Raw genomic sequence first — 144179 nt, 5'->3', positions numbered from 1 at the left:
TTAAAATCCAATAAAAACGATCCCACTGTCACACTGGAGTCCGTGAACAGCGTCCGGACAGCCCTTTCCGATCTCTACCTGGAGCAGCTCCTTCAAAACAAACCAAAGTCTGACAAGGTAAGATGATCTTTTTTGTATATATATACCTTATTAATTTATTTAGACCCCTCTGATTTCGCTGTTCTTATTTGCTTCCGGGAAGCAGATACGGGGACATGTGATCGTTGTTTATTTCCGAACAAGATCTCTAAGAATAGACCCGTTTATGTTTTCATACTGCAGCAGCTGAATGTGTTGATCTCTTAAACAAAGAACATTTAGATCTTTACTGTGTTAGCAGCTTCTTCATTGCTCAGCACTATCGGTCAGCCTCAGCTTGAAATCAGCAGACATTGCTGTGGCAGTTTCAGTTCTCCATTTCTCACAAATTCACGCAAGTATTTTGACAACTTGGGGAAAACATTAGGGAAGGTTTTTTTTGTTGGTTTTCTTTTAGCCATCATAAGACTATGTTCCTGTATTTCACAGAGTAGTATGAACTGTCTCACTAACCAGCTGGGCTATAGTGATATGAACGCATTTAAGAGCGGCAATAAGATCATAAAGAAGTAACATGCCAGCTGTGAAGTCGTTTCTGGGACTGTGCCTTCGTACAGTTTTGAAACATATTGTGTAATTTTGCTTACAGCTTACCCTTAGCCTCTGCTCAGGAATCAGTCAAGTAAAAGTTGTTTACACCACACTGCCAAGCACACTGTTAAACTTGTTTGCATTTTCCTCCCCTTAAAGATCCTGGAGTATGTCATGAAAATACTGTCTTTGCCTCTAACAAAGACTAAGCTAACAAGTATGACTGAAAAGATGTCCCAGAAAACATGTAGGATATGTCGGAGGGGAGAAAGCCAGAGTTAAATCTCTGGCACACTTTAGACCTGGATTTGATTTCCAGCAGGAGACCGGTGCCTTCTCAGAATTTGAAAAGTCAGCACTGAGCCACTGAGGGAAATGTGAAAGAGAGGAAACTTTATTCCTGACATCAGCAGTTTGCAGTTCAATAGCCTTGAGTTGCAATCTTGCCTACATATCTTTCTGATCTGTGTTAATCAGCATGTCTCTAACTGAGGTCACGAGGGCATTATCTTAAATGGTGTGTTTAAGGCTGATTAATCATATTTTGTGTCTTTCTTTCTTACTTTTTTTTCCTTTTTTTTTTTTGCTCCTTTGCACTGAGTTATGCTTCTAATATCTCATGCTTAATAACTGTGTACTGCCCTACTTAGATAGACAATAAGGCATTTAAGGTCTTAAGGCAAGTTGAGGCAAGTTGATAAGTGGGACACGCAGAACTTTTGGCAGTTCTTTCCTCCTTTTTTTTCTCCTTTTTTGTGGAAAGCTCATTAACCACACAGTGTTCAAATGTCAACTATTAATCTCCTACTGTGTTTCTCCAAGAGATCAATAGAAGGAAAACAAAAACCTGTAAACCCTTCATTGGGGAGGGCTGATGATTTATATTCCTTTAGTTAAAAACAGCAGATCATGTAAGAAAGATAAAGTATAATCAACTATTCTGTGTTATATTAGACCAGTAACCCAACTGTGTGCAGAAAAGCAAATGGAACTACTGCTATAGATTTTTATGGTGAATTAATTTATCTCGGCACGGATGGTCTTCCTCTACATGCCTGTCACCTTCTGCTTTTCACCCTGAAGAGACAAGCCGCCGCTTTGAACGCTCTTTCTTTACCCTGATGCTCCTTCAAACTTGAAACCAGCATTAAAACTGTGGCCACGACCTGACCATACTTGTTGAAGGATCGCTTGTTTCCAGTTACTGAAGCATTGCTCAAACCTTTAATTAAATCTTGATCTTGTTACACTCCAAGTGGTGGAGCTGACAGAGCTCACTGTCAACATCTTGATGAGGTGGGTTTTATTAAAATGACCCTTTAGTGCTAGTCTAAATCTAATTCCTCAAGAGATCAGAGACATTTCTGCTCCTTTCTTCAGACACGTTCAGCTGATTTGTGAGTAAGCGGATTACTCAATACATTATTGCAGATTCTTCTTTGTGTGTGAAAAGAAATGAGAAGGAAGATACATATCGTGTATCGGAATATCAAGATTTGTATTTATTTCTTATACAGCTTTTCACTCTTTCCTGGTGTTCAACACTCCTGATGGCTAAGAGCACACACTGCTGATGAATTACTATTCAGTGACCTGACTGGCTGTCATGGCTCCTGCATCTGGCTCATCAGTGCAGGAGTAGTTTCTAAACCCAGAGGTGGCTTTAGAGCAGCTAAAGCTATTGGTGAGGTGGACAGTGATAACGATTGGATTATTGTAATGCTGATGATGGAAGGTAGATAATTTTTTTTTTTTTGCTGAAGCAGTGCTGATGTGTCATATTCACGCAAGAAAGTTTGCTGATGCAGGCAGTCATCTCTCTGATGTCAGTTAAGTGAACAAATTATAAAAGCTTTGATATGGTGCACTCATTGCCCGATCCTGGAGGGCACTTTACTCTCACAGAGTCATTACGTGGTATCTTATCTTGTACTCAGTAGATTTAATGTAATTCCGTAGTGTCTTGATTTGTCAGGGGAGCTACGTGGATTTCTTCTCTTACGGCGATGCTTACACTCTGGAAATAACTCAGACGAGGTTGTCCTGCTACGCTTTTGGTGTAAAAGAATAGCACAAATCTACACATTTGATTTCTGTAGCAAACATTCAAGCAGCATGCTTCGTAGTGTATACGTTTTGCTACATCAGTGCTTTGTTCATCACACTGCTGGTATCCATGACCACACGAACCTGGTGGACCAGATGAGTGGATGTGGTTAATGAAGTGTGTTTTAATGTCTGGTTAATTTTCAACTTTGAACATATGTTGAAAGTGCAAAGGAAACGTAGCTGTTGTGCTCACGAGAGCAGAAAGTGTCCACCGCCGTTATTAGAAAGAGCAGTAAGCTAATGATCTGATCTGACAGAATAGTGAATTCGGTTCCCTGTATAATGGGAGGCTTCTTGTTTTTTAGTTAATTTCATTTCCTGTGATGTCATGTGATTCATTTGTTTTCTTTCATTTTAACAGGCAGCTATGCAAAACTATGAGAACCAGGGGGCTGACTTTTACACCAACGGCAGTGCTGGACACAGAAATTGCACAGAGGTTCCCAGGATGAAAGAAGTGGCGTTTGAAAAGAGTGCTTCAGAGCCAATGGTATGTAATCAGCCTCGACTGTTCACTCAGTGCTCCTGCTTTAAATTTTAAAGAAATGATTCCTCCTCATTGACTGTGGTCTGTGTCTGTAGGGGGTCACTCTGAAACTGAACGAGAAACAGCGATGCACGGTGGCCAGGATATTGCATGGAGGGATGATTCACAGACAAGGTGATTCAGCACATTTTGTTTGTTTTGTTTTGTTTTTTTACAGTTTGCAGGAATTGTGCAAGAAAAGATATTAATATAGTGTGTCACGAGGGAGTTTTATCTGATGTCCTGATTAGTTGTTATAGTACTGGAGAATCAGTAAGACATCTAGTTTGCATTCTTTGTCTTTCCAGGGTCTATACACGAAGGAGATGAAATAGCAGAAATCAATGGAAAGACTGTGACAAACCAAACTGTAGATCAGCTACAAAAGATCCTGGTAAGCCACCAGCTCTTAAGTCCTTCCATTTATGTTTGGAGCTATACTGAATCACAGTTTTTGCACTTCATGTTAACTCGGCATTGCTATAAAAACATAAATCCGTTTCTATTTTACATACAGAGAGAAACCAATGGAGTCGTCACGATGAAAATCATACCCAACATGAAGAGTCGATCCCGAATCTGCGAGGTAACGATACGACCGACAGACTATGCACAGCTTTAGTGTTGTGATGCTTATGTTGAATAATGTGATTCATATTTATTCTCTCCAAGAGACTTTCGAGATTTGCATGAGTGAATCCAGGAAAGCAAGCTTTTCTGGTCATATTAGAGCACAGTCAAGTATTAGTTTGGTCACTTTTCTCGCAGTCTTTTTCTTCTGCATCTTACTTGCTTACAATGATTTTGTTTAGGTGAATCTGCTGTTAGTCAGTGAACAAACCAGGTGACTATAAACCTAGCTTTAATGTTAAGAACATCACTCATTGTTGCTTTTTGACATGAAACACATTGGTAGTGTGTTTCATTCTGCCATCTAGTGACCACAGCATGTCTCTCCATTTACATCTTTCTTGTGGCATAAAAATGGCTGCCCTGTAACATACTTTTAAGTACAGACGACATCAACTTAAAAGAGCTTTAAAAGAATTAACATATATTTCTTTTTCAGCATTAAAGTTAGTCCCTGTTGTGGTCAGTGATGGCAGTTTACTTTAAAGATTGCACTGCATTAATATGTAGGCATTGTTAATATGCTTTCCATACAAAGAACAGCATTTTTGGTGACCCAGATCACTCCAGTGCATCAATGTTTGTGCACATTTTGGGGTGTAAGCTTGTGTAAACTTCCATTGGAGTCTCTTGGGGAAACCACAAATACATGTTCATGGACTCTACTAACATTAGTAATCATTTACGCTGAGGGGACCCTACATGTGTTCCTGCTATGATCTTTGACAGTTTCCTCAAAGTTTGCACCCTTTAGATTTTAACCTGAGATATAAAAAGTAACAAACAGTTACTTAGTTACAGTTATTTATTCGCACAAGTAGACCTTGTCCCTTGGTTAGAAATGTAGCCATGTCCACAGTTTGAAAGGAGCTGTCCAAGATCATATCATGAAATTGTTTACTAGTATTCTACTTCAGGGTGAATTCACAGTTATCAGTAGAATCACAGAATCGTAGACTTCAGATAAACTATTAAGTTCTACAGATTAGAACTTTACTCCCGGCTGACCTTAAATAAGTGTTGGGTGATAACTGAACACTCTGGTAAGGTCAGCAGGTTATCAGTAGTACCTTACATAATACCAACTGTAAATGTTTAGTTCTTTTACTGCCAGGGGAACTAATAAGATTTGTTCACAATCTCCAGATGTACATGAGGGCTCAGTTCAATTATGACCCTGCCACAGATGACCTCATCCCATGCAAAGAGGCAGGTCTGAAGTTTCAGACTGGGGACATCATTCAGATCATCAACAAGCAGGATCCAAACTGGTGGCAGGGCAGAGTGGAGAGCAGTGCTACTGACTTTGCTGGACTCATACCTTCTCCAGAGCTCCAAGAATGGTAAAGTCTTTAATATACCAATCACATCACAAATCAATCCGATTTTATTTTATTTATATAGCTCCAAAATCACAACAATAGTTGCTTTAAAGAACTTTATATTTTAACGTAACTGTAAGGTAAGGTACAATAATAGAGAGAAATCGCCATCAATTAGACGACATCCTATGAGCAAGCACTTGGCAACAGTGGGAAGGGAAAACTCCCTTTTAACAGGAAGAAACCTCCAGCCTCAGGGAGGGGCATACCTGCCATTACTGCAATGTTCTGTTTGGAAAGTGTCCTGCCTGGCATCCCCATTCTCCAAACAGTACAGTGCACCCCACCACCAGGATAAAACTGGTCCAGATTGACTGGGTTTCAAACTGCCCAAAGCTCAACCAAAACAATTATTCACGGGTTCTGCCAGGCTAAGCTCAATCCATCAAAACCCAAATCCTCAAGTCATTGGACCTCAAGGATCTATTGATAGAAAACCACAAGATGCTCTTAAGAATGGCAGTTTCCATGCCCCACGTGGTCAGAGCGCTTTTGACATCATGTTAGGGATGTACACGATCTAGGTTTGCTGGTTTAATGTCGTGGCTGATTTATAATACAGAGTGAACTGTACCAGATATTCTCAGGCTAACTTAAATACCTGTTTTCCCTGCAGGAGGGTGGCCAGTAAAAGCAAGGCCAAAGAGGGCACTCAGTCCTGCAGTCCATTTGGAAAGAAAAAGAAGTGCAAGGACAAGTACCTAGCTAAACACAGCTCTAGTAAGTAGAACACTGCAACTCTCAGTCCCACAGTTTCATTCATTTCTTCTCTAGTGCGATCTAAAATAATCTTCTTCTGCAGTTTTTGACCAGCTGGATGTGATTTCTTATGAGGAGGTTGTTCGGCTCCCGGCTTTTCAAAGAAAAACACTGGTCCTTATTGGTAAGCTTCCTAGCTCAGTTATATTATAAGTTTGTAACCTTTGCCTTTTGCTTTCCACATCACCGCAATAGGAAATAAAACAAGCAAGATGCAGAAAATGTGCACAGTCCTCAGATCAGTCACTTTTTTCCTGGGTTTCAGAAATAATAAGATGTTCATTGTTAAAACATTGTCCAGAATCCTCTGTGGGCAATGAAGGCCTGAAGTCTGGAACCCATGATCATAACTAAAGAATAAATTTTCTTTGTTTGCGATTCTTTGTCAGGCTTTTACTGCAGCTGTGCGCAGCTGTGCAGCTTTTTTGTCTTTAGCATCAAAAGAATCCTGTGATTATCCACCACTGTTTTCTTTAATGGGTTGCCAGGTCTGTTAATGATGCATTTTGCCAGCATGGTCTGGGTTTTTTTGGGGTTTTTTTTTTTTGTGAGAGCTGTTAGGCCACACTTAATGCTACTGCTATTGATGTGTAAGGATGTCTTGCTTTACTTGCATCGAGAGCCCTTTTGAATATATGCTGTGGATTCACAACAGTAAATTCCAAAAACAGATGCCATACTTGGAATCGGCTGTAGACTATTTGCCTGCTTAAATTAATGAGATATAACACAGGAATAGCTCTGATGTGTCTATCAAACCGTTTTGAGTCACTTGAGTCCAATTAGCTCTGATTCCCTGTAAAATAGTGGACTACAATAGCTGAGAGCCTACACTTTTAGCCCACATGTTTTAAGTAACAGTAACTTTAATATGCTTTAGCAAGAAGTTAAAATAACATAGATTGTGTCTTCATTGAAATTGCATATAAGTATATCTTTAATCAACGGTAATGAAAGCATAGTTATCACAGTTTGGGTCTGATTAAAATTTCCTTAAAAATTTAGCATTGTTTTGTTAATTCTGCCTTTTTTTCTCAGGGGCACCTGGTGTTGGAAGGAGTCATATTAAGAATGCACTGTTGACACGATACCCCGAGAAGTTTTCATACCCTTCACCACGTAAGTAGACTGATGGCCTTTTTATTCCTCTAACGTGGTGCAGGTTGTTACCATCCGTGGACTAATTCTCACTAATTCTTAACTCTCATCCTTGCGCAGACACCACCAGACCCCAACGTAAGGATGAAGAGAATGGAAAGGAATATTACTTCATCTCCCATGAAGCCATGACCAAGAGCATCTCTGGAAATGAGCTGCTGGAGTATGGCAGCTTCCAGGGTTTCATGTTTGGCACCAAAATTGAGACCATCCAGAAGATCCACACGCAGGGCAAAATCGCTCTGCTGGATATAGAACCACAGGTTAGCGCCAAACTTCTTTTCATGTAGCATCAACGCAGTTGATCTAAATAAAGAATACTGTGTCTGCCCTGGAGTGCTATTTTACCATTTCTCAGAGTTGCATAAACTCACTAAATGTTTTTATGCTTAATTTGAGAGCTTTTTTGTTTTCTTAAAGTTCTTTAGAATTGAGATATTCACCTACATGAATTAGCTTCACTCAAATGGAAAGAAAATGCATATACAATCTAACTTTTTGCCCTTTAACCTAACCACATTGTTAAAGTAATATGGTGCAGATTCAGCAGTCATATTATTAGCTATTGTTTCAGTAGCTATAGCTGTGTTTGCTATACCTACTATCCACCTTTGACAAACCAAAGATGATAATTTTATATTCTCCTGCAGTGAGTTGCTTTTGTACTCATATTCATGCAGCACAGTGTATAGAAGTGATAATGTGGTATATTTTAGGATAGTCTAGACTGAAGTAGTTATTAAAAATCCCCTTTTGTTAAATAATGACTCAAAAGGCATCTTTTTGAATGAAATTCACACTCCTTACAGGTAAACGTATGATTTTTATAACGATTTCATTTTTCAAATTATTTTTCAAATAAAACTGGGCTAACAAGTGAAGGAAAAGCTGCTCCTTCTGTGCTTTGAGTCAGTCTCTTCCACTGCAAAAACAATTCATATTTGCCTTTATCTTGTCTTGTTTAAAGGATGTTTAAAGTATCAAATGTGTGAAATGCGCTGTACTTCATCAGTTCTTCTTCTTCCGGCTGCTCCCTTTAGCGGTCAGCCGATCATCAGATCATCTGAATCCATTTCACCCCATCCCAAGCATCCTCCACTGTCACACCAACCCTCTGCATGTCCTCCTGCAATGCATCCACAAATCTCCTCTGTAGTTTTCCTCTTTTCCTTCTGCCTGGCAGCTTCATATTACATGATCTGATATCCCATCTTGGACGAAGCTGTCATTGTTCCTACATCATCAAAACATTAGTTCAGGATCAACATCGCAACTGACAAATGACGTTGTCTGAGCATTCAGTTAGCATTAGACAAGAAGCTAGCTTATGCTTTTAAAAACTATCACTGGTGAAGCAACATGAGTAACCTAAATTTGTCTAACAGCAAACCAAACTTGAAAGTCCACCTTGCAGTGTAATGACATCACAACAACGTAACTGCTCAGTTGCGACGCTGATTCAAAACTAACGTTGTTGTGATGATACAGGAACAACACCAACACATAGATAGTAGACACACTGCTCCATATTCAACATTTTTTGTACAGAATATCCATATTCCCTCATCTGCACATGTCTAAACCATCTCCGCCTTGCCTCTCCAAATTCTTCTTCAAACTGCTCAACATAAGCTGTCCCACTGATGTACGTGCTTCTAAACTACCACTAAATCCTTCTTGCAGACCTTGAAACTCTTGCGGACAGCTGATTTTGCACCTCTGGTAGTTTTCATTGCACCGACCAACACCGCTCCCCAGGTACTACATCTTATCCAAGTGTTTTAAAATCCCCAAATTTTCCAACCACAAACTGCTAATCATCTACATCTCCTCTCCTAGACGGAAAATCTGCAGATGATCCAGAAAGAGTCAGACGCCATCCTGAGCACATATGGACACTTCTTTGATGTGGTTCTCATCAACAACGACGTGGATGAAAGTGTTAAGGGTGTGGAGGAGGCCATGGAGCGGGCCACGTCCACCCCTCAGTGGGTGCCTGTGTCATGGGTGTACTGAAAGATGTTTGGCACCACTATGATACCTTCTTTGTCGATTAGCAGTGCAATATCACTCCTTTACGCAATGCCCCACGTGTCTGTGGGCTTACTTTTAGGTAAATGTTAATTGTCACAGAGATTTTTTTGCACTATTGCGTTTTTAAAAAGAAGCAATATGTAGACAGGGTTATCTCAGAGAGTCGAGAGCCTCACCAGGGATGGGTTTTTTTGGCTGTTTAGACACTTTGTGCTTCAGGGACTAACTGGTGAAGTTTTGGTGCCGCACATCTTTGGGATTATTTGGAAAGTAAAAAAAGCAAAACGGGGCGATAACTGTGAATGAAATGCTCACTCTGACGTAACTGAGTTTTAACAGGCACATCCTGAAATTGTTCATGCTGTGAGTGCAGTGCCATATATCATTGTTTGTCACAGAAAACCCTTCGCTGAATCATTAGAGCCTCGCAAAAATGTATACCTCATATGTTACTAGAAAAGGCACTTTGAAACAAAAAAATAAATCTCCCATCTCTGTTGCAATTGAGTCTTTGAATGTGTTTTACGTTAAAAGCTTTTTCTCAGACCTTTCGTGGAATTATTTTGACAGTTTGCTTGTCGTTAGGTCATCTCCTTTCATTGGATCACAAACATGAAAGAGTGTCTTTGAACCGAAATATAAAAGTAGAGGTTTAGTCTTTATTGTTTCGGTGTCATCAAGACTTTTTCTGCCTAAATTGGTTCAGCATAACGGGGCAGACGTAACACATACTTCAAATCTCTCTTAACATTTTGGTCTTAGATGTAGTGCAGGGGTGGCGGGGTGGGGGTGCAAAAGGGTCATGTCTGCCTGAATATTTCAGAGCGCATCATAGCTCAGGGCTGCCATCAATAATAGATCAAGGCGTGCATGTCTGAATGGTAGGATACGAGCAATGCACCTGTATCAACCACATTGCAATTCGTCCCTCATCCACACTGTGGGATAAACACTTACAGGCTGTACATGACAATGAATTTCATTCCAATTCAGTTTTACACAGAGTTCCTGGCAGCAAACGTGTACAGACTGAAATTAAAACATGTCACTCCATGGATGGATATATTTATGAGTGTGCAAATAAATGACACAGTTTAGTTCTTAAGTCATTAAAGCCAATGTGCATTTGAAAGATATCAAAATTAAGTCTAAAGGTAAGGCTTGACAGTGAAATCTGCTGTATGGTGTACTGGAAGGAAACACGTAGAAAATCTATGCCGATTTAAATTGTGTCTTTTCAAGAATTAACAAAAGGAACAAACATATTATTAAGTCTACAAATACAACTTAAGCTGCACAGTTTTAAAAAAAGGTGTTATTTCGTCATCAGCTGATTAGCTGTGTTCAGGTCTCAAAGCTTTCTATACATATGAAATGAAAAAACAAAACATCATAATAACAAGCTGGGTTTTCTCAATTTTTTATTGAGTGCCAGCTGTACAACATGTTCCACATCATGACTGAGGTCATCATTGTGAAGGGGATAGTTACCAGTGCATAGTTAGCCTGTGAGGGGGTGGGCAGTGAAGTAACGCTGCCTTTTGATGCCACCAAGTGGTTGAGTGCGAGCACCTACAGCTCCTCTGAGAATATGCTGCAGGCTAACAAGAGGATTCTTCAGCTCTGTAACAATAACCCCAAACACCATAATAAGTTGTATTTGCCAAATTTTAGACCAGCAATCTAGTGCACATTTACATGGTCTTGTTAAATTTTCTTCTAGTGTGACATTTTTATCATGATTGAACCTTATCAACGGACCCAACGCAGAGAATTAAAGAAAACAGGGGCTGTTTTTCACCATTTCAACCTTACATTTGTTTAGTCTTGCAAGGTATTTCAGTTTGTGTGGTTTATTAATGCAGCAGAACAAGCCCATTGGTGTGTCACATAGGATTATATTAAATTTAACTGTGCTTTGTGTTATTTATTTTACCAAGGATGCCCCCAGTCTTGCACAGCAACACAGTTGTTCATTACACAGATTGTAATGGAAACACTATAGATATATATTTTTTAGCCAAAGGTAAAACATAATTAAGGCACATTGATTTCCATACACTGTGTTGATCCTGCAGCAGCGGGAGCAGCTTCCACTCTCTTAGGGTTTATAGTACATTAATTGAACTCTGCCTCGTTATCATCTTCAACTTGGAACATCTTTGAAGGTAATACATTTGGGGCAGCTGTCAAGAGCTCTCAAGACCTACAAACAATAACTATTTTTAAAGGCTGACCTTTAAACTTCCTCAAGGTGTAATTCTAAGTCATCAAGATCTAATTGGACCAACCATCACCATGATGGTGATGGTTGGTCCAATTAGGACCAATTAGGACCTTCATTAGAACCTTCATTATTATGAAGTCATTACAAAACACGATAAAATAAAAAGAAAGGCTGCAGAAAAATAATGTTTCAAAACCATTTTTTGTTGCTTGACCTTTCGTTTTACTTAACTTGTACTAATCATCCTTGGGATGTAGGAACTGTCCACAAAGGTCAAGCTTGTACCAGCCTGTCACACATGAACTGTACATATACAAGTTACAGTATCAAAGCTATTACAATGCAGATTTATGCCAGTTTGAAATATATACATATATATATATATATATATATATATATATATATATATATATATATATATATATATATATATATATATATATATATATATATATATATATATATATATATTAACAGCCACATTCATATTTACTATAAATGATAACCTAGGCTACTGCTTATCTCGCCACACCCCCTTTCGAGGAACGCCATTTTGTTGACAGACAGACTCGCCATGAGAAAAAGCTCCTTTCTGAGGAGCTAGAACCCCAAATGTGACCGCAACATGCAATGTATTTAAATGAAACACGAGCAGATCCCCAATAATAGCCCCCACGGTTGAAAACGATGCTTTGTGGGCGCTAAAATGGCGTGTTTGAAGTCTCCGGCCACCCATTTCAACATGAAAGTCGCCGCGATTGACGTCACCGAGCCATCTTTGTCCACCTAATCCAGGCGGAGGGTTATTACACCTTCATTACAGCACGGTCTCCGACAGCACCGGGCTCTAGTAAATAGCCTGTCAGGTGCCGCAAATCTGTAGACGTAGAGATAATTTTTTAAAAAGAAAAAAAAGAAGAAGAAATATATAGCGAGGTGACACCTCTCAGTGGCAGATTCAAACTCAGTGCTCCTCCTAGGATATATAGGCAGGCAAACGCCACAATAACCAACCAAAGGCTGCCAGAGGGTAGAGAGGAGCGCAGAAGGCACATCCACATCCATCTGCCAGCCACTTAGCACGCGCTAACATTTCCAGTCCGGATTAGAGCACAGCTGTCTCCCTGCTACCAGGAAAATGTAAGTACAGCTCGCTGATTTTTTTTCATTTATTTTTTTTGTCAAATCCGAATTTATTTAATTGCAATTTGGTCCTCACGACTGGTGTTTGGGAGGCTTTGTGGGGATTTGTGGCGTGTGAACAGTGTTCCTCAGCCGTCATAAACTGAGATGGTTATTAATCTCTGCTGTTGTGTTGATCATGGAGAAATATCGCAGTTTGATCTCATTTCACAGCTGTCTCTTTCTGATAATATGACCCAAAAGTGAAGAGGCTAACGCGTCGGCCTAACCTTAGAGCAGACGGTGGGGTCGGGTTTAACTGTTATTAAACGCGTTATTAGCCTTATTTCCAGTGTGTGTACAGTGAACGTTTTTGTCGACTGTCTTTTTCCTTGTTGTAATTATTATTAGTTGTTGTTGTTTTTTTTTTCTTTTGCCGTGAGCTACATTTGACTTGAGCCAGCACGTACGCATTTTTTTCCAGTTTGGACTGGTTTGATTTGAAAAGGACACCGTCTGTGTGATTATACCCACGGGCTAATTAAAATACATTTATTTATTTCTTATTATTAATAATAATATTAAGAAGGGAAAAGACGTCGTGTTCTCTAAAGCTGTGTCCCCTTGTTCAACATTTCCAGTGCATTATTCTTCCCTTGCCCAGTCACAGGTGACGATTTGGCTGATTCTAGAAACAGCAAGGACATAACGCTGAACGAGCCATACTAGCTGTTTGACCAGCGCCAGACTATTTGGATAGCCTGTTGAACACACCCTCGACGATTTTCGACGAATACACCATAATACTTGTCAAAGACTGTTATTATTAGCTCTGAATTAGGCTTAGGCCTAGTTTACGTGATGTTTGCAACCTACAGCGGGGGGTGGGGATAGCCTAGCCTCCTACTGTATGTCGTCGATTGTAGTGCGAGGGCGGACAGCTGTATATCTCACCACATTTCATTGTTGTTGGGTCTTCGTGGGTAATTGAAGCATGTAAATGTCTTTCTTCACGCACCTTTATTGTCCATTTTTTTTGTTGTTTTTGACCGCACGGTGAAAAAGGGTGGGCTGAGGAAAAGTAGCCGCCACAGCCTTCACTGTCAGCATTCGCATAGCAGGCAGTTTTAAGGGTGAAGCAGCCTGGTTCCGACACACTACCTGTCATTTACCAGGGTCGTCGTGCCTGTTAGCGTTTTCTCTTTGGGCTTTGAGTTACATTTGTCGCCATATTTGGTTGTTATTGTGCATTTAAGAGCTTAAAATGCACCCTCCCTAATAAGGAACCTCCCCGCCCTCGACGTTGGCAGGCTGTAGGTGTTTTACAGGCCCGTCCTGCTCGCGGTGAACAGGGATGTTTCGTGTTTCCTGGTCTGTGTGGGTACACGGTCACACATGAACGTCGTGTAGGTTAGGATCCAGTGCCCAGCATCAAACAGACTGGGACAGACATGCTGGGATCAGACAGTTTAGTGTGGACTGCTGTTGCGCTGTCCAGTGCTGAAATGTCGCTCTCCAGTGCTGAAAATCAGGCGGCATGCTTTTCCGTGACAGCGACAAACAGAAATCAATTGCAGAGTTAAATGTCTGTCTATCTGCCAACCTTACTCTGGCTTAAGGAAACCAAGCATAAATGTTGAAAAGCTTCCTCATTTCATCAGGGCCCCCTGAAAACCTTAATAAGTCCCATCAGTGTTGCAGCAGCTCTCCACAGGGCAAGACTATTTTTAAAAGCACTATCTTGAAAGAAGGTTGAATATATTTAGCTTTCATAGGAAAACTGACATTAGCAGTGGACTGTAGACCAAACTGCATCTTACGTTAGGGGCTTTTATTAAATGTTTTTTTGTTTTTGTTGTTTTCACTGATTACAATCTCTAAGTGCGATTGAACTGAAATACTGGCACACAGATTGCTGATAGAGTCATTTATAAAATAACTATGTCTCCTTTTTTTAATGTATTAAAATGAAAACAATATATCCTTTGTTAAAAAATACAGAGAGCATGAAATCACTTTATTTAGTTTATTTTCAGTTTGTTTTCTTAACTTTAAAGCTTTAAAGGTTTTAGATTATGTTCTGAAGTTGCACACAGATGAGAAATGGTTGATCAAATCAGCAGCACACAGTTTTCGCAGGATGTGAAAGCTGGTGAGAAACCTCGTCACAGCACTAGCAGCTCCTCTTGGTGCTAGTTTAGAGGTGATGACAGCGTGAACCTCTGTACACATTACACCTTTATGGTGGGACTCATTGGAAAGTTGGAGGGAGCTCATAGTAATTATATATATATCTGTGCAACTTTATTGTACATTCATGCCTGTAAATATACAGTTATAGAATAGTAGTCATACTAGTCTGATAAAATAAAATAATAACAGTATTTTGCACGTGTTTGTATTTTAGGGCAAATAATATTATTAATATGACATTTAGCTGTTATAGGGACCACCAGCAGCACCACGTAAACTATTTGAAAGGATTTGTTGTTGTTAAAGGATTAGTCATTTGTGAGTGTGCAGAGGTGACCTTTATACAGAGTTTCCCCTCGCACTAGTGAAGTAGCTCAGTTACAGCTAAGGTATATTTCTCGTAAGATGCTACAAGCTTAGCTTTATCATAGAGTGTTTGTTCACGATCTTACTTTGTGGTCATTGATTTAGTTTGGATTTATAGAAGCAAATGGTAAGCATTAGATCACACTCCATCTAAGTATTTTCAACACTTTCTCACTTGCATTTCAGGAGTTGTAGCGACCGCGTTATACATTCTACATCAAGCTGTATAATGTTTAAAGGTTATGTTTAAAATAGCCACAAACTATTCCTGAAAAAAATATTAAAAAGTATAATTGCGGTTGTAATTTGCGCCTGATGCCCATTCATTCTCCATCTCAGTCATGAGATGCGTGTCATAGAGGATTCAAAGTGGATATTTTTTTTTATTTCTATTGATATACTACAAAAACTATGGATATACCTCAATCACAAGTAGTGTAGCAGCACAGAAAAGGCTAAAGTTTCAAATAGATATAAATGACATTTGCATCAGCGGTGACACATTTAAGTATTTTTCACTAAGACAAAAAGAAGCAGAGAAACTATTCTGAAACTGCCATGTGGTGGAACTCTGCACAGGAGGTTTAGAAATGGCAATGATGAAGAGACATCTGGGATGGGATGTAGGGTCATTTTACCCAAACTGTTTCACTATTTGGGTCCTTTTGACTTAATGTTGTGGACCATAACTATAACTATAACTCTCTCTCTCTCTATATATATATATATATATACATATATGCCTCCCTTGATTCAAAAAGCACAGGGCTCCAGTACATGTTGACTTTTTAGCGGTAAATGACACTCCCACTCTGTGAAATGACACTCTCTCACTGTGGTCACCATTTGTACATAACGTCAAAGAACAGGCTCATCTAGCCCAAGAGGACAAGTTCAGTAGATTGATATATACTAGCATATAGAACTGACACATTGTGAAACCTCCACATCTGTTACATCACACTCGATGGCCTCTTTAGGTTTTTGTGAAGATTTTGGGGAGCATGACTCATTCTTTTGTAGACTAATTTTCACCGCATCACAAAAAAACACTTGTGGCTTTTTTCCCATCTGTTGTAGAGTAATGTTGGAATTTAACATGATGAACATGCTTTACATACTATTGAATATTTGCATTTGTTTATCATCAGGTCTGCCCCAGCCGCCGGAGCCCCTGCACCAGAGGGAGGGAATCAGCCCCCTCCCAACCTCACCAGCAACCGCCGTCTGCAGCAGACACAGGCACAGGTGGATGAGGTGAGTACAGTGCAAACACACAGCCAGGCATTCATGCTTTTCATTTCATTCATTCATTCCTCACATACTAAAAAAAGAACTGAAAAAAAATGAACATTTAATAATAAGTAGTGGGTTTGACTCCTCTATCATTTCTCCAAGTCTTCAAACAGTTTTTGCTATAAAAATATATAAACAATATCCTATATCTAGTAACCCTTACATGCAGTCATGTTGTGTTGATGGCCGATTACACCACACTGCTCTGTGTGTTTCCCCCCCAGGTGGTGGATATCATGCGTGTAAATGTGGACAAGGTTCTGGAGCGTGATCAGAAGCTGTCAGAACTGGACGACAGGGCCGATGCCCTGCAGGCTGGAGCCTCTCAGTTTGAGACCAGCGCTGCAAAACTGAAGAATAAATACTGGTGGAAGAATGCCAAGGTGAGGTCATGCAGACATCCTTACTTGAATAGCAAATGTCTGTCTGTTTACAGACAAAATGAAAAAAAAGAAAAGAATAAAAATCAAAGTGAAACAGAAAGCCTCTGCAAACATGGAGCCAACTACAACCATCAGTTTCTGCTATAAACTTTGCTCTTGAGCCTAATTTTGTGTGTCACTGGTAGAAATTATACGTGTGCTGTATGTGATATTTATGTGATATTGATATTTTTAGTGCTTTAAAGAGTTTTTATTAAAAATCTCTGTTTTTTTCTGGAAATCTGCTGATTACAGATGATGATTATCCTGGGTGTGATATGTGTGATTGTCCTCATCGTCATTATTGGTAAGAAGCACACTGATATTTTCTATAACAGATATAACAGTTATTTCAATGGTGTTATTCCTTTGTAATACACATGCATTTCTTTGTAATTGCCTTTTTAATCTCCTAACCCATGCAGCGATTTACCCTCCTTCACCTCTCCTCTCTTCTATGTCTCTACAGTGTACTTCAGCACCTAAGAAGAATTGCTCCTACCCCAGTCTGATCCTAACTTCCTTGCTACAGAAAAAAAAAACCTCGAATTGATGACAAAATTAACTGCAGATGATTAATTTACTCTCTCTATATATAATTACATCTCCCCAATTAGCCTTGATATAACACCCCTAAACCCGTCAGGGCCCCCACGGCTCCCCCACTTCCACCACCTCGCCTCTGGACCCCTGTCAATATTTGTCCTGTGAGTGTGTGGCCCTGTCTCCTTTCTGGGTACTCTTGGCTTTTCTAACCTGCCATACTGAGAACCAAACACTTGTGACGATGCATCAACAGAAAAGGAAACAACGATTGGCGATAATTGTTACATAACTGATATATATATAGTTCTTTGTAGAGTTTTATTCTGATATATACCGTTTTGTAGGTGTGTGTGTGTGCGTGCGGTGCGTGTGCATTTTGTACTTTTTATTTTTTGTATTAATTTTACGTATGCTTCAGCGGTAACTACTGCCTATTAATCGAAGTGTGTACTTTTTGCATGTTTTTCATCATCTTTCCGTCCCCTTGCTTCTTCTCTCTTTTTGGTGTATTTTTGCACAGTGGAGTTCGCCTCCATTCAACTGGGATACAAATTTTCATCTTGTCTGGGTTACTCGCATCCAGCAAAACAAGCCAGAGAACTAAAACTTGCATTTTTTTTAAAAAAAAGTGACATCAAGTTACAGAAATTGGAGCTAATCCGCAGAAAGAACTGCCCTTAGAAAATCTCCAGGTTACTCCTTGTTCGGCTCAGGATTTCGATAACTTGATGCCGTGAAAAACAAAAATCAAGTCTTAGCTTCTTTTATGGCTTTTTGAGCGATTCAACGCTCACTGATAATCCATCAAGCGTACAAATAATGCATGAATTGTGAAACTGCTCTAATAATCATCACCCCTCCGGACCCCTTTCCATGTAATCCTCCCATTAACCTCCATTTCTCTTTTGAAATTTCCCTCTTGAATAACTTTCATCTGTTGCGTCTTTTATGCCCCCACCCCACCTTCTGTCTCTCGGCATGCTTGGACACCTCAATTTCTTGTGATAATTTCGAAACTGCCATAGTACATTTGGACCAATGTCTGTAGATGTTTCTTTTTTTATTTAAATATTACGTAGTGTCTTATTTCGAAAACATTCCTTCATTGCAGTCTAGTGCAAACGCTCTTACTGTAGCACATGTAAGTGTAAGTATCTTGAAAAAAAAAAAGTAACAAAAAATGCGATGAACCTATTGTCGAAAACGTCAGTCGTGCAAACCACTGGAGAAAAAAGTTAAATAGCTGTAAGGGTACATTTTCAATAGGCAGGATTAGACTTTGAAACTGTCCAGATTATTTTTTTAGAGGTATTATCCTACACACTTACACACTCACACTTATATTCTGGAGATGTATTCTGTGAAGGTACCGTTGTATAAATTGTTGAATTCGCACACAGCAACGTTTCCCCAGTGTGGACACTAAAAGGCCTTAGTCTTAGTCTTCAGTCACTTTTTTTCAGTAAGTGTCAATTATTTCCAGTCACACAATCTCCCCCCATCCCCCTCACACTTTTAGTAGGTGTGGAGGGACTGCAGAAGAGGAGTCTGCTTTAAATGCACAAGCTACCTTGTTTTTGATGGCGCTGTCTGGCTCTTCCATAGCCTGGCCAAAGCAGGTCCTGGTGCAGTAAAAATCAAACAAACAAACAAAAAAAAAAAACTCTCCACATGAAGAGCACATTATAAAACAAGACAATTCAGCCTTGTAGATTTAGCAACAGGGACAGGGGCTAATTAGTCAAATTCACAGTTTTAGATTTACTTGAGCAGTTTGCCAACCTTCAAAGGTTAGCTAGCGACAAGACAAGTAAGTCACAATTTAAAAAAACAAACAACAAACAGTAGCATTCCTAAGACGAGCATTTTGCTAGAGCAGTGGTTTGTCTCGGTGTGTCTCCCTATAGTCAAGGCCTTTTTCTTTTTTAAATATATAGATTCTATTTTTTAATTATAGTATATTTTTGTGTGAAACAGACAGGTAAAGAGGAAGTGTGCAATCAGTACCATTTGCTGCTAACTGGCAGCGAGCTCCTCTTTACCTCTGTCTGCTGTGTTTTTTGTAATTCAGCTCTGTGCGTTACACACTGCCAAGCATCAAAGGGAGAGGCTTCTGTTATCGCAGTTCTTTCTTTCATTGGTGCCCTCACTGGTTTGGTCTTGAACTCTTACGTAACTTGATTTCGGCATCTAACTCCTGAGCGTGCGACCATTTCGGCTATTCTAGGAGCAGGAGAGCAGGGCAATATAGATGCACTTGATTTCTTTTTTTTAATTTTCAGACACTGTGGGACACTAAGGCCTTTTACACATTTCATTTCTCAAAACCACCGAAAAGGTTTCGCTCTCAGCTGCGGGATGATTTAGAATTTTCCCTTGTGGTTGTGGTGAATTAAAGTTTATATTGTGTTTAGAGAAATGATGTACCGGCCTAGCATTGATAAATGCTCAACAGGAAACTGCTCAGTTTATGCTTTACTGCCACTGATGCCACAGCCCTGAAATTTAGTTTTGAAGGAAATACAGCATTTCAGAGCAAATGTGTATAAAGCCTTAGCAGCCTTGTGTCTTTTTATCTTCCCCACCACCTGAGTAAACCAACCTGCCCCTCTTTGCTCAACTCACTTTTTGAAATTCCTTGTCTGCGCATGTGAGTGTATGTGTGCACAAGTGCTTTAATGTGTATGTGTGTGTGTGTGTGTGTGTGCATGTGTGTGTGTGTGTGTTAGAATAGCTCAGTCTTGGGAATATCCCCAGTTTATCCTGACAGATTAGGCCGCTTAACTCTCAGAGTGAAGGCACGTTGTTTCCTTGATCACTGAAGTATGATGAACAGAGAGGTTACCAGAACTGTTGGCCCGTTCCAACCTTAACACACCCCCCACATATACATATATTTATCCCCAAACAAAGCAAAAGCAAACCACAGAAGATTACCAAAGACCAGAATTCCATGCTTATGCTGCCAATTGCCATCAAAAACAAGCGGATAGGAAGATGTTACCCAAGCTATCCCAGTCTGTCTCAGATAGCTTACACCCTTACTCTACCTATAGGAACTTTGAACTCGTACACACTGTTTATGTGGTGTGTCAGTTACGGCTTGTGAGTGTGCCATCCTACTAAACGTATGCAAGTTAAACCAAAACTTGAGGACCGCATGCTTCAAATCTCAAAACTACATTAGCCTTCCCCTAATTATGTGTATCCAGGTTTGAGGAGCTTCTTTAATCTGTAACTAGTTTGTAGACACATGATCCTATAACTAATTATAGCACAAGTCTTCTTTTTTGTGTGTCTCCTCAGTGCTGCCAATTTTTCAGAGGACAAAAAAATTAAGATACAAACTACAGCTATTAGACAAACCCGAGAAAAACAGTGAAATCTGCATCTGTTTGGTGTTGTAATATGGGGGTGTTTTGGGGATAAGGGGTCCATATCCTCAGGTTTAAGCCACTAGTAAATTTACCATAATATGTACAAGGACAAAAACTGCATGAGAAAAAGTAAAATTGGATTTTTTTGGCAATATCAAATCATCATTGGGTTACAGATGTGGTCCTTTTAGCCATCTTACAGGAGTTAACCATACAGTGGACTGAAGTGGTATAACACTACTGATTGGGGTAGGATTTGTGTGTTCTCCATAAATCCAGCTGTTGTCCCGTGAGAGCTCAACCCTATTGGTCACAATAGTGAAAACGAAGTGATTGCTCTCTTTTTCTGTTGCTTTACTGTCTGTATGAAAAGAAGTGTGCATAAATTTGAACACCGTGGCACTTTCTTCTTCTTCTTCTTTTTAAAATGTTGTGACTCATTCATTTTCAAGCGGGATGGGAATATGATTCACTGGTGAATATTGTCTTACGTCAGCCTCAAGAACCGTTCAGTGATCTCAGCGCTGTGTTCAGGTCATTTAGGGGGAATAAGTGTTTGGAGCCCTTTTTTTTACAGGGCTCTTGAATTTGTAATTCAAATTTTGAAAGCAAACGAGCAAGAAAGAAGGAGACCAACGCAAAATCCGCAACCTTATTGAAATGTTCGCCATTAAGCCCTAAAGGGGGTGAACGCAGCAATAGGAGGGAACCTTTTGAGTTTCTGAATGTTCTTTTGATGGCTATCAATTCACAATATTCTACTTAACATATGTTAACATGTTTCTTTTGTTCTTTTTTTGAAACCAAATATTGTGTTTTTATTTTGCATCAGTTTAGTAATAACTCCAGATGTCACTGAGTTTTTGTGTGTCAGCACTGATGGGTAAAGGTAAAGAAAATGGGAAGTTAGAAGGGCGGGGGAAAGTATTTTTACCTTCCAATAGTCCAGAGTGCTTAGAATGACTCTACAGTTTACATCAGATTGCCGTTTGTATCTACGAGATATATTTTTTGTTTAAATCAGTTTATTTTTGAGGAAAGACTTTTCTTTCTTTTTTTGTCTTTTTGGGAGTGGGCTTTCTGAGATGATGGTCCATATTGCCCCTGGTCGTCTGGCCTTACAGGAGGGACAGGACTGGAAGATCACGGGCAATGTGCTGGGCTGTATGTGTTTTTTTCTGTTTGCTTTTATTTATTGATAAATTTATTGTGCTGTCATTTGGTATGGGATTAGAAACTTAACAAGGTTGACTCAACGCAAAGGAGAGGAGACTGAATGAGAAACTAAAGTACATAAAATAATTGTAGTGTAAATCTATCAATGTCTTATTATATTGATGAACATCATGAAATATATGTATATTGGAAAAACTGTGTCTATGACAGCTTGTGCTTTCATTTGTGCTTCCTGCGCTTTGTCCGTGTGCAACAATGGGGAAATGCAAATGTGACTGCAAATCTGGGACCTGTGTGAATAAGCATACAGTTATTACCAATGCAAATGATATCCTTAATTGATCCTTAGTATATGCAAGAGTGCCAAAAAAGACTATGTTAAGACCTGAAGTCAGAAAAATGTGCACCTCTGCATCCATTCAGTCTGGTTTATAGTCTCTTTTTAACTCCTTAAACTCACATTAAGACTCTCGCATCACTGAAAACTAAACAGCATGCACAACCAGTTGCATGAGCATATAAATGAGCTAAACTATAATGTAGCTCATTCACTGTAGTTAGACTAATAAAGTAGGCACAAAACTTACGCCTCCATAGTAATTACGCACACTAAATTCTGTATCAGAAAAGTAAGTCTCTTGAAACCAGAGGGCAAAAATACAAACTGTCAGGTGTGGCTGAGACACTCATGTACATCACAGAATGGGATTGGGGGGGGGTTGCTCTCTAAAAACTTCTAACAACCTGCCAATATCTAATTAGGGTTTTGGAACCAGGGAAACCTATGAAGGAGTATTAGGATCATATTTTTAAAAATACAATAATTAAAGTTGAAATTTTGAGAACATAAATAGAAATTTTAATAGTAAAGCCACAATTTGTGAGAATGTACTACTTTTTGTTTCAGGTAACAGATAGATAATTTCTCTTTTAGCATCTGGTAACCAAGTAAGTATCGAAAATTAACAATTTTATCTTATTGTCGACAATTTTATTCCAAGATCAAGCAGTATTTTACCTTTATTCTCGAATTTTCTACTTAATTCTAATAAATGCTGAATCAAAAAACCAAAACGTTATCATCGTCGTTTCCGGTGGCTTTTATTTTGAAGAGTAGCTAAAGCGGTCATATTTCTTGCTATCGGTTCATTAAATATGAATTTCCTAGCCCACATATGTAATAAAAGAAGAAGAAAAAAGCTCTCCAGCAAGCGCTAGCTCTAAATTAAGCACATAAAAGCAAAGCTTCATTTTGCACATTATTATCATGGCGCTGACTCTTTCCAATTGCTTCGTCAGCGCAAAACAGGCTTTCTGACAGAGTGGCTAAATGAACGACTGCACACGCTTCAAATGGAACAACTTGGACGAAGAAACAGAAAATGAGCTGCTATCACTCCGAAGATGATGAAACAGAAAGAGGGGGGATAGACCATTGTTGTTACACGACTTCACCATCTATTTGTGAGGGCGGCGATAAGAAATAACACTGCACCCAAGATGTAGCTTCACGTTTTCACCGCTGGGTGTCGCCCTGTCCTCTACAACATTACTTCACGTACACTACAGACTGAAATTACTCACACTAAACTACTTGCCAGCATGCAAAAGCATAGATGCTGGCTTGCAACACTTCGTTTATATCACCTCTGCATGCAACCAGCTACATCGAAATCTGTGAGGGTAACCACTGCTCTATTTGCACACTTAGAGTTTTCTTTTCAGATGTTTCCTCATGCAAGCGTCTTGTTTTTGTTTTGATGGTGTTTATTATTTGAACTCATTTCTACAGATGGATATAGTTGGCTATTTTCTAATCTGTCTAACTTGTGCTTTTTATTTCTGAAAACCACATGTCTGCCACTGCAGCATAAGGGAAAAAGCATGCATGTGAAAGGAATTAACTTTTTCTAGCTGAATACTGTCATTACCATGACTCGGACTTACTGGCAAATAATGATGTCTCCTGAGCAGCTACCATAAAATGTGAGGGAAGTCAAGTATTAGGTGTGACATTTGAGTTGCCGTTAGATCTGACTTCAGTGAGACATCCTGTTATTGCTGTGAGCTTTTTGGCTCATTCACTGGAATATCTTATTTTCCCCATAAAACGCACAATGAAGTGCATCCAGGAAAAAGGCTATTATGCCTCAACGACTTCCCTCCTGAAAAGTGACAAACTCAGACAAAGCAGGACACAGTCATTCCAAGTCACCTCTGCATGTGCTTCCATCTAGTTATCACTGAGATCCTATGAGAGTTGGTCCTTACTGCAACGCACCGCATGATTTGAGGAATGTTTTTTTTCTTCTTTTTTTTTTAAAAAAATGTGCGGAGTGAATTTGTGAGGAACCATATTTAAACAGAACAGATGGCTCCACAGTTGCTTTGAAATCATCAGTTTGGATCCATCACCTTTACAGATGGATTCACACAACTGCACGCATTCTGGTTTTGGTTTTTTTCCCTCACCTCTGAAGCACAGTGTCACGTTAAATTGTGTTTCAGAGTTTAAAAAGAGAGGGAGAGAGATTAACAGCTTGCAAAAGGAAATGTGTGGATGTAATAACAGTAATGTGCTGGCTCAGGGAGGAGGCATGGACGTGACCTAACTCCAGGGTGCGTACCAAAAACAACTTTTCACTTTTCTGGGACTGTCTCGCTGTCAAACTGTTTTAAGTTTGTTTTCCATTTTTCTCAGTCAGCGCACCCCTCCTCTTTTGCCTCAGCCGTCCGTTCACTACAAGTCATCTCCTCCCCCGCTGCTGTTCCCTCTTGACTCCCCAGCAGGAATGTGGGGCCAGCTTGGAGGACTCTTTCAGGAGTTACAGCAGAAACCTACACTCTTGCCTCGGATTACGGCTTAAAGGTCACTGTTACTCCCACACATATTGGCAGCGGCTGCATGGTTGTGCAGACGTCGTACACTCCACCCCCACCGACCACCACCACCACCACCACCAGCAGACTCCTGCGCGCCTTTGCATTCCTTCCCCCGCTGACTCTTATCAGAGTCTTTGGGGTTAAACACAAACACAACACAGCACGACTGGGGAATGCTCATTTCTCTAACTGCAAAACAGACAAGCACCAAATCTGTCAAAAGTTTGGAAAGCATGTGGCACAAAACCTCTTTCAAGCAATCTGGAACGCCACAATGAGATCTGAACTATAAAATCTTACTAAACATAAAAAAAGAAAGAAAAGAAAAGAAAAAAAACTTCTTTGTGGAAATATCTTTGTGATTTTACAGACTGTCTGGACCTTTTCCCTCACAGTTTGATCAAGATGTCCACCTTTGTAGTCCATAAAAATTTATCATTTTACATCAGCGTACCCTCCACAGGCCTCAATAACGCAGGCGAAAGAGTTGGCTCATTACTGAATCTCAACAGAGAAAGGATACTCCCTCCTCTCAAGTGTTATTCTTGCCTTGGTGGCAAATAAACAGTCCTTGAGTCAATGGAGCCAAAGGAGCTCCTGGGGCTTAGGGAAATAAGAACATCAGGTTTATTATCATTCCTATTAGAGCTTATTTTGACTCCCACATGTATTTTTCATTCAACTAAGGCTATTTTTTTTAAAGAAAAACATTCTGTTTTGCAAATTAAAGGTCTCACATCATGCTGTGGAATGTAAAGATTTACGGGCCTTCCTGTGCACGTACAGCCCATACAGCCTCAGGCTTTGCCTCTACCTGTGCCCCCTCTGTAATCAGGAGTCAGACGCAAGCTGGAGTTCATTTTTCCTGAACTTTTAGGCATTTAAAGGTCCAGAAACATCCAGAAACAAAACTTTCCAGACTTCTGATACTGGAGCCCTTTGCTCCTCCTTCCTAGATGCTCACTGAGACTGAGACCAGACTTACTCTGGAAGAAACATCTGGCTCAAATTAAAGCCTTCTCCTCCGTCCCTCGCCACTCACGTCATCCCCCCCCCTCATGGTTATTTTTTGCAACTTTAGCCCTTTCATCCTTATTGTCCATCTCTTCGTCCATTCTTGCCCCCCTACTCATTCATTCTCTCCGCCCATTCCGAGCCTCCTCCTCCTCCTTCTCCCCCACTTCCTCCTCCTCTGTCTTTCACCTCTTGCCTCCTGTTACCATCTTCCTTTTCTGCAAATAGTCTGGTTTTCTTTTTGTACGCAGCATCATGAAGCCAATGAGCCATATCTGGGGTCTCTCCTTGGTCTTGTCTCTGAGTTTGGGATGGACAAAGGCCCAACAGACAAATTTCACCAGGTGAGGTTGCATTTTAAACCATTTGTGATCAAGAACCTGGAGAAGAAAGGTTCTTCTTGAAATTCACTCTGATCCTCATATGCAGATATGTGAGGTGAAGATACTTTTGTTTGTTTTAACAAATATCAACCGGGATAAAAAGGCTCCGCCGCCTTGAAATGATCTTTACTATGACATTTTAATTCAGTCCTGCTTCTGTACATTCTTTCCAGCTGACTGTTTAATTGGGCACAGAGCTGTCCTGTTGGTTTTGGGCTCATGATGTGTGGCGCACTGAGTTTGCAAAGGCTGAGGTGCCACAGATGTTAGTGCTTTCAGCTCTGCCTGTGGGGTTGAATCAGAGAAACTTGGCTCTGATTCTGTGCATTTAGGCTGTAATCAGCAGCTGTCTGACTTTGCTGGGGTTCTGCTGTCTGAGTCCTAGTCTGGGAAAACAACAACGTTATGTTTCAATCTAATTTTAGTTTTCTAATTTTGGTTGTCCACGTTGCTGTTTTTGCCTCCTTACAATTTGTTTACTTCCTCTAAAATGAGGCATGATTGAAAGATGTTTTATATTTCTTAAAAACGTGTACTCTCCAAAACTCTCTACACCACTAACTGTAAAATATCCCTTAACAGAAATGACTTCATAATAACTGACATTTTTTCAGTGGCTCCTAGTTTTACAAATGTATCCTTGCCAAAATAGGACATTTTTCTTCCTGGAAAGTACATTTTGACAAAGTGTCCAAAACCTGAGCGTCAGCTGTAAAATCCCCAGTACTTTTCACTGGCCTACAATTATTCAACTCTTTACTTCAAGCTACTGACTAGTCACTACATAGTTATGGACTACCAAAGCACTCAAGTTTAAAAAAATACAAATTAAAAATTAATATATGCAACCACTGTGATGGTATTGTCTCTAACCCCTATTAAATTGAGCTAGTCAGCCTCTGTTAGCTGCACACAATATCAAAGTCAGTCTGAGTCAAACAGTTATTTGATGTAAATACACACATTGCACAAATGCAAGAACATCTCTATTTAACAAGCATTACAAATCTTACCTCGTGGGTAAACTAGTTACAACAACTTAGATAGTTTCCAACACCAAAGATAACAGATAATGTTAACTAGCAAGAAGAAGGAAATACCCACCTCTTTCTTGTTCATGTAAAGTGTTGTTTTGTCCAAGGAACACATTGGGGATCAAAAGACACAAACATGATAACCAGTTTACATTAGTTATGCTAGCCCAAACTCAAACCATGGCTGGTTAGTTCAAACTCTGTTAAGTTTGAAAATCTTTTACTGTATAAATGGACTAAGAAAAAGGCAGTTGTGTGACTGGGTAGATGAGGCTTGTATAAGAAAGCCCTTTGAGTGCTCAAATTGAATAGAAAAGCAGACTATAGGTACAAGTCTATTTAAAACACACAAATAATGACAGGTAATTTGGGAGCAATTTATCTTACTAAAATGCTATTCAACATGTGGCTATAAGATCTGCGAATGAAACCACCAACCTTTAGATTAGTGGACCTTGGCGTCTCCTATTGGTAATGGAAGTCCAGCTGTGAAGCTTCAACATTAGCAAAAGGCTAATGACTTCAATCAATCAAAAGTTCAGATTCCTATGGGGACGATAATTGACAAAAGAAAATCGCTATGTAAACCCACACGTATAACCATTTAATCAGAAGTCTTTTTGCAATCACAAGATTTTCCTCTTGCTGGACTTTAAAAAGAATGCAAAGTACTTCTGCGCTGGCTTCTGTCTTAAGAGCAGAAAGCCACAGCCATGTTTTATATACAGTCTCTGGCTCTATTTCCTGAGGTACAGCCAAGCTAAGACTATAAATCGATTTATAGGCTTTATAAATGACTGATATAGAGTAAACAAGGGTCTGTCAAAAGAAGTCATCTTAACTTAATTATGATCCTGTTACAGAGCTCAAGTGCTGACTCCAACTTGATTGAAGTGTGATTATTGTTGTTTTTTTCATTCTTTCCCTGTTTTAGTGTCAACTAAGCAGCAGACTTTAATTAAGAAAAAACATTGCAAGAATACATGTAGCAACATCTGCACCCTGCGATTAAATCATCATATAATGAAAATTTCCATCTTCTTACACTAATTTCTTCCAGTAAACTCCCACAACAACAACCACAACAGCCAAGTGTTCATTTAGACAGACAACTAGAGGATGTTAGTCCCTTTAGGACTCTGCTTGAGATTCCCATTTCTCACTGACTCCTTTACCACAGGCCTGTGTTCTACTGCGGAGGAGACATGGTTGCTGAATCAGGCTTTGTTGGAAGTGAAGGGTTCCCAAGCTTCTACAAACCAAACAGCAAATGTGCCTGGCGCATCACCGTGAGTCACTCTCCCTTCCCCAAGCCTGAGTTCTCCAGCTTTTCCAAGCTTTCTGTGTCTGACTCATGTGATCTCGATGCTTTCCAGGTCCCAGAGGGAAACGTGATAACGCTCTCCTTTCGCATTTTTGACCTCGAGGCTGACTCACAATGCCGCTACGACTATCTGGATGTTTACAATGGACATTCCAACTTGGTGCAAAAACTGGGTCGCTTTTGTGGAACTTTCCGACCTGGAGCGCTCATTTCAACCACAAACATGATGATGCTGGAGATGGTGACTGATGACGAGACGCAGAGTCGAGGATTTCTGGCCTATTTCAGTGCAGTCAAACCCTACGTATCTGGTATGTGGTCACATGATGAAGCTGTTTTGTTTTTGTGTTTTTCATTATAATGCCATGTATGCATTCCCAAATAATCCCAGTGCCTGAATGTAGCATATATTTTTGGACTTCGTATCCATGACCACAATTTCTAATGAGGTAATTTTGCCTTAAATTAAAGTTAAGCTTAATTAAATAGTTAATCTCCTCTTCTTCTTGGCCTCTTGCCTCCTCAGCTTTAAGTGGTGGCAAACCTAAAACCAAAGTAATAATAATAACAATAATAATAAAACATTTGAAAGCACTGCAGAGGTTCTCAATACACATTAGTTTAACAACATTTATGACTCCTAAAATTTTTATAAATCCCAGATTAAGCCTGTTTTGGATTTAAACTATTAAAAATGACTATATTCTTTAAAACGATTGCCAAGTGCAGCTTTCATAGTTTAGGAATGAAGTGTTTACAGTGTTAAAGAAAACAGGAAGTTTCCCACCTCACCCAGCTTTCACAGTACTGTTGTAAGGGAGCAGAATAATAAGTAGTGAATTTCTTTGCATTAAAACCTTCAATAGCAAATTATTACTGGTAATTAAAGTAACCTCTGGCAAATGATCTGAAACATATCATTAAAAGTAACAGGAGGCAGAACCATCGACAGTCTGGATTCAGCAGATAGATGTTGAGTATCAAGCCTGAGATTAGTCTTCAGACTTTTCTTTTTTGTTTGGAAGAGCTTATAATTAAGCTTCAATAATATGCTTCAAATGTGACCCTGAGTCATGCTGCTCCAGCGACCTCCAGCAGTACCCTGGGGGCTCATCAGAAATTGTGTAATAATAGTAGAAGGGGGGCCGGCATAGAGGCCAAAGTATGATGCTACACCCCTGAGCTTGCACAATGTGTTTTAAAAAGTGTTCCAGCCAACAGGCTAGATTATTAATATCAGCTCAAAATGTTGAAATTTATATCTTTGTTATAAATGTGAAATGTCTTATTTGATATTAATGGTGCAGACAGCTTTAAGAAAAAGTCTTCTTATCAAGTCTCTTCATTTAGCACCCTAATGGAGTGTTTACGGCTTGTTTCAGACGAACAGTTCTGTGGGGGGAGGATGACAAAAGCCCAGGGAGAGATCAAGACACCCAACTGGCCCGACAAAAAATACGAACCAGGAACAAGCTGCTCCTGGCTGATCACTGTGGAGCCCAATATGGTCAGTGGCAAGCTGGCTCGCAGTGTGCAGCCACTGTATAGTCCAAAGTTCCTTACTTTGATTAATTGAATCTTTATACTTGTGTCTCTTTGGATACCAGGTGATCCACGTGAATTTTGATAAGTTTGCCGTGGAGGATGATGCTTATTGTCGCTTTGACTATGTGGCATTCTTTAATGGCGGAGAGAGGGATGACTCACGTCTGATTGGAAAATACTGTGGCGATCAGGTCCCAGAGTGAGTGACAGAAATTTCTGAAGCCTTTAAAGTCGTTTTAAAATAGCCATTTCTAATTTTACACCTCATCCTTTTTCCTGTCTCGTTCCTAGACCTATTGTTACCAGCGGAAATGTGCTACTGGTCCAGTTTGTGTCAGACCTCAGTGTGACGTCTGATGGGTTCCTCGCCCACTTTACCAGCATCGCACGTGGTTCTCAGATACCAACAGTCAACTCAGGACAGACTACAAGATACAGTCCTCCAGTACTTTCTGTCAAACCTGCACATCCTTCTACCCCGATAGAAACAACCACCAAATATGTGCCAGCTCCTGTCCCTAGGTCCACTCCGAGCCCCAAACCAGTCAAGCCCACTAGAGACCGTATTGCAAAGCCAAATGGAAAGAGGCCTGGTAGGTAAATGTACAAAATAAAAATAAAAAAGTTAACAACTAGTATCACTAAAAACATATTATTTCTTTTTCTCTATTTTCTTATTAGTGCCTCAAAATCCACTCTGTGCCAAAGCCTGTAAAAGAAGTGGAACAATCAAGACTAGTTTCTGTGCCAGTGAATTTGGTAAGTTTCCTGCTGTTGACATATATACACACACATGCATTATCAATCAGATGTTGCGTTCTGACTGACCCCACCTTTTTTCCAGTATTAACCGGGAAGGTGACCTCTGTGGCCCCGAGGCCCCGAGGTGCTATTCAGATTACTGTGTCCCTCATCAAGGCCTACAAAGCAGGCCGGCTAACCATAACACAAGTTGGAGAGACCATGTCAGTTAAGCTGATGTCACTGTGCAAGAAGTGCCCGCTGTTCCGCAAAGGTGGGTTGTTGCTTATTTTTTAATTCGTATTATCCAGGTGCTGGAGATCAGCAGTATCGTCTTTAACTCAACAAACATAACCTCATTTAATCTTAATGTTTGTGGGTTTTTTGGGTTTGGTTTTTTTTTTTCATTCTCACAGGTGTCAACTACATCATCATGGGTCAGGTGAATGAACAGGGACAAGGTACCCTGGAACCCGGTGCATTCACAGCTCTCTACAAAGCCCCACACCACAAATTGTTAATGAATATCAGCCGACAACCCTGTTAACCTCAAATACCCGTCCAGACCAGAACATGGAAACACAAATCCAGACATTTTAATGTGAAATGCAGCTCTTTCAAAGCACTATATTACAGGAATACATAACTTCAGTGTTGTACCGCAAAATAATTAAAAGGAAGGCAATTGTAATGTCTTATTCAAAACTCTGCCAAACCTTGTGTTTGTAATTTATAACTGAATAAAGGTTTTATATCTCTTTCATTTTATCTGACTGGCTACTTTGTGTGTGTGTGTATATCAACTGTGACACTTAATATTAGAATGATGTCTCTGACTCCACCTTGTGGATTTAAAAAGTAAGAGCAACCTGCACATTATGAATCGGATAATCATGGCTCTAGATGAAGAAAATGTATTGTCATTCATAAACACAGAGACCAGTTTACCTTCATTTTTTTTTTCAATATTTTTTTATTCGAAGATTCTGAAGCCAGGAATGACAAAGTCAATTTTCGAAAGATATATCAAGAAATTCCTCAAATTTATTAACAAAGGAAATGGAATTGCTCATTTTTTCTCTGCTTTTTTGTAGCTTGCAAAACCATCTGAACCACTGAATACTTCTAGGGCCAGGGTCTGGCAGACTGACCTTATATTTGAGACCCGTGGTTCCTATTAAAAATCTCAAGAGGTGATAAAGTCTAAAGTCTTTGGTCAAAGAGTCTAAATCAAGATGTCAAGTTTTTCAAAAAGGTTTCTATAAATTCCTGTTCTGACCTCATATAACTAGAGTGCAACCAAAAAATGTTCTGTACTTTTAGTACGGAATTATAATTGGAAACCTTGCTTTTTTAATTATTACTGAAGTTTATTAGTATAAATGTGTTTCACACGGCTATACCAGAGCATCACAAGTTGTAGAAATAACAGAAAGAAAAATAACAGAGTGCTCCTACCACCAGTGACACAGCAGGGATGTGGCTTTTTATGTCCAAGTGAGAAGTCCAGTGAAACAGACAATCACCTGTGAAAAAGCTGACATCCCCATATGCCCTCTTTGCTTTCCAGCAGCTTGTTATGTGGGTTGTTGATGGCAGTTTGTCCATTAGATGTACTACCCAGTCTTCTCCTCATTCTTCAATTTTATCTTCAGTTTCATCCCTAGCATCCTCTTCTGCCACACCAACACTCTGCATGTCCTCCTTCACCATGTTCAGCATTTGGCCCACATTTGTAATTTTCTTTGGGCTACCTTTGGCTTTGACTAATGAGGCTGAGATGCAGTCTAGCTGCCTCAACTAAGCCACGGGTCTACCTTATGACCCCAGACACTTGCCGTATCCTAAGTCAGTCTCAGGTCATACCCTTTGAGCCACATCTGGCCCATACTATATTTTATGTAGCTCGTGTCATGAGTTTTTCCTGCATCTGGCCAAAAGTATATGTCACTGAGTTAACTGAGCTATCAGGGCAGGGTTTTTTTCTGTGTAAAAAAAAAAAAAGAAGCTGAGTGACACTTTATTTTTTTAAAAAAAAACTTTACTGTATAAAAGAAAAGAAAAGAAATTAAATACATTGAAACTGTATTCAAAACGCAATTGTGACTCTTAAACAATGAATATGAATGATTAAATGTGATGGATTTTTACAATGGCTACAGAAAAAGGACATATAAAAGTAGATTTCATTATAAAGCAGGAAACTTGATAATATAATCATATACAATCCTCCTCTCCACTCCTCTCATCTACACCCAGATGCTACCCTTCCCCTGTCTCTCCATTGCATCCTGTTGACTGAAGCAGCTCCCCGGACCTTGCTTCTGATTGCGTTGGGTGGGCAGGTTCTTGTACACAGCCCGGCTGTAGGGAATGAAGCACAGGCCCAGCTGGAGGTGTCGGGCCAGACGGCAGTAAGCCGCCAGCGCCAAGACCAGCAGAGGGGTGAGCAGCAGAAAGCCCACCACCAGCAGGGCTATGCAGGCTGTGTCGTCCAGCAGGTCTGAACAGTATAGTGATGTTCCGTGTGGCTGCACCTGAAGGAGAAGGGATGAAGGGTCACAGAGGCCATTCTCACCAAACCATCATCAGCACTAACTCTAAGAAGTGTTTGTGTATTTAAGGTGCTCACACTAGTGATGTACAACACGGTCAGCATGCAGTGTGCTGTTTGTGAGTTCCCTAAGTCTCACAGTGACCTAGAGCAGCTTAGTAAATGAGCTCTGGGAGGCTCCAGAAACAGCTGAGAAAACAGCGTCAAATCTCCGGAAATAAAGGAATTCCTTTCTTTTCTTTGGCATTCCAACATAAGAGTTTGATTAAAAATCGACGTCAAGAGGTGCAACTCCAGTGGTTGGTTTGATAAACTGTGATTACCAGCAGAATCTAGTTTTAACCCCTTTCTTTCAATCTTTTAAAACAGCATTTTCTTTCATTAAATCCAAGATAATTATATAAATATATATATATATTTACTGTGGAGTGGCAGAGAAAGCCGAATACGATCATGGTCAGCGCAGGGGTGAGGATGATGCCGAACAAGATGCTGGCCAGACTGAAATTGATCAGAGCGATGATCATATTCTGTGCAGTGACCAGCACGGAGCACGCCCAGCAGTCCAGAGAGCCCCTCAACTCCACAGGGGGGTCAGCGGCTTCGCTCCCCCTGTGAGAGTAAGGAGGCGGCACCACGACCCCTGACCCCAATCTGGAGGAGAACCGTGCTTCGGAGCGGGCTTGCTCAGACATCGTCTTCTCCAGCGTCCCGGTCCGTGAGAGGCTCATCTTCTTTGTGGTCTGTTCTGCATAAAAAAACCCACACACGAGTCATTCATGCAGCTAGACAATCCACAAAACAACCTGGATCAGCATGACTTTGTTTTAATCCCGGCGTTATCGATCTCATCTTGGGTCTCTACTTGTCTTTGATTGTCTGTTAAAAACCTTCCCTCTCCCTGCATGCTCTGATTCTGATTCAGTCTGACCGCTACAAAGATGGAAAGTTACAGAATATTAAACCATATTATGCAATAGGTCCCTGAAATATTGTGGCGAAAGATATGGAAAGTCACCATGAGATAACCGCACAGTTGTAAGTGCAAGGAAATTAACTTCCCTGACTCCACCTCCGACCCCCTCCCAAAACAATGAGCCAGGAGCATCTGGAAAAGTTTGAAAAAATTCCACTACTCACCGAAGTGTCAGAACAATGTCACAATTTTATTCATGAAATGCTGGGTGTGAGCTTTTAATTCCTACATTTCAATTCATTCAAGTGTTTCCACGCGATAAAGAGGAGCACTAACACTACTTCCCTCTGATCTGTGCTGCACTGACAGCTGCTGGTATTCACCAGTGTGAAATCTTTCACTTTGGCATTTCAACCTCACCCTCCAATCGACTGTCCAGTTAGGTGTTAAGATCATTAAAAACGTCTAAAACTAGATTATTGTGCATTATATGGAAGTCAAAGAGTACAACTTGAGTAACAACTATCACATAGATTAAAAGGGCTCTTTGAGTATTAAAAAAACATATCAACGGCTTACACAGCATTTTAACAGTTCCTTCGATCTGGGATGGCCTTTTGGAGACACTGGAGAAAATAGGCTGTTTGCTTCCAGATCAAAGTGAACCCTACTGAATGGCACTGATTTAGTGTGTACACATTCAAATAAAATGAGCTGTTTTGTTCCAGCATGTTTTTATTTTTGAAAAAAAGAAAAAAGAAAGGAAAGCAAAAGTAAAGGATGGATCCTGTCATACTTACTTGCGTTATAAACCTGATGACCTTCCCCGGTGCAGCTCAGTAGTGGCAGCAGCAGATGAAGAGAATTTCAAGAATTTCCTCCTGATGTGCGTCTTCTCCGACTAAAAATCCAGATTTCGAACGTATATCCAAGTAAAGGTGGAGTTTCTACCTCTCGGCTAAGTCTTCTTCTGTGCTCAGGGCTAATTATACAAGCTAATAATAATAATAATAAGAAGAAGAATCAGGAATCTGTCAGCAGTTTGGACTTTAGAGATGTCACAGAGGCGGGCAGAAAAAAGCTCTACAGGCTGGTGGCAAATTGTGCTTTCCTACTGGCTTCAGCGCTTCCTTCCCTGACATGCTTTTCCTTCCCTTTTTAAGATTTTCACTCTGACTCCAGTTTTGAGATCTGAGCCAGTGAGCCTGTATCCTGTGTTGCCTCGAATGCACAGAAAGAAGGCTGGGCTGTGTTAAAGGCTGATGTTAGGTTTGTTGGGCAGAGGTGCAGTGGAGGGGTTTATATACGATAACCCCTGAGAGGAAGGGGGAGGGAGGAAGAGTGTTTATTTGGATGGATTAGAGGAGTTATATGCAGCCCAGTCTGCAACACTTTACACCTTCACTGAGCTTTTTCTTCACTGTCAAGTCCCGATAAGGTCCTGTTCAAAATCCAAAACAACTCATTTTGTATCGCTTTTCAAGCCAAAAGAGAAAAAATAAATAAATTTGAACCTATTCTGGGAGAAGTCAAACTGAGAGTCTGACAGAAGACTTGCTATATTTACATTTTCACTGAGAGCTCAATTCAACCACTTGGCAATATAGCCTGAAGTAAGATGTTTAAGGCACAGACAGACTTACATAAGGTTTCTTCCCAGTGCGGGAGTGACAGGGGTTTGGCCTTTGACCCTGTGATGAAAAACAGATCTGCTCTTTCAGAAAACATAAGGAAATGAGGAAGCGGGGGAACACTTGCTAATTTAGAGGTGGGGAAAGAGGCTATCATGGGACTGATAAGAAACCAGAGGGGCTCAGATCAAAGGGTGAAATTAGTATTTTGATATGAAGTCTAATTTTATTATCTTTTTTAAAAAAAGCTCACCGTAGACATCTTTGTTTATTTCTTTTTTTAACAAGGGGCAGATCTATAAATTCCCCAAAGAGAATGAGACTGATCAAAGAACTCTTGGCGTTTAATCTGTGGGTTTAAAATAGAAAGAGGGGATGAGGAACAGAGAAGGTGACGGGGGTCAACCAGTGTTTTTGCCATTAGCAGTGCCACAGTGTGTGTTGTTTGCATGTGCATGTGAGTGTATGAGAGGGCTGGTAGAGGAAGACCAGTCTTCCTGTCCTTGGATCCGGGATATCCGCTGCTGTGTCCACGCTCGACACTGTGATGTGCACAGGTCTGGCAATCTCATACCCGTGAGACAGAAAGAATGACACTCTCATTGCGTGTGGCGCCTGTTTTCAAACAGTTTCATGTAAGTCTACATCTGTTATATTATTTTGGTTCATTATCATTGTATAAGCAATATGTAGCGTTACTTCTTTTGGTCACTTTAGGCACTGACTTCATTGTTTTACTGTATGACTTAGTTGACTTATTGCTACATTTGAATTACTTTCCTGCTGAACTCGAGAGCAGCTGCAGCTTGTAGCTTTGACAAGATGGTATCAGGAAAGTGTTGGAGGGAAAAATAAACGAGCTGTGTGCTCGCCTCCCTCAGCATCAACTCTGAGGGAAGCACAGTGTCCAGTGGAGCCACTCAGTGGCCATAAGCAGACTGACAGAAGTGCAGCTGGCACATTTAAATGCTGGATCAGATCCTTCAGGACCACAAGACCTCATTGTTGCACAGATATGCCTTCAAAAGTGAAACAATTTTGTGAACTTGGAAAACTAAAATGAAAATAAAAAATATTATCCTTTGTTTCAGTATTTGTTAGTTTGGCTTGATAGCTAACACTTTTTAATTAATACTGAGTTTGACAGGAATGATAGTGGAATTTACTAATTAATGGATAATGGATGGTGCATAGTGAGATTATTTGAATTTTTAGAAAATGGAAATTTTGATGTACTGGTTCTAGAAAAAAAGGGGGAATTGCATCACCAATAACACGAGGTTTTATTCTCCTGTAAAACTAATTTTTATTCAAATTAATAAAAGATTCAGACAGAAGCAAGTTGCATGCAGTTCAGTCTCACTTTCTTAGAAAACGATACCATATAAAATAAGTCGTGTTTTTAAATGCTTATAAACTTCTGCACCTCCACACTAGAATGGAGTTGGGTTGCAAAGCAGCTTGTCGAGCCATCTACAACTGTGGGCGGGCAAAGCTCTTTTTAAGATTTTCTCATAGAATGCAAATAGACACTGTAGCTTACCCATCAGGTAAAAGACATCCGCTCATATTGAGCTAATCTCAAAGAGAGCAGAGAGGGTTAGCCAGTTAAGACTGAAGAAGGTACTCGATGGGACTCCAAAAAAGAAATGAAACGTCGGAAAAAATCATTGTGGGATAATTTATCAAAACATTTTATTTTCTTGAACAACCATACAATATGTCACAGAAAAATCACAGAGGGATTTAAGACAGGTCTGGCTCAGGTTTTTTCTTCTATGTGAGTTCTTTTTCAAACAGTAAGTGCAGCATAAATCAAACAAGTCAAGAGGGGGGAAAAAGAAGCATTATTACACCCTCCAAATAATCCCAATAATGAAGACAAGACACGAAAAACCTCGACGCCATTAAAAGTCACATCCCTAAAAGTCTCTGCAAAAGTGTCAAGAGTTACAACTACTGCTAATGCTCATCATAAAATCACTAATGCCTCACAAGATTATGAATTTCATACAATGGAAAAAAAATGTTAAAAAAGATCTCGTATTTATCTGTTAGATACAGTACAAAGACATCATTCCATTTCTGTTACCAGTAAACTGTGTTGAAATGGTTCTGAGCACCAAATGGTTGGTTTGAGTTGTATCACTGACTTATGTTCATATATCATTATATGCTGTTTAATGAGGGGGCACTGAGGCAAGGAGGGGTCTAGCACCATGAAAATTAAACCACCCCCCTGATTGCACTTCCCCTATCAACACATTATGACCATACTACATTTTTAAAATACCTTGTAGCCCCTTGTCAAGTGACGTATCCTTTGATATGCAATAAATATATACGAAAACGACAATGTACAGTATAAATAATGTCACAATTTACAATTTTCCATTTTCTCTGTGATCCAAAAAACCGAAACTGACAACAAAAAAAAAGAGGTATAAAAGCGGGAAAGATTTCCCATTGCAGTTATTTAAACTACAGTGAAACAAGATATTTTTAGGGTGTATTTTAATATAGCAACAACAGAAACAAATGACTAAGGTGGACAAGTCCGACCAAAGACGAGTTAAAATTTCTGATTGAGAACAAATCTACAGTCTTCTAGCAAACCTGAAAACAGATACATTATGTACATTGAATGGTGTGCACAGACTAATGAGGGGCAGAGGTATGATGTGGAAGATGTCATTCGTGGGCATTCTATTATAATGGTTATACGACAGTGAGGTTGAACCGCCATCCAAATTCATAAAAACAGACCCGAGCTTGTGGAGCGAGCGCTAAAGACAACGGCAGGAAGAAAAGCTGCTGAATGTACTTTGAAGCAGCGCTAGGCGCATACAGCATGGTAACCAGCCTCCCAGCGTCACACTACATTACAGAGCACGCGTGAGATTTTTAGCTTGTAGCTTAGAACTTTTTAAAAAAGTGTCTGTGACAAAATTAGTTGTGTTTATAAACAAAAAACAACATCATCATAGATTGCATTAATATGTGACTTAAAATCTCAACATGTGAAGCTACATCAACTTTGGCACATTTTGTAGCCAAGTAAAAGTGAACGCAAAATAAAAGAAGGTCATATGAACAATAAATGCGCCATTACTAATATAAGCAATAAAATGAATTAATGACAATGAAAATCATTTGATGTGCTGATAAAACAAAGAAATCTGGGTCTTTCCTGTCATATTTACATTCAGCCGCTCTTGAACATGCAATACTGTTCAAAAGTTTTGGTGCACTTTTTTTTTTAGAATAAAAAAGTAATTTGTTTCTGGAAAAAAATTGAAATTACTTAGTAATCATTAGTTTAAATTAGACACATTGTAAATGATGATCAGTGACCACCGGAATCGTTAACTATACATCATTAGTAACTATTTTAATGGAGGGCTGTTTTCAGGAAGCATCGTGTGTTCCAGCGGTACACTGTTACCTAATACAAGTTTATTAAGTTAAAAGGCTAAGTGATCATGCTCGGAAGCTGCAGAATTGGCCTTTGTTTGACTGATTGCAGCTGCTTCATCAAGAAGGTTTATGTTCTAAATAATGAAGCTCTTCAAAAATATTTAATAAAACAGCGTATATGATAGCTTTCTCTGAACCAGCACAATCTGCTTTTAACCAAGAGAAGTCGGAGGACCTTGTGTGCAGCCAATAAAGTATCCAAGTACATCTGAGTCTCCAGTTTGAACAATAGATGCCACATGGCGTCTTCTCTGGCAGCTTCAACAGCGCCCATAAAATGCCTGTCTGAACATCTGCAGTAAAGAGGCGTCTAAGCAGTGTCACAAAGGAAAAAAGCCACAAGACGGGCAGAAGACCGAACAGCAAAATATGGCTTTTTCCTCACAACTTTGCTTGAAGGCCAGAATCCTGGAGTCACCTCTTCACTGCCGACACTGAGACGGATGTTATGTAGCTGCTGTTCACTGAAGATGCCAGGTGAGGACCTGTGAGGTACCTGTTCCTCAAACCAGTCTTTAGTCAGTGATGGACTTCTCCTCTTCCTCAGCTGTGCACCAGCCTCTCCAAAATCTCTTTCCATTCTGATTAGAACTAGTTTGTCAATTTCTTTTTGGCTACAACTGAACGAGCCAAATTTACTGCTTCCGTTACTTCAAAAAACATTTTCACATGTACTCATTTAATTTACAAAAACACTCTTCTGACGACCACATAGCCTTTTAGCACGATAAAGCTGTAACAGGAAACACCGCAGAACACAGAAGTGATGGTTCTCTTCGAAGCAATGACGACTTTGTCCATTAATCAGAAATTGTTTTGTAGCATGTGGCATGTCTGATCAGCACTATGCCTCATTAGACAAAAACCAAATATGCTTCTATTTCAGAAACAAAAAAATCTTCCGAAACCAACCCAAACTTCTGAGCAGCAGCGCACCGAGCTGGACCCTTCAGGACCGACGATACTGACGCGGCCTGCAGTCTGACCTCACTGGTTTTTGCATTATAACATGATTGTGTGTCCCTCCGGACGTTTCACTTCACGAGCACTTCACTGACATAAACCCGAACGGCGACCCCTGCTCTCTCGCACCCCATCTATGCACACCACTGCGTATCCCATAAATTTATTCACAATTTACAATTATTTATCTTCTCTGTCATCTAGAAACAAGAATATTGAAACAAAAGAGGTATAAAACTGGGACTGTTTGCCCATTCCAATAATAAAAAAAGAGAAAAGAAAAAGACATCACAATGCCTTTTTTCCTCCATGTGTCATAGAACCACACCTAACACCATTTAGACCTGTGAAGAAGCCAAAAACAAATAAAACAAGTTCGTTTTTCTTTCTGCACACTTCATTTTCAAATAAGAACAAAACTGTTTTAGTCCTCTGCTAAACCCGTATTTTAGAGACACTGATAAAAATTTGTGTTTTTTTCTTTTTAATGCTTACATAAAACCTTTGTGTGTGTTTAATCTTCTAATTATCTCTCCTCTAAAGTTCACAAGGCCAATGTGGTGTACTTCTAGGCTGGTAAAACTTTTTTTAAGCATCTAACGAGCATAAATAAGATTGGAATAGCACCTCAGAGAGTTTACAGACAGGAGTTACAAATGTCAGAGCTTTTACCTGAATATGAAAAAAAAAAACAAAAAAAAACCCCAACAACAAATAAACAGAAACAGAAACCAGTACGATGCCAAATGTGACAATCAGCTACTTCTCTTATGAAGCGTTTCCCCTGCTGGTACATTAGAATCACAGCAAATTCATGGACACATAGAATAACTAGATTGGTGTAAAAAAGTTCTACTGAATTTGCATAAAAGTACCTGAATCAATACACAGAACTGGCTACTTGACGCTTTTGAATCACAGCAGTGTCCGTTGAAAATACATCACCTGATTTTCAGTGCTAGCAGTGCTCACATTGTGTTTTTTTTCTCCTGTCCTTATCTAAAATGCTTCTTGTGAAAAGTACCAGTCTAGTCATTCTATTTCAAAACACATGTCCAATCAGCAGCTGGTATGGGGAAGACGGTGAGCTATATAGTTGGACTGGCTGAGTATCCATACCTTACAGTGTGATGTAAACAATACTGAGTAAACGTGATTGGCTGATTGAGACAGTGTTTGCAGGAACAGATTGCCTTGAAGGCAACATTTGTGCTGCCATTAGAGTTTTGGTTATGGCTGAAAGACACTGTGGAGGAGTCCTCACTTTGAGAAGGGAGTTGGAGTCTGAAGGAGGAGGGGAGAAAAAAAAGAGGAAGAGAGACAGTTCAGCTGGGGGTTTGGAAAGAGTTGTTATCAAATACTCATTGCATTACTGCGGACTATTTTTCAAAGCAGACAACTAGTATCTGCAATAAGGATGTTGTTTATTTAAAAGCACCAGGACAGGGAACCTAGCAGACTCCCTTACTGCAGCAAGAAATCATAATGTGAACCCCAATTTTACAAAATGGCCAAAAGTAATATCAATTTTAGCCAAATAACACATGACTTATCTGATATGTATAATGGTAGATGAGAGCAGTTCTAGGGAAGGTTAACCAAAGCCAATAAAAAACAAAAAAAAGAGAAATCGAGAGAAATAAACTCTCATTCACACATTTCTAAAGGGAGAAACTCTAAAGGCTGGATTAACATAATAGCGTCACATCAGCCACCAGTAAACAGCACTTCATCCAACCCAGTGTGCTTTTTGAGAATGATGACTATTCTCTGTTTAAATGACAAATACATGATGACATCACCTTGTGAAGTGATGTAACTGTTTGGAAAAAAATAAAAGTTACAGGGAAATTCTGATTTTCTTTTTTGGTTGTGAACTTCACAAATTTGCTAGCTCAACCTGTTAAAAAGAAAACGTAGGAAGGTAATTTCGCTAAAACAATACCATGAAAAAGTATTTGACCCCTTCCTGATTTCTTAGCTTTTTGCATATTTGTCACACTTACATGATTCAGATCATCAAACAAATTGTAATACTAGACAAAGATAATCTGAGTAAATACAAAATGTTATCTAGACCTACCAAGTGAAAATGTGAAAAAGTAAACCTGGTAACTTGTTGTGTCACCCTTGGCAGCAAGAACTGCAATTAAGCATTTGTGATAACTGGAAGTGAGTCTTTCACATCGCTGTGGAGGAATTGTGGCTCACTCTTCTTTAGAGAATTTGTTTTAAGTGAGCCACGTTGGAGGGTTTTGGGGGATTTAAATCTGGACTTTGGGCACTCCAAAAACCTTAATTCTGTTTTTTTGAACCATTTAGAGGACTTGCTGATGTGTTTTGAATCACTGACCTGCTGCATAAGCAAAGTGTGCTTAAATTTCAGGGCACGAACTAACGGCAGGACATCCTCATTCAGGATTTTCTGGTAGAGAACAGAACTGATTGTTGTACCAATTATGACAAGTCGCTCAGACCCTGAAGCAGCAAAACAGCCCCAGACGATCACAGATCCACCACCATGTTTGACTGCTGGTGTGATGTTCTTTTTATGACATGCTCTGTTCCCGTTACATGATGCAAAAAAAATAAATAAATAATTATAAATCAACTTTTGTCCAGTTAGTCCACAGAATATTTTCTTGAGGATCATCAAGATGTTTTTTGGCAAACATGAGATGAGCCTTCGTCTCTTTCTTACTGTTGAATCATGAGTGGGTTCCTTAGATGTTGTTCTGGGTTCTTTTATAACCTACTGGATGAGTTGTTAAAAGCTTTATGGAGTAATTTTGGTAGGCCGGCCATTAAAGTTTTCTCCATTTGTGGATAATAGCTCACTGTGGTTTGCTGGAGTCCCAACGCCTTAGAAATGGCTTTATAACGCTTTCTTTCAGCGACTTTGTTTCTCAGTTGTTTCATGATAATGATGTGTTGCTTTTTCAGATCTTTTAGCCTGCTCCACTTTGTCAGACAGCTTTTTTAAAGTGGTTTCTTGATTAGACATGTGTTGCAGGCCTGCTCACAGTCCATGAAATTGAACTCATTTAAAAACTACAGTTTGTATTTACTTGGGTTATTTTTGTCAAATACATATTTTTATGATCTGAAACATGTAATTATGACAAATATGTGAAAAAAAAATCAAGAATGGGGGAAATACTTGTTCACAGCACCGTAGCTCCAAATGCATGATAGAGATGCCATCAAAAACAAAAAACAATCCGAATAGCGACATCTAATTCATTCCAGATGCCAGATTAAAAAGTGACAATTAGAGATTATAAAATCATACTAACCAGCACAAAACCGTCATAGATTTTCATCAGCTCCTCTGTCCGATACTGTTCCAGCACCACTACTCCTGTCAGCAACGGGCTCTTAGCTCTGGCACAGTCCTCACAGTGCACCACGTAGGTCGTCTTACTACTGTTCTCACTGGTCACAAACAGCAAGTTAAACACCTCCACCTGCACAAACACAGTGTAGTCAGCACCACTTTAGTCAAGCATTAGTTCATATTTAGTGGTATGACTCTGTTGGGGAACCTTCCAGACCCTTCTATATACAGACATAGGGAGAGCCAAAGCAAAGCCCCAACACAGGACAAAGCAGGTATCAGCGACTGCAGATATAACATTGCTTATGCCAGAAACAGCATGAAAAGGAGCAGCTACAGCAGAGGAGGGTTACAAAGCAGCTTGCAGGTATGCAGCACTGAGGGAAAGCTAAAGAGGCACAAACAGCATCTTCTAGGATGGATTTGCCAATTGGATGTGTAAAAGGGTGTCAGCTGAGCGGCCTCATAGCCTGAATAAACTAACGCCGCGCTCGACTTTTGAAAGTGGGACTCGTATCATGCTTTCACTTCTTTCACACAACAGAAGAGTCACTCACATCACACTCGTTGCAGTAGTAGGCTGGCTCGTCTTTCACGCGGCTCTGGTAACAGATTTTCTTCCCTGCAGCCACCAGCTGGTCTCTCAGAATCTGGATGTGCTTGATGGACTGCAACAGGCAGTGTCTGAGTGTTTGAGAGAGAGAGACAGAGAGGGAGGGGAAGACAGTGAAAGATGTAAACTAACGCCCCCTCACATACACACATGTATTGTGTAGATGCAAACACACATCTTACTTGATCATCTTGAAGGTATCCTGATCTGTGATTTTAATTGTGCGAGCCACATTCCAGGAAACGTGGATCATGGGAACGATTGACTTAACCTTCTTCACATCGTTCCACTCAAAGCGCTCCAGGGCGAGTTGATATTGGTATGCTGGAGGAGTGAAAAAAAAGCAAACACAAAACAGTGGCTGACAAAAGGCAACAGCATATTTAAGTAGTAACTTTAGACAAAGAGGTTTGAAGCTGCTGCTTTTGGCTTATTTTATTTTTGTCCTTGTAACTCACAGTTGAGCGGTCCCACATTCCAGGCAATGTTGTTGCACCAGCCCACAGCTTGGACCCAGTGGACAGTCCCTGCATTAATCCACACCAGGTCACCTGGCCTCTGGATGAAGCGGTACACAGGGATGTTGGAACTGTAGAGATCCTCTAGAACTGGCCACCAGGAGCCTGTAAGGTAGTCTACTCCATGCCTGAAGGAAAGACCAAAGCAATTCAGGCTACAGTAACATCTTTTGTATCATTTTTGTTTCAACTGAATAAGTTCTTAACTCACTTTTCACATAAATTATTAATAAGTTCCCAGTAGTGCTCATGGACTGCAAACCACTCGCAGTCACCGGGCCCGATGTTGATGTTAACTGAGCAGAAGTTGTTGTTCTCTTGATGACCTGATGAGAAACACAAGCAGTCCTTTTAATTTGAAAAGCTTCCCTCATTTGAAACATTAAAAAACACCCTCCTGAGTCAAGACACGCACTTACCTGGTGTACGGCTGCCCGGCACCTTCATGTAAAGCTGGACAGTGTTCATGCCCAGGATGGTGTGACCGACGTGACTCAGCATGTTGTTGCTGGATTCCACTCGCATGAAAGCTGGCAGCTTCAGCAGCTCCTGCAGCTGGGGCTTCCACCTTGAAAAAAAAAAAAAAGTCAAAAAAAAAGAAGGTAATGTGAGAGATTGTGGATCCTCGATTAGGTAAGTTTAACATGATCTTACCTTTTAGGATCAGACAGATCTATGTTGGTCCCGAATTTAATGATCTTTCCAACAGGTTTTTGCTCTGAGCTGGGAAGAGACACAAGCCTAACATGAATATGCTTCGCTGTAATACGGTGACCTTTTACACGAACAGATCACAGTTTTTCACTAACCTCAGAGAGCTGTTGGCATGAGGAGGCTGAGCTTTGCTCAAGATGGACGCAGAACTGGCTTTTGAGGTATGATTGCCTTTACTGTTGGATAATGTCAGAGCGGCTTTTGTGGCCGCCGATTGGTTTGTAGTCTGTTCCTCATCTTCCTCATTCTCACTCTCCTTCTCCTCCTATAACACATCTGCATGAGCTTAGCTTATAACTGATAACAAATGCATGATTACATAAATTCAAGGTAAGTTTTGGACAGAAACATCTGTGAAGTCAATCACGTTTTTGCCTGCATGTGTTGATTTCCTCACTTCAGACACTTAAATTGTTAAACACAAACTACTACACATCTGCTTACTAACCTACAACCTTCATTTAATGTATTTTATTCAAATAACCTTTGAACAAAATACCTTAAAATACTGTTAGTTTCCCCCTAATGCTTTAAACGATGGACAGACCTGCATCAAAAGTAAATACAAGTCTAAGAATATAAAACAATTCTGAATTATCATTCACAGTGGAACACATAACACATGTATACTTATTTACAGAAGCATGGATTCTTTCTTGAAAAATATACATCTCACACATCTGAGATGACAAAAACAAGCTAATCTCCAATTTACAAAACATTAGTTTTCATACAACTTTAAAAATGTTTTTAACACACTGCAAATCACTGTTGTTTATTCAAGTAAACCAACATTTAAGTTCTAGTTCATGGACCCCACTTCAACCTAATTCCAGTCTATAGCATAGCAGTTAACACATTTGTCTAACACAGAAAAGATCACCACATTGTTTCATGATAAATAAGGTTCTCTTAACTACGGGACAGGACTTTTAGCTTTGAGATAGCTTTGCCTTTCTCAGACAGAAACATGAACTTTGCGATCCTTGGATGCTTTGTTTTATATTGTTATCAGATGAACACATTAATAACGTGCCTATAACTGCACCCAACAACCTTCTGTTTCATTCAGACATTTAAAAACAACACTCCCAAAATGTTCCCGCTTGTCTTATATTCAGACCTATGATTACATTCATTCATGACCTCTTTTTTTGTTTGTTTGGTTTTTTTCTATGCTGATACATGAAAGAGCTAGCAGCCTTTATTCTTCAAGAAGCATAGCAGTAGGAAAAGGACGGCTCAGATTTCTGTCCCTGGTAATATATGCAAGACGATCCAAAACACTGCCTTCATATTCAAATCACAGCTGTAATCTGTTTCTTTTTTTCAACACAAAAGATAGTGCTTATTTGTTTTGCATGTGTAGCTTCCTCCATATCGGTCACAAAACAGGTGTGGTAAGAAAGCCTGCATTGATGCGCACTTCTTGTTGGGAGGGATTTATAATGCACTCTGACTAAAAGCCAGTTGGTTTAAAATGGAGCTTAATGCAGTGGACTGTGCAAATGGGCAGACAGACTGTAATGATATAGGAGCTTTTTGGAACTGGGTCACATACTGTTGCCCATGTCCTCTACTGGTCAATCCCCTTTCCTCTTTAACAGACAGAAGAAATGACCTGAAGCCACCTGGCCATACACCCTATTTTGAACTTTTTTTGTTTGCTTTATTAAAATACCCTGGTCTAGCAAATGCTGCTGAACTTCCAACCTGAAGTGTCCGTTAAAAAATGATATTCAGGGGTGAAAAGACACCAGCAGGCAAACAACAAATTTAGCAATGTCAGCAATCACATTAGAACATGTGATACAATATTTCTTTAAAATCTATTTAGCCATGAGCTGAAATAAAAGCTGGTGCAACTCAATTATTCAGTCAGTTATTTAATTACCCAACATTAATTGGCATAAAAGTAACATGAGAGGATGCCTACCTGCAGGCTCTCCTGAAAGGTGGAGGCCTGGTACTGGGCGTATTTGGCAATGGTGGTGTGTGAGCGGCTGCTCTCGCAGGGCCATGTCTGACTCGCGCCACTTGCATCCCAGTTCTCATCAGCAGGCTGCTGAACCTGAGTCCTCACTTCCACTGCATGGTCCGAATTGGCCTCCACCAGAGATTTGGTTGAGAACAGACCAAGATCTGCGATGGAGAAAGAAACAGAGAAAGATAATTACCAGATAATTACAAAAACAAAACTTTTTTTTCCCTGTTCAATTGCTGAGACCGGTGTTGCCATGCAAATGAATTCAAAGCGGCAATCATAGAAGAGTGGTTGCCAAGCCATCAATCGCAGTTGAGAATACATGTTTTGCATTTAAATGTGAAAGATGAAGCAGGAAGTGTTATGTGGCTAACAAAATTTAAATGGGTTATATAGCAAGATACAGCACTATTAAAATATCCACTACTTCTATGACAAACCAGTTTTTTTATCTGAACAATCTGTGCCTAATTTGACCTTTCCTGCTTCTTGTGTGATGATTTGAACAAAACAATAAAGTAAAATTATTTTTTAACAGTAATTAAACTTACTAAGGCGGAGGGAGCCAGCAAGGCCTCTGATGACCGTAACAGCGTTTTTGGGATCAGTGCAGAACTGAAGCAGAACCGGAGAAAAGGCATCCCTCTTGCTCTCCAACTGTGGAAACAGCACGGGGTAAACCATGATGAGATCTGAATGCAGTGTTGGAGAACATTTCTCTGGAAACCAGGGGAAAAGTCCTCACAGTAGGTTTGAAATTTGCAGATTTCTCAAACAAGGTGTGTTAGGATAGCTCTCGCTTGCTAACCAATAAACGGGCCAAGAAATAGAACTGAGCTAAATGTTAACGTGGGGATTTGTTGTATATCCATAAAAACTAATTGAACTGCAATCCATCCAGTTTTTTTAAATTTCCAAGAGATTTCATTCTTAACCTTTCAAAAGTTGAGAATGGCTAAGCTAGGCTAGAAAGGTTAGCAGGTTTCTGAGTTTAGGCTAACTGACCAGCTTAGCCTGAGAACATGATCCGCAGAACCAGCCTGTTAGCGTGGCTAAAAACAAGATTACTTTTGAAGTCTGGTTACTTGAGCTCCATTAATTAGCACATACTCACATAGATGCTTGGTGTAGGAGGATTCAGCTTATCACGAGGAATGGGGGTCTCCGCTGCAATGTTGGGTTTAACCGAGAATGCGGGAGGCAAGTACGACTCCTTGAATTTCCCTTTCAGACTTGCCCCCCTAGGAAAAAAAATGATACCAGAGCATTAACACTCATTAAGAGAGGTGAATAACACTCAGTGAGCTGGTAGCACATTTGTCAGCTTTATACTCACCTGCATGCTCTGATCACATCAGCGGCTGTGTTTGTGATGCTGATCTTGGAAAGTGGGATTGGGATTCTGGGCTCCTGCACCTCTGATATATTGAATGTCTGCCTTCCGCCGCTCTCCACTTTAACCAAAAGGATCTTCAGCTCCTTAGACAAGCCCATGGACAGCGCTTTCAGTTTCAGTGGGTCCACTTTACTTGCTGGTGCAGGACGATCTAATTTGGTTGGACTTGTTGATACAGCTGATGTTGAATTTGAGGTGGTAACGTCTGTATTTCCGACTACACAGGCAGTCTCATTAACGAACCCTTTCTTCTCATCTGTTGCTGCATTTGAATTCCCACTGTCCACTTTTTGTCTTTTGATATCTTTGCCATTTGGGGTTTGATTTTCCTGAGGAGTCTGGCCCTTCATGCTGTCTTTGACCGGTCTGGCTGAGTATGAAATAACTGGCACTGAAGATAAAGCATTGCTGTCTTTTACATCGGGTACTCTACTTGTTTTAATTTTACAGCTGATGACCTTATTTTCTTCTCTCTTTATCTTAATCTTGATCGCTCCCTCTCCTTTCCCATCCTTTACCTTCTGTTTTCTCTTTTTCTCTTTGCCTGCACGTTCTTTCTTTGTGCCGTTTCCACTTTCTTCCTTGGTAGAGGGAGCTTGCTTTACCATCTTCATTACTGTATGTGTTGTGGTCAGAGTCAGCTCCGCACTCAGTGCCCCATCCAAAAGAGTCTCTGTCCTCTCCATCGGGATTGCTGCATCCTTGTTGTCTTGTTTCATCACATCTTGTACATAACTCTCATTTTCCTCCTCTTTTTCCTGCACCATTGAGCTGGTGGCTGGCTTACTCACATCTGTCCGACTGCGGAATTCTTCAAGTGTGTCTGAGGTAATGTGAACTGGTGATTGATTACTGGGTTCGGAGGATTCTGTGGGATTTGATGTAGGGAAGAAGTCCTGACTCTCGGGGCAGTGGATATCTGGGCCCAGTTCAAGAGAGGAAGAGTACTTCACTCCATTGGCATCACTAGCAGGAGGACCGCCGAATGGACCACCTCGGCACGCGACCCTCTGGCTGGCAAGTAAGGTGGCCAGGCTCTCAAAGACATCATCAAGACCTGCGTCATCATTGTGAAACTCATGAAGGGGAGAGCCAGACAGCTTCCTGCTGCTGTCCATCATCGCTTCCTTTTCTTCCTCCAGAACTTGTTCAATTGTACAAGGTAGATCAGAGAATTCAGACATGCTGCTGTGGGAATAATCTTCTGCACTCATATGATCAATGCTTTCACTCTCTACAGGAGGGGGTGAAAGACATTGAGTGGGGCTGAGCTGGAGGACAGGTCTGCTTAGTACACCTTTCTCTAGCTCCTCCTCCTCATCTCCAAGATCTGATACTGGAGATCCCTGCCAGCTAAGCACAGGAGGTGTGTTGGCAAGGTTGTCTCCCGTTTCCCTTAAATTTCCCATCACAGCCACAGGCTGAAGGTCTGGAGCATTGAGAACTCCTCCCTGCCCACCTTGCTGCTCTAAGCCAGCCGAGCACACTGTACTGAGAGGCGCTAAGGCTTTAAATAAGAGGGAAGGGAGTGTGTCATCTGGCTTTGCTTTTGGCTCACCTTCCAGTTGGGTTGAGACGATGGTGGAACGCTTGCTGGCCTGGTGGTGGCTGGTTTTCTTAGGAAGAGGGGTTTCTGGGGCACTGCTGCTCTTTTTGAGCATTTTGTGATTTTCAGACTTTGAGGATGGCTGCTGTGAAGTGGGCCTGGGATGAAGGGTGTTTGTGGATGACCTATGCGTAGTCTTTTCTCCTTTTTCACTCCTGTCCCTGTGCTTGTGTTTGGGTGGTGACTGGGCCTGATTCTCTCCGTTCAAAGTCTGCATTTTACTTATCTTTGCCTCACTTAGACAGGTGGAAACAGAGACGGAAGAAAACATTTCCTGTTCTGTAACTTTCATTTTGAGGGCTAATTTCCGTTCCTTCTTAGATGCTTTATCGCGTTTCTTTTTCTTCTCGGCCAACCTTTTCTCCTCTTTTTTCTTCCGCCTTTTTCTGTCCTCACCCTTTCTGCCCATCTTTGGAACGTCACCCTTCTTCTCCTTTTTCAGCAGCTTATACTTTTGTTTGGATTCAGACTTTTTATCTTCTAACTCCCTCTCAGGCTTGTCCACTCTTGATCTATCGTGGGGAGACTGCAGTGAGCAGAGGAGCTGTGAGGTCTTCCTGTACTTGAGGTCTGAAAGCCTAGATTTTGAACCAGCATGGGGTGTCGGAGATGTACTTGATCCCCGACTGGGTCTCGGGATGACACTGGGACTTTCTTGGAGCTTTAGCTGCCCACTGAGGCTGGGACAACGCGGCTGAATGACTGGTGAATCTTTTCTGCCATTGAGCATTTTGTCTGTAGAAGGACTGGAAGGAGCACCTGTACTGCTGGAAGTAGAACCTCCATTGTTCGGACCACAGAGTACAGATGAGTACTGAGGAGAGTTTACACCAGATTTCGAGAGGGAGGGGTCCCTTGAATTTGTCCGTTGATGAATGCGCTGATTCTCCTGCAGAATTAATTTTACATCAGTAACTTTAAGCTGTATTGTACATTTAAGGCCTTTACACACCAGACATGTAAAATTGGTTAAGTGTTAAAAATATCTTTCAGACTCACTTATTCTTGGTGCACGTGACTGTGCAAGTGACCGTGTAATTTTACTGGACAAACTTGTCATGTATTTTTTGGGACCAAGCTCAATTTTTCTAAGTTTTCAGATGCAAATAAACATTCTGGCCAATCAGATCACTGAATCTGGCAAAAGGTGTGATTGTAGCTCAAAGCCCGCAGCGGTACTGAATATGCAATGATATGTAAATAGTAAAATGATACTGTTTACCTGTTTACACACAGCTAAACACTGTTCAACCTGCTCTCGGAAATTACTTCTCTGCCTCCTCAGATGTGGTCCAAACTCTGTCAACAAGAATTCCAACTACCCCACTGACATCCTGAAATATGTACGAAAGTGTTCGTGATACAGCTTTAACTCCTGGACCAAACCAAGAAATTCTCCCTGCTGCTGCCTTTATGTGAGAATTGGATGAGCTCAGAATCTCCTTTTCTTCCTTTTCTTGTTTAGAAACATCAGGATCAGCTCATCATCGCTTCATGTCAACTTTTTTCACAGTGCGTTTTTTGAGAATTAATTTTCTGCTAAAATTCAGCGCTTCGACGAGCGGTCGACAAGTTTGCATCTGAAAAAATGTGGAATGTGTCACTTTTCCGCAAAGTTCTCAGTGTGTAATGGTCTTTAGGTTCACAATAAAACTGGGGATGTGGAAGAAAACACAATTATACTGACACTAATCATTAATCATTATTAATCGATTTAACTATAGGGTACTGTAGCTAAGATATACAGATCCCAAACACTCTGGAGGATCCTCAGGATGGGTGGAAAAAGACCAGGCTACTTTTTCTCTCTCTACACAACAAATAACATCAAGGTCACCAGAGCATGACCCCTTTAAAAACATACTGTCTCCTGTCAATTCTGAAGGTGATAAAGAGCAACATCTACCCACACTTTATGAGCATATGGCTTTGCAATAAAAACACTCTACCTGTTTAATATGTGTAAAATAGCATACTGAAATAAAAGTGTGATAGTAGTTTATCTCTTACTGTGCTTTGTTTGTGATAATGGTTCCAAGAGTCCTTATCCTCCAGAGGGTGTAGTGGGGCGTTGTGCTGAGGTGCTCTAGGCTGGCCTGTGTGCCGTTGATGGTTATAGTGATGGTGTTGGTGGCTGTAAGGCACACGGGTGTGGTCTGCTGGTGAAGATGAGATTTTCCGCTCGACCTTCCCTCTGCTTCCATAATGCGGTGGCCTCCTGCCGCAGCTCTGGTTAGATGGCACTGGGTCACTGAAGCCGTGTTTCCCAGCTCGCAGTTTAGAGGTTTCCTGCAAAAGTGAAAAACCAGATTTGGGAATCAACGGTTGTGCCAAATCTGAGGAATAATACAAATTGTACATGCTCACCTGTTGCTGTTTTGTTGAGGTCCTGTGTTCAGAGTGGTGGCATGGACCTGCCCTGTCACTTGGAGGCTTCCAGTCGTCCTGGTTGGAGCGCTGTTGGTGAGGTGGTGATGGGGCACGAACAAGTAAAGGTAAGTGCCTGGATCCAGTATGACAAGCCTAAACAGATAAATATCCTTTCGTTTAAAACTGCATTACACCAATAGGTGGGGCTGTTACACAGAAATGAAATGCCATGTAGCATATAGATGTGTACATGTAAACATAGTGACAGCAGTGAAATTGGCACAGTAAGGTCAAATGAAATTATCTGACTAAGTTTAAGAAACTAAGGTTAATAGAAAAAAACAATGTTGTATTCATAAATAAATATTGATTAGTGAGTAATTATGGCGTTAAACAAACTGATCCATTCACATGAACTTAAAACGAATCCATTAAACATACAGTGTTTGAGTGTCCGAGATGGACATCACCGACCTCGCAAATTGAGTTTCCTGTATGTGGCTAGAGACTAGCTACATATGTAATAGTCAAAGTCCTATGTTTTATGGCCTGAGAAGGCTTCCCCTTCAACAAGCTAAAACACAAGGGAAAGGGATAACACAGCATCTGTATAAAATACCATCCTCTTCTTCCTCACCTCAAGCCTCTGCTCCTGAACCGAAGTCAGGGCTCTAACACACGAAGATGTACATAAACTTTACTTCCAGTTTTTGAGCCACTTCAAAGAAAGTTTCACTAGAGCCAGCTAACAGTAGCCAACACGGTAAAAAACGCCGCTAACAGCAGCCAGAAACACAGAAAGCCTTTGGATATCCTCAACAACTTATCTCAGCATAACTGCCATTGAACAGAAGTTTTACACAGTTTTACAGACGTGGATACATATTGCACTCACCATAGATGAATTGAGGCCAGAGGTTTTGAGGTGACTTACGGGGTAAAAAACGTAAAACACTTTCCTGATTTCTTTCCGTGTTATTCAAATATGTTAAAACAAAGCGTGTACAAAAATGCTTTTATACACAGATAGTAGAAAAAAAGTTGACCATAGCAGTTATGGGTTACTGTTTACATTGAATGCTTTTGATCTCTCTTGGCGGACCGACTGCAATCTCCTGACATCTAGCAGTGACATTTTACGCATTTTGCGTTTAAAAAAATGAAATACAGGTTGTGTCTCCAAATCAAACACATTTACCTGATCAGGTCCCAAGTCTCTTCTCCTCTTAGCTGGACACTCATCCCGGGGGGTTAATGGGTGCTCTGGGGGTGGACTGTGATGATGCGCTTGCTCCCGTCGCTGGTGGAGGGCTGGCCGTTTCCATGGTCCTGTTCTGTTGTTCACCATCCTGTCTGGGAAACTCCTGCGGGGGTCCGAGTGGGCCCATCTCTCTGGCGTGGTTCCCTGAAGCTCCCTGTTGTTGCGATGCAGGCGAGGACCCCCGTTCTATTGGGAAAAGAAAAACAATACAGTCAAGATTCATTAACTAATGACTTATCGGCAACACCTCACCACAAAGTTGCTGACATTGTTTTGCCAGTTTGCGTAGCGTTCCTCTGGTCCTGGCAGATAAGCATTGTTGGTGCCATCTCGGATGTGGAACGAATGGATGGAGTTGTGATGCCAGTTCTGGACCTCAAACTGCACCTCTTTACCATCCCAAATTCGCAGCAGCTGGCTATGCCCCTTTGAGATACCTTTGTCCGGGACATGGTTGATTGTTCTGTCACCCCTGTCATGAAAACAACTAAACTCAGGACCACGCTGTGGACAGGCATTAATGGTAATTACACTACAGTACAACGGAAACTTTTCCGGTCAATACTCAGATTCATGAGGGCATCAAGAGTTGTACTGTTCGGTTTCTCAGTACGAGTGAAGCCAGCTTAGAGAAAATGACACTGACAAAAGCAGCTTCAGTAACAAATCACAGCACATAGCTCTGAAAGCTGGTCAATACAAACCCCTTTTAAGTGTGGTATGAACGATAAATACTTACCTGCTATAAATACGACTTGACAGAGAATGATATGGCTGTTTGCGCCCTTCTTGCAGCCTATAGTGGGGGACAAAAAAAATATTGTGTTGTCTTAATTCGTTTCAAAAGATGTGACGCTTTTACTCGTAGCCTGAAGTCAGATTAAAGCTAATTTCTCAAATGTTTTCTGTAAATAAATGTTAAATGTAGCTCACTGTTGCTCAAAGTTGCTCACAACTTTGGACATACTCAGAAATGAGGTTTTCCTTCACAGCGACTCTAATCCAGTTTTTTCCCTCATGCTAAACTTCACAGCTTGTTCATCAAAGGTCTCTGCAAGAATAATTTAATCCCACTGCTTCTAAAATTTCTCCTGGCATGCCTCCTCTTCAGAAAATGAAAATAGTTTACGGCCCACACCCCACAAGAAAATGTTTTCAAGGTGTTTTTTCCTCTGTGAAATAAATGCTATCACCACAGCATTAGCAGAATTTTGTTTACTTATGTTAAATAAAGAACACTATATTTAGCTTTATGTTTTTACCTACAGCCCTGCAGTGGCTCTATGCTCCACCAGAGGGGCCTGATTAAGAAACACTAGTTTAACCGCACACGGTAACCACCATGACTCAACCAAACTATTTAAACTTTAAGTGGTGGATGCGCATAATAAACACATCAAATAAGTAGTGGAATAAGAGCATCAGGGTTCATTTCTACATTACTTATTTAGATTACTGTTATCAGTTAGTTCAAACTGCTCTAAAACACTATATCCAGGCAGTATGTTTTTAAACTCTTGGCTTTGTATGATGTGAATAACAGCTGATCTCCCTTATATGGTCATCTCATGCACAGCGCTTTGTCTGGAAGAACACACTCTCTACCTACCTGCTGCTATGAGAAGCAGCCAATCAGAAGCTAAGTTTGCTTGAAGGTAGTGGAAAGAAAACTAAAATGACTTGTTTCAGACATTAGATGAACTTGGCTGCACCAAGGCTCCGTATAAAATGCATGAAGATTATTTTGATCTGCGAATCATGCAAAGCTACTGTAGCAGCTTTACCCTAGAAATAGGAAGAAAACTATGGAGCTGAAAACGAGCGCCTTCCTTTCACTTTTATTATCTATTTCTCTCCAAAAGCCGCGACTGCACATAGCTGCATGAGCTACAGTCGCATTCATCAGCGCGTACCCTCAACTGTTGCAGCTGAATAGCGAGACTTGAGTCTTGTGCCAACTGCAGCTGAAGATGCTGTAGTTTCATTCACCACAAGCCTGTCTGTTGAAACCGCACACGGGTTTATTCCCACAGCTGCACATGAAGTGAGAGCTTTTCATGAATATGCTCATCAGAGTTTCAGTTGATCAGTCAGCCACATAAAGTGGCTCTTATCTTGAGTCAGCCCAGACTACAAAAGGCTCAGGTCTCACGTGCTCAAGTGACCCTTGTTTGAGGAAGTTCGAGCATTGAGTTGTTCCACTACCAACAGCCGCAGTGAGCTTAAACCCAGAATCTTTTTTTAAAAGTCACACTGGCTTTCTTAACTGATGCAGCCTTAGTGGTTAATTTTTTTCATATCAATATGATCAGAGACATGAAAATAGAAACAAACGAATATAGTATGGTGAGGCACATGCATAGCACATGTTATCTGCTGCAGGTGAATCACATGTGTACCCCTTAAATGAAATACTGTCCTGCAAGTGTTGCGTTTGTGTGTGGGTTTGGGGACGGTGCTGCTGACCTCTGTGTGTGGCTCCAGGGGCGAGCATTTACAGGAGCCCATTGTCCTTTGTTAGGTCCTCCAGCTGAGTAGGAGTCCCATGTGTTACGGCCAGAGTAGAGCTCTGCTGGGTGATACATGCAGCCTGGAACACACACACAAACACACGCACAGAGTTTAATGTGTAAGTGAAAATGCTGAATACACAAATCAACCTGTAAATATTTAAATACCCTGATTTTATGAAATGCAATTTCAAAATGATGCTCCTTTAAACTTTTAACACAAATTTCAGCATGCACATCCCAGGTATATGAAATGCATATACTGCATACATGCTGTATACGGTATTCAGGGTCCACTGCAATGAATTGTGCAGTCATTTTCATTTGAAGTTAATTCCTACATTCATACCACGTATATAAAAAAGGGAGCTTTAGTTCCATGATACTTATACCTCAGGTCGATGCAGCTCTGGGTTGTAGTGCAGTAAGGACTTTGGGTGATAATAAACTCTGTACGGTAGCGCCAAATTGTGAAGTATGTCTGCTTTTAAATAGTCACGCACAAACACACCCACACACAGAGAGCACAGAGACAGACAAAAATATTTATGTGGTTACCAGTCTTGGTCTGTGTTTTGGAGGCCCTCCACTTCACACCTGAGAGCAAAAAAAGCAGTCTGTGGACAAAACACGTGGTTAAGTGAAACGTTCCGTTCAAGGCATTTTTCCACAACACTTGCATTTCTTCTGGCGTTATAAGAAGCTTTTTTTTTTTAATCATGTGGGTTTGTGACTGAACTGATGCCACACTGTCACTCTGTGTGCTCCCGGTAGATTTAATTCTGCTCGCCGAATTTTCTGCTGCTGCACTGTGCACTCAGCTTCTCTCTAATCACAGCCACCACCGCCAGTGGTCACCCAGTGATGGGGAAAAAAAGCCCACTGCAGTGAGACCATGGGCCATGGCAACCTCACTTTGAAGACAAAGAAAGAAAAAAAAAACATGGTGGCCTGCTGCATTTATTTTATCACCATTCCCTTCAAGCCATAAGTCCCTAATTTACTGACAGAGCTGGTGGTAGATGTGGCTCAAATCAGCAGCAGACATCCACAGTAGGAGTTCATTCTAGCCAGCTTTATCAGTCGCTATTCCAGGAGCTCTGCGTTTCCCTATATTCCTCCTAAGCCACAATCTATATCAAGTCAGGAGCTTGCTGCACTGTATCTGTCTTACAGCCTCAATTCTTATTTCCACTTTTGTGATTGCTTTCATTGCTTAAAACAGGAAAGTCACACGTACGTCTTTCATTAGCGTGGACTGAAAAGATCACTTACTGCCTCTAATGATGACACACTTTTCTTGCTGAAGAAAGCTTTGCTGTTACGGTGAGACATTGGCTTCATTTTTCACAATGAATGATGAACTGGCATGCAGCGTTTCACCACTTCCCTCACTGTGCATTAATTCTACTATAAGTAGGGTTTTTTTGTTGTTTTTTTCATGGCTCTGTGCGTGGTGAGACTGTTGCAGCTGTGTTATATTAACCTTTCTGTGAGTGCTGAATGAGTGAAGTAAGCAGCCTCTTCAAGGGACCATTTCCAACCAGTTGCTAGAGCAACTGAGGCCAGACAGTTCCTAATGCTGTAGCTCTAGGCTTTTCAGACTCAACTGCATTTAGATGTATTTTTAGAGCACACTGAGAACACAACAGGTCTTTAAGCGTGCACACAACGTTGCACTGCTAGCATGCATTACAACAACACTGCATGCTTTCACTTTCACATACAGAACCGGGTGACATCAGTCATCGCTGGGTTATGCTGTGCAGCAGATGCAACACATCTGGCGACATCCACCCCAGTCCTGCTAAAAATCTGCTGTTTCAAACGTCCGCAATTCCACTCTGCCTCTTTATCAGTAAAAGTCTCCTTAGCTGAGATATCGCTTGGTTCTGTTAATGTATTTTGAGTGTTTGTGACTGTCCCAAACAATTACTTGCATACAACAGTTTCCACTTTTTTCCTACTTTCACAACATTTGCGGACAAAGTGCTGCGGTTGCTTTGCTTGCAAGTGATGGGGCAACGGTATGCAGACCCATCTGGTATAGACCCTCCCTGCTTACAGTGTTGTAGGGGGAGCCGTCAGTCAGCACCAGCTTGCATTTGACTCCACACAACAACGGCTCTGTGGCTCCAATATTAAACCCATGTGTGCAGGAGTTAATTCAAGACATATGGGCTGTAGCTGCGAGGCCACATGACGTCATGTGCAGAATGGGTTAAGTTGCTGCAGGTTAAACTCCCTTCACAGCAAGGTAGCCCAAAAGAAAGCGCACACAATTCCAAAAGTGTAGTATGTAAGAGCTGACTGTATGAAATGCCAGGTGCATTCAATTACCACTGTACCTTTGGCCACTACAGTCCCCTCTTTGCTTTGGCAGTGTGTAACGTTTGTGCGCAGACAGGTAAAAAGTCTTCATTTGTTGACGCCTACTATTCACTTAAATCCACCATCTCCTTTCTCTTTCCATGCCACCAAAGAAGGACAGCCATGTAAACCCACATCTGGCTATTTGAAACCAAACGTAGAACCCATGTGTGTGTTTGTGCATCTCTTACACAAGTCTTACCTTCAAAATAAATGCTGAGAGAACAGTGTTGTTGGTGGAGTTGGGGGTGAGTGGGAGTGGGGACTTTCTGGTCCAAATTAGATGATGCTGTCAGGCCGGAATAGAAAGACAGCAGACCCGCGGAGTCTCGGATCCCTCTAAATAGACATCCTCATCCTTGGCTAGCTGGTAAACACACACACACAGACAGACACACAGTAAAAAAGGACTGAGGAAATACCATCGCCAGTTGGTGCACAGATGTACAAGATAAGGAAGGTTTTGTTTGTTTGTTTGTTTTTTTTAAGAAAAAGGGCACTTCCATCTCATCTGTCCCCTGGGTACACCTGCCCATTCTCTTTCTTTCTGTTCTTGTTTTTTTTGCAAAGATCTACATTGCTGCAAACCTGACCCCCTCTAAGACAAAGAGCTGTGAGCAAGAGAGGAGAGGAAGCATGGTTTGACAAGCCGGCAGGCATTCTTTCCTCCTGCCTTCCCCTCCTTGCTGGTCTGCCCTTTTGCCTTTGCTCTCTTCCTTACTTGTTTCAACAAGGCTCTTTTTTCTTCTTCTCCCTCCCTCTTGATATCCAATATCCCACCCTTTCTCTTCCAGGCAATCTGTACGGCTCTGCCCATGCCTCACCCTTCCTTTTCTCTGCACGCTGTGTCCTTGTATCCCTGGCAACCAATGATATCATTTAGTCCAGAGCTGGGAGGAAGGCCTCGAGCAAGGAGGGGAGTTTTTACATTTGTGTGTGAATTTTGACATGGAAAGAGAGGGGGGGGGAGCAGTAGGATTTAATGGATCCTGCCACATTTCTCTGTTCGCTCTCTTCAGGCTTGGGTGTTGTTTACACAGCAGCTCTGTCAGCTCCTGAGATCTCCAGAGCTTCAGAAACAATCTGTCAAATTCATGCAAATCTTCCACCACGCCGACTGCAGTGACCCCGCTGCAGATGTGCAGATCTTTTTTTCCACCGAGGCTCCATCATGTGCATGTGTGTGCGTGTGTGTATATGTAGCACAGCTCCTATACCATAAAAGGAACGATGGGCTGCCTCTGGTGGTCTCCTATTGCTAAGCTAACACAGAGCAGAGACGTGAGGAGAACAGATGGAGGAGAGCGGACGAGCAACAATGTACAGACGAGAAACAAGAGACTGGGCAGGCTCTCGTGCACATGCGTGATTTTATCGGACGCCGGCCTTAAATAGTGTCACCATCGCAGAGAAAGAACGTACAGTATGAGGCGAATATCAATCACATTTCTAAAAATAACCCCCAACACACACACGCATACACACACACACACACGCCCCTTCTTGCTCTATCCCCCTTCTCCCTTTCTGTAACAGCAGCTTCTTCCCAGTGTATGCTCCATAAAGCACAGCTCTCCGAGGGGGTGCTGGAATGTACCAAGGCAAGGTCAAGAACAAGAAAGAGGGGTGCCTTTTGCAAACAATGCAAAAAAAAAAGAAGCTTTTTTGTACAGCTTTCCCCCCCTCTCTTTAACAAAAGACTGTGAAGCAGGAGTGAAGAAGACGCTGGATGCATGCATGAATGCGCGTGACAAACAGCTGGGTTTGTGGGAGAATGGTAACCTAGAAATGCACGTGCAGGTGGTTGCTTGCACTGATCCTTTCAGCTGAAAGCATACACCAGGTTCACATTACTGACAGTAACGTCAGACTGCTGCTTTTCCTTTCAAAATCACAAAAAGGGATCGCTTCTGTTATCAAACGTGACCCAGATATTTAGATGGAGTCAACACATGGCCAAAGAACCACTGTGTGAAACATGTTGAGGGAAGTGAACTTTGAGAGGAGCCCAGCAAGTGACACAGTTCAGACCTGAGCTGAAGCCATAATTACAGCACTTGGTTGCACTGAAGAGCCTTACTACTGTACACCTCTTTCCCTCCCTCCACGCTCACACAAGAGGATATTCAACAGTTTAAATGTGCCGGAGAGCACCGATGTAGCCATAACAAGAGTGTAACTGCAACAGTTCCCCTATCTTCAACCTCCCCCTCCCATCACATTTCTGTTCTTGCGCATGCTGTGTGTCTGCACGTGAGCATGTATGTGTGCATGTAGTGTGTGTGTGTGTGTGTGTGTGTGTGTGTGTGTGTGTGAGAGAGAGAGAGAGAGAGAGAGAGAGAGAGAGAGGGAGCTTCATGCATGAACGTGCGGCAGTCTGCAGACACCACACACACTGCAGTATGCTCATCCAAGGCAGATCGTTCAGGCATAGTGACACAAATAACAGTAACAATGCACGGGGACAGAAAACAGTTACACTTCTCCTTCCACAGTGCTGTACACAAAGCGACACATTTCCACTCAGACATAAATGCACATCCAGTCCCCCCCGCCTCCCTCCTGCCCACCCGCCCGCGGTTCTCTCCTTTACCTTCTTTTTTTTGGTTGTTTTTGTTTTGGTTCTCTCTCGTCGCACGCCCCTCTGTTCCCCTTTTTCCTCCCTTTCAACTCCTGGCCACCTCGTCTCTCGCACGATCCTCTCCTTTCTTCCCTCTTCTCCTCCTCTTCCTGTTTCCACTCCACTCCGATGCTGGTTCTCGCTCTCGCAGCAGACCCATCCATGTGCACAGAAACGACGGGGGCGGGCCGGCCGACTGTCAATCACGCGGTGCGAGCGAATGAGGCGCGCGAGCTTCTTATCAAACACACTTTGCAGGGTATGCGAGAGGAGAGGGGAGGGGAGAACGGCAGACAGAGAGAGAAATAAAGAGCCCCTCTTTATTTCTCCTCCCCTGTGTGTATGTGTGTGTATAACCTGGAACACAGCCAGTACAGTAGAGGAGATATTTAAATCTCTCCACAGCTGTAAAATAATCTTCGGAAGCAGAGAAATTGGTTATACATGCGTATTTATGCATAAATAGACTGGCGACTCGTTTACCTTATCATGTCCCCCTTTAATATATATATATATATTTCTCTCCCTATATATAGGGAGAGAGAGAGAAAGAGGGAGAGAGATATTACACCAGTATGACATATCTCATGTGTTCTTGTTACAACATTTTTCCTCCCCCAAAACACTGAAAAAACCCCGCAAAGGCTCACAGAAGCACAGTTTCAGTGTGTACCGTGTAAGGGCTCAATACCCGCGGTGTTGTCTTTCTGGGTGCGCTGGAAAGTGAAGCAGAGTGAAATGGTGACAGAGAGGCTAGCCAGCGTTGGCTGAGCTCGAATGTCAAGTGACAGGATAACTGAGGGGAGGTGGAGCTACAGCTTTTGGTTCATGAAGGGAGGGTCTTGTCTTTGTGGCTTTAACAATGCAAAGCCAACGCTCACTCCTCTCCGCTCGTTTCACCCGTCGGCGACCAATAACGAGCAGGCAGACCTCTCAGCTGCGAGTGAAAGTGAGAGGCAGAGATGAAGAGGACGAGCAGCCAGACAAATGTAAAGAGTGAAAAGGTGGAATCAGACTGCTGGAAGATTTTTTTTCTTCCTTTTTTCCCCTGAAGTGCCTTAGCAACAGTCCCTGATCAGCTCAAAGTCTATTGGTCAGGGCTCAACCCCATGTGGGTGTTTGGACCAATGAGCGGTCTTTGCTGCAGAACTAAGCGGGGAAAGTCTCACAGGCTAGCAATACCTGCTAAATTGTGCCCCCTGGTGGTTCAATGAAGGTCTACAATCTGTTCTCAAGTGGATGGGAGCATAAACTCTCAGTCCTGTAACTTTTTTTCTTCTTTGCAGTCTTGTCTGTCATCTTCAAAGTAGTTCGTGTAAATGTAGATGTAATTTAAACTTTGTGATGCATTAGTTTACCGTGACTATAACGGAGCAATAATACACTGATGCACAAAGTGGAGAAACAAAAGCAAAGACTGGAAATTAAAAACAGTTTGTCATCATATGACCATATATATAAACGTGATTTCATGCAGTTATCATGAGAGAGGGCACGAGGAAACAAAAGAGACGAGTCTGTAGTGCCTCCATGTGGCTAATATGTAGTATTGCATAATGACAAAACTGCTGTACGTTAGAGCAGTTTGATGCTATAAATGCATTATCACTAGTAAATATATGTGTGTCTATGTTTTATGGAATCACTCTTGTTTTTAATATGATTGTGCAAACATTTTTAACTACTTTATTTTTGTATTTTTTATGTTTGTTTAAAACAGGTCTGTCTTGTAAATGAGACATTGAGTCTCAGTGGGATTACCTGTATCATAAAGGTTAAATAAATATGTATTTAAAGTGTGTCATACATTGAATTGCTTTAATGTACTGCATTATATATTTATTCATCAATAATAATCCATCATAAAGCACTTCATTTGTAATTAAATTACTCAACAGCCATACACAATCTTCCTGTATTCTGATTGCATGTTCATTGCCTGTCTGAGCATCATTGAAACAGTGATGCTTCATGTTTGTAAAGAACTTTGTATGAAAAGTACTCTTGCCCTCTTTGATCCACCCCAAGAGACACACAGACATGCAGTCAGGCAGGCGGAAGGATGCCTGCTGGCTGAGATCTAGCACTGTTTCAAAAGCTTTTTTTTTTTAACAGTATCATTTTTGGCTGATAAGATTCTCTGTTAAATGGGTTTCTCTGCTGAGCTAGAGCCTTGTTCAAAATTCACAATCTGACAGCACAGTTTCATCACACTGACCATTTTTCTATGAAGGGAACCAGACCAGTACTTTGGAGTTTCTGTTTCCCACGAAGAGCAGCAGAGGGCAGTGGAGCCGGGACTACACACTTGGTCTGGATTTATAATTTTAATTGGTAAAAATGCTGACAGCTGAAAAATGTCCGTTCACATAACTGCATCATCAGCCCCGGCTACATAAGTTATGATTGTCATAACTCAAGATTAGATCAGAGAGGCAAGCTGGTCCCTCAATGAATAACAACACTCAGTCACTCAAATTGACTTATTAGGGCAGTGAAGGATTGTTGCTCCGGCTAATCTGACAGTTTCCATTTGCATAACACCGACTTTGGCAGAGGGCAGTATGGACAGCTCCACAAACTCCCGCCGCTGACGTGTAGCTCCTTTTATTTGCTTTGCATCGCACATTATTTACATGTGTGGTTCCCATCACTTCATATTGGACATACCCCGAAAGCCTAAGTGTGTTCATTTGAACTGATTTTAATGAGAAAAAAAATCAATACACTTGTCTATATTTAAAATATGAATATGAACGAACATTTTCCATGAATTGCTCTTTTTGTATGCTTTTGTATTGCTATAACAGAATCCGTCACCATCTAGCTCCTTGGACTGGTATTTTGAGATAATTCAAATTGTCATAAAAAAAGGCAGCTTACAGTAAATGTCAAAGCTTTTATACGCCTCAGCTGCACATCCGTAACTTTGAGCTTTTCACACACTTTCCAGTTCTTTCCATCTGCAAAAGGTGGGTACAGGTAACCCTGAATCAAATGTTAATCTTTATCCTAGCATGGTTAATTAAAGCAAACAACCTCTGACGGGACACGTGGGCGGTGGCTTGATATGTTTATGAGGTGGAAAACAGGCTCAAGTGAGCTTGATAAGGAGAGCCTGTCATCAAATACTGGCTGACAACGAGTTGGATGAAGAAAAATATACAGTAAAAAATAAAGAATATGCAATATAGGTTCAAAAGCTGTTATTATAAGTGAGAGGACAAAGAGGGAAAAAAAAAAACTTTGGAAAAAGGACGCCGTCTTCAGATGGATTACTCGCTCTGTACACAGTGAGCTGCCAAAATAAGTGCCGAAGCCGTTTTGGCAGAACACTGAGCCATTTGCTAAGAAATACTTGCACTGTACTGCAAGGGAAGTTTCTTGAGTTGCTATGAAGTACTTTTGCTCCAGTGTCCTCACAAAACTTGCATTTAGAATTTTTTATTCTTGGCTATATGTATTAAAAACAATACCATCTTTGGTACCAAAGCTTATAAACACTCGATTATCCTTGTCCAAGTCATTATGATCTAGTTTAACTATTGTTTTCAGCTATACCGGAGAATGACATAGTTACCAAGTGTCACTATGTAGCTGAATTTCCATCCTTTATCTGTTCATGCCTCTGGCTTATCCATGCTTCACGGTGAGTAGTATTTTACTGCGAAACGTGTACACGTAGTGCCTTTTTCTGGACTGTGAGCCTTTTGTTCATCGCCAACATAGATTAGATGGATTTGCATTTTAGGATTCCTCCAGTAGCATCTTCCTGAATACATTCCAGTGTCCTCTGTTTCATTATCGTTCAGCAGACCTCGGGCTTATGCGAGAGTGAATACCAATTACAGTTTTTCTTGGGAAAAATAAGTCATTGTGACATCCTAGCTATCCTCTTTGAATTTATTTGATTATGCCATCAGTATGATATTGGCCTCTGTCTCAAAAATCAAGCCACGACTTCATTAAGAACATTAAAAAAGTTTTGATAGTTAGCTTAAAAGTCAATATAGCTGATGCACTTAACCTAACCACAACAGGTCCATAAGCTTTAAACACTGTATGTTTGACCTATACTGCAGCAAACCTGCATATCAATGCCACCATCCATTAGAAGGCCTGTCTTTGGCGCACACACTTCCTGCTTTGCCTATCTGCTGCGTGACATTTAAATCCTAACCATACACCCTACGCTGTCATAGTTCTGCAGAGAGCACAGTGCGAGACATTGAAGAGACACGTTGACCATGGAGATCCTGCAGCTGCCTTTAGTTTGTGCTCTTATAATCAGTAGTCTCACATCAGCAACAGTTGTTCAAGATTTTAATCATGTGGAGAGATGCAAGGACTCCCTCTATATGGGGACTCCGCCGCGGGGTTTTGTCGACACCAAACTGAAGAAGATCTGCCAGCGATATGCTGACAAACCCCGTTACGTGACCTTGTACGATCCTTCTAAGAGGATCCCAGTTTACTCGGCTTATACCTTCAAGAAAACTGAGGGAGACAGACGTGTGGACTACCCCTGGATGTACGAGCCACAGGTTAGTCTTTCAAAAATACTTTTTTTTCATTCATTAATCCTTGAATTTTAACCATTGCCTAATGAGATATTCCACACTTGTTAAAAAAAGAGGCTTTCAAGGAAGCCAAAATTGGAAAGAAAAAGGGATATAAAGGCCTTGCATAAAGAACTTTTATTGGGTATCTTGTGCTATTTCTTGGAATGTTAAAGACTGCTTTAAGTTTTATTTCATTTCCCCAGCTGGCAGAGCTCGATGGCAATGGGAACATGTTGCCCTTCCCAACTGGCTACCTGCACATGAAGTTTGAGGACAGCCAGGCAGTGCTGGATGACTACTCTGATGTGGTTCTTTATGAAAGAGGTCACCTGAACCCAGACCAGCATCAGTCCAGTCCACACGACCGCGCTGCCACTTACACACTGACCAACGTGGTCCCAGAGATACGAGAGTTTAACATCGGGCCTTGGCGAGAGTACGAGGAGCGGATCCGGGTGCGCCTTAACAACTTCTGCCGTGGCACTGCCTACATTGTCACCGGAGTGACCACCAGGGGCAACATGATCCGTCGCAACAATCAGAACCGCGTGGCCATCCCCGAAGATGTGTGGTCTGCTTACTGCTGCACCGAGTATGACCGCAACGCACCCCATGACGTTCGCGTTCTCTTCCCATCCCATGCAGCCCTAGCCAAAAACGCCAAAGAGGGCAACAGCATCCACGAGATGACAGTCCTGGAGCTTGAAATGTTTCTGAGAAATAACATCGAAGTCGACACCAACCTTCAGATCTTCTACGACAACTGTGTCTCTCCCTCACCCCTTCCTCTTTATCTGCAGCACACCATCTGAATGCTATCTCAGCTACATCCTCTGTGTGCATATGGGTTTATGTAGCCTAACAGCAGCCATTAACAATAATAAAAACAATGATAGCAGAAGTAAGGTAATTCAAATTTTGTCCTGCAAGATATTATCTAAGAAAGGAGTCCGTATTAGAATAAAATGAAATGTTCTTCATTCAATAAAAATGTTCTGGGTGATGGTTTTCAGGCTTTAGAGGAGGACTACTCTACTTAGAAAAGGATTGCAATACAGTTATGTAATCTTGTGTGGAAGGCTATGGGAATTGGCTCATTTAATAAATTGTCCTAATCTAATATCCCAAACTGAGTTTGTGTTGCTTTTGTGTAAAATACTAATCTTTGAACCCCACTTTCAAAAGTATATGGACACATTTGCGTAAAAAGTTTTCAATAAGGCTATCATTAACTTTGGCATTAATCCGGATGCAGATACATGAACTTTTCAAAAAGGATTCTTTACCTGAATCCTAACACTGAATACTGCATGTCATATCCAACTGCAATGAAAACAACTGGAATACATGATTTTGATGTTCTCAAGAAATATAACACAAATATCTGCTCCTGGACAGCCTTGTAGATCGCGGCACTCATTCATGGTGTAGAGGGAATTTTTCAGCGCTTGCAGAGGCATTCATTATCAGACTGCTCTTGTTTTAAAGGTGACAGCAAAAAGAATCAGAAATGTGCTTTCAGACATAAAGGCTCCTCTTACACTACAACAGCTGTCCACTGGAGTCATTTACTTGAAATTCTTGTAAAATGCCAAAGAAAGGGTGTTGTTAGATCAGAAATAGCCTCCCTGTGGTATATTGTGGAGCAAGTTTCATTGTCTGTCCAGATATAAAAACTGGATTTGACTTTTATGGGTGTCTGTTGGGTTTTAGTGTCTTTAATCGGTTAGTTAACCTACAAATAATAAAAGACTTTTGAATATATATATGTTTTTTAAACCCACATTTGTAGTAAAGTTCTCAAATTGAAAACCAGAACTATAACAATCTAAATTTGATCATTCTGAGGACATTCAAAAAACAAGGCAATGCTCTGTCTTTGTGTTGGTAAAGATATCCTCTTACAAGATGCCCTTTAAAAAAAAGTTTTGATGTGTTCTCTATAATTTCTAGCTCAATGCTGCCATCTAGTGTAGAGAAAAAAAACTTAGGGTTCAGAAAACATCATCCAAGTGAGTATATTCAGAGAGCAAAAGACCTGACATTACATTAATGTGCATCTAAACAGCTGTGATATGTATTTATGAATTATACTAAACCTTGTGGGGTGTATTCATTAAAGCAGTTGTTAAAGTATAAATAAGGATGTGGTGTTTGAGATAAAAGAAATGATGAAGATGATGTTTAGTAAACCTGTTAAATATATTGTATACCAGTTTGAGTTCTCAGGCTTTTCATTATGGAATTCCTATATATTGATCCAAAACTGTTGAACACGGAAGCCTGTACACAGCTGCAGGAAGCATTATGCGCAACAATGATCTGTCCTTTTTGTTTGTCCACTGTAAAGATTTCGAGGTGTTTCACTTACAGTGCCAAAAGTGGAATTGGAAAAAAGATGATCAGTTGATTGGAGAATAAATCTGACTGGGGAGATGTAAAAATAGAAGCAACAAGTTCTTAAACCATTTACTGACCACTGATACCAAAGAAATTTACCTTTGGCAAAGGAGGTTTTATTTTCACATAAGGACCTGAATGAATGGAAAGCGTTCCGCTAGCTTTATCCAACTAAAGTAGTGCATTAGTCTGGTGTATTTGCTGTAATAACAAATTATTGTGTACCAGCAGCTGAATAAACAGATGAGAGGACAGTTCCTAGCATGAAACCCTCACTGCCAAGTTATGCCAGGCTTTGAAATTAGAATTATTTGGATGTGAATGAACTGAACCACAATCAGAGCTCAGTTTGTGTTCATTCCTGTTTATTTAACATAATGATGAGTAGCCTTATACTTTTAAGAAGAAGGTTTCATCAGCTATTGATGGCGTGGTGAGACTGGAAGCATTACTGCAAAAATGAACCAGAGTTTTTTTTTCCTTCAAATGGCAGACTAACAGTAGGACATTTCCACGAGGATCCGAATATTACACAGAGCCATATCTCTGCTTGATGAGCATTCTGCAAAACCAAGCCAGCGAAAGGCAATGGTTTTTACACCATGTGTGCTGGATAAGCATTGGTTTATCTACCAGAATGCACAGAATTAGCTGGAGCTCTAATTTTGGTGCATGTGTGGCACGGCTCGGGAGTGTTGTGGCAGAGCTAAAACATGTCAAAGAATTGTGTTTTATTTTTTGACTCGGGTACTATGCAGCCACACACTGTAATCTATCATAATGAAATTCTTCTTTGCAACTAAGAAGTAATATGATGGTTATGATAGTCTCATCATCATTATGTTTGAATAAAGCAGAACTCAGGGTTGAAGAAGGTAGAGGCTGTGTGATGTAGTTGGGGAATGGGAAATGAGCAGGGAGGGAGACACTGAAGGTTGGTTTTAAGGTATATGACGAATAAAGAGTCCTTAAAGTTGGAGACACTCCATTCTATGTCCCCAAGGGATGGGGAAAAGCACATTACCCTCTGAGGTGAAGTTAAATCAAGGCATATTGAAATGGCTCTAGGCACTTATTTGGGCAGTTATTTTGAAGCACATTTTTAAATGAACTTTGTCACAAACTGGACCACACAGGCACGACAGAAAAGGAGATGCACACAAATGCCAATTAGCAAACTGCTCCTTTGAAATTAAAGATACAATGAAAGAACTTCAACCAACCATGGTGAGTGATGTCAATACTGGCAATGATGTGAGTAGACATTCTACATATATAGAATTACCTGTCAAATCTTTTTCGAAAAATGCTTTTAAAAAATTAGCTGACTTCACCCTCTTCCCCTATTTGGTTTTATCCAAGTCTTACTTATCTTACTATCTAAAATTCTAAAAAGTGCTACTACTTTTCAATTCTTCTGCAGATTTCAATTAAGAATTCTATGAGTGCAACATCTCTCTCCTGCAATACCCCTGGCCAAGATCACTAACACTACAGTGTAGAAAGAGGACATCAGCATCATCAGGTGCAGTGGAAAACAGGACTGTCGTCAGTATGTGTCACAAATGACTCACTGGAGAGGCAGCTGAATGACACCGAGGACAGTTACACCACAGAACTGGCCACCCTGCAAGTACAAAAACACGAGACAGGGAAACAGACTTGTGTCCAAAGTCTTTAAATAAAATACTTATGTAACCTTGAAACACCCTAAAGAAAATCAAGTAGTTTCTTGGTACCAGAAACAGAAAGGAAACAATGAACCAGAGTTTACACTCTGAAAAATATAGCTAAAAGAAGACATAAAATGCTAGGTGACTACAGATGAAAAACTAGCCGTACGCTAAACCTGATACAGGGTCACGAATGGTAATATTTATGTCCAATATAGATATATCATAATACAAATAGAATCAGAAAATAATGCTTTGCATAGTCACTTTGATAAGTTTAAAGAATACAATCAAAATGTTGGACTGGAAGAAGTGAGAAGGCAAAAGACAATGTTTTTAAGCACATTCCTTACATTCAAATTCATCTTAAATGTAGCTTTCTTACCAAACATACATTTGTTTTCTCCTGATTGAGTCCGTTAAAGATAAAATTATATTTATCCACCCTGGTCTTGTAGGCAGTTCTTAAAACCTACAAATGACTGCAGGACCCAGGTGAAGTTATAGGGCATGTTTGACTTGGTCTATTTTATTGTTCTAGTGGGACAATACATGCCTTCAAAAACACTAGCAACTAACTCTGTAATTTTTTTCTTTCTTTATTTTTCTTGCCTTCTTAACCCCTTTTTGAAGAAGTTTTACATTAGTCAGATTCTTTCCATTGTCAAATTCTTTCAGCAGGAGTTCTGCATCTGTTAGCAAACACTAAGTACTGTAAGCTAGAAACTGAGCTAGCTAGCATGAAACTAAGCTAGCTTACTAAATAACTACTAGCTAAATAGCTTTTTTGGGGTTTTTTTTTTTTTTTACCAGACCAGAGGTTCTTGGCAGTGACTAAATCTGAAATCCAGGAATTAATTTTTACTCACTCTAACCATAGATGATCTAAAACATGGACGAAACTTTGAAGTTTTAGTTCAAAATATGAAGGCAAAGAGGAAGTGCTTTAAATTCGCATTTTATTTGAAGGTCAGCAGGTGGCTGTGGTTGCAAAAAAAGCTTCTGGTCCTTTCTATCTTGACTACAATAAACACTTTCCGGGCAAATTTATTGGCTCATTCATTCATTTTGGGTCAAACCGAATTAAAAACAAACAAACAAACAAAACTGCTCATGGTCTACTAATTTGTAAATCATAAACTGGAAGCCAATGAGAATGCAGATTTACAGTTACACCTGCCTGTCCTTGCCACATCCAATTATTTTTACAACAGTGGAAACAATAGCAGACATGCTTCTCTCCAGACTTCAAAATGGACTTCGGAAACTTCACATCAGAGTAACTAACATCTTTTTTACACTAAGGCTAAAATCACGCCATGTTTTGTCTTTCTGTAAATTAGAATTTGCCTGCTAACGCGATACTTAAATACTAGGAAGCCAAGTTGTGTTCACATGCTGCAGAATTCCTCTGCCACCTAGTGGCCAAACCACAAACACCTTTTTAGCAGTACAAACCCAGCCATGTCATAAAAGCGATGGCACAGCATTTGTTTAAGAATGTCTTTTAATGTTTTCCAGTTCAGATACACAACATACAGTGTGTAATAGCCTCTATTTGAAATAGAAATATTAACTTTAATTCTTTCAACCCCTTCTGGTCATTATGCTCTCTCACAGTCTCTTGAGCCTCAAGCAGGTTTTACTGAATCAAATGAAACAGACAAACAGGTGCAAGCCTTCACTTTACCTTTCTGGCATTAAATCTTATATAAGAAGAAGAAGATATTTGGATCGGTGTAATACTTTCTCCCCTTACCTTAAGCCAACATCAAAACTGTAGTGTAAACATGTAAACTTGGTGAGTGTGCTTCCGTTATCTGTTGGCTCGTCCAAATCCCTTGTTTCCAAAAAAGAAGGAAAAAAGAAAGAAGGAAAGAAAAACACACATTTTCTTATGCTGTGGCTAACTTAAACTCACTAACAAACAGCTGGATCAATAATCCCCAAAATTCAATGTGCAGACAAGATTGCAAAAAGGTAGCAAAACAACCACCGTGGTTATTTGAAATTAGACTAAAAGAATACAAAGGATTTCACAACTTCCCAATTACAGGTTATACTGTATGACAATGCCCGAGACAATGTGAGACACTAACAAGTAAATTCAACAGCATCACAAAGAAAAATAAAAAAAAAGAATTTTTTTTTTTCTATTTTTGAGCATATTTAAAGAACTAACATGTTGTTTTTTCCAAGCCTCATTTCACAAATCTTCTCAATTTCCTCTTTTTTCGTGTGTTCTCCGCAACTGTTCTTTGGCTTTTCTTTTTTTTTTTTTTAAACCAATGAAGGGATTCATTTCACTCAAAAGCTGCCTTCATGATTGATGGAATAGTGTCAGGCCTGTACGTCACATTTTAGGCAAGACTATTTTTATCACAATCTATGCGAACCTGAGCCGTAGACATTCCTTTTTCATGTTCATGCTGCCCTCAACCACGCTGTGCCCATACAACCTACTGGAACCTGACCTTGAGTTCAAGGAAACAAAGGAGAATCGAACATATTTGAAAACCATGTAAGTCACCAAAACTTGCACCTGTTGTCACAAAGAAAAGATCCGGCCAGTCAGTCAAACCAAACGACAAACATAATATTTACAAATTCCAGTTTTGTTCGCTTACACTTAAAAAAATGTACAGTTTGTTTTTATGTGTTGTTGGGTTCTTTTTTTCCTTTTTTTGTTTTTTTTTAGGGGGGGTTCTTTTTTTGTTGTTGTTGTTGTTCTTTTGTCCTCGCAGCTTGCTCCAGTCCAGCGTGAGGGATGGCAGTCTGGCTCCAGAGTGTGGTTATCCTAAGCAGACGGGACATCACAAGGAAGGAGGGGGACAAGAGAGGAAGAGGACGGGGGATCCTGCTCACCTTGCGTTCACGGTTTATGTTGTGTGAGTAATGTCTGTTAAACTGGGTTTTCAGAATGTATCCTCTGCGCACTGACGGATCGTACTGTCGCTATTTTTGTCATCGGCACTGTGTTTGTCCAGCGTTTGTCCTAATGTCACCGTTTCTGTTTAGTTTGCTTTGTTTTTTTTGTTTTGTTTTTTTTCCCCCTCCTCCTCATTGTCCAGAGTGTGACCCGTGTCCGTGTTGGATTGTGCGAAAGATGTGAAACGCGCATACAAGGCTCTCTCACCTTTTTTTTTTTTGACCATAAATACATCTCATCCTTTCTCCTGCCTTTTGCAAAAGCCAGAAACATGGGACAACAAAAGAGCAGACGGAAAAAAGATAACTGTTGGGCAGTCCTCAAAGACTTTGAAGCAGGAGGGAGGTTAATGTCCAGTCACAGACAAAGACCTTATTTATACTCTTTGTGTAAAGTAGTCATTTCTTTTTTTCCCTAACTTTAAAAAAAAGTGCTATCTTCAGGTTGATTCAGAGACAGTGACTGTGCAAGCTCGACATTGCAAAAGATAAAGAGAAACAGCAAAAAACAAAAAAAAAGGGAAAAAAAGGGGGGTGGGGTTAAAAAGGCTTTCATCAGTCTTTCCTGTAGTTTTTGCAGCACAGCCTCGGTGTGTTAGGGAATGAAAAAAATAAAGAGGAAATATTTACTCTCTTTGTTATAATCATAGTTTTACACAATATTCATCTTTTAATACTTTAATACTTTCTGAAGTACCACAAAGTGCAGCTGATATTGAAACGGGATATTAAAAAGAAAAAAGAAAAGATTTTCAAAATAAAATAAATGGCAAATCATCAAAATGACAAGCTAACTTCTAGAAAAAAAACCCAGAAAAAAAAATCCAAACATGCAACAAATATCCCACACAGTAAAGTTGTTAATAAAACTCCTTAAAAAAAGAAAAGAAAAAGAGGATATATTGAATCTGATTTCCCTTTAAAGAAGAGACCAGCCACAGTGCAACATTGAGTGGAATTAAAAAAAAAAGTTTTAAAAAAAGTGTGTGGTTCAAAACTAAAGATGAAGGGGTTGGCACTTTTTTTTATGGTAATTCCTTTTGTAAGATACAGTCAGGGTGGACCTCTCCAGGCGGTCCACTGGACGCCAGTAAAAGAGGAACTTTATCACAGTACTTGGCACCAAGAATGCTGGTAAAAACGAGATATCAGAATATCTTTTTTTTTTTTCATTCATATCCTTACAATTTATTAATAATACATCATTTACACTTGTGTTTTTGTATAAAAGACTCCAAAAGGAAAAAGAGAGTCTAGAAGTGATTGCAAGAAAGAGGAAAGGAATGCAGATGGATTATGTCGATGGATTTTAATAAAAAGAGCTACAAGGGCAGATGCAGAGCGAGAACGAGAGAAGCGGTTAAATGAGCTGAAGTGGAAACACAGACAAAAGAGATTGTGGGTATGAAGATAAATAATGTAATGGATGTGATTAGAGTGTGTGTGGCTGAAATGCAGCGACTTCTAATGGGCAGCCTGGATTCCAGGTTGCATCCCACAAAGTGAGTGGGATTCAGTAATTTCCTGTACCGCCCCACAGTTGAGGCCTCAATCTGGAAATGTTTTGAAAGCAGCAGTGGTGAGTATGCACTTTTGTTTTTGGTTGGGTTTTTTTTTTAAGCGTGGGCAACTTAATCTCCATGGGATGCTTTATGTTATTCAGCTAGCACCACAACCAAAGAAAAAAAGAAAAAACTCAAACAAACAAACCAGTAAATATATGTCTAATTAATAAAATCGCATTTTAAAATTAAAAAGTCGTGATTCTCTATCTAGTGGATTCCACCCCTTTTCCTTCTAGGCCCGCCAAATACATTTCACGCTAAACAATAATCCCCAAAAATCACAATGGAGGGACAGCTGTTGGGACAGAGTGCTAAACACAGGGTGCCAAATTTCACTTCCAGATTGGGCCTTTAAAGCTGCAATTTGTAAGTTTCAGGGAATCAACGCTTCATGACAGGCAGCTTGTCGGGACATATGTTGCCTCAAACAAAGCTGCTCGCTACTGTTTTATCTTTTTCGCTAAATGAGTGAAAATGAATATTTGCATTCGGCGTTAAACATAGTTTTTACACTGACACAACAACACATGCGCAAAACAACCGAGCTACCACAATACATGTCTGACCGATTGTTGATGAGCCTGAGAACCCTCTGCGAGAGCTACAAGCTTAAAGCTGCGTGTTTGGTGGCTCTCCAAAGCACCAGATGTTGAAAGCGCGTTGACGGGGAAAAGCGGTATGCATCTAGTATGACGGTGTTTTGGCAAAGGACCTTTCTTAATCAAGTCCCCCCCCCACCTTGAGTTACGGTTACAGTTTAGAGGTATTTCACTGCTTCGTATCTTACAAACTGCAGCTTTAGTTGAGGGCTTAATGAGAAAAGAGAAAAGTAGAGTAAAGAAGAAGAGAAGGTGGAGTTTGGATGGAGCAGTTTGTGTGGTGCATCTCTGTAAGCCCAGAGTGGGGTAGCAGAGCTTGTGCCTGGTCCTATACACGGGTGGTGGAGTGTTGGTGTGGCAGAGCATTGTTGCTGTGGCTGGGGACGGGTGTAGTAGACGGGGCTGGGACAGGGGGATAAGTGTTGAAGGGGTGAAGGGGCTGCATGCTGCTAATGGTGCTGGGGATCATGGTAATGGTGTTAGCTGTCATCAGTGGCACATCTTCGGGCGCTCGCCGCAGGGCCAGCGTGTAGTCAGGTGGGCACACGGGAGGCCGCAGCGGTTCCAGGTCGCCGTGGACACCACGGGACGGTAAGGGGGTCCCGTGCTCTAGCTCCACCCTCTGCTGTTTCATCTGCAGTGACATTAGCTCCTCCTCCTGACTCAGCGCTAGGTCGTTGTGCGGTGGGGCCCCTACGACTCCCATGCCAACACCCATGCCCATTGTCGTGCCGCGTTGCGGGGAGAGTCGGCGGTGGCGTCTCTGCATGAGTTCATGGCGCTTGTCCCGCTTATAGTAAAGTGCAGCAAAGGCCAGCACGTTCAAGAAAAGAAGCGAGGCGCCGACAGCTACCGTTACGCTCAGCTCGGTGGAGTAGTCCCTCGTCTCGCTGGGGAAGGGAGGATAGCGGGGCCTCTCTGAACTGTCAGGGTCAGGATCCGGCGGGTAGGTAGAGACCACAGGGTGCCGTGTTGAGCGAGTGCCAGGATGAGGGGCCTTCCAGCGGCTGGTGCCTCCAGGTGGCAGACGGGTGGTGATGGAGTTAATGATTTCCTCGTGAAGGCTGTGGAGGTGCGGTACCAGCTCCAGCCAAAAAGCCACCTTGTTAGCGCGGTAGTTATCTCTGACACGGGGCTTCAGGCCAATATGCAAGTACTGCTTGTCCTTGGAGCTGAACTTGGTCCAGATGACCTCCTCAAATCGGTTAGGCTTAGTGTGGATGAACGTGGTGTCCTGAGGAACTGGTAAGTTAGGGTCTCTGTAAGACACAAGACACAATTATTAGGCTATAAACCTAACCTTATATTTGCTTTGATAAAGTCAGTCAACCAAAACAAAGGAACTGATATGACATTTGAGGGTAAAAGAGCAAAGAATAGCAAATTACTAGGCGCTCTATAACCTTCAAGTGCTTTACTGCAGGTGGTTTATGCTTGTTGTTGTCATCCTTGTGCTTTTGTGTTGTCATGTACCTCCTAAAGTTTATAACCTGCCATTTTAGCTGGGATGGAGGCACAAGTCAGCAAGGAACTTGGCCTCTACAGGCATCTCTCTGAATCAGTGCAGGAGCTTAGGGATTCCAAAATAGGCACACAGGCAGAAAAAGTTGGATAACATGATGTTCTGTAGAAAACTTGTTTTGACATCTTCCTTTTGGAGAGGTGAAGTTGTGATTGTAGATGGTATTCTTTTGGGGCATTAATGCATAATGTTTTGGGGGGGGTGGTGCCTGTGGTAACAGCAGCAGACTGGCATTTATATGGTGATCTAGTGATCGCTCTGAGCACTTTATGGTGCTGTTTTGTATATACTTCAAGCATTCTATCTACCTCACATTCATGGCCAGTTTAGAATCACCACAAAACCTATCATGCATGTCTTTGGAGAGTGGGAGGAAGCTGTAGCACATACAGGACCAAGAGACTACATACTAGAACCTTTTTTGCTGTGAGCCAACAATGCTAACCACTGGGCTGCCACAGTTTGCAAGAGCAGTGAACAAAGCATTGATTATAATGGCAGCTTTACGAAAACAGTAGTACCAGACCCCAAAAACTACCCTCAGCACCTCACAACCCTGGTATTATGACTTCCATGATTTTTGAAAACATTCCTTTGAGATTTTAGTCCTTGCTCACATTCTGACTGCATAATCAATTTCTTGCAGTGAAGTCCCCTAAACTCACTGCCATGTTTATAATAATGAGTCTGATTTGCCTTAGCTAACATTTGCATGTGAAACAGTCTTACCATAATGCTGGAAATAGCAATTAAAAGATGGTAAACTGTGGCTACATGGGCTCTCTATTGATTTTTTATTGTGACAGTAACTCCTTGTCCTTCTTGTTATGTGACAACGGTACTAACCAGTGCCCTCCCCACATACAGCAAAATATGATGCTTTTAACCAATTAAGAGCATTTGCAGCATTTCAGAGCTCAGCAACGCAATGTGGGGCCAAGTGTTTTCCCCTCCAGTGGGTGTGATTATGACATAGTGTTTCACATGGTCTGCAACAATACTCAGGCAGGATGTGGCATTCAAACCATAATTAATTCATAATTAATTCTTATGGTGTGCCAAAAAACATTCCCTGCACCACTGAACCACCAGCAGGCTGGACTGTTGACACAAGGCAGGGTCTATGGATTAATGCTGTCCTCAAGTGTCCTCAACTTCTGACCCTATCATTTAGAGAAAGCAACGATCAGTTTCCAATTTTCGGGTTTTGATGATCTTGTGCCCTCTGTTGCTTTAGATTTCTGTTCATGGCTCACAGAAATGGAAACCCAGTCTCTTCCACTGTGGGGGATTCCTCTGTGTCACTATAGGTTTTGTGACAACACCAATTCTCCTCCAAACTCTTTTAAGGTGAATTTCTGTGAGTTTCTAGAGATGGCTGTGTGTGAAAATTCCAGGACGGCAGTAGTTTTAGAAATGTCATGTTCTATGTTAGTGTTTACTGAAACTCTTGTATGCTGTGTGTCTTTCAGAATCTCAACACAGAAGACTGATCCATAAAGCTTTACACACAAAAATGTTTCATCTGTAAAATCCCCAGAAATATCACTGGGCTTGTCTTTTAAAAGTCTGACTGTGTTTGTCATTGTGTTATATGTGACAAATATAATCAATACTTTATACACAATTCATAATTCACTTGAAATTAAGTGTTATACTGACCCTGACTTGGCAAAGTTGGTCCAATATGTCATCACAACAGCACTGAGCATTACGTCATTCTTGGAGAAGTTACAAGGAAACAAGTCAGTGGCCCCCACCATGGGAATCCCAAACACATAGGGGATCTCATCTCCATGGGCAGCATCTGCCCAGTCTGGCCTCGCCTCGGTCTGACAGTGGTGGTGGAAGGTATAGAAGTAGACGGGTGACTGGAACTCAGCGTGGAGTTTGGCAGTGGCGACAGCTGGGGCCACCCACTGGTGGTCTGTGAACAGAGCCAGGAGGGTCTTCCTGCGCATGTCGCTGTTGTCTCTGTCAGCCCAGTCTGTGTACATGAACTTTATGGTTTCCCTGAGGATATCTTTACCTTGGAAAAAACAGAAGTTAATGTGAGCATTTATGCCATGATAGAGTCCATGTTTGTCTGCGACATTATGTGGAAGCATGTAAGGCTGAAATCTTTTAGATTTTTTGGTCAAAACATGTTTTTTGCCACAGGAAGATTCCGAAACATAATTTACTGTGAATACTGTTGACCAGCCTGGCTTACGAAGGACTGTAGTCGCTATTCACAAGCAAATCGATGTCATTTTTATAAATGCTTAGTGCTGTTGACAACATTTAGAAAGAAACACGTCGTAATAGTCTAGAAAAATAGGGATAGGATCTGACCATCGGGGTATCCATACAGATTGTCCACAAAGTTGGAGATAGTATAGTCAAATGAGGCAGCTGATATTCCATCTTCTCCTTCACTGTCATCCACAAACTTCAGGCCCTCTCCCTGGTTGACACCCAGCAGTATGTCGTAGTTGAGGAACTCGCCCTGGTGTCACGACAAACACACACAAAGCATGACATACAAAACAGAATGGAGCAGTAATGCTTGTCAGGAATGTATTCATATAGTATAGGTTAAATAATTATTTCATCCTCTGCTGAATTTGTAGGTTTGAATTTCTGATTTTATGTGATTTTCATTATAATGGAGAAAAATGAAATTGAAAAATCAAAGTCAAACTGTGGGAGCCAGAATTCTGTCTGGCGCAGCGGATCAAATACTTTTTGATATTCTGTCTCTCACAGTATCACACAGTGTACGGTAATTGAAGAATTCAAAGCCGACCTGCTGCATGAGGATCTCAGGGTCATCAGGTACCACGTCCCCATCTACCACAGGACCAAAGGCGATGTGGTATCGGGCAGGCTGGATGTCTTGGTCCACCAGCTCCCTGAAACTCTTCCTACGCAGACAGTCCACCAACTCTGCATTGTCCCCTGTGGTGCAGCCAACCTTCTTGGCCAGGATCTTGGTATAAATCTGCGGTCGGTAGTTCACCGACCAACTGGAGATGGCTGAGCCACTCTGAGCAATGGCCCTCTGGAACAGCCCTATACAAAAACACAGTCATATACACCAGATGTATTAAAACATACAAACACTTATTCTCCATCAGCTTAGCTGTTCCCCCCCGACACACTCTTGCTAGCAGCTGATGGTGCCTTCAAGGCCTTACAGTGAGAGCACGTTAAATAATGCATATGTTAGAGGAGGAGCAATTGTAGAGTATTACAGGGGCAAGATGAAGTAGATATCCTGCTGCACTTCTTAGCTGGAGAAAATCTTTATGAAGACCAGAGTAAAAAACATGAAGTGTTTCATTTACATGCAAAGAGAGACAGCAGCAAGAAAAATGGCGGCAAATCTGCGCACGGCTTGTTGGATAAAGCGAAAAGGACAGAAAGAGAAAGAAAACTGCTCGCACTGTTGCACCGCTGCACTGTTATGTAAAGTGGCTTGCTGTCCCTCTGTTTTATCTGCAGATTCTGTCATTAATAATTAAGCCCCCCCATATTCTGCGTGTGCCCCACCCCCGCTCCTCTCCCTGTGAAATCAATTAAGAAGCCTCTCAGCTGCAACTCCAGTGCCTCATCTCATCTCTCCTCGGCATACGCACACACACACATGCAGACACGCACACACTGTACCTTTAAAAACTGTTCAGCCTCCAACTTTTTCTTGACTTTGCGTTGCTTCAGCCTGCTTTCAAAATGGAGTTGGGCTAATCTATGCAAAACAACCAGTTGTGTTTTTCTGATATTGCACCCACTATTAAACCTGCCATAACACTGACCTACAGTCACGTTCTACAGAAGAAATTCTCAGCAATGCACAAAGCACATAAAGGAAAGTGTGATCAGTGTTGATGTAATATATGTGTTTTCAGTGGAAAAAGTATATAAAGTCTGTGAGCCTCAGTGTTCAACCTGGAAACCTGGACTATCAAAGTATCCATGCAATATGAGCTGGTATTATAGGAACCTTTAAAACTTAGCAAATGACCTCCTGACTTTTTTCCTGACTCAATCCCTTGCATCAACCGAGAATCTGCTTCCTACAGTACATGCAGTATTTTTATTTGTTTAATCCGTCCAAGATTAGTCTCTCTGCGTGAAGGTTAACAGTTTAGTAATATCATAATCTGAATTCTTGGTAAGTAATGAAACGCTATTTGACTTCTCAGCTCCACAGACCAAAATCATAGAGAGTATTAATGACAGAACATCTGGCGAGAATTTAGAGATCCGCCATTCAAGAACTAAACGGTCCTTTTCTACTGATGAGGTGCAGATGCTAGTGCCTAATCCAGAACCTGTTATGTGGATGGTTACAGGTCCCACAGAATGATGAATCTAAATTTCAAGTTTCAGGCTCAAATCATTTTCATGGTTTGGGGCTGCATCTAGACACTTGTGTTGGGGGGCTTGTCAAAAGTGATAGAATCAGATTTTGATCCACCATCCTTCAGAAAGTGTGTACTGCATGGTACTGGCTTTAATTTTCAATATGAAAATGATCCCAAACAACTAACCCTGGATAGAAAAACACCACGTGGAACACTATCAGTCATGGATTGGCCTCCCCAGATCCTGGACCTCAACATTATTAAAGCAGTGTTGGGCGATCTTGACAGAGAATGGAGGGGGGGCAGCCAAGAGCCAAAGAAGAGCTTTAAATGTCCTTCAAGAAGCCTGGAGAACTATTCCTGAAGATGACTTAAAGAAATTACAGCAACATATAAAATAAAATGCTGGATGTCTTAAGCCTTATATAACATTAAAAGCACATTAAATAATAAAGTACACATTTATTACACAAAGCTTGCACACAGGTGCATCTTAGGCCATGCTTATGACCATGCTTCCTAGCAACCACCTATCAATGGGCTATGTTTGGGCTAGTTTATGCACCTATAACACATAGTAAAAGTTTAGATTCACAACATTATATGTAACTCTGTAACATTTAAAAGCCCAATTTGACAGAAAAGTGATGAGAAGACGCACTCATTCATCTCAGTGCTTTTTCAGTGACTGTAGTTTCATGTGGAATGATGTTATTTGGAATTATTAAAGGGTTTTTGTCCCAAGGGGAGTAATGGTTTTAGAGCAAAAACCTACTGTCTAAAACCATTTGTCAACTCCAGAACTCACAACCTTGTTTTCTTTCAAATTACTTGATCTTTGGAGTTTTGTCCTGCTTATTGAAATAATACCATAGTGCCCCAAACTGTAAGTGACTCATCTCTGAATCCCTTTCTTCGTGGGAACAATACTGCAGTGCATTTTTATCTGCTTTAGGCTTTTCACTGAAAAGCACCAACATGCTCTGTAAAGAAATACATTACCCACACACTGTCCTGAAATATTAATCCCCTTTGAGTGGAGTATGTGACTACTAATCGGTCAAGGACAGGAAAAGAACCTTACCCTCGGAGTGGTGGGAGAGGATGAGAAGGTTCACACAGGCGGCACCAGCTCCAGAGCCAAAGATTGTGATTCTCTCTGGGTCTCCTCCAAAGTGGCCGATGTTTTCATTGAGCCAACGCAAGGCTTGGATCTGGTCCAACAAGCCATAGTTCCCCTTAGCAGACTGATCCCCGGTGCACAGAAACCCTGCAGGGCAAATTAGAACAAATACAGACAGGAAAAGAATGAAAAAACATAGATTTTCCCAAATGAAGGATCAGGGCCCGATTTAAAGAGACGGGATATGTGTATATCTTTTTCCGTGTCCCACACAAACAGAAGATGGCATCCTGTCATTGTCAGGAACTTCTAAGCCTCCAACTCACTTCAAGTCTGTGGAGATTTCACACAGAAAGCTTGCCAAATTACTCATTTTTAATACCCACGCTGAAAATACAACACAGTTAAGAGAACTTGTCAGCAGAGAGAGGAGGAGAGCAACAGAAGGCATGTTTCACCTACTTCCAGGACACACATTTACACAGTTGGTGCACACCCACAACAAGATAAAATAAACTGAACAAAATGCCACACACAAACACACACACACGCATACACGCATACACACACACACACACACACACAGCTCTGTTCTTATGAGAGTGAATTAAAGTACTTTACATGTATTTCAAGCAGCTTCACTCCGTAACAAATGTAGCATTTCAAATTTTCCACTGTTTGAATGAATGACTTCAATACCCGTGAAACAACTAAAAATGATTTCAGTTAACTGCACACTTCTCAGAGCTGTGGCTGTAGAGGTGGAAGATATACTGAAAAAGAAAATCGTGTTCAAGCATGTTCACCCGACTTTGATTTAGCCAGCTCTGCTTAGCAGTATTTACTCAGGCGCTTCCTGTGAATAAATACAATTTGCTATCCGGTCGTTAAGTCTGACGTCACTAGAGCTGGGCGATATATCGAGTTTTTAAAAAATATCGATATATTTTTATACGAGATATAAGATGTGACAATATCTTTTATATCGATATAGTCAATGTTACGTTATAACTATACTTGTGGAGCTGCAAGTTTGCCTCTCTTTCGTCCACTTTTGTCTTTACGCAACGTTACTCGGCCTCGCCCCTCCTTCACTGAACACAACTCCCCCTCCTCCCCCATCGCTTCACCTGGAGGAAGCGACAAGATGGACACGGCAAATCTCCGTTAACGAGTTACTGCACATCGACCCGTGCGTGGGGCTGGACGCCGTCAACGTGTTAGCTAGCTAACCACGCTAACGAGCTAACCACGCTAACGCCATGAAGCCCAGAGGCGCTGCACAGCCTAAAATCCTTGCATTTTCTCAAAAGTTGACAGTGCGCCTTATGTATGAATTCTGGTTGTGCTTGATGGCTGCGAACCGATTTTATGTGGTACACAGCGCTCAGCAATCTGTCAAAAAATGTTTTAGTACGACTTTGGTAAGCTACGGTGACATCTGGGACACAGCTTTGACTAAGAACTCTCTTTTTGTTCTTACTTTATGGCTTTAAAAAAAATATCGATATATATATCTTATATCGCCGTCTAGGTAAAAAATAACGAGATATGAATTTTGGGTCATATCGCCCAGCCCTAGATGTCACTAGCCGTGTCTGGGCCTAAACTCCGCTGCAGGTCCATATATCAAACGATCACTATGGCATTACTGAGAGTTGAAAAATTGTCTAAAGTCTTTCATCTTTAATAAAATGATCAGCGTTCTGCTCTACCAGGCGTAACAATTGAGTTTAACATCTAAGGCATCCATGAAAACGGAATTTATGACATTTAACGGAATTAGAAGTTAGCAGGAAGTTAGCTCGCTAGCTTCTATCTAAATACAATATAGCATGTCCTGACTGCGGGGTTTTGGAAACAAATTAAAACGTACAGCTCTGTTATCACTTCCAACATAAATGAAGACAGAAAACTAAACAGCAGTGACGTTTGTAGGGTTACTGAAGTTTGGCTAACTGGTATATAATGATGTGCTACGTGACCGCTAGCGACACAGCTATGTTAGCATAATATAAACAAGCTAACTTTTTTTCCACTCGATAAAAGTTAACATGAGTGTTCTCGGTGGTCAGGAACAAATGTAATCGCATGGCAGGATGCTGTAAAAGGACCAAACTTCAGCCAGGAGAACAATTGAGATTATCCATCCACAATACGAGGTTAGTCATTCATATACTGCTGCATGGGCTGGGGTGTAGTTACATCCTAAGGTTTTAAAAACTGAGCTTAAATAAATGATTAGCGGTAATAAAAGCCGAGGGAGGTCAACAGTGATCACTGACTGTTTTAGGAGCTTTTTGAGATTAAATAGAAGAAAATACAAAACATTAAACATGTTAATAACACAAAAGCCATATTAAACACAGACTACTTTAGGCCCGGAAGTAGGATTCGTCACGTCATCACTTAACGACCGGATTGTTGCCTATAACTAATACCGGGGGCAAGATTTATGGAGAGAGAGTTTTATTATGGCTTAGATCTAAGGGTCATATAAGGCACAAGGCTGTTTTGATCTCAATTATGTAAAGTGAGGCTAATTTGGAGTGAATTTTTAGGGAAAAAAAGGACAAAAAAGGGCTGACCGTGCAAGTCGGTAACCTGCGGCAAACAAAGATGCTCAGCTATCTCGTCATGCTAATGTGGTCGCTCTCTGTTCTGACTGTTTTCTCCACAACACTGTTAGCAAACAGTAAATTACCCTGTAGGATAATGTAGTTATTTGGTGCCACTGGTCACTCTGTGTCAGTGACTGTTATCACTGAAACATGGATCTCAGTTCAGGCTGAGTCTGGAAGCCAGCTTGCTAACTTATTAGTGTTAAAAGAAAATCCTGTTAGTGCAATGTTATAACTTTTTTAATAACACTTAAAAGCCACTTTGCTAAGACTTCATGATGCATGCAGACTGCACTGTTATGATACCTACTGTATTATATACTCAGTGTGAATACACTGACCTATCCACACTGAGCCTGGTACAGCATCACCACCTGCCCATATGCACTGTGTTAACTTAGAGTCTGTAAACAAAGCCAATGACAGCTTAATGGGCTGAACATGGTTCCCTGTTGGCAGTGCCTTAGTAGACCGTAGGGAGCTATGGACAGCCCGTCTACCTGCAGTGAGCATCTGCTGCCAAATGGAAACAGTGTCCAAAGTTTGTGGTAAAACCAGCCTGTGGGCTACTCTTACTTGTGCTGTTCAAACATGTCAGGAGAAGAGCAAAGTCATAACATATGAAGAGCTGAAGTGAAACTGAGTGTTAAAAAACAATGAAAAGTGTCCACTGCAGCCATCATCTGTGCTCTGCTGTATTTTTAACTTGTTGTTAAAGATGTTTTGCTTTAAGCTTGTCCGATTACTGGTGAACTCCCTTCCCTGCTCCAGTCCACTTGTCAACCACTCAGCATCTCTACGTACAGCTGATCTATGAGGTGTTGAGCTTTTGGAGGCTTGCACGACACCATGTTTGCAAAGGTTGAAAACCCCTCACTCTGAAGGCAGTCTGAAGGCAAGCGCCTACGCAAGCAGACGTAACAGCAGTACTATAAAACAAGAATAAGATAATTGTTCCACTGCATGCCCTGAGTCCTACCACAGGAGAATGCCACCATCACTACAAAATCACAATATGATGCATAAACATGTGTGAGATGCTTTGCATTGATGGTTTATATCTGAATGTGTGACATTTACTGGGCAAAATATGAAGCGGATCAGAGTGCGTACATTTTGAAGTGGATTGTAATACATCAAATATATCAAGGGAATACTGTTATTTTATTTTAATATACATTATGCCTATTTTGCAGATATCATTTTTAGCGTTCTGAACCCTGTGCTGCCTTTCTAACATAAGACGAGGTAAAACCAGCCAATAAGATGTAATGTTTAACCGGTAACAAGTTTTACAATACTTGCAATGTGGCAAATGTGTTGGCTTTGATATATTAGAATGATAATAACCCATTTTCAAGCCAGGACTGTTCATTCAAGAATTAAAACACCAGTCTTTGAAAACCAGGCCTGTGGCATCAAAGCAAAGCCTTGCCTGGCTAAACTAATCAAAACGAGCAGGTCGATCATCTGGAGGCGGGATCTTTAGTGTCCACCACTTTAACATCAATTGTCAAGGAAAGAACTCAGAGGGACTAGCTGGACTCGGAGCATGAATGGGGCAGTAAAGCTCTCATGGCTCTAGGCTTTTCCGATTTCCAATTGCAAGGCTCAAATTGTCAAAACTTGCAACTTAAAATGTGAACGTGAAGACCGAGGAGGCTTTAAAAAAGACTTTTAGAGTAATCTTTATAATTTGGCAACCCTCTAATATGTCAGATGTTCTCTGTCATTAAGAATGTATGTACCTCTGTTAGGTCATAGCCAGCTCAACACAGCCTTTCCTACAAGAAAGTGTATCCCTTCCAGATTCACTATTCAAATAGTTATAGTAAGAGTTATAACAATAATAATAGAGCTTTAAGGTATTGGCCCAAGGGCATTTGGGGCACAAGCACTTGGGAAGGGACAAAAGTGTCAGAGGTCAGGGAGAGGTCAAGGACAAGCTTTCAAAAGCTCCAGGGTGCTTTGTTCTAGTTAGACCTGGGGTTCGAAACATAAGGCCCAGGGGCCAAAATCCACCCAGCAAAGACTCCAACCCAGCTCCCTGGACTGGATGTCTTTCACTAAACAGAGCAGCATTTCTCTTCATTTCTGTAGAAAAACTGTAAAAATTCACTTATTTTTCTTATATTAGGATATCTAAAGATTAAAGTTCTTTCCACTGACAGAAAGGGCGGCTTTACTGGTCTGGCCTGCTTAAGATAAAAGTGGGCTCCATGTTTCCCACAATGTAAAATGAGTTTGTCATCCCTAAATTTGACTGAGAGAAAAATGAAGGCTAGCATAATACTAAAGGGTAGTCTAAATGAACTAAAACGTGTTCCCAGAGTTTTTGGGTCACTTGGCTTCATCCAAACGAAAGTATGACATTTGATTTACGTTTTAAAATGGTATGACTTTGCTTACACATACAGCTAGTCATTGAATGTGCCTAACTTAAGCATTCAAGTATTCACACATCCACAGGAAATCTTTAAGGAAAATGGAGCTCTCTGCTTCTATCCGACAATAATTTGTGAGTTCACCTGCTGGATTATACGAAAGCAACCATCAGACCTAAATAACCCCATCCGCTGGTTGGCTTTCCAGATTGGCGCTTGCTTTACACTCTGAGACAGTCCATATATAGTTCAATAAAGATGACTAGTTTATGACCACATGCTACTTTACATAATGCAGCCAAGTCTCAAATTGGTTTCTGAGCAACGTCATCAAAATGTACCAGGAGGCTGAACACAAATCAAGATGACTGGGAACTTCTGGGCTACATGTAAAACCCTTTTTAGCGGTTTTAAACTGCACAAAGTGACCAGAGCAAACTACTGGCCACAATCCTGGACTTTGCACTGAAATTAGAGGAATATGTGCACCTTTCAAGTTAAGACAATGAACCTTGTTGCTATGGGTTTTTTTTCCAGGGGAACAGTACAAACATCGTTCTCTGTGATCAGTGTTTCAGTAAGCAGTCTGATGTGCAATGTCACTCCAGTCATCTTTAATAGAAGACAACAGTCTATCTGGCCTATTTTTGAGAAAAAAATCTTTTCACAGATGTTACGAACAACTAATGGTACAAATATGTAACCAGAATCTGGGCATCTGCGCACCGTAACTTGCGCAGAAAATGCTGTGATTACATATTGTTGCTTCCTGGCTTTTGCTCTGATTTAGGACAGAGCTCCAGATTTATTACTAATTCCAGGACAAACATTGTTTGGTCTTTGATGCGGTGCTCCCAGCATCAAGTTTCAAATTATCTTGCCAAAAACCGACAGACGACTGTCAAAGGTGAAATGTAGTAAACCATGAATTGCTTTGGATAAGCCACTGGTGACTGTCACACCCAAAATAACAATTATTTTTCTGGTTTCCAGCAATTGAACACTGAAAATAACCATTTTTGGTTTCATGACATTGCATTGGCATGTTTTCCACCTCCCTGCTGCACATGGATCCGAGATTGTTTGTACAGTATGTCACCTAAACGTGCATAGTGGCTGAATAAATGTTTACCGTCGCAGGGCAATGCACAGCATAACCTTGCGTATGCAACTATATACAAGGTCACAGCCACAGTGTGTTTACATAAACTGTGTTATAATACTTTCTCCTGAAGCAGTATTGTTTTGTGAACTAAATTCCCATTCTAGATGTTTTCTCGTGCGGACAAAAGAAACACACTGTATAAGAAACTGAGTTAAAGGGCAGTTTGTAAAAAAAAAAGTGGTATAGCTCAGTACAAAGGGACAGATGGTAGGAACAGACAAAGCACATTTTCAAGTGTGTTAAATAGCAAATTAAGTTTTATTGTTGATGATTATTAATGAAAGTGATGGCGATGCTGATGAAGGTAACAGCAGCCATGATGACAGTGGTGATGATAACCTGCCAAATTGACCTTTCTACTACAGTCAGTGTGACACAACACAACTCTCATTCCACACTCTTCACTGTACTTACACTACAGTCAACAAGCACTTGAAGCCTGGAGTGTCGTGTTGGGTTAACCCGGCTTAATTGTGATTCACATTACAGAGTGCACAGTTATTTTGCTGACTTTTGGGGGTTTTCTTTCAATATGACTGTTTGCCTTGGACAAAAAGTGCAAATTCCAGCCATGATGACAGCTGATGTGTCACTTTATCATAGCTTTAAAAAAGTAAAAATCTACGTTAACTTAAAGTCAACATTTGACTTGTAATGAGCATTAATTAAAAAGTTTTTTCATTCATTTTTATTTTGGAATTTAATCCTCAAATGCTGTGACAGGATATTTCACATTCAAAGAAAACACTGCAATCAGCAAAGTAAGCAAAGAATATGCAACCTCAAAGAGTGACCTCGTCTTGAGCAGGCAATAATGTTTGTTATGAAATGGCTGTAATGTGATAATGATTTTGAAAAGAAAAAAGTATGATTAAACTGTAATCTAGAGATAATTGGATTACCAAATTTATAAGAAACCACAGCTGCTGCCTGTCTCTATAGTGCAGTGTTTAGTGTTGGATGGATTATTAAAAAACAGAAATCATGTCTCAGTGCTGTAGCAGAAATATTACTTTGAAAGGATTAACCCCACTAATCAAGATATAGTTCACATGTTACTATGTAATTGTATTATCCTTGCATCATCCCAGCAATTGACTGGTTCTTAGCCTTATGTGGCTCTGACCTGGTAACATATTACCATTGACCTGTGCCGCTTATCAAAACCATGGGCATGTGGAAGTGTCTCCTGCCCAGCCAAGTGCTGAGCTGCCTGCCACAGTTGCCTGGCAACTGTCTAGGACTTCAGGCAAAATGAAATGGACAGGCACTCACGAAGGCACTCGGATACCCACATTCAAGCACTTCCATATTCAAGTACGCAAACAGCAGCATGCAAATGCACGTGAACTCCAAATTCAGTGCATGCACATGCAGGCAACTTCACAGTATGTGCTAGCATGCTAGCTCTAGTGCCGCTCTCTTTGAAAGGCCGACATGAAGGGAGGGAATTCGGTTTATCTTCCACCATTGAAGATAAGTCAAACAAGTTCCCTCCTCTCCTTTCTTTCTCTTTCAGTAAGTTTTCTTTCTGATCCACCACCCACACCCCTCCCATCTGCTGAGTTGGGTTTCCTACTGACTTTAGTGCTGAGAACAGCAGTTTATGAGGCTGAACTCATGCATATTCAACACTTGCTTGAGGTAGCAGCCAAGGAACTGTGAGGAGAGTCATCAACCTCTAAAGATACAGGTTGAAGACAGTGAAGTGAATGGATGAAAGAGAAACAGAGGAGGAGTGAGGAAAGAATGGAGGGAAATTTAAAAACAAACTGTATGATAATAACTGGAGCTTCCAATACCTCTGGGATTGTTACCAAAAGTTCTTTCCATAATGCATCTACTCTTTCTCTAATGTATGCCAATGAGGAGAGTCATTATAAAAGCTATTATTCCCAATAGATATCGTATTGCGTCTACAACAGGATGAAATATTTGCATTAGCTGGACTTTTATTCATTTTGGGACAAGATACAAAAAAAAGAAGACCAACACAAAGAGATTGTTATTGGTATGTTGTGTCTTTACTCTAATTCTCTCTTAGTGAACTGCACCATTCAGAACATCCTCTGTTGTCACCCATATTTGTAAAAGTCATTCACACATTTTAGCCCTAAAACTACGCTCAGCCATATTATCGCTTTACAGAGACAGGAACATCTGCAGAGCAATTTATAGGACTGAACGGAATAACTGTAGTAGGTCACTGAACATATTTCTGTGAACAGAGAAGAAAGAACAATAGGAGAGGGAGGGGGGTGGAGTTGAGGGTGAAGGATTAAAAAAGGGAAAAAAAAGAAAGAAAGACATGAAACAGGTATTAAATCAAATATTGCCCAAAGCTACTGTCAGATGTTAACTGACAGACAGTAGAGAGGAATACAGTGAAGGACGAATTATATAATTTCATTGTGACGTCACGCAGGAGATGATCAGAGATGTCTACATTCAGAGGAAAGATGTTGATTTTTTTTTTATACACACAGGAAAGGTGATTGAAAAGAGGAAACAAAGCGTTCTTGTCTCTGTATATGTGAGTCACAAAATTAATGAAGCACAGGTAGAGGCATTATTATACAAAAAAAGGAGCGGGGAAAAAAACCCTTAGCAGATGGTGAATGTCTCTTGCACACTGAAGACTCTGTTTAGATGAGCAGAATAGAGTGGATTGGATCACTCAATACTGTGCACCGGAGTCGGGGATTATCTGCTATGTGTGTATGTAACAGTAGATTAATATGACAGGAGAAAATCACAATAGAAAATTCTTTAACTCAGAGAGATGCTATTGTAGTTCACCTCTTGCACATTCTTGCTGGATTATCTTTTTTTTTTTTCTTTTTTTTTTTGGTTACACAAATCTGTTAAATCTCCTTGTCGGCACCAAGGGTTTGATTTGAAGACTAGCTGGCAGGTCCGTTTCAATTATGCATCATTCTGTATGTCAAGTATACCCAGAAATGAAATTATAACGCAATTGGGCTCCACTTCCACTGAACTAATGTTATTTCAGTACACCGCCCATAGGCCTCTGATGTCATTGTATTTATTACCTTACTTATCTCGTTCAATTTTTCCTCACAACTGTCCACTCAAATGGCACCGTGCCGTGCAAAAACACCAGGCTGCCATGCAAATTTGAAAAGCAGCGGTTCAAACATCATGTTGCCTCTCAAGACTTTTCAAAGCTTTTCAAAGTTCTGTTTCAGAAACGCCTTATTGCTCATGAAAACTGCAGCCTGCCTGAATAAAAAATCAAGTCAAATTAAATGAATTAAGAGTCTTGAAACAGAGCCTCGTCTGCAGAGGGGACGCAATTTTAATCACAGGGCTAATATTTCAGACATGAAGCTATTTTAATTAATGATATGGTGTCATTAATCATACTTGTTACATGTATCCACTCAGCCTCTTAATATGGCAGTTCAGGTGCCCAAGTGATTGGCAAACATTTATGTAATTTTACATTTACTTACGCATAATGGTATTTAAATGTGGATATTTCACTTTAATCACTGCCTCCACTATTAGGTAACAGTCAGATTAAGGCTTTAGCACTGAGCAGATGACACAAATGAATGCTAACACCAATTATGGCACAAAACGGGGACAGATTCATCAAGCTGAATGAAAAATCTTGCCATCAACCGAGATCTATCTGTCATGTAAAGGGGCATTTAAATTATTTAAATAAATGAACCCTTTTTACATTTCGCCAGTATTAAAAATATCCCAGTTAGTTTTACAGTTAATTCTATCCTGAAATCACGAGTTAATACTGATAATAGACACTGGAGCAAAGTTTTATCTGAAAGGTGTAAATCACCCTGAAAAGAAAAAAATGTGTGAATAATGTCTTTCACTGCCAGAAAATGTTCCTCCTTTCTTACTTGTTGAATTCCTCCAAGGGAGGAGAGACGCACAGTCTTGAAATCTCAGATTTGAATTCAGAACAACTGTGAGCAAAGACACAGCTTGAATATCTCTGATGTTATATCATAAACATCTACGGGATACAAACAGAGGAATAGATTTCAGTTGCATACACTGGAAAGCAGCGCACAACAGTGACTGCCCACTTTTTTAAGCGCTCCAGTTCTGTAAGTGAATTTTGTCCTCGTTTAAAAAAACCAAAAAAAACCCCACATATAAATGTCTTGAACCAAGCCAGTCAGCTACGAAGTGAATTATAACCATAAAAAGATTTGATTTAATTGTAAAATAAAATGTAAAAAAAAAAAAAGAAAAAAAAGAAAAGGGCAAAAACACATCATTACTGTGTGATTGTAATACGTGTGAAAGAAATACTCATCCCAAAATACATTGCAGATGCTTTGAAATCCCACATTACACAGAAAACCACATTTGGGCTTCTGGAATTTAATCGCTTCTCATTATTGTAGTCCTGTAAAATAATATACTTGAATATATTTGGTAATATGTGTAGGGTACACCGCTCTTGTGGCTTCTAAAGTTTCACATTCACTATGTTTGCAGCAATCAGAGATGTAGCTGGATTCTGGGTAGATTAGTTCCGTAAAAAAAACAAAACAAGCTTGATGTCATACAGACCTGTGGTTTTTACAGGAGAACATGCCATTGTTTTACAGTGTTGTAGCTCATAGTTAGTCTACTTTGGATGGTTACAACATCACAATCAGTCATAATCGACTGAAATTTAGGTACACTTGAGGCCTGGACAATTTAAGGTCCCTTATGTGTGGCATGTAGGTTGTAGAGCATCAAGTAAGGGGAGCTGCATAAATGATCCTTCTGTTATTTGATTGGTGCAGCTGTGTATTTGGCTACCAGCCTGCGACACAGATTGGTGTCAGTTTCAGTCAATATGCCTATAAGTCCTTAGGGTTCACTGAAAACTGTCTCTGGCTACTGATCCATGTGTCAAGAGCCTCATGCACGTTATAATACACATTATAAATGATGTCCGCAAAGCATTAAACACACTTTTGCAAGGAACAAAAATAACACAAAATGTGAAATATTTAAAAATATGTAATTTGTAGAGTGTAGATAGAGGATTTTATAGCTGAATCTACTCACAAACAGATAATGTTAGTTTTTGATTCTGTTATTACAGTGAATGCATCATCACCAGGCAAAAAAAAGAAAAAGAAAATGAGGGTTGTGAGAAGACTTTGTCTAGATGCAAAGAGTGGGAGGTGTGTTTTATTTGTATTTAGAGAGGAGCTGAGTGGTGAGAAGGCAGCAGGCTGAAGTTAATTGACAGCACTGGCTAAAAATACTGTTTATGTCATATTTAAAAGGATGTGTTTGAGAACAACAGGCAACACAATGTAAAGTGATTCCGAAGGCTGACTGAGCTAAGCACTATTTATGGCTGCACTGACACTGTTTGACTTGACTTTTACTAAAAATGTTTCAATGCACAAGATTTTAAAATAAAGCATATTAAATAAAAGATAAAATGATAAAATTACAGGAGTGTCACAAGCAGAGTACATGAGCACATCATTTTTAGATACGTCATTTTTACCTACCAGTCTCTAATGAGTCTAATTAATGAACAACTCAACCAAGCATAATACAGTTGAAGACATTATGAAGGCTTTTCTCTGCATTTTTAAATTATAAATACAAAGTAAGGACATTCTTTTCATATCTGGTTAAGATTAGTAGAGTATTTTAAAGAGTTAATTATACTGTTATCAATGGTCATGATAATTTGCTTACTAATGATCAAGGAACTGACCTCACAACCTATTTTATTCATTCAGTGGACTAGCTTTAGTCATTGTGCAAATATACTATTTATAAAGTTGGGGAAACCTGCAGTCAGCTGAGACCGAAGAAGTCAGTCAGATGGGTGACATAGTGTTTCTCCCATTGAAAATGCTATGTCCGGATGAACAGAATCAACCATTTGATAGTTAATTAGAAAATTTTTTGTATTTAATACACATGCAATTCAAAAACGCAAGAGATAAAAACATTAGTAAAGACTTGCTAGCTTAAATTGTAAAATGACTGATTTGATGCTATACTACTGTGCTCTCTTTGAGCACTAGTGTTCAGTTCAGTGTCCATTTGTACATGTGTTACCAATTAAATCTTTAACAAGCAACCTTTTCTGATACAAAACATCAATAAGCTAATGAACTGTAACTTTAAAATAGCAAACATTATACAAGCTAATGTAACTAGCTTGTAGTTTAAGCTAATGTATACCTCGTACCAACTCAGCACCTGTTCTAACATTTCAGTCTTTCTTCTGCCAACAAAATATATTGCTAACATTTTAAAAAATGGTCTGACGCCACTGTGTCAGGAATTTAAAACAGTTTTGTTATATAGAAGCTTGTGTTTAAGTACATAGGATTTTTTTTTTTTTACTGTGGTATCAAACTGGCGTATTCAGAATCCGTGTAATTCTACAAGTACTACTAGAGACGCCTGCATTTCTGCTATTGTGACAGCCCAAGCAATATGTTAAACTTATCTCAAATTGACATAAGTATATGATATATGATGAATATATAAAAAACTTGAATGTTTTTTTGTGGCAGCACACATAAAACGCAATTTTCAGAGAATTTACATCAAATTTACCACATTTTCAAGCAATTTTAAATCATATACATACAACATTTTTATGCTGTGAACAAGATGATATTAAACATGGTGGAATTTACTCCTAAATAGGTTACTTGCTTACTTGCAAGTAAAGAGCTGAAATTGGGAAGCGAAATGTTTCCAGAAGAAGCGTTTCATCTCTCTTCCTGCGGTGAAAAATGTTCTCACTCTCAGAGCCCACGATGGTGGGCCTTTCCCCAGAGTTCATTAATTAGTTAATTAGTTAATTAGTCTAAACAGATGGCTATGCAACACAAATCAGAAGGCTCTCTGGGCCTGGAGCAGGAGGAAGGTAGGAGAAGGTGAGCTGAGCCGCGATCTCAAATCACAACTGTCACTGAACCTCTGAACCGGGCTGTGTGCTGCAGACATTTTCTTCTGGTTCACTTATTTTATTCCACCACAACGAGGCATATGATAAATAAATATTACAAATCCATAAAGTATATCATTTGCTGGAAATTGACAGATGCACGTGTTGTACTATAATGAAACCATTAAGTCATGTGCAAGGCTGCTGCGGTCACAATGCAGGAGGGTTTGTTCGAATGAATACTTTGCATCACTGCAGATTTAAAAAAGCATTTCTGAAGGTTTATTTTTAGACTGCTCCCATCTCCCCCCTTCTGTTTCCTTTTCCCTCACTGTCTCTCCATGATTCTCCCTCGCTCATCTGTCTCTGTTTCCTGCACTCTCTGCTTCCCCTATTTCTGACTCCCTATCACTCTTTTAAAGGCGCAGACATTGTATGAAATGAGGTTGGCATGTGTAAGCTCCTGTGAGTGTAAGTACGGGATAATACTTAAGACAAGAATGTAAAACTATTAAAATACCAAATGCCTGTGTTTCTCACTGTGACTCAAATGCACAGTGTCAGTGAGGAGTGCTATTAAAATTGCAGATGGATGGTGCATTATTTATATATATATTTTACGCATGGCACGCAACCAATTGCCTACACACACACTCTATCGCATGCAAAAGAAGGACTTGGTGTGCACACAGACAAAAATGCATACATGCTTGTGCCACACAGAACATGCAAAAAGACACACACACACATACACACAAGGATTATCGCCTTAGTACAGTAACCCATTTAAAGCATATCTGAGAGTCAGAGTGAGAGAGCACACATTCGCCCACATACCAAAATTTTCAACAACATTAAAGGAATCGAGGACACTGCGTCATAATCACTCAGCAGGATCTATCTCCACCTCTCTCAATGTGCATCTTGCATACTTTAATGATTATATGTGGAGGTTCTGTACAACACATGAGTGCACTCCACACATCTCTAATGTGGATCACAGCAACAATGTCAATGTAAATCAACTACCTTTACCGTCCGGAGCCAAGGTCGAAGTGAGTGTAAGGAAAGCAAACGAGGATGCCAATGAAGAGCGTTTGGAATAGCTTGTAATTTTATGCAACAATATCAGTTCCAAATTGTGAACTCAGTCTTTTGGCTCAGCTTTTTAATGATCGTGATTTGTCAGGCAGCTGCGAAAAAGAACGCGCAGAAAGGTGAAACTGAGCCGTGTAAAGCAGCAGGTCCGGGCCCTCATTTCGCTAACTCTCAGTTTGTCCTTGTCCCTCTGCCTCTCCGCTGGCATTGTCAATAACAGTGTGGCTCACGTTACCCTCTGCTAATACTTGCAGAAACTCTTGGACTCCATCCTAAACTACTCCCATTTCTCTGTTTATCATTATCCTGATATGTTGAAACAGGCGTGATGCAATAAACAAGATCTGATTACCCAACCTGGCAGCCACAATGAATGACACAGGGAGCCTGTGTGCAAACACCTCCAAAAGATGACACCAAATGTAAATACTTGACTCCGCTGATATCCAGCAGCAAAAAGGGCTAGGCATACACATGCACACAGCTCAGCCCACACTCACTGGCTCATGAGCTCTATAAAAATGAACAAACAGAATACCCCTTGATACAAAAATACAATGACAGCAACAGACGCAGTTCTGTTTTCTGTTGCTGAATGTTACACCAAAGGCGCTAAGTTGTTGTTTGTGTCTTTTGAAGTACAGAGACTGTGATCCTGGCTGTCGTCTTTACAGAAAGGCATGTTAATACAAAAATTAATGAATTACTCTAAAAAGGAAAAGCCAGGATGTGAGAAAACAGAAAATACACCTGTTTGTGTTTTAATACAAAGTGCCTGCTGCAGGAAGACATAGAGTCGCTGGTGAAATGTGAGCAACAGTAGCCAAAATGATACCAAGATTAGCCAGAACGTTTCAAGACTTGTGGAAACACAATATGGCCATTTAGGATTGAAAAATCAGTGATACACTTTGCTTAGGATAGTCTATAAGATTAGATTAGATATCTTATTGTTCTGCTACATGAGCTGATACTTCATCAGAAACTGTGGATATGTTTGCATGGAGTTCTTTTAAGCTATAATCTGTCAAAAAATATTTTTTCAGGCACAGTTTCCACATAGTGTAGACACTGCATTGCTAATTCCATCATCTGCAATAGATGAAATTAGGCTTTAGTGCTTGAGTTGGTTAAAGTTCCTAGATTTAGCAGTACCAGTGAGGCACAAGAGGGGGACACACACAAAAATACTGCTGCTCATGTACCTGTCAGGATGATCCAGGTTAAACCTTAAAGACACTGGCATTTGAAGTAGTAACACTGAACGCTTATGTCACGTCTCTGAGTTAGGACATGCTATTTAACTTTATTAGATTGTTTCCTGAGCCTGGTTCCTTCTGGATAAAAACCCCCTCCAGAATCCTCTTTCCTCTACATCCCCAAACATGGGAAAGCCCTCTACACAACTCAATTCAACTAATAAATGTATTCATTTGTAAACTGCAGTTTTATGAATAAGTTCCGTGGTCTAAAATTTGATTACACGTTTCAATTTGTTCTGAGGGCATAGTCGCGCATAAACAGAGCATGAAGTTGCTATTCAAGTCAAAACATCACTTTAATCTTATGAACCTTCCTAATCTTAAGAGGTGCTCTTAAAAATGGCCGTAGATTAATAAGTACCTCCTACACAAGAGCAGATGGCTCAGAGAATCTTAAAAGCTGCAGAACTTACTCAAACATGACTTGTATGACTGAAGCTTTTTGCCCTGTGTACTTATTTGCCTGCACTTTTTAAATAAGCGCTAATGGTTTCTATTAAGCATGAAAAAAAAAAAGTTAAAGGGACAATAAGAGCTTTGTTTTTGTTTTTTAATTTGTGCTCAAAAGATGTTTTCTTCATCAATTAATTAAGAATAAAACATACTTACACTTTTAATTATACTTTTTGTAATTATGTGTTCTCATGTTTGGGTTTTAGCCACATGTCTGTTTTACTCTTTTTATGTTTTTCATAATTTTTATATTTGTGTGTCTTTAGAAGAAAATACAAAAAAATATGGAAAAAACAAGAATAAAATATAAAGACAGAGGAAGAAGTGTGCTATTTTACTTTTTATGGGACACTGTTTCTCCTTTGAGATAGTATTTATATTTATACCTGCCTCTTTTTCACACATGCTGCCATCATTTTCCCTGACATGTCTTTTCTACTGTGGCATGTCAACACTGCTAAAAGAAATAAAACTCAAATGGCATCTTTACAGTGTATGACATTACTGGCATTAATAGAAATTCACACACCTTGTGATATTAACTCAGACCATGTAAGGACTTCTTTAGTGCACACAGGAGTACAGTAACAGGAGTTCTGATTTTTCAGTACTGGGCAAAACTATTGAGCCAACCCCCATGTCGTTATGTTTTCCTAGGAAAATAGCACATATGTGTAGGGATTTATAAAACATGTGCAAACACAAAAGGAAACATGGTATATAGTGCTAAAACAGAGTTCGCACAATTCTAACAAGCTTGAAAATCAGTATTTGTTATGACCAATTTTATTTTTCAACATACTCCATATCATCACTACATAAGACCTGTTGCCATGGGTTTTTAGGCCTGTCACTTCTTTGGTCCTCTACTTGTCTAGTTTCCTTAAAAAAAAATTTTTAACAACATACTTTACACAATGCTGAGAAATGCCAAATGTTCAGTGAATAGCTCTTTGGGAATCATTTTGCTGGTGTAAAAATCTTATTTTATGCCTGTTAAACTATGTTATCTTTGGCAGTTCTCACATGTTTCAACAAAAAAATGGAAACTAAGTGTCTGCAGGTAAAGGAGACAATGAAATAACTTCTTTAGCACACACAAGACTACAATAGAAAGAGTTCTGATTTTCATTCATAGGTCAGTGTTGAGTTGCTTAACAAAAAAAAACCCTTCTGAAAATGGTCAAATACAATAACTGGACTGAAAATGAGTGAAAAAGCAAAGAAAAGACTGTCAGAAAGCCTGGAGAACTACTTGTTATGACAACTTTCACAGATTACAGTAAATTTTGGCTCATAGGAAGCAAAATATTTTTTAAAAATGGGGTGTAACTCAAGACGTTTACATAGTAAAGTATGAAGAATTTCAGAATGTTATTTTTCATGCATGTGAATGCTGTCATTTTTAAATACAGTTTAACATGGCACACAAGGCCTGGTCTAGCTGAAATGAGGCAGACCAAAACAAAGGTTGTAAATGTATAAATGGTTACATCAAATATCTGACACATCAAACTTACCGAGCACGCCAAGCCGATAGTTCATAGTGACCACGATGACATTTCCATAGGCAGCAAGGACACTACCATCAAACATGTTCCCTGAGCCCTCCATGTAGGAGCCTCCATGGATGAAGAGCATCACAGGCTTCTTACGGCGATCCCGAATATCTGCATAGCACAGATCAATGCAGGTGTTTGTTAGTTTAGAGTTGATCCACTAACATATGTTAAAGAGTTGAAATTCAGCTCCATTAATCCCTGGCTATGGTTTGAAATTTTCTCCTGAAATAGCATCTCTAAAATCAGTCACTAAATGGAAGAATCAAATTGTCTATATATAAGAAACAAATCTAACCTAAAAACAAGTAACAAGGATAATTAAGTTCAATTACATTTTATTTATCGATGACTATTTAATTTAGTCACCTTAAGGCACTTTATATTGGAAAGTAAAGATCTTACAATAATGGAGCGTAGACCGCAGCAATCATAAAACCACTTATTAACAAGCAGTTGGTGACAGTGGGAAGGAAAAACTCCCTTTTAACAGGAAGAGACCTTCAGCAGAACCAAGCTGCGGGAGGGGCAGCAATCTGACATGACTGGTTGGGGGTAAGGGGAGGAAGAGGTGTCCTTGTCCTTGTTATTAGTTCAGAGTGAACAAAGAACACTTCTCTTACCTCTGCCTTGTAACAGTAAAGTACAAATCCACTGATAACAAAGGATTTATCTGTTGTTGTTGTTCTAGTACTAGGTAGTTAAGTAAAAAAAAAAAAAACATCCACATGCAAACTGTCGAAGAAGGTGAAAATAAAAGCACAAAACACTTGTGTCTGGGTTCATCTTCTATGTTTTATTCTGTGATGTTTGTTTCCCCTGTCCTGAGCCCTGATGGTACCTTCCCAAACTGCTATTCCCCTCCATGTTTGGAGCAAATGGTGCAGGCAGTTCTGATGCCCTCACTGTTATTGGTGTCTTTGTGTCCATCAGTGTGTTGCTATGGTTCACTCTGTCAGCCTCTGTGCCTCGCCACCACCCCCTTCCTCGTCTGTGGTACGGCCTGAGTGTCTGAGTGTGGATGAGGCTGAGGGAGCTGCCAGCGCAGCCCAGTTAGGCTGAGCGTCTGCACTGTGCAGGGCCTGTAGATAATTTGTATGAAAGCCAGACCAAGTGGAAACATAAATAACAGCCACAGCATCTGTTTACCCTGATGAGCTTCAGCACTCAGAGATGGAGGAGACGGGGAGATAAGAGGAGAGAAAGAGAGATAAAGGAGGGGGGGGGGGGGCAGGAAAGAGACAGAGGAAGGAGATGAAAATAGGGCAGCATGAGAGAACTGACGGGGGTAGAGAAATGCATGAGAGCTTCACACCAAGAAGAATAAATAAATAAATACGATTTGATAGCATAGATGGAAAAAAAAAACTATGAAACGTTACAAAGCAAGTCATACACAGTGAGGTGCGTTAATGAACATTCACACAGGATTCACACAGACACACACAAGCACACATACACACACAAACTCTTGCATAGGCAGCTGCGATGTTGAGTCGCTATGGAAACTGCTTCTCGCTAATAGAACTGCACCAGCCATTCCATCGCACCGACTCACTGAATGCCTGTTGCCGTGGTAACAAATTCCACTCACGTATTTGCACACCCGCCTGCATCACCACCTGAATCTCAGGTTACACATGCACTTGGGTGCGTCACTCACAGTCGTGCGTGCAGACTCACACACACACATACATGCAGACAAGTGGATGTGGTAAAGCGGCACGTATGGCTTCAAACATGCAGGCATGTTTTATAGATAGCACGTACGACACAGGCAGGCTGGCTTTAAATTAAAAAAAAAAACAAAAAACTTTGAGTCGCACACTCTGATGGGCTGCTCCTTTTCCCCTCTCTTCTCCGGTGTATTCAGAACCTTGGCTGATTTCCCAGAAGATACGTAAACAAGTTCAATTATCTTGGCATCACCAGGACAGTAGAAAGGAGTGACGTTTCAGCCGGCGTCACGAGCAGCGCTCACAGCCACACTCCGTATCTCTCAAGCAGAGAATACATGGAAATATGATTTATCTACATTTTTAAAGTCCCATTTAGCAGTGTTAAGTTTTTACAGCTTTCATATATGACTTTCAGACCCACAGTGGGATCAACCACCCGGGTTCTGAAAAATTAACCCAACCCAGAAATGCCAAAAACTGCAGTTTTTCACATGGCCACTTGAGGCGAGCTCCAAAAGTGATTTAGTCCCCTTAGACTGTCACAGTAAAATGAACAGCACAAAGAATTAGATTTATAGCCTTGTAGGAAAAAATATATTTTGCCTGAATGGAGGCGAATTCATAACTCAAAGGTGGGTGTACATTTTCATAACTCACTGTAGTTATACTAGTAAGGCTTTAGGTTAGGTTTATTCTGTGATGTTTGTTTCCCCTGTCCTGAGCCCTGATGGTACCTTCCCAAACTGAGTCCATGGATGCTTTGATTGACAGGTGTGCTAACATAGGGACCTGTAGTTGACTGTTGTGTCTTAAGCCTTACCTCTGTCAATAAGTCACTAAACTGTATCTTTTGTTAATATACTTTCATATTGGTCCCTTTTTTTGTAATTTTTATGGCAAATATGCAACGGGATAAAACCCATTTAAGAAATCTGTGCTTTAGTTTTGATGATTGAAATTCTACTATTTTAGTTGTCTCTTACCTTATCGCTGATTCTGATTAGCAGACATGTGCCTGTGCATCTTGTGCACATACGGTAACTTCTGTCAATGGCATCACTCAACGTAATCGTGGCACCAGCTAATGTAGCCTAATGTAGCCTCGAGCAGAGGTGAAAACTGCAGAGGTCCGGTAAGCTCAGCTCTTTCTTACTACACACAATGCAGTTTTTAGCCTCAACAGACACCAAGTTTGTCTGTGTGTTAAACTGCTATTCAACATCTATCATTAATCCCTATTAAAGTTTTACTTTTCTCCCTGTACATAAAGCATGTTGACCTATCTCTGTAGCTATATCAACTAAGATAAGATAAGATAACATCAAATTACATTTTTGGGGGTTGTGTAAGGACAGATTCTTTTCTTTCTACTTGTGTCACAGATTACATCTTTAATATTACATTTTTTTTAATAGAAAAAAGGCTTAGGGATAGTTATGGGGCTTGGTAATTCAAAATACTCCAGTGGTACTTAAACCACAAAATAGATATATGTGGGGAGGTTGCAATGTTAAACCATAATAAATGAATATTGCTAGCATGATAACTGGAGCTACAAAATTCATAACAATACACACTAATGCGCAAGTATGTATCAGAGGAATTAAAAGGCAAAGTACTATAGCTGGTACTGCTAATCAAATGCACTTGATTAATTGGGTGAGCACAGTGTGAGGACTTTTATAAAAGGAGAAACATCCCAGTAAATTCACACCAAGGTCAGACTGTGCAATACTCCCCAAAACAGCAACAACCACCCCCCCCCCCCAAAAAAAAAACAAAAACAAAAACAAAAAAACAAGAGCTACATCTCAGACTCTACAGGCCTCAGTTAACATGTTAAATGTTAACGTTTATGAGAGTATAATTAGAAATAGACTCAAATATATCTTGTTGGGTTGCCAGGAGAAAACCTCCACTCTAAAAGGAACTGTAAAAAGAAGATGACAGCGTGGCTTAGATTTGTGAAGCTGCATCTAAACAAACTACAAGACTTCTGGAACAACTTTCCTTTAGATAGATGAGACCAACGTAGCGATATTTGACCATAATGCACCACATAACAGCTCATACCAACTGTCAAGCATGGTGGTGGACGGATAATGATTTGGGCTTGTTCTGCAGCCTCAGGACCTGGGGCACCTTGCAGACATTGAGTTGACCATGAACTCCTCTGCATACTAAAGTATTCTAGTCAAATTTGAGGCCACCTGTTTGAGAGCTTGAACACAATTGTGTCAAGCAACATGACAATGATTCCAAACACAGCAGCAAATCTACATAAGAAGGGCTGAAAAAAGAAAAGAATCAATGGCTAAGACCTCAACCCAGCTGAAATGCTGTGACAACCTTAAGGTCTCAATAAAGTGAAGCAACTATATATAGAAGAGAGCTCCCAAATTCCTCCACAGTGATGTGACAAACTGATAAAGTCATACAGAAAATGATTAGGTCAAGTTATTGCTGCCAAAAGTGGCAGTCCTGTGAAAACCTTCTTTTTCACATGACTGTATAACCATTTTTGCCGATCTTATCTTGTTTTTCTAATAACAACAAAGGCGAGAAAATATTCACTATCCTAATAAAGCTAAAATTTAAGAAATAAAGATAACAATGAAAAAAAAATTATTAATTTTGAATAAAAGATCATACGCGCATGCACAGTCACAATTAAAAGTGTGCGTTTGTATAATTTGGGGGGGGGATACAGGCATACAAATGCCTGGCTATGCATTCTCTGGAGATTTTGTCACACAATATTTCAGTTTTAAAAAGCTGGAATATTTGAATGTGTTTAAGAGAGGGACATGTCGGAACAATTGAAAGAAGCTCAACACAAATGCAAAAATGATGAGACGATGGAGGGTGATCCACTCAGTCCAAATTTGAGCCTATAAAGCCAATAAGGAGCTGGCTGTCTTCCCTTCCTCCCCCCATAACACTGGCACATTATTCGCTTCTCTCATTTCCACCTAACCTGATACTGTCCTACTCAATATCCACCTTTGTCCTGCACAGACAGTCTCACATTAATGTCTTACTGTTTCCAACAGATACTGCCCACTTTCCACTTTTCCATTCCTCCGGTCCTCTCTCATTCATTCCCTTATGGAAATCTTCATTGATTTGGGTGTAAAAGTTTTCAGCCTGCCTCAGCACTTGAACAATTTTCGCACCCGGACCCACAGCCAAGACTCTACACTTTCACAGAAAAAACTTTCCAGCAACAAAACGCTAATACTACTGTTTTACAACAATGTTTAAGAAACTCTGTCCAATCCATACCTAAACAATTAAGCGAGGAATTCAGCCATGCCCTAGCCCTCCTGATCCTGTCAGGATCCATCAGGTGTCGGCATAAATGTCAAGCTCTACCAGTCTCCTACTCATCCACCCTCTCACTCTCTCCTTCTCCACATCTCTCTCACTTTCAAAGCTCTATAAATGTCATTTCATAATGCACTTGTCTTCATTATGACTGTTTTTTCCCCCCTCCTCTCCCCCACCGTTGCCCTCGCCAGTGCTCTCGCGGTGTTCAGCTTTTTTCTTTTCTTTCATCTCTATTCAATCATTCTGCTCCTCTCCTTTACAATCCTGCATGGATCCTTCCTTCTGTTTTCACCGTTAAGAAACCACACAATTGGATTAGCTACATCTGTCTCTTTTTAAACCACAGCAATTAGAAATGCAAGGAAGGGAGAATTCAATACTGAAATAGCACAGAGCCTGAAATACAAAACACACAAACACACACTGAGGCGCAAACTGGAGCACACGCACTCGTGTGTTGAGTTGCACATGCGCTGTGCTCAAGTAGACACACATGCACGCACACACACATGCACAAATGGAAATGTGGAGCACTGTATGTGTGTATAATACTATGCAATATACAGTAAGTCTGGGCACGTGTACAAAAACACACGCACTAATTGTCTGCACAGATTTTGGTGCACCAGTAAAGTGTAGTGCGAGCATCTCCCCTTGTCTGCAGTGATCTTGAAAATATACTACAGTGGCAGAAATATGCAGAAGTCCTTCACTTTTTCCCACTTTAAAAATGAAGGATTGGGTAGAGCCCAATAACATTATGAAGGACGATAATTTAGCCGAGCAATTCACGAGAACTTTAGTCCAAGAATAAAAGCGCAGGTGAAGAAGGACTGAATATCGATTTTCAGTGATGCGTCACGCTGGATAGCCAGAACATCAGAGTGTGGTTAATCAACCACACAGCAACCAAGCAAGGAAAGTTAATTAGCTCCCCGTGCAAGCACACAAAACGCAGCATTTGTGACAAGGGCGGAATAAAAAACAAATACTTTGTATGTGGCTTTTATACGACCAAAATGCGTGCCTGTGAGAAGGAGTGACAGATTTGTATGCTAATAAAGGCAGTTAACACAGGACAATGTAATGTGCACATAGGGTGATTACACTCAGATGGTTATTAACACAGATGAAAACACCACAACCCCCCATGGAGTTTGAAAAATAGAGCATGAGGGGAAAAAAACATGCAATTAAAATACCTTCATCCCTGGGTCTGTTCATTGAAGACTCATCGTGTTTTTTTGTGAGTGGACCTGAGGTTTAGAAAAAAGACAAAAGACAAAATTCAAAAAGGTTGCACTGGTACAAAAAAACAAAACAGAAAAAAATCAAGAAAAGGATTAAAAGAGAGGGAAAAAATATGCTGTTTCTCGGTTTCATTTCAGTGGCTGTGTACAAGGATTACACACTGTTTCCTTTAAAAAGATAACCCCCAAACTCATCTGTTTCATCTGCTTAGGATCTAGTCACGGACTGCCTTGTAAATGACCCCAGAGGCCACTTCTCCTCAACCCTTCTCCCAATCAGTCTTGACACACTGCTGCTTTGTAAAGAAAAATCAATAAACAGAATCAAGCCATCACTCTTTTGGGTCAGAAAAAGCAAAGGAATGCCAAGATGCTTGCGTGTCCTGCTCTGAGGACTCAAAACATAAGGTTCATCCCTTCACTCCTGTATAAATGTGACTGAATATATATTAGAAACACCAGCCTAAACCTAAAACATGACTTAAAAGTCTTGCCTACCTAATTTGCCAAGAGGAAGTTGGGGTGTTTTGACGGTTATGCCACCTGCATGGGTTTGTGACAGGATTGGCCTCATCAAGGTCAAAGAGGAGCTCTGCATTAAGCTTTAATGGTGACACCAGTTAAATGCACTATAGGGGAGAGCCAATAACGAGCATTTATCACCGTGACCAGCCAACGCCCTGGCGTGTCAACCTCTGTAAGTCTTAACTGATAAGGATCCCATTAATTTGTTTTTTTTTCTTGGCTTCTGTCAGTGGGGCTTTTTCATCAGCAAACACTTAATGCTGCATTTTGTGTCGTCTACAGCTGCCGCCTGCCCGTTTGGAAGAAAGTCACAAAATACACTAAAACACCTGCAGTCCCACACACATTTAAATCACACACCACGCAAGGAATGTTAACAGTTTCCTATCAACTTGTGCTGTCGTCCTTGTACACACCCGGCAGCAAATTTCCCTCTTTCCAATGAAATATTGTTGCAGTCTTTTAAATTTGCTCTATACTGGATTGCCAAGAGGGTTATCACTCTGCTTCTGTGCTGCTGACATGCCTGTTTCTACCCTTTTGCTGAAAACCTTCTTGTAAAGTTATATACCTTTCACAGTAGTTCTCATCTATTGACAAAGGAAACACCCAGCACTCCACCATTATAATGCAGCATTTTCACATCTCTATCTGTATGAATATTATTTCCTGGTATAAAATGTTTATCTTCCATTAAAATGCGTCAGGATCAATGCTGAATGGATTTGCTGCATCCTATGAACACCATCATCAGGCGCCTGATCCAGAGAGCACTTAGTGCCATAGCGGGAGATGGTATAGTCGTAGGTCCTGGACTACAGAGCAGGCAGGTAAGCAGACCAGTAATGGATAGAAGGGCACATTACTACCCTATCTTGTCGGCACTTCCTCACTACTTATCACCACTCTAAAACCACACCTTCCCGCTTAATGGATGGACTACTCGGATTTCAGTTCAAAGTCCTCATGCCTAATAAGACTTAAACTTTATGTGAAGATGAGCAGCACATCCACACTTTGTCATGGAGCAGATATCGTCCAAAGATATCCACAGTAAATTTGTTAAAAAACAGAAAAAACACTGAAGAATCTTTTCTTCTTTAGTATTATTTTCACTATGAAATAATCAGTTTAAAAGCCTAGCACAGCTAGCCAAAGCCCAGTGTAAAGGCTACAGCCATGCTAGCATTTCTGTAACGGCCCCCAAAGACTGACATTTCAGACATCCCGGGATGTCTGAAATGTCATTGAGAGTTCATTGAGAGCCACACTGTGGTGGTTTGGTGTAAGATATCAAGTTTGATGCCCGGAGACTGTATGACTGATAATACCTCCTGAATCCCGGGGTATGATGCGCATCTATGAATCCTTTGCTACTTGCAAAGGACAGCTGGATAACAGCTGGATGTTGGACTACTGTTGTGGAGCCAAAACGGAAAATCATCCAAAAATGACCAGCACAATTCAATTGTGGTGGTCATCTTTCATCTGCACCAACCCAAAATCACCTAAGTTGGCTTAATTGGTTTAAGCTACATGTCAACATGCTAGCACTGACAAGCCTAACCACAAAGCACAGTGCAGATGAGGTTGATGGGAATGCCACTGGTTTTGCAGGTATTTATTCATAAACCAAATTACTTGAATAAAAAAATGAGTCACCAAAATGACTCAAGTCTGAACTTAACTTCACAACAATCCATCAAAGAGATGTTGAGACATTTATTATACACTACAAATTCCACAGTGGCTCTATGAGAAACATCACTAAATTATCTAAGTCACTGGATAAATCATTTTAGTATTGGTAGTGGTTTTATTGTGGCTATTTTCCATCACGGCTAAATGCTACAGTGGCTGCGCTTGTGTGTTTAATATACTGAATTTGCACTAAAATAACTGCTCATGGCAGTATCTAGGTCTTGCCTGACTTGACTAGGGTTTGAAGAAATACTACAATGGATTACACAAGACAAAAAGTAGGATCTAGCCAAAGGGAAAAACATACGCTTTTTGGGTCAAAAACATCCATCCCATCTGCTTCCCATCAGCACAGAAGCCTGCCGGTAGGCTGAGTGCCACATGATGTAATGGGCCACTGGTCAGTGAAATGCTACGGCCTATGCAGGAACATTTAGCTTGGGTTGTCCCAGTACTGTTTGACCTAATACAGCTCCATCTCTCAGTCGACAGCGTTTCTGTTCGGTTCAGTGAGCTAGTGGCCAGTACGCAAGCTGTCTCCCGTCCCTCTCCATTTCCTCAGTGCAGTAATCGGGATGAAGCTGCAGTATGTCATGTCTGTGGTGGCCTGTCTGCTTGACAAGGTGTCAGACACAGCTTCAGATCAACACCCCCACTTCCTGCAGCTTCTAGCACATGCAGTCCTATCCTTTTGCTCTCTATCTCTTCTACTGTGGCCCCAGCCCCCAGCTCCATTCTTGCCTCTGCTGTCCTGCCTCCTGAAATATGGTTTTTAATAAAGAGCACGGTAAATGCCTGCTCTAGCGGTAATAAAAATGAAGAATCTCAGGCTTTTGGCTGGGGAGTGTCTTGGGGAAATAGGAAATGCAATGAGACAGTGCTCTTGCCTGACAGCCTGACCAAATGCTAAGAGTTAGGGTGGAACACTAGAGAAGGTGGTAGAGAGCAAAAGAGAGATAAAGTGAGAGTACAAATCTCACTGTTCAATCGGGGAAAACATTTGTGCTATTTACATGGTACTACAAAGTTGAAGAAGTAGCAGGCTACATAGTGGCCTGTTGGGGAAGGGCACTGAGCTCATTTGCATTCAGAACAGTGACCCCTTCTACCGCCATCTGCATAAAGATGGAGGAGTGAGGAGAGCAGAGAGGAGAAGGGGTAGGGGATGGTTTTAGGGAGGAGAGAGAGAGCAGGACGGGTGAACGGATGCAGAAAGAAAGAAAGCTTCTTCATGTCCAACCAATCACATGACGAACATGGTCAGAAAGAGTATTTCTGGGTATGAAATAAAAATCCCAGTCAGAAGGTGCATGACTAGAGGATACTACATAACACTGAAATCTAAAAGCTCTTTATGAATTTGTGCTGCCAATTCGTTTTGGCCCACCTACATCCGTTGTGCGTGGGAATGCAACTCCTCGTTGCCAAACACAGCACAATACAGCCCCAGCAGCCAACCTTTATACATGCTTGACCATCACTTTAGAAAACAAACCTACTCCTGTAGATAAAAAGCTCAGTCTGGCTGAAACATCACTAAGAGTCTACAGGAACAGATGATCAGTGAGGCCAATGTGCTTCCACCAGTAAATCTTAAAACTTTAAAATGCCTCTGGGCTCTTATTTGGGCATTTGTTTAGAGAAAAAACACAATCAAATTTAACTTTAATTTCTGTGGTTACCAGGATATAATACTGCATGCATATAATCACTAGTCACATCTGATAATTCTGACATTTCTTTGTTAATTTTGACCACAAATAACCTTTTGTTAGGCTTTTTTTAAACAATGGAATGGAATTATTTTAGTCTTTTCTGAAAAGACTTTCGGTCCTTTGAGCGCGATGTCCCTCTGTTGTATTTGCAAGTAGTATAAAAACGACAGCTGATGTCAATATAAACCAAATTATCACGGGAACCAAAAATCAGGGCCAAATAATAGCCCAAAATTCTAAAGTGCAGTTCATCTTCATCCAAATCTAATGGCCAGATTGTTCCAGAAATCCTATTCTAAACTATAAATGTAAATCCAGTGGAGGCCCCATGGGATCACTAATGAAATGGACATGCACTGTCTTGGAAGCATGACAACAATTAATTTTACAGAGGTCGACCAATTATAAATGTCTAAAACGTTTCATGACATCAGGATGGATGCTTTGTTTGTGGTTGACCTTTTTGTTTTAAAGTTTTTGAGTGAGTGATCCCAAAAATTTGATCTCAGATTATAATAAAACTTTAAATATCATAGTGAAACACTTAAAAAAAATCTGCTCCATCCGATAAAACCACCAGTTTAACATCATATAAGCAATTTGAGAGATTGTGACAGCGGTAATATGTGAAAAATGTATCTGATTCCTGGGGCATATCACTCTCCTCCCGTCTCTATTTCTCTCTCTCACACACACAAGGCAAAACATATCCTTGGGGAAGGCATTGGCCTTGTGTAAGTGGTGACCCGTGACAATAAGTGACAGATTCTGACAAGCAGACAGGGCTACATGTAAAATCTGTCTCACTCATTTGCACACCTTTCCACATGGGAATAACACAGAAAAGTCTAAATAATCCTTTCTGTAAATACATGTATATAGCTTAGATATTCCACTAATTCTGTCCTTATGGCCAGAATATGCACACTTTCCGTCATGTTAAGAGGAATTTCAATCACTTGATAATCTCTGTCATCACTTTCTACTACGCTAACGCTCATTTTTTCCACTTGAAATTAACATTACCATCTTCTCTGGGAGGGCGGGGGGGCATGGGAGCACTCATCAATGATATATAAGTTTTCATTCCAGCTTCATTGTTGAAACAAGAATGTTTTACGCCACTCTAGACTAATCCTCGGGCTAGGCTTCATATACAGTATTTGCAGCAGCTGTAATGCATAAACATGTGTTTTGCTTGAATACTCTCAGGTAAGTCTCAGGTGAACCCATTAATCATAGGCTTTTTAACATTTTATCATTAGCCTTGCTCACTATCATCAGCAGCATATGCTTTGCCTCCGAAGTCAGACTTTGATCCTGTGTTCTCTTACCTGCCCATCTGCTTTCACAAACGCTCTCCGCTGGCTCATTAATGCAAGAACTACACCCAGGTAGCCCATGTGGAGTAAACAAGGTTATGCTTGGCAATGTATTGTATTTGTTATATATTTTAATAACCTAATAAAAAAATCACCATATTGGCAGCGCAACTTTGAGGAGACAGTTCCTATTACTGCATGAGACAGTATGAATGCCAGTCCCAGAGCTCAATATTATACAGGCATATTTTTGACAATTATAAGTCAATCATATTGTCTTTATATGTAAACTCTTAACTGGAGCAACCTATAAAGTGATAGACAGCAAATGGGACATGAGCTAAAAGCTCAGTCATGCTAGAGTAAAAATATGGAACTAGCAAAAATCAATGATTGTGTTACATTTTTTCGCATTCGGCAATAAGATCCAAACAGTCACAGTGACCCAAATGTTGAGTATGAAACACCCTCAACCTCTGGGTGACCACTTTCGATGGCTTGCACAGGTTGCCTGGTGGAAGGCAAACTATTTCCAAACAGTTGTGGTTAGACTCAGACTGTCTGCAGTCGCTCTCAGGAAGGTTGTTAAAGGTTTCCAAATAACTGCCATCTAATAGATAAACGCAGACAGGTTGAGAACACATTGCAATCATTCTGAGTTACTCTGCGCCGATGAGCGCAACTCATTTGTGTCTCTTTGCAACAGCGTACTCGGCTTGATCTGTGGGGTTGTAAACCTATAAAATGCAAGGTCATTTTGCAGTTAAATCGCTATCCTGCAGTAATTATGTCACTACTCGTGTATTTCTGAATTTTTCATTCAAATTCATGAGGTTCTGGCATGTTACAAACTAAGAGCAGACTGACTCTGTCTTACTGATGTTTTATCACCATCTTAACACAGGTTGAGATGTGGCGGACCTGGTCCTTGTCTTTGAAATAACCATTTGAAAGCTAACAAGACTGCAAGTTCACTGCACATGGTTTCAACCACTGTGGAAATGGTTGCAACAGTGTCATTTGATGTGATGTGATGTCACGTTATGTTATGTTGCAACCACACTGGGTGTGACTTTGATAAGTAGGAATTCATTATTGAAAAAGCACTGCTAACAGTATTGACAGTACTGTCATAGTCATAATTGCTGGTGAAGAGTTGGTAGAAGAAGAGAGTTACCTTCCTCTGAAAACACTTGAATGGTATAAAGTCATAGTGTGAAGGTCAGCTGTGTGGCTACAGGGGTTTCTTTCGTTTGATTCTCTTAGCAACATTGCTCTACACTTACAAGTTTGTCAAAAACTAAATGAAAAAAAAAACAAACAAACGCTAAGTTTTCATAAAAGTTTTTAGACTGTAGAGTTTGTATGGTTTCCCTGTGCATAATGGGTTTCCTCCCACACTCCAAACACATGCATTTAGTTTAAGTGGTGAAGATATGAATCTGTCTGTTTGTGTTAGCCATGTGATGGACTGGTGAACACTCCAGGGTGATACCCTCCTCTCACCCCACGACAGCTGTGACCCTATGTTAAGAAAATGGCTGGAAACAAATGAGCACCAGTCAAGCTAAAGGATATTACAACACAGCGCTGTTAAAAATAGCATAATGAGCAGCTAAAATGTTTTTGCTTTCATTTTTAAAAGTCTAATGATATCCATCCATCCATGTTAAAATGAGTTGCACATGAGCAATAAAAGTAAAACATATAACTTTGTTGCAGCATTAACATTTCTAAACAATTAGGCCCAATCAATAGTAATTTAAACAGACCTTCTTTGGAAATCTCCTGATTGTCTTTTGGCTTATCTTCCTCTGAATACAATCCAGATAAATTTATCAAACTGACACTATTTCATGGAGTACTTACACTGAGTATAAAATGTGAAAATGACAAGAAAAGTACAATCTGTTCTTTCTCTGTGATACAGTTGTGACACAAACTGGTGCAAATTATTAACGAGAATTCGCCGACAGAGACAGTCAATGCAAGACTTTCCACTTGCATGTAATACAAGCTACGCCTCACATTACGGACTCACCATCTTCAGTGGGGACATAAATGTTGAGGTAAAGGCAGTCCTCACTCTGGTTCTGAACATAGGTGGCTGCTGCATCCAGGTTGTCTGTGAACCACACTGGTAACATGATCTCAGGAAGCACCCCGTGCACATTCTGAGGACACACAGGCGCAAAATGAGTGGCATTGCGAATCTCTTGCCAGGAACCTGGGGCTTCAGGAGGCTGGAAGCGCCTCTCGCCAATAGGTGCGGTGGCATATGGCACACCTAAATACTGTTCCACTGGGCCCAAGATTTCATTGTTGAGCTCTTTCCTGATACCACGGACCTTTCCGTAACTCGTGGATACTATGGGGTGTTTCAGGTCAACTCGTTGACACGAGGAAATCGTCAGGTGCAGCACTAGTCCCAAGAGCCACACCAGACAGTGATTAGCGACCTGCTGAGTAGAATAGTGATGCTTGCCGCCATAGCCCTGGTGGCTGGCAGCGCTGAATGGAAAAAACAACATGTCCAAAATAAAAGCTCTTGTACTCATATCAAAGGGACTTCAGCTGGGAGCAGAGAGGGATCACAAACTCAGTGGGATGTGGGGGATGACAAAGGCAAAAAGAGGATTGGTGGAAGGGGGCAGGTTAACGGTGTTCCTAGAGCGCCATGGTGAGGTTGAGGGCCAGACAGCATTCTCCAGTAGACTCTGTGGTCTCATATGTCTTCCTCTTTGGAGCTCCTGAAGGGTCCAGAGCTGCAGCTGGGATACCAATTAAACCTGGAAGACACAGACAGGTCGCAGGTTTGAGTAAAGACATGTGAATAAAAGCCCTGTCAGGTCAGGCTGTTTTATAAAGCTGCAAGAGACACAGCAGGACAGAAGGATGCACTCTTGTGCTAACTATCTCACCGAACTTAAACCAGATATTATACAGTGTGTCATTTGTATTTAAGTCAGAGCTATTTAGCCAGTCTATGGTATCACAGTAACCAAGTATGTTTGCTATAATAACGACTGTATTTTCTACACATTAGCATGACTTAGCTCAACACACTGCTAGCAGCTAGCATGGCTATACAATTCATGTTCTGTATTAGAATAAGTGTTTATAAAATGTTGTCATGCTAGCTCAACATTTAATAATTCTAGTCAGGATGAAAATCATTAAGCACCGAACGAAACTGTCATGTTAGTCACCTATTTAAACTTAATAAACATTTGGCTAACATCTATTTAAACCCTTTCCTTATATTTTAAGGCTGCATTTTTACCACTTTGCTAATAAGATTGGAGAATACGGTGTGTAGAGTGCACCTCATGTTGTGTCATCTGAATAGACTCTGAAAAGTCTCAAAATTTAACTTGGCAGTTGCTACATGTTGTGCGATGGCTCCCTAATGGATTTAGGCTGTATTTAGAATTCTCTCAGGCTTTTCATCATGTTAAAAGGAAGTTTTCTCCTCACTTTTTCCAAGTGCTTGCTCAGTGGGAACTGCGAGGTTTTTGTCTGTCATATTCTAAAGTCTTTTGTTAACAGTATAAAGTGCAATGACATTCACCGTTGCGAATTTGTGTTACATAAATTAGCGGCACCTTTTCAAATTCTTCATTCTGTATTTGGTGGCGACTCGTTGACTCGTTTGGTGACCGTTAAGTTACGTGACCGTTAACATACGTTAGACAGGACATGTGAATCAAACGCAAATTGAGAAAGTAACATTATTTTTAGGATATTTACACAGGAGTTACACCCCTTTGCTGCTCTCACATGCTTTCAGAAATACTAGAAATATTTTAAACTTGAACTCTAAAATGCTATGAAACTCCGAACCTTGGGTTTTTGAAAACAGAAGTTTATAATGAGCATGTGAAGCCAGGGTTATTTCTGAGAATATTCAACCAACGTGGCTTCAAAAACATTTAAATTTCATACCAAAGGGAACATTTTCAATCACTATTGTGTAATGCTGCCACACTTTATGTTTTCATCTTCCCAATAATCACAGGACTTTGAAACCTAAAACTAATAATTGTATGATAAGCTAATAAATAACAAAAAAGTAAACACAGGCTAACGCATGATTTTAAAGCATGAACAAACCCCACTGGCCCTCCACCCTTTTCAGCCATGTGTCAGAGTTAGCCTTTTTCTCACAAGTTCAGTTCCTTCTTGCTTCCACATCATTACAGATGAATGGGCAGTGCTTATCTCACTGTGGCTTTGGGAGACAGAGCCGTTTAGGTGTGATAAAGGCTTTATGTGGTGCTAACTGTTGGTTGAACGCCACCTCATCCCTCCGCCCACAACCTGACAGTATCCACACTCTACTGCCAGTCAGCAGGCACAGGGATTGATAGTTAAATATAGCACGGAGACAGGGTGCAATATCATAGGATGTTTAAAGTTAGTAATGTACATAATGACAAAATAAGGAGAAGCTGTGTGGAAAAAATATCCACTTGATTAAAGCCTTATTACGGCATTTCATGGAGGAGGTACGATTTGTAAGGACACCCTGAATCCTCATCAGAAAAGTTGGTGTGCAGACATAGTCAAGCTGAAAATCCAACTTAGAAAAAGATTAATGTGAATTATACACAGTACATGACTCTAAATTGTGCTGGAAAGACTCATTGTGATGGGGTAAGACTGCGTGGTTGGAGAAGCCACTAAAGTTGTGGAATAACTGAGAAATGGATGAGACGTGTTCATTCCCCAAATTGCTCATCTCATTTTGGTATTAGTATTTTTGACTAAGCAAAGCACACTTAAAGGAACAGTGTATCATTTTATTTAGTCTTTTTTTTTTTCTTATTTAGAGGATAAGGTTTGACACCGCACTTCTACCTGTCTCTTAGAGACGTGCCTGCCACTCCTAAAGCTAGCTGAACCCCTTTCATAATGGATAAAAAACTTTTTAAATATTCACAAACATCTGTCCTTTCTTTTTAGATGGAGAGATTACTATTGGCTATTAACTGCAGTGGTCATAACTGCTTTTCTTATTTTGCTAGGAGTTAGCTCAGTGGTTAGTTAGCAAGTTCTTACAAACAATTTCAAGCAAATTACAGGCGAAGGCAGAAATATGCCAGAGACTGAACAATGACAAAGAGATTTTAGGTGCAGAGCCCTTTTTGTGAATTATTTTACTTGCCAACCAGTTGTGGAATACTCATTTTTCCCAAGCAACCAGAAGTTGCCAGGAGGTTGCCAACTGGTCTCTAGTCCAGTGTGGCTGATGTCTTAGATGAGCAATGCTGACAGTAAGTGAAGTAGTAAAGTCAATGCTGAAGCAGGGGTGAGGAACAGCCTTCTGAGGTTCAGTGAGTTCACCTCTTTCTAATTCTAAAAGGCCACAATGTATATTTTAATATATGTAATCTTATTTCCAACTAACAGTGACTCGGTTGAGGCAAGCTGTCAGACTTCTGTGAAACTACAAATGGTTTAGAAGCTTTTTTGCACATATGTAGTTCTAGTCACTAAGACCTCAAAACAGACTTTGATGTACAAACCCAGTCGAGTTTTCCATTTAATTTGCTTTAAAACTGCAGGGAGATGGATTTTCCAGATGCAAAAAGATGGCTTCAAACAAACAAATCAAGCTTCAGAAAACACAGAAACAAAAAGGAAATCCTGACAACTGGTCTCAAACTACAAATGATCAGTAATATTTGAAGTTAGTGAGACCAAGAGAATAAAACAAAATGCAGACAGAAACTGAAGTACTACACATACACTGGCTCACACACAAATAAATATGTATGCACACTGCAAAGAACGCCTTTGTAAAGGTTGCAACTTTAAATAGGGTCTGATTACACAACAGATGCTGTCACTGCTCATTGCTTACATTTTCTATATTTGTCTACACATCTTGATTTTTGAACAGCCATCTGTGTTTGCATTCTGTCGGTAAATGTAACTTAACATATAGCACAAGCCCAAGGTCAGAGCACCTCTTAGTATGCCCAGCAAGGATGCACACAGAGGTATGTCCTTTCTGGGAAGGATTGCATAGGTCGGTCAAATGTTAGCAGCCCGCCAGATTGTTCTTTATATACTATCTTGCCTCTCTGCACGTGCTAGCAATGATATGCACACATATGCACACAGATGTGTAAAATCCAATGAGGCATCAGATGTTGCATGCAAGAAGAGACTACTGTAAGTACATGTCTCACATGTGGCTTGGAAATGGTAGTACCCTAACATCTAACATCTGTTCGTGTCAACCATCCGTGAGCTGGAACGGCATCGACCGCGCATCTCCACGCATAAAATGAGATAAACTGACACACAAATCACCAGGCTGATGTAAGCTGTTTTCTCTTCTGTTTTATATAATAGGTAGTCCTGTCAGCTGAAGCTATTTGAGAAGGTAATGCCTCCCTGCCAGTGGGACACTTTTATGGGTATGTTTTAACGAAATGGTCCGAGTGGTTTGTGAAAACTTTCGCTGAATGGTGGTGTTTGAGGAAAATGCTTGCCTTGGGATTTTTTATTGCTTTGTTTCCACTTTGACTGTTAAAACTACATACACTACTTCAGCTGTCAAGCTGCCCTGCTCTGCTAGTCAACATCTGTGGATGACAAGCAGCTTAGCAAGCCAGAAACAGAGTGCTGAGTTTTTGACTAAACTTTCTTATCTCTTATCTACTGTCTCTGTGCTTAGAAAATGAACCTCTGGTGGCTGCGTGTTGTCTTCACTTGCATCCAGCAATATGTAGATACAGCAATCTGTTGTCTTTTTTTTTAAATGCACCATTATTTGATGAGAAAGAGAAGTCCTTTTTCGCAGAAGTGAGGCTTTTGTTTATTCCCTTCAACAGCATCTTTGCGAGTTAGCAGCATGCTACATATACCAGCTCTTTTCTTAGAGATTTTGGGAAACTGCTTTGGGAATTTAAGTGGTAATCTAGGCTTGAATAATCTACATTTGTAGTATTTAATTACTTGCTTGGTTCTACCAATATTAGATAGCTTACACAAAGCTGTTTTATTAATGCATACATATTATTAAAATTTGGGATATAATGGTTGTATTGATGGATAGCAACTTGAAATGCTCCAAATATGCCACTACAGCATGTAATAATGTAAAGATAAGCTCTGGCAGACTTGGCTCTGTGCTTGGCTTTAAAGGGTTAAAGGAAGTAGAACTCGACTAAACCCAAGCTACAATGCTAAAGCCTGTGCACTTAAAGATCTTGCACATGTAACCCAAGAAAACCTTCACCGCGCTGGGAAAAAGATATACACAAAACTGTTTAAGTAATTACAAAGTATTTCTTATATAAGATATATCTTTATATCTTGGGAACTGGGTTTAAGTGGGAACGCATTGGCATGATGTAAGGTAAGAAAGCAGGTGACTCATGCATGCTGTCTGCCTCCCCATGTTTCTTGTTCTTTTCTGATAAAACCAGATGATTCGATTGCTTAATGTTGTCTTTAACCTTAAATTGACCGGGGAAGAATAAGTTGTCTTGTTGATGAATTGAGAGGCTAGAAGATTAGACTTGTCAGACTGCATATGTAGGTTCAGCCAAAGAGCCTTATCCCCTTTTCACATGCGGTCCTGAAGCTACCCCAAATCCACTCCAGTTCCTCTGTGTACAGCCTGCCAGGGTGCACAGGGTAATTCAGGGTAAATAGACTATGAGGGAAAAAAGGAAGAGTTGCAACTTCCAGGAAGTTGCAACTCTTCCTGGAAGTTGCAACTCTCGCTCTTCCAGGAAGTTCCAGCTCTCTCTTTTCTAATGGTGGCTTTTTAAAAGTCACCAGTAGAAAGATTCATTTGATTTGATAATTCATTACTGAAGATGTTAGTCCATTTTTTAAAGGTCCTTACAGGTGAGTTTTATGCTGTTCTTGTCATCTACAATTACGTGTGATTCATCTGCTTAGAGACCCGACTATCAATCGATTTTCTTAACCGCTTATCCAGTTTAAAGCCCTCTTGGTGCTGCAGTCTATCCCAGCTGAACTGAGCGGCAGGACAGGTTGACATTACATCACAGGGTTACCCCAGAGAGGCAGTCAACCACACACTCACATGCAAACTCTACACAGAAGGGTCATGCCCAGGCTGTTTTTGTTTTTTAAAAAACAGTTGGTGGTGAAATGCTTTAATTTAATGTATTAATCCTAAAATCTTCTTTTTCTCTTCATCTTCTTAAACTTATTAATATTTACAATGGTAATAAACAATATCCAGAATAATATTTTTAGATGTGCCAAATACCAAAATAGTATTGGTACACTTTCAATTTACCAGTTAACCTAGGTTCCAACTCCGGTTAGTGACAGAAAGAAAGAATGAGCCACAGATCTCTTCAGGTTTGTTCTACAGAACCATCTATGAAGTTGGTCTTAGCAGCTGTTGTAAGATGAATCATGTTTCCACCCCTGCCTATCACAACTAACTTGAAATCATTATAAAGACTGCAAAAAAAGGAAAAACAAGCCTCATTCGGAGAAGCTTTGCAAGCTAGGAAGTTCTCGATGTAGCTAGCAGGCTCAATATTTAATGCCATCTCAGTAATGAAAATAAAAGACACTTGTAGCCACAGGCATTCACTTTCAAAAAGAATTTGGGCAATCAATAGTTGCAACACTTTTGGCAAGTATTTCCTGTAGGATGACCGTTGCTCTGAAGCAGGTGTGGATAGCTAGCTTGCTAGCAAGAAAACAACAAAGGTTGCTTTACTTTGCTGACTCTAAACTTCAGCAAACACATGTCCCTCTTCTGGATGGAGTGGTAAATGGACTGGTTCTTATATAGTACTTTGCTACTCTGTCTGAGCACTCAAAGCGCTTTATACAACTAACTCATTCACCCAATCACTTCTTCTAAGCTCTTAAGTGCTCTATCTAACGTTCATACTCCGATAGATGCATCGGAGAGCAACATGGGGTTAGTATCTTGCCTAAGGATATTTGGCATGCAGACTGGAATAGCCTGGGATCGAACCACCACCCTTCTAGTTAGTGGCTGACCTGCTCTACCACCTGAACTACAGCCTTATCAGCCAATATGAAGATTTGAGCAAAGACAATTCAGCTGTATTTTTCAACTTCTATTTATATAGCATTGGTTCACAGAAAAAAGCCATCTCAATGCTCTTAATGATGCAAGGTAAAAACCCCGACAGTGGCATCCTATAAGCAAGCACTTGGCGATGATTAAGGAGCAGATCACACCAACTTTGCAACCGTGCCAATCCTGAGTATTCTCATGCTGCCAAGGGGATCAACCCTTCATTTTTAATAATCAGATGGCATTTCCTCTAGCAGAACCCTAAGAGAAAATGACATTGTAGCAACTTCTGAAAAAAGCACTTTGTTTTTGCGTTCATTACAGCAGGCACAAAATTTTTATAGTCAGTTGCTATAATGCCTTAGCATCACTGTCATTGACTGAAACATATAAACATAAGTGGGAAATAAATGCCATGTAAATTAATTTCCCCTTAAGCTTTTGTGCACATGTTTTCATAGAAAGTCTGCCATGATTTCAAACTAAATCACTCTGTAACAAATCTGGTCTAGAGAGCAAGATCCAAACAAAGGTTAATCTGTCAGAGAAATATTTTAGGTTGTAAGTTCTTGTCACGGTGTTAATTTTTATAGCGACCACATAATTGCGGAGAACTGCTGCATTGTTAGTGCTGATGGAGGCTTTGAACTTCATCCTAAAATTTATTCCATTTACCATAAGCTCTCCAGACTCCAACAGCAGCTCAATCAGATACCATGGCCGCTCCATCTGCCACTGCGCTCCCATCATCATCTCACTGCAGCCAGAAAAATCAGAGGGATATCCTCAAGGAAATATCACTTTACACTTATTGTTATCAAACCAAGATATAACTGCAAGCATCCATTTCAAAAGGCAATAAGGCTTTCTGGACAAATCCTGACAGGCAAAGAAAGGCCAAGCTCAATATAGCCCTCAGATCACAACAAATTAAACATCTCTATTTTTCTTCATGGACAAATCCTGATAAATAATAGGAAAACACAGGTTAAGATGAAAAAAAATGTTGACAAATGATCAAGGAGAAGTCAATTAAAGGGGCCTTAATGAAGAATTGATGCGGGTTATTAAAGCTGCGGTGAGGATCATCAAGCAGCAGGCAGTCGGAGCAGATAGGAGATGGTAGACAACAGGCCCTCTGTCACCGCTGGACCAAAAAATCAATATGTTGCTGTTGGTAACAACAGTTTCTCTATCCGCTTAACACATGTGGATCACATGGAAATCCATTTATCTTACAGATCTACAAACACAACACAATAAACAATCAAACAGAGAATGATATCTTGACATCAACTGGCAGCGTAACTTTAGAAATGTGTTATAGTAGAACGCTGTTGCCTCTAGGGGCTGTTACTTTTTATTTATCCGCTTTTTTTTAAGTGTGTTTGGGGGAGAATGTGCCAAATTGAGGCCAAGTAGTGAGCACAATCTGGTGACACACTAATTAGCGATGATCTAGGTGAAATGCTAGCTGTGTTAGCATGTGTATAAGTGTCTGTGGGCGATACACACAGTTTGAAGGAGCAGTCTGACAGCTGCTTTGCCTCAGGCTTAAAGCTTATTCAAGAACAGAATGGCGAACTAAGTTAAATAGAGAAGGCCGCTTAACCATGTTAAAAATGACTGTCCGATCTTGCTGACACATGGTGCCTGGAGATGAGAAAGACGATCGTTTTGAAGCTCAGAAAAAAAAAAATACAGTCGCAAGTTTGAAAACAGTGCAAAAGAAAATGTGTCTAGAGGGACCAAATTTACAAGATGTTCAGAATGAAATTGAATTAACTATCCTGCATTCCTCTGGGCATGCATGTTCAATGCTCCCCCCCCCCCCCCCCCCCAAAAAAAGAACAAAACAAAACAAATCTACAATCAGCTTTCGTCTTGATTCTACTGAAGCAAAGTAAGAAAACAACTTCAGAGTAGCAAAACAAGAAACTCAAACTTTAGCAAACTCTGAATGGGCCTGCAATTACTTTGGCCAAATTAAAATGTGATCATTGAATGTTCATGTAATGTGTCAGCCTCTGGTTTATAGACTGACAAGCTACAACCCATTTTATTATTTCCCAAAGCATCTGACTCCCAATAAAAATGCTGCAAATGGTTGTCTCATGCTCTTGATGTGGGTGTGTTAAGAACATTTTACTGGCAACGTGCATGTCTGACTAATTCATCATCCTCTGTGACATCCACATCCAACTGACAGGCAAATCCCTTTCCTTTTATTTGGTGAATGTCTGGATGGAATGCGTAGCAAGTTGGTAAAACAAACTGCCATCAAAGCCTATACAAATCACTAATAATATAACAATTATAAAAATAACATTACATGAGAATAATATTCCAAACTCACTGTTTAATATTTTGAATACGTATTTGTATTGTATCCAAATACATATTACATATTGTATCAATTGCACTTGATTTAATTTAATTCAATTTCCTTTGTATAGCACCAAATGACAACAACTGTCACCTTAAGGTGCTTTATATTGTAAGATAAAGACAATCTTATCTTACAATATAAAGCACAATGTTGGAGAGGAAAAACCCAGCAATCGGACAACCACTTTGAGCAAGCACTTGGTCACAGTGGAAAGGAAAAACTCCCTTTTAACAGGAAGAAACCTCCAGCAGAACCACACCGAGGAAGGAGCAGGCTTCTGAGCATGACCAGTTGGGGGGGAGGCAGTGTGGGCAGGACAAGAGACAAACTATAAAAAATAAATGTTAAATTAAAATTATTGGTAATGATTAAATGAAGCAGTTCTACATAAACACACAGGAAAAGAAAACAGATGAGTGAAGAAAAATCCTCAGTGCATCATGTAAAGCCAGGAAGGATTCAGTATTACCTGATTGAGCCCTAACTATAAGCTTTGCTAAAAAGAAACTAAATCTGAATCTAAAAGTAGAGATGGAACCACAGGAGGTCCACAGTCTGAGAGCGAAGAGGTCCATTTGGATAATATGGTAGTGTGAGGTTTTCAGGACCTAGCCAGTGAAGCGAAGCTAATATGAGAAGAGAAGCTAATATGAAATAAATAGTCTAGGTAATATCATCCAGAGTAAGTATCTGGTTATAGACTGCGTCTCTAGGATTTCTATTTAGTACAATAACCTCAGTTTTGTTTGAATTTACAACTAGTAATGAAAAAATTAGAAGGCATTCACCAGGTGGCCACCAAAGATTAGTATCACTAATTCACTATCTTAGGGCTGTGCGATATGACCAAAATCTCATATCCCGATATAAGAATTCTATCGTCCCGATAACGATATAAATCACAAAAATGTAACATTTTCTGTAAATTCTGTAAATCTCGGGCAGCTCGACTTGCGGGAAGTGTTTCCAGCTGCGCGTCATGTAGCTGGAGTCGAGTGTTTTAACAGATGCATGAAACTATGTCACTTTTTAGACATAAGTTGTAACGGCCGCCGTTTTCTTTGTGAGTATTTATTACACGGCGTGCTGCGGGGAAAAGCCTGTTCTAACGTTTGAGTCTAAGGTTTCTAACCCTAACCCCTAACCCTTTAGCACCTGGCGGCTCTTTTTTACTTCTCATCCGTAAATAATCTGCTCTTTCACGTGATTCGGTTTATTTTGAAAAGTCTCAACAGGATCCTGAGCTTTATTGTGAAAGGTTTATGTGGAACATAAACAAGCGGACACGCGATGGTGTTACCGTCGTTGTTGCTAACCACAACGCATAAAAACAGGCGCTTGTCCATCTGTAGTGTGGTTATATTAAATATAAGAGAAAGAGAGAACTTTAAGAAATTAATATAGCTACTACAGTGACCATCAGAACGATGAAAAAATATTGCCGTAAACAGTTTATTTTGCGACACCACAAAACAAATGATAGCGTAAAATGAAACGATAGACGTTTTTATATCGTCATCCGATATATATCGTTATATCGAACAGCCCTACACTATCTTATGAAACATTTCTTTTGTTCCTATGTTTTTGTGTTTAATCTGCTTTCATATTCATATATCCTGTCTTCCTTCTCTCACCCCAACCGGTCGCAGCAGATGGCCGCCCCTCCCTGAGCCTGGTTCTGCCGGAGGTTTCTTCCTGTTAAAAGGGAGTTTTTCCTTCCCACTGTTGCCAAAGTGCTTGGTCATAGGGGGTCATATGATTGTTGGGTTTTTCTCTGTATCTATGAAGCGCCTTGAGGCGACTTATGTTGTGATTTGGCGCTATATAAATAAAACTGAATTGAATTGAATTGAATATTCAACATCCTTTGTCTAATATATTCATTATCCCTCCTGGACATGTCCAAACCATCTCAAGCTGCATTCAACCTGATACATCACAGCATGCCACTAACATCTCACTCTTGACCTTTCCACCTGTCGCCCTCTGATTCACAGACACGTAAAATTACATGGAAGTGTGGAGGTATGCACTGACATACCTCCAGACTTCCAGGTTCTCTTCTATCTGCTCCTTACTTGGTGTTAGCATTTCAAACCTGATACAGATAGCTAGGACACTTCAGTCCTCCATAGTGTTTTCAATCGCACAGGCAAAAAATTACAAAAATGAAGAGGATTTAAAAGAAACAGAAGATTAAACAACACCATCAATAGCAACGCTATTTTGAAGTTGTCTGCAACAAACAATAATACAAAACAAAAAAAGGTTACAGGTGGGTACAGCTGGCTGATAACGTTGGCTGCCTGCATTGATATTATTGTTTTTCATAAAGCCACTGCCTCAATGGTAACTTAATAGATGGATAATGTGGCTATCGAGTAAATTGCTAACAGTTAAACAGCTAACGCTTACATGTATACTCCGCAGTTATGATAAATGTTTAGTACTTGTTCAGTGTTACTGAAATCAAAGTTTTACTGGCCTCTTGTTATGAAGGTCGATTACTTGGCAGCTAGTGAGGGGAGGGGCTATGTGTCTTGTTGTTGGCATCAATGGTCCAATATAAATTTTTTGTTTCAATTATTATTTCAATTAGTATCTGAGTGTCTATTTTTGGACAGCCCTACCGTCAAATAACACTTTTGTTTTGTACAATTTTACACAATTTCTGCTTGAAAAAAGGCAAAGGAGGGCAAAGTAAGAGAAACATAAGACCTCACTTAGCTTGTTCAGTCTATGATATATCACTAGTCATTAGTAAGAAAGGCCAGGTGATCCCATTTTCAAAGCTTTAGAAATACTCCTCAAATCTTGTCCCAACAATCAGCAGCTGTGCCCCTCTAAGTGGTTCCCTCTCATACTTGAGATGGGAATGTGAAAACAAAATAGCACTGCATTTTTAGGAAGCTCTTCCCACTGAAGATTTATTAAGAAATAGAAGTTAACTGGAATAGGAAGTTGAGTTGGCTGCTCATCGGATTGCTAGAAAGGCAAATCAAAACCCCTATTTGGCTCAAAGAAGACCTTTAGGGAGGTTTAGCTGGCTCTGGAGTGGTGGTGCACTGTTCTACTGTGCAGCAACACCTGCACAAGCATGACCTTTATGGAACATTCATCAGTAGAAAACCATTCCTGCAGGAGAAGGAAGGGTGCAAAATGTCATGAAAAGAACAGCTCACCAAATGTTCCACACGGGAATGGATCGATCATGCTTTGGGCTTGTGTTGCAGCCAGTGAAACAAGGAACATTTCACTAGTAGACGGAAGCACAGGCTCAGTTAAATACCAAGCAAGTCAGTGTCTGTCAAAAGGCTGAATACACAACAACTCAAAATCCTAACTCAAAGTCCACAACGGACTACCTAAAAAATACCAAATAAGTTGAAGGTTTTCCATGCCTATGACAACTGTGATTAGAAATATGCACAAAGTCTCGGGAATATTATCGTAAGTAGGTATAAAAGGGTGAACTGCAAGTCTCGCTACTGACAAGCGTAGTGCTTGCCAAAAGGATGGTACTAAATACTAACTTTGCAGGCTTCCCAGTTGTTTTTTAAAATAAAATATATATATATATATCAATTACAAAACTAATCTGAATTAAAATATTAAAGGTCTTATAGTTATTAGCTGTTTTTATCTTAAAAACATTGTTCACTGGATTAAGAGCATCAACTTAAATAAAATAATAAAAAACAATCTGTTCTTTCTTAAAGGGATTCCAGATGATGTGATAGTTTTTCTGCCAACAAAACTGAGAAAAGGAAATAATAATAATAGCACAAGAAAAATATCCCAAGGAATAAAGATGGAAAGAACAAGATATGAAGCCAAAGTTAGCACAAAGGGGAAGGCTTGGGAAATAATGTGAGGAGAATGGTGGGAAGGTAAAATCAGCCATGGCCACAATACAGGCAGGTGCTGGTAGTAAGGGTAGAGTGGTTTACTGGCATGTTAGAGCTCTTCCTCCTGGTCTTAAATCACACTGATAGTTTATGAAGACAGCATGTCGAACCATAGCTATGAAAGAATTATACTCTTAGCATAGGTTGAATAGTTTCCGTCTGGTCTGGTTTCCTCTATTGTATCTAACCAAGGATTTACACATCTAAAACAGTGATACAAACCCTGTTGCTGTACAAACCTACTGGGGACCTCAAATGTCCCTAAAGCCAAAGGCCAGCACTTTTACATCACAGTCATTGCTTCATTTCACTTTACACATGGCGGTCTACCTTCATAACACGTCAGTCGTCAGTACTTTTCTGCCTGCGCTGTTCATATTTTCAAATGGCCATTCTGCCATGAAGTTTCCCTCGCAGCTCATTTCAAACCAATTCAATTTCAGTAGTGTCAAAGGAGAAGTAGCATGGTTGTTAACTGTGATTTTATAAGCCACGGACGAAAAGAGAGAAAAATCTCTTTCTAGGAGGCAACAATCTTGACTTATCTGAACCAGAACAGTATGTTATTGCACATTTTTAAAATGTTCTTATTTACTTTAGAGCATTGGTCAGTTTAATATGCAAGTAAACTTAAATTTTTCTTGTAAGGACTAAGCGTTAATATTCAAATTTACCAAGCAGCCACAGTTCTGTTTGACTCTTAGATACACTAGTTTGTAAAGTTTTAATGAGTTTTGAATATTATTTTAAAAAATTAATATCAAACTACAGTGAAGCCCATGTTGAAAAGAATGAAAGAAAATGTTTTTCACCGATCATAATTGTTTTCAGTCAATTAAACACAGCCCTGTATTAAGATGTTAAACATGTCACATCAACAGTGGTCTACTGTATGTGTGACAGCGGGATATGGGGATAACCTGGTAATAACACCAGCACTCCAGACACTAGTCATTTATGCTTTTGCTTAAACATGTTCTTTTTGTCAAGAGGGTTAGGAAGGATTTGACAAGAATTCCCTCATGGTGTGTTTGCAAGGCCGACAAAATGGAGCTGTAGTACCGAAAGCCCTCGTCTTTTTTGATTGAATGCTTTCAGGTAACCTTGCGAATAATGAGACCTCGCTCAAAGAAACAACAACAAGAAGTCAGGCCTGACATTTCTCGGTAATTCCTTGTCTATGTAAACTGTCCCCGGTCTAACTAAACATACCCCTGCTGGGTTAAATCACCTTAATGTGAACTGAGCGTATGCTTAATTGAACTATTACTGCAATCTGTGTTGTCCCAGTAACAAGCATGGCCTTGCCTTTTTACTATCATATAATCAAAGTCTAGCCACTTATGTTTTGAACATTACAACAAAAATGTGATTAGGTTTTTCTTTATTATGGATTTAAAATGATATTTTGTAATGGGTGTTACAATTTGAAATTTAGTTACACTCCCAAGGGGAAATAATATACATAAGGAGCATTAGGAGATTGTGCGGTTCTTACTTGTGTAAAACCATGTCAGTTAAAAAAAAAAAAGCTATGCTACAGAGATCACATATGCTGACAATGCAGTGTGTATTTGGAGAGAACCAGAGGTGTATTGGAAGACATAACACGAAGTGCAACTGGAAAAGCAGGAAAATTGAGCTGTAATGCTAAGACGGGGTGATAAGTAGATGTAACGCTGTGCACAGAGGCTCCTGTTAAAGTGAGAATGAAAAGAAAAGACCACAACAGCAGCTAGACATAGTTTTATGAAGAAATGTTACCATGTCAAATTTAAACTTTGATTTAGCAAAATCTATTATTTTTTGTTTCAAATCTTTTTTTCCTTTCCTTTTTTTTTTTTTTTTACCTGATTTGCTTTGGTTTCCACACAATGCTTGTTTAGGTTCAGGCACCAAAAGTACTTGATTAGCTTTAGGGATTTTTTTGACATTGTAAAGTACAGGTTAAAAAGCTCTTTTCTCTAGCTTACAATAGCATTCCCACAAACATCATACAACCACTATGTCTCCTTCATAATCTTTCATAAATTATTGATTACAACAGATGAGCAGATAACGTCTGGGCTTATTTATAGGTAATAGTGGGAGCCTGCTTACTTGTAATATGTATGTTGGGCTAACATCTGATAACAGCATTGCAGCTGGGCAGATAACTTCTTAATAAAGTAGTGGTAAAGAGTCCAGCATGAGCAAGATTTTACTTACACACAACACAATTTATAATACTATAGGTGCAAAAACATATATTTTGAAATGGATAATACACGGTAATTTTGTAACCAATTCAAATCCAAAACCATGAGCATCAATAAACCTTTTGATTCAATACTGAATAAGTCTTTACACCAGCAAAGGTGCTTGTTTAGTTGCTCAGATGCTTTGAAACATTTGATGCAATTACACCAGCGTGTTACTGTCTCTCTGTTTGGAATTCAATGACTGTCTTGTGTTTTTAAGTACATGGCATTCATTCTGTTCGCATGTTCTTGTTTGTTTTGTTGGAGTCTTTCAGCGCTGCTGAAACCCATCTCCCTAACTGCTGTGGTAATGCACTGTAGTCCAGTTGTGTTCTGCACATCCAAACAAATGAATAATTAAAATGTTTTTTAAAACAAGGCTGGATTGGATAACCTGCGTAGCGTTTTCTCCTCTTTGGCAACGCGGCAGCCTTTTTTCCTCTGAAAATTAAACCAGGCGAGCTCTATAAGTGTGAATGCAGCTACTCCTGCAATATCAGCAAGGGATCCCAAGAATAACAAATTGAGTCTTTCGGGTTGTTTTTTTCTTACCCTTTATTACACCGAAAAGGGAAAATGGCATTGAAAACCATAAATATCACCTCCCGCAGTAATACGTAGCATTTTCATATTCTTCAGAAAAGTCTGAAAAGTTAAAATACATACAATAAAATACATTTGCCTCAAATGAATTAAAAATACACTCATCTGAACGGATGAGTTGGCATGGAAACTGATATTAGGTGGACTGTGTATCTGCTAAATAAGGTTCTTGTATATTCTGATTGTTTGACTGATATAGGACTTTTAGGACGAACAACAGTACCGATATTTCCTGATAATTCCTTTTTCAGACACACAAAACATAAACACAACAAATCTTTGTTACATGTAGTTATTTAATTACTCATTTACACTAGGCTCTGCCCAACTGCTGTGTTTGTAGGAAACACTTGTTGCGAACAGTGAATTTGCATAGTGCCCTCTGGTGGACAAGCTATGCAGTATTGACACTCATAACGTAGTTGAAAGATCTTTACTTTTTTAACCTTCATTTATCCACCCTTAGACTTAAAAAAAAAAACTGAAATAACAATCATAGCTATGAAAGCTGTCTCTGCTTTTAACCAAGTGCTTTCACTGTATAAGGCTTAATGTAACTTAAGTAACTGAAAGGGAAAATGTTGTGCATTAAAAGAGCAAGCAAACAACTCACATTGTCATAGTAAGGATCCAAACAAAAATCTGCTTTTTACGATCAGGCACAATCACGATCTGCTTCCATACTGCACATGGCACAAGTAGGTTTTTTCACACAACAGCAGGAGGTCACCTTGCCGAGGAGTTGAAAATGTACACCGGTCCTTAGCAGCTCCTCCTCAAACAACTAAATATAGAGCCAATGTTTCTGAGCCAAAATTAAAAACGATCTGAAGGGAAAGATCTCCCATTAATTACCATTATCTTGTTTAGCGGAGGGGTTTTTGGTGAAAGACTGCTGTCAAAGCTAAATTCATTAGTAAATATATTACTCCTGTGGCTTTGCTGCAATAAAAGTCACAGTGTGTTTTGCAAATTGCCTGCAAATCTTTTGCTGCCCTCAAAATAGCACCGTAACAATGACCAGACACTGAAAGATAAATCCAGATTGTGCAATCTGGACTTCAACATATTGAGGAATCATTATCAGTAATGCACAAGACCAATCTGTGACGGCTGCAAGAAATATGCTTTTCTTTTGATCTTCAGGAAGCCATTATCATATGTTTTACATCTATATTTCATGAAAACTTGCTGCCAGGGGAATCTGTAATACTGTCTGAGATGCAACACTGTAGAACAAGTGTTATTACACTCTGGCATAAATCGATGGATACCCAGAGCGCATCAATATTATAATAACTTGTCTACAGCCATTTTAAACTCATCCATTAAAGAGCAGCTATTATTTGGTAATGTAGATGTGCATCATATTGGAAATGTGACAGATTTTAAAATAGATTTACAATAGAAAACTAAAAAAAAAAAAAGGCAAAAAAACATCACACGATATATGCGTGAGAGAGCAGGTGCATTATATCTGATCATCAGTGAGCGCGATAATGGGCAGGACAATCGTCTATAAGTCGTGCAGCCGGTCCCACGGAGTTCAGCAGCATGGAAAGCGGGCCTGCTTCATCGTCTTACAATGGGGCATCATTCATAGTAAATACGCTCTGTGCTATTTAAGGTGACACGACGCAAAACAGCTACAGAAAGTTAAACACTGACTGTCACGTTCACTGGAAGGTGTACTCTTAACAGATGGGATGGCTGCAGTCATGATCTTCTGGGTTAGCTTACATAAAGCACTGAGACTTGCTGTATGTGATGTATTCTGCTGGAATGATTTGTATGCCCAAAAGTGTTGAGAGGTTTCCTGTACTCCAAAGGTACTGCTGTGAGGTCAGCTGAATAAAAGATGGGGGTAGGGGCAATCTGGGTTTCAATGCTGGTACTGACTTTAAAAATTAAAATAAAAATGAGGAGAATACGAGTAGTTAACTGGATGAAGATTGTTGTTTACTAAATTTGATCTGCTCTTGAGATTTTTCAGTTCTCTCCTTTCATAGTTTGCACACCAGAGACTCCGCCATGCCACTTGGCTTCACCATCATTAGCAGAATAACACACACAGTTCACGTGGACTGCTGTTTCTAATAAACTGCCCTGAATCCTTTGATGTAAGTGTTTGACTGAACTACCTGACATACTGTAAGGGTGCATCTGAACTCCCTATGCTACCACAGTGGTCCTCGATGTTCAATCATTTCAAGTGTCCTGAGCCGTGTCTTGTTATTCTGTACTTTTGCTGAATTTATTTTCAGTTGTTGAGGAAGTCCTAAGATTAGTAATGCAAGCAGAATATTCCGTTCAACTGAAAATGATCGTCAAGGTCAGCCATTGTTCTTCTGGTAAAACAATGGTCACAATGCAAGCGCCATAGAGGGTGGCTTGTAGAAAGCAGTAGCACGCTCTGGAGATACAGATGATCAGGTGAAAATATGGATGGTGTAATATGATGCAGATTTAGATGTTTACATGAAGCTGAATTACCCATAAATCACTATGTACCGTAGAATTCCTAGCATGTGTAGCACGTCAGCAGAGCAGCTTCTCCTACAGGTGACACGTTGAGGAACTGTATTTAGGAAACACTGAAATTTCATGTATAGCCACTGTTGATCCCTGGTGGTCTAGTGGTTGGGATTCGGCGCTCTCACTGCCACGGCCCGGGTTTGATTCCTGGTAAGGGAGCACCTTTTACTGAATTTGCCGGGGGGAACCCACCCGAGGGATTAATAAAGTTTCATCTGATCTAATCGAATCTAGATATTCAGTAAAAATACACACAAAGTAACTCAAAGTGTAACAGAGTACATAAATAGAATTTTGGCTGTATTTTGCACATCTAACATGGGTTTTTACACCAAGTTGAGCAAGATACAGCATCTAGTGACTTAATGTATAATAAATAAAACGCAACAAATCATCCTTGTGGGATGACAATTTTTTCACAGGGCAGCAAGTTTAATGTTCAGTTATTTAAATGTTGTGTACAGTGCATGTTTTAGGTGAGAGACCAAGATTCAAAAAAAGACAAAATTTGAAAAAGTTCCAATTTTCACATTAAAGCTCGCCACTTAAAGTGATGCTTCAAAGCTTGCTCTTTTTATCAAATCCACACCCAGGGGTTCATATTTTTCAGCAATGAATGCAGAACGTCTGCAGCTTTTGTCCGAATTTTGAAAAACATTTTTAAACATCACTAGTATTCGGTATGCCGTTCAGCGCTGGTCAGAGTTTGATGATTGCTGTTCTGTATTTTTAAATGAGAGCGTATTACATTACCTAGCATCTTTCTATTGGCCACGTTCTCACATTGTGCTTAGCTTTAAATATTGATTTGGTGATAGAGACAAAAAGGACAGTGGACACACAATGACTTCTTAATCACCGCATCAGTTTTCACTGACTTCCCAAATTATGACTTCACCTTTATTTGTTGGGCTCCTGTAAAGCAGTGATTGAACTGCCAAGCACCAGCTGACATGAATCACACACTCTTGTGTACTTTACACCGAGCAACAGTTCAATCCTGCAGCAGTGGCAGAAAGCAAGTGGTTATCTACAGTTCCTGCAGTTCTGCTGTATTTCACACTTGTCGTCAGTGTCCTTCAGCCGATGAGACTACCGTTCGCCAGTGTCATAAAGCAGATATCAAATCCCCATCTAAAAATGTAGATGCTGACATTTAAATAACAGCAAAATGGGCTGCCGCCCTAATAAAAAGTATCATGTCAAATGTGTCTCATTCATGTCAACACAGCCCACAGCTCCATAATAACCATGACAGGAATATTTATTATAATATTTTTTTAAGAATACATGTCATATTTCAATGCCAGCTGGAGTTTGTACACCACTGCAAAAACAAATAAATAAAATAAAATTAATCAAATATTACAGCTGCTTAATGGATCACGTGCGATGAATTTAAAAGGTGGATCTTTGTGTTTCAGGAAAGGTCACGTGTCCCTTTTTACTGGGCTTTTGCCTGTGTCACTAATAAAAAGACGCATGAACTTAGTGCATATTTTAATGGGTTTTGCCGTGATATTCTTCTCGGAGCGCGCGAGACAGGATGGCCCTTATCCTGGCTTATCTTATGGATCACTCTTATGTGATGTTGTTTCAAAGGAGGTTGCACAAGATGGTTACCATGGCATTTGCACAGGCGTTTTCTCCAGCTTTACTTTGCTCACAGATAATGGGTCAGGTCAAGCTATTCTACAGCTTCTCCTCTCTGTGGTCGTGATATGACTGAGAGCTGGGTCATTTTAACCTCCCTTTCCTCTGACTCGACATCTTCGGGCAGAAATTAAAATCTCCGAGCCTCCATTACAGCAGCTACAGGTTTAAACCCAGCATACAGTCAATGTTTTATATCAAGAAGGGTTAAAGACACTTGGCTAAGGTATGGGATACGATGAGCGGATAGCAACAGCTCCCACAATTCAAATATAAACGAGCTGCAGATGGGTTTTAGTGCTGTTTTGTCCTGATTTTTATTGTTCAATGTTTTTAAAAACCCACCATTAGAGTGTTAAAGACTCCAAATGTAAGAAGTGATGTCCTATGTGCAGCTTTATGGACAGCTAGTCAGTGGTATTAAGTGTACTGCAGCAGTGACTATGGGTTACATCTAATCCCAAAGTTCAGAACAACAAAAATAACAGACTTGTGAAGAATGTTCTTGATAAATCTCTAAGGGCTCAGGTCAGTCCCACACAGTACAATTGTAAACGGCAGGAGGGCTCTTTTGTGGAATTTTTGGACTCTTGATAAACACTTTCTCTAAGTGCACAACCCTGAAGACTCTCGTTGTGGAACTCACTCACAACTGAAAAAAAAAAAGGACTGAGAGTCAAACCCAAGAAGTATCCATGGAAATATGAACATTAAAATAAGAGCATGTTAACTCTGCACAAATAAAATCAGTTTAAGTGCACTGGGTGTGCGTTACCCTAATGAAGGCTATTTTGTGTTGGGTATTTCTAACAGAAACAAACTCTAGTGTTCACACTAGTGATCAATCCTTCTCTGGATTAAAACACGATGCTGACTTTGCCATAACCTGAAAACATACTGTTTGTTTTGGAAGTGTAAATCTCTTCCACCTCTTCTTCAAGGTCAGCTTGGAGCACTTTGAACTGGATTATATGAGAACATAGAAAAACATTAGGAAATATAATATTTTTGCACAATTCAAAGTATCTTATTTCAAAGTATCCCCTTATTAAGGCTTTTCCCCCAGTGTGTAATGTCTTTAGTTCTCTAGTTTATGTTTTTTTTTTCTATTGTTAATCTAAAGTACAATTTTGACACCAAAAATAATCTAAAGTGGCTCTAAAGTGAGAATTATAGCGTTGAGCATTCCAAGCAAATAATACAAAAGTAAACCCAGAAGGTATTTGAAGAAAATTGTCTCATCCAAGACTTAGTCCCTGATAGTTTTCCTTTTTTGTGTGTTTTCTCTTTCATCAAAGACAATCAAATGACAGTGATCACAAACTCCTGTCTCTCACAGTGCAATAACACATGGAGTAACATGTAGGTTCAAACTGAAAAAAAAAAGAAATATAAATGCAGTTGGCTTTTGGTCTTGTGCAGCCAGATGAAAGCAATCTTGTGTGTGTGTGTGTGCCAACCTCAAACATGAAGTAACAAATGACACTTCATTTTACCATCGCTTATTACCTCAATCTTACAGTTATGAATCCATAAACCGTAGAACAGCTTGCAAGGTCAGGATGCTAACGTGCATGAGCCTGTTCACCAGCTGCCATGTTCTACATGCTACCTGTTATTTCAAGACATGCAGTGACATCACTTAGCAGCAGTCACACAGGAAAGCACTGATGAGGAAATTCAGCTAAAAAAAAGAAGACAATATCCTGAAAGTAATAGAGGTATGAAAAATAATAATTAAAATCATATTGCTTTAAAATTCTGGGCTATGATGATGGAAACAAGCACTGATATGCGACAAGGCTGCATCATCCAAACAAACAAATACACCTATACAAACAACCCAACAGCTGTGCTGCTGCAAGAAAGCTCTGACTTTACGAGAGGAGAGAGAATATTAAAGTGAACACTTCTGAGCACTTCACCTTCCTCACCCAAACATACTTCATTAAACATTAAGACTTAACACGTTTTGTTCCAGATTGTAAGTCCCCCACCTTGTGTTCTCATTCAATCCATTAAGCGGCCGTTCTTTCCTTTTCGTCCCTTTTATCTTCACTTCTAGGCCATTTTCTCTCTAGAAACCGACTGACACCGAGCTTGCCACAGTATTAACTTTATTGGCCCTTAACTGTAGTTTATTGAACGTAGTGCTCTGGGAATGGTGGCAATCTCTGTATGTTCTTGAAGATTAAAAAAAAAAAAAAAAAATCAGATAAAGCACACGTATTACCTGCGGTGTATATGAAGAAGAATGGTCATGCTACAATTCTGCCATACTGTAGCGTGCTATTTTTTTTATTTTTAATTTTGTCTGATATGTAGTGAAACAAATTCCCACTAAAAGATGAAGCCCAGGCAAGGCTTCCCAGTCTTCAGCTCCATTCTGCTGTATTTGAGTAAGCCTCCTAAAATGCCAGCGCCGAGGCTGACGTTACGCTGGCCTAAGAAAAGCAATCACAGCTATTTGAACAGCACGCCAACAAGAGTAATACGAAATTCTTCAAAAGTCTACAAAACCACTTTATTGGTTTTCTGATGGATTTTAAATGTCACTTCTCCGTAGCTACAGGCCCCATATCTGTGTGTGTGTGTGTGTGTGTGTGAGAGAGAGAGAGAGAGAGAGAGAGAGAGGAAAAAACAACACACATTCACTCCTTTAAAAATGAAAATATACCATTTCTCATGACCTGTCAGAACAGAGGTCCTGTTGTCTTCCATTAACTGAGCACTGCCCAACCACCGCTGAATATTAATGGAGCCTTCCCTGGATCATCAGCATGTGCATTTAATTCACAATCCTATCTGCATCTTCTAGGGCACAGGCTTTTTTGACTGCATGTGTGTGTGTGTGTGTGTGTGTGTGTGTGTGTGTGTGTGTGTCAGAGCTGTTGTGAATTTGTTGATTAGAGAAGACGTCTTCTGAGTTCAAGGCCTGTCACACACTGTGCTTGAGATGAGTTACGTTGCAGCACAGAGGCATAATTAAGCTGTCATCAATAAGTGTAATGAAAAAAAAAGGGGTCATCAGAAAATAATCAATATCTCCACAATCGAGCGGGATCGGCAGCCCCGGCTGAGAATAGCAAGCCGGTCTGATTGACGGTCCCCGTGCATGATGAGCTGATCTCCAATTAAATCGCAGCCGTATCTCCCCGCTAGCCGCGCGGTTAAAACCACTTGGATACGCAAAGTGGACCGATCGCGTTAAGATGCCACAGCTTATCAACAGGCAAGGCCAATAGAAGGCTCCCACTGAAAGGAAGAAAATGTGTGCTATAGCAACAAAGTGGCTCGAGGATTTTACATGGGAATCTCATTCCTCAGTATTGACAGTGCGTCAGGACGGGCAACGTGCGCAATGTGCGAAGTCACCAAACATATTGCGCACACATGAAGCCCGCGGTAGACAGCAAATCTCCAGTCACGTTTGGGTGCTGGTGGTGAACATATGGCTTACCTAAAAGACGCGATGCAAGCACCGGAATTAAGATGAAGAAGAGGATGATGATGGTGATGATGGCCCGTCCATCTAAGCACGATTCTTCTTTTCTATCCTCCGTCGGCGTGTCGATGATCTCCTAACTAGGCCATTTCTCCCCGGCTCGCAATTATTTCTCAGGAGAGCAACGCAGTCGCAGGCTTCCGCACATCAGCACACCTTCTCGGTGTCCGTCTTTCTCCGGCTTTTCCAAAAAAAGCACACCTCATACTGGCCCCCTCCTCCTCCTCCTCCTCTCATCCCTCTCTGACAACACCCCTGCTATGTTTCCTTCTCCACGGAATATTTGACTTTTTCTTTTCTTCTTTTTTTTAATCAGGCGGAGACGCAGCAGCGAGTGCGACCCAAACACGGGAAGGAGAGAGGGAGAACGAGAGAGGGGGGAAAATGAACTCACAGGAAAATAAATGCGTAACGCTATAGCGTCAGGACTCGCGCGTCGCTTCAAAAGTCAACGCAGCGATCTGTCCTCTTTCTCTCCCCCCATTTGCCCGCGCTGATAATAATCCGCGGTGTGCGCCCCCGCTGTGCCGAACGGCCCCCTTTAAAGAAAAAAAAAAGATTACAGGTTGACTGACTTAAAACACGAAACAGCGCTCCAGCGAAGACACCCCACCGAAATCAGGTGTCCAATCTCTTCTTCGCGCGCTTGCGTGGTGCTCTCTCTTTCCCTCTCTCTCTCTCTCTCTCTCTCTCTCTCTCTCTCTCTTCACTTGGTCTCTGATGCTAAGGAGAGAAAGCTCGGAATGAGAAAACGGAGCCCGCACCTTCCGATCAGCCCCGGTGCTTTTGGAACAACACCTGAAAGGCTGTGAATATCAGGATGATGCAGTGGTATTTATTTTTGAAGCCCGCACTGAAGGAGATCCCACTGCTTTTCAATCTCCCTCTCTCGCTCTCTCTCTGAGCGCAGTCTCATTGACTCTCGCGCAATATTTCAGTCTCACTGCTAGTTGTCATGACGAGGAGGCGAGACGCATAATTCGGCGGAAAAGGGCGCTCGATCTGCTGAAATACTCGCGTGGAAAAGCAAAACGCGTTTGCTTCCAGCGTTTATAGGTGATGATCGGTGCCAGGCTGACGTCAGATTTTTGTTTTCTTCTTTTTAATTTTTTTAATTTATTTTTTGTTACTTTTTTGGTGGGTGAAATATGAAACACCGTAACATACGAATGCACGGGTTACATATAGAGCAATAATAATACAAATAACAGCAACAATAAATACTTACCTATAATTTCTGCTTCCTGGTTGAGTACATTATTTAAGGAAAATGAGCATGGATGCAGAGCTCAGCTGGTACACAGTAAAGACTACCTGCATTGATGTGACCACTAGGTGGCAGCACAAGCACAACATGCCAGCCAAAAGTGACCAGTTAGTGTCCCTAATAGCGTATTCAAATTAAATCGTTGGGGTTCGCCTCTATGCTGTGAATTGGCGCCATATAAATACAACTGAGCTGAATCAGTCGTGTTGGCAATCAATTGTTTGATGAATCTTGCCACGATACTAACTTTCTATTAAGTTCTGTTTTGTTCTTCGCTCACCCTCGAGGGAAATATGTGGCCCTTCAGCTGCTAGATGCTTTCTCTGTTTGTCATTTGGTCCTCGACAGGTAGCATGAAGCAGGGGGCTTTAAAGCTGTTTTTGATCAAAGTAATTGCTGCTGCATCTGGAAGCGATGCCGATAGGAGCATTGAGGAGGGTAAATGGACTGCACTTACATATAGCACCTCTTTACCCTAGCTCTTTACAAAGAGCTTCAGCATTTTTGTCTCTCATTTTAACCACGTAGACACCAAGACGACAGGAGGAAACTTGCTGAAATTTTGCCCAAGGACACAGTGGGCACTAAAAGTAAAACAATGAAGACGGGTCCCAAAGAGAAGAGGTCAAGCAAGTCAAGTGATGATTGTTGGTCGATTCATGACTCATTAGTGAGTCTTCCCATACAATCTGTGAGGTGTATCATTGCACAGTGTCATGCAATTAATATATCCTTAGTGTTTATTTTCTTTATTATATTGTTTTATGTACTTTAATAATGAAGGTTTGTAAAGCAAAGCCACTTTTGACTCATAAACTAAGTTCAGACAGGTTGCCCTGGTAACGGACCTCAGAAAGGGGAAGTTATTGCAAGCTGCACAGGAAGTTTTAGTGCACAGGCATATTAATAAATCAGACAAATAAATCAGACACAGAAAAGAGGAACTGAGTAGAAGGAGTTTGTAATGAAACTGTGTGTGTCACGTGTGTGACGTCTGAAGTACCGAAATAACACTATGTAAGACACATGTTGAGCTAAAAATGTTAGAGTTTCTGCAACTGGCTTTTGGGGCTGTGCAGGGCTCTCTCTTCCGGAAGATGATTGAATAAAAAGAAATATAAATGTTTTGACCACTATGAGTCGGGTTTTCTCTGTTCTATCATGGGGACAAAAGAATCGGGGTTAATAACAGCAAATTTTGGATGTTACCAAGCTGTGGTCAGAAGAAGCAGTGTGTGAAGATGACACTCAGTATGCTCGCTTTGAATCCACAGTTCAACGTTACAACCCTCATGATGGAATCTTTCTAGTCACAGGAAAAAATGAACCAAGACGTTCTGTAATTTACCCAAACAAGCCTCTTTCGCTGGATGACTGAGTTCTGAGTTTAGACTTTCAGACAGAGGTTGATGCGTCTTTACGGTCAGTGAGTCAGGTGAGGAATCCAGTCATTCGATATAGTTTGGAGCCCGGGATGACTTGTGCAAGGTCTTCGGGGTGACTGGACGTACAATCAGAACACACTAGAGGGATGAAGTATCCCATTTTGCCTTCAGAAGGCAGCTTGATGTCTCATGGAAAGAAAGATGCGGCTGGAAGTATGTCTGAGCCACTTACTAAATGCAGATAGGTGGCAGGAAATGGATAGATGGATGGACAGATAGATAAATGCACACTAGATTAGCCTTCAATTATGACAGCCATTAGTGCAGAGGAACTGCACCGTGACCCTGTAACTCACTTAAGCAAATGTTAGATGATCTTAGCAATATGTCTTTGCTATGTACAAAAATGATGACTGCTCAGTGCAGTGAAATGCAAAGAGCATTGGACTCTTTGAGTAGTTTAATTGTGAAGTGAAGAGGTCTAGCTAGTTTCACCTGATTTAGGATGCAAAACTGTGACTTCATTACTGTTAGTTTAAACTGACCCTGCGTTTTCAAAATCCCTTTTTCTGCTTTCATTTCTTAAATGTGTGTACAGTGTTTAATCATCCATTTCTAACCCCTGTGAAACAATACTGTCACTTAGAAGTGTTCTGAAGTATTCTGACATATGAAATAAAGGGGGCTGATATTAAAAGGACACGATTTCCAAGGTCAAGATTTCGGTATGTTAAATGTGTCTTATAAAGACATAGAATGCACCAAGGAAGAGTAATCACACACCGTTAGCAAAGTCTTGTTGTCAATCTGGACAGAGAACCTAGAAAAGGGAGCTGATAAGCACTATTTCTTCTGGGCCGGTGCAGAGGGAAATCTTTTTTTTTCACCATTCCTTGCGCAGAGGGCAGATCTCAGGTGTCTTGTTAAAACGAGAGGGGAGATACGGTAGGTACAAAGGTCCCTGAGGCTCTGGCCTCTCCTCATAGGTCAGGGAGGAGATTAAAGGGAGTCAACAGCTGCAAGAGTATCATCTGCTTACCAAATATTATTAACCGCAACAACAAAGCAGTATGTGACCAGACTGGGAGCTGGAGCCTTTGCTGTCAGAAACTGTGAGTGGGAGAGAGTTTTTTTTCCTGGATTGCATCACAAGCGAGATTTTCAAGGGAGAATAGTGAAACTCTGCACTGCTGAATTAAACTGTCGACTGGCTTGGACTGCATTCAGCTAGGGTACAAGCCTATTGTAAATCAAGGCTGTGCATGCTGATTTCCCATCCATGGGTTGCAAAAGGTGGTATATGACTGGAAGAATTTGTAAATTGCCCTGATGTTGATTCAAAAAGGTACAAGAAAAGATAACTTTGTATCCAGCGGTCAGGACTGCTGCAAAGTACACGTTCTCTCTAAAATCCCATTTATAACCTGTAATCCTGTATTAAAACACTGTCGTGCTCATTAAATAGACTCTGAGCTTCCCATGCTAACTGACTGAGCAGCATCAAACAAGCACACAAGAGAATTAGACAAGCCACGGATCCAGTTTATGAGGAGACAGCGCATTTCCTGTATTCAGATGTTGTAGAACACCTCCCTCTGCTGGATAGATGCTGTTATTGCATTTCAAGACAGTCAAAGGTCTATTTGAAGTGCTTAAAGTACTTCGAGGGTACACAATTCAACTCGGCACCCCCGTTTTGTACTTTAAAAAAACTACTAATGATCTTAAGTAAGTACATACACTCATAAAAGACTTGAAAAGCGCCAGTGTAGTAGGACGGCACTCCATCATCAGTGGAAACATTTTGTGAATACTTACATTTCAAAATGAGTTAAACAGTCTTAATCTAATTCACTTATTACAAAACCCCTCCATTCAATTAGTTTTTACAGTGTCTGCAGAGAGTAATCAGTAAAGGAAAGCAAGCCGTGTCCTTTGGCTAGCAAGATATGCTTTATAAAACTCTGGATGCGCTGTGAAAAGAAGAAGGTCATAAAACTGCATTGTTAAAATGTAGAGCCCACTCTCATTAAGTTAACGGCTGTACTGCTGCTATAAATGCACTGCTGTGGAGCTGAGGTCCTTATCCTGCTAGCTGTTTAAGAAACAGGGAGGAACATGTGATCAGCGACGGTGGTTGGAGTGAGAGCAGTCAGACAGAAACTCTGGAGCTTTAGGTTATAAATGGGAGTGAAAAATACTCATGACAGAGAGAAGGCTGAAGGATGGTGACTATAGTTTTACCATTTCCATGTCCATTTAGCATGTCATCGAGGATCTAAACACAGTATGTGTTAAATATCCAGGATGGATGTCTTCTCTTTTACCAATCCATTATTCAGTGTGAAATATCCAGATGACCCTGTCATATCATAAAGGTAATCATGAATCATGTATAGTACTGTGAAGGTAATTAGGCTAATATTAAAATAATGATGATGTAAAAATAATCTTACTATGATGATTGTAGCATATGTATGTATATGATCTGTATGTGCCTTATCTCCTCCTTAATGGTTGGGACAATCTGAATAAAACTTTGCATGAATATGCATGAGCAAAATTCAATTCAATTCCATTTTAATTCTATAACGCCACATCACAACATCAGTTGCCTCAAGGCGCTTAGCATGCATTTTCAGAATATGAGTGCACTTGCTGCCAAATGCAATGGTCAGATCTGTTTATTCGTTGAAAACTTGGAAAAATCTAGCTTGGTTGATTTAAAAAATAAACGCTTCTGACTCATCAAATTATGAGAACGGTGTGAACAGCTTTGTTAAGAATAAGTGAATCCACAAAAGATTTTCGACGCTTTAAACAGTACCACACATTTTACACATCTAGTACTCTGAAGGTTAGTTTTCTGCTGTACCTCAGTATTTTTACTTTCTGTTGTTTTTTCCTTCTGTGAGAACGTCAACCCCATCCTACCTATCGTCACCTGTACCAATTACTTTCCTGTTGTTTAATGAGACAACTATCTGTTTGTATCACTTCTTGTGCCATCCTGTTCTTGGATTTAGTCCCTGGTTTCCAGACCTCACCCTTTTTTCTCTTGGGTTTCTATTCCTTTACTTTTTAGACTTTGTTGTTATTGGATTTTTTTGTTCACATCAGCCATCAAACCTCACTTTTTGCTGAAATATTCTGCCTCCTGCATCTAGGTCCTCACCTCTACAAGCCCTTAAAACAAGCCCTGCAGCAGTCTGAGGCTTACAAAAAGTCTTGAGAACAAAAGTACAGGGCAAAGATTGAGGCTGGATGATGGGAATTAATAAACACTCTGCGTACAAACCAGTACTGCAGAGTGACATTGCACAGGGAACACTGGCAAGAAGCAAAGTGTAGGAAACATGTGGACAAGAACAAGACAGATGGATGACCAATATTAAGAACCGAGGACTTTAAATCTAAAACGAGACAGATGTTACAGAGACCAATGACAGCAGCGCAGCTAAATACAGGAAGTAAGACCAAACAAAAACCCCAAAACATAAAATGACTAAAAACAGACATGCACATGGAAACATGCTACTGCAATCACATTACATTTTTTATTAACGTAAAGTGGCGTGGATATGGACGTCACTTTTATGTTTTCACTGCATAAAAGAATAAAAGTGACGAAGATGAAGCTCAAACTACTTCTAGGAGAGAAACAATGGCATTTATGGTCTTTGCTAACATCTGCACAGATAGCATGCTAACACAAAGCTAGCAAAAAAAAACAAAAAAAACAGAGTTAACAGCTGAGCGGCCCAGTAGCCAGAACCTGAACTTCAAGAGGTAATGAAGGCAGTGATGAGCATTTAGACTTTCAGCATTGTAGCCTCCATTTCTGCCTTTATACATTTTTACATTAGAAGTAGTTTCAAGTTTCTTCGTGCTCATTGGGAGAGGGGCTTATGTTGGTGTGTGGCACTGTAGGCTAATATTTACATTGTTAACTGGTAATTATGTAACAATGCGTTTCAAGTCATTTTACACAGTAACGTGAAAGTAAAGTTTAATTAATTACTTTCTCCTGTGTGTAATTAAGTAACCTACTGCATTAGCTTGAAGAAAGTAACATGTCGTTATTAATAAATTACTTTTCTCTCTCTTTTTTTTTGAGTAACAACCTCAGCACTGCCCCAAACCATAACAGCATCACACAAATATCATATTGACTCAGGCTTTCTGTTTTTCTGTATAACAGTTTCTGAC

General features: G+C 40.3%; 7 protein-coding genes across 13 annotated transcripts in view; 4 read left to right on the top strand and 3 right to left on the bottom strand.

Annotated features, from left to right (window-relative positions):
- The window catches only part of mpp1 (membrane palmitoylated protein 1), a 9972-nt gene extending 241 nt beyond the window's left edge, over nucleotides 1-9731 (top strand). Inside the window, exons 1-12 of the mRNA XM_040049861.1 lie at nucleotides 1-117; nucleotides 3101-3229; nucleotides 3322-3400; nucleotides 3574-3659; nucleotides 3783-3851; nucleotides 5042-5238; nucleotides 5894-5997; nucleotides 6080-6160; nucleotides 7075-7155; nucleotides 7255-7457; nucleotides 8878-8952; nucleotides 9034-9731. The exon at nucleotides 1-117 is cut by the window's left edge and continues 241 nt beyond it. Coding sequence (XP_039905795.1) covers nucleotides 1-117; nucleotides 3101-3229; nucleotides 3322-3400; nucleotides 3574-3659; nucleotides 3783-3851; nucleotides 5042-5238; nucleotides 5894-5997; nucleotides 6080-6160; nucleotides 7075-7155; nucleotides 7255-7457; nucleotides 8878-8952; nucleotides 9034-9210 — 1398 coding nt within the window. The 3' untranslated portion in view covers nucleotides 9211-9731. The remainder of the gene's footprint in view (nucleotides 118-3100; nucleotides 3230-3321; nucleotides 3401-3573; nucleotides 3660-3782; nucleotides 3852-5041; nucleotides 5239-5893; nucleotides 5998-6079; nucleotides 6161-7074; nucleotides 7156-7254; nucleotides 7458-8877; nucleotides 8953-9033) is intronic.
- Nucleotides 9732-12258: 2527 nt separating this feature from the next.
- Nucleotides 12259-20900, top strand: vamp2 (vesicle-associated membrane protein 2). The gene is made up of 5 exons (XM_040049866.1): nucleotides 12259-12595; nucleotides 16288-16393; nucleotides 16657-16815; nucleotides 17110-17161; nucleotides 17324-20900. Coding segments are annotated over exons 1-5 (336 nt in total). The 5' UTR covers nucleotides 12259-12593; the 3' UTR covers nucleotides 17341-20900.
- A 5083-nt stretch (nucleotides 20901-25983) lies between these two features.
- On the top strand, nucleotides 25984-31634 carry pcolcea (procollagen C-endopeptidase enhancer a). The gene is made up of 9 exons (XM_040049871.1): nucleotides 25984-26194; nucleotides 28448-28556; nucleotides 28644-28902; nucleotides 29974-30098; nucleotides 30199-30335; nucleotides 30428-30729; nucleotides 30818-30895; nucleotides 30981-31151; nucleotides 31294-31634. The coding sequence occupies exons 1-9, from the start codon at nucleotides 26106-26108 to the stop codon at nucleotides 31422-31424; spliced, it is 1401 nt and encodes a 466-aa protein (XP_039905805.1). The 5' UTR covers nucleotides 25984-26105; the 3' UTR covers nucleotides 31425-31634.
- A 1274-nt stretch (nucleotides 31635-32908) lies between these two features.
- tmem88a (transmembrane protein 88 a) lies at nucleotides 32909-35644 on the bottom strand. 2 transcript variants are annotated; one of them, XM_040049872.1, is made up of 3 exons: nucleotides 35148-35644; nucleotides 33854-34179; nucleotides 32909-33414 (listed from the first exon to the last, which is right to left on the bottom strand). In XM_040049872.1, the coding sequence occupies exons 2-3, from the start codon at nucleotides 34160-34162 to the stop codon at nucleotides 33127-33129; spliced, it is 597 nt and encodes a 198-aa protein (XP_039905806.1). In that variant the 5' UTR covers nucleotides 34163-34179; nucleotides 35148-35644; the 3' UTR covers nucleotides 32909-33126. The 2 variants fall into 2 exon arrangements, with proteins under 2 accessions (XP_039905806.1, XP_039905807.1); XM_040049873.1 differs by having other exon boundaries at nucleotides 35152-35644.
- A 2001-nt stretch (nucleotides 35645-37645) lies between these two features.
- On the bottom strand, nucleotides 37646-61930 carry LOC120745174. Of its 5 annotated transcripts, none has more exons than XM_040049895.1 (22): nucleotides 61691-61911; nucleotides 59300-59464; nucleotides 57286-57344; nucleotides 56684-56807; nucleotides 54957-55013; nucleotides 54485-54689; nucleotides 54155-54403; nucleotides 52954-53043; nucleotides 52597-52875; nucleotides 48921-51475; nucleotides 48699-48825; nucleotides 48136-48241; nucleotides 47537-47742; nucleotides 45696-45865; nucleotides 45541-45609; nucleotides 45306-45454; nucleotides 45098-45212; nucleotides 44827-45014; nucleotides 44551-44692; nucleotides 44313-44439; nucleotides 43715-43885; nucleotides 37646-41702 (listed from the first exon to the last, which is right to left on the bottom strand). In XM_040049895.1, the coding sequence occupies exons 4-22, from the start codon at nucleotides 56800-56802 to the stop codon at nucleotides 41679-41681; spliced, it is 5148 nt and encodes a 1715-aa protein (XP_039905829.1). In that variant the 5' UTR covers nucleotides 56803-56807; nucleotides 57286-57344; nucleotides 59300-59464; nucleotides 61691-61911; the 3' UTR covers nucleotides 37646-41678. The 5 variants fall into 5 exon arrangements, 4 of the variants coding, with proteins under 4 accessions (XP_039905829.1, XP_039905828.1, XP_039905825.1 ...); XM_040049894.1 differs by having other exon boundaries at nucleotides 52954-53109; nucleotides 61691-61910; XM_040049891.1 differs by having other exon boundaries at nucleotides 52597-53109.
- Nucleotides 61931-65908: 3978 nt separating this feature from the next.
- LOC120745176 (endonuclease domain-containing 1 protein) lies at nucleotides 65909-67408 on the top strand. The gene is made up of 2 exons (XM_040049898.1): nucleotides 65909-66261; nucleotides 66483-67408. The coding sequence occupies exons 1-2, from the start codon at nucleotides 65965-65967 to the stop codon at nucleotides 67089-67091; spliced, it is 906 nt and encodes a 301-aa protein (XP_039905832.1). The 5' UTR covers nucleotides 65909-65964; the 3' UTR covers nucleotides 67092-67408.
- A 5180-nt stretch (nucleotides 67409-72588) lies between these two features.
- Nucleotides 72589-138011, bottom strand: nlgn2b (neuroligin 2b). 2 transcript variants are annotated; one of them, XM_040049896.1, is made up of 9 exons: nucleotides 137274-138011; nucleotides 113469-114216; nucleotides 106117-106170; nucleotides 99867-100016; nucleotides 82400-82585; nucleotides 79755-80020; nucleotides 79301-79454; nucleotides 78629-78995; nucleotides 72589-76703 (listed from the first exon to the last, which is right to left on the bottom strand). In XM_040049896.1, exons 2-9 carry the CDS (start codon nucleotides 113983-113985, stop codon nucleotides 75773-75775), a joined length of 2625 nt encoding a protein of 874 aa, XP_039905830.1. In that variant the 5' UTR covers nucleotides 113986-114216; nucleotides 137274-138011; the 3' UTR covers nucleotides 72589-75772. The 2 variants fall into 2 exon arrangements, with proteins under 2 accessions (XP_039905830.1, XP_039905831.1); XM_040049897.1 differs by having other exon boundaries at nucleotides 78629-78989.
- Between the last annotated feature and the right edge of the window lie 6168 nt (nucleotides 138012-144179).

The sequence above is a fragment of the Simochromis diagramma genome, unplaced genomic scaffold, assembly GCF_900408965.1.
Source record: "Simochromis diagramma unplaced genomic scaffold, fSimDia1.1 OVJJ01000050.1, whole genome shotgun sequence".
Classification (NCBI taxonomy): Eukaryota; Metazoa; Chordata; class Actinopteri; order Cichliformes; family Cichlidae; genus Simochromis; species Simochromis diagramma.
This window is presented reverse-complemented; position numbering and strand designations above follow the sequence as displayed.

Excerpts from the sequence above, each read along its gene's own strand:
- vamp2 (XM_040049866.1), top strand. Across the intron at positions 16,394-16,656 it reads CACAGGCACAGGTGGATGAG|GTGGTGGATATCATGCGTGT; the intron begins GTGAGTACAGTG and ends TTTCCCCCCCAG. Across the intron at positions 16,816-17,109 it reads ACTGGTGGAAGAATGCCAAG|ATGATGATTATCCTGGGTGT; the intron begins GTGAGGTCATGC and ends TGCTGATTACAG.
- pcolcea (XM_040049871.1), top strand. The coding sequence starts at position 26,106 with ATGAAGCCAATGAGCCATATCTGGGGTCTCTCCTTGGTCTTGTCTCTG. Across the intron at positions 30,336-30,427 it reads TGTGGCGATCAGGTCCCAGA|ACCTATTGTTACCAGCGGAA; the intron begins GTGAGTGACAGA and ends TCTCGTTCCTAG. Across the intron at positions 30,730-30,817 it reads GCCAAATGGAAAGAGGCCTG|TGCCTCAAAATCCACTCTGT; the intron begins GTAGGTAAATGT and ends TTTTCTTATTAG.
- tmem88a (XM_040049872.1), bottom strand. The coding sequence starts at position 34,162 with ATGAGCCTCTCACGGACCGGGACGCTGGAGAAGACGATGTCTGAGCAA. Across the intron at positions 33,415-33,853 it reads GCTTTCTCTGCCACTCCACA|GTGCAGCCACACGGAACATC; the intron begins GTAAATATATAT and ends CTTCTCCTTCAG.
- LOC120745174 (XM_040049891.1), bottom strand. The coding sequence starts at position 56,802 with ATGTATCACCCAGCAGAGCTCTACTCTGGCCGTAACACATGGGACTCC. Across the intron at positions 54,690-54,956 it reads TCAAGTCGTATTTATAGCAG|GGGTGACAGAACAATCAACC; the intron begins GTAAGTATTTAT and ends TTTTCATGACAG. Across the intron at positions 51,476-52,596 it reads ATTATCACAAACAAAGCACA|GAGAATCAGCGCATTCATCA; the intron begins GTAAGAGATAAA and ends TTAATTCTGCAG.
- LOC120745176 (XM_040049898.1), top strand. The coding sequence starts at position 65,965 with ATGGAGATCCTGCAGCTGCCTTTAGTTTGTGCTCTTATAATCAGTAGT. Across the intron at positions 66,262-66,482 it reads CCTGGATGTACGAGCCACAG|CTGGCAGAGCTCGATGGCAA; the intron begins GTTAGTCTTTCA and ends TCATTTCCCCAG.
- nlgn2b (XM_040049896.1), bottom strand. The coding sequence starts at position 113,985 with ATGAGTACAAGAGCTTTTATTTTGGACATGTTGTTTTTTCCATTCAGC. Across the intron at positions 82,586-99,866 it reads CTATCGGCTTGGCGTGCTCG|GGTTTCTGTGCACCGGGGAT; the intron begins GTAAGTTTGATG and ends TTTGCCCTGCAG. Across the intron at positions 76,704-78,628 it reads ACCAACTTTGCCAAGTCAGG|AGACCCTAACTTACCAGTTC; the intron begins GTCAGTATAACA and ends TGTGTCTTACAG.